Here is a 144,179-nt window from a genome sequence, read left to right as displayed (position 1 = left end):
CATATACTCAGACCATTTAACCATCATGTAGCCAGAAGTCCTGCAGTAAATAAATTCTGTCCACCTCACTTCTAGGATATAGAATTCAAGCAATGATTTAATTAGATAGTGACTGGAGAACTAGAAGGGACAGCCAGTAATGGATCCACACAGAGGCAAGCATTTTACTGTCTCTCCAACACTGTTACTGTATACCAATTAATGCCAAACTCAAATCAAAGAAATATCCATTTTATTTTGACTTGTTCACATATGCAAACATTTGCTTTCAGGAAGCAAAATGACTGTTAAAAAAAAAAATATGACCACTCAAGAAACACCCAAATTCCCATGTGCTTCCAGGGAGATTTGAACACTTACCCTTTCCTGTAATTATATTGTATTAGAAATTATTCTTTAATACACTCATCAGGGAAATAGCTTGTGCCAAAAAGATAAAATGATGCTTACTTTGTTTAATTATTTAATAACTACCTAGAAAGGAAAAGGGAAAATGAAGGAAGGAAAAATGAGTTTATTGAATGCTTCTTGGTGTTAGATATTTTCAAGTTTATTATTTAATTAAAACTAAGTCTGCTAGGCATTGTTATTATGATCACCCCACTTTAGAGTGAAAGGTGAAAACCTGAAGGTCAAAGTATGACCTGAAGGTTAATGAATATTCTCACCATCATGAGAGATAATTCATTTGTTTAAATACATGTTTGCTGAATTGCTGCTTTGTGTAAGACATTATTCACAGTGCTAAAGAAGCAGTGATAACTCACAAAGTTCTGTCCTTTTAAGAATAAAATTCTGATGAAAAGATAGATAATTACAGATTGTGGTAAATGCTGTAAGACAAATCAAGAAGGTATTGTTGCAAGAGAGGGTAACTAAATGGGAAAGTATTCATTAGTTGGGAGGACAGGTTAGTCTGTTTTGAGGAGGTAAAATTTGAACAAACTGGATGTATAGAAATCAATCATGTGGAAAGTTCTAGCATTAGTGCTCCAAGATGAATAATAAATGCAGAGTCCAACAGCAGGAAGTTGTTTGATGTATATGAGGAACAGAAAGGTTAACCTCACACAAGTTAATGAGTTTAGGACAGATCAGCCAAGTTGAAGGTATAGACTAGGGTCAGGTCTTACAGGACCTTGAAGACCATAATAGCATATTTGGCTTTTATTATAAACATACTGAGAAGCCATTGATAGGTTTTCATGTATTTTTAGGTGTTTTAAATATTGCCCAAGTTGATTTAGAAAACAGATGGCAGACCTTCTGTTTTTGGTAGTCGCTGACAATGAATTGCAAATAACCCACCTGCTGAGCACAAGAAAAGATGGACAAGATATAAAACTCATCTGCTTGAATACATTAGGAAGAAAACAAAACATGAGAAATTATATGTCTTGAGTTCTTTGGAAGAAGGAAATCTAGGTAAGTGAACCAGACATTTGGGGCAGTTTTTCTGCAAGAAGTTTCCACTAATTCCAGAAGAAAGAACCAGCAGAGTGAGGAGTTGAACAGAAGTTTTTAAGTCTTCCAGGGTCAGAGGACAAATACAGGCACACCTCAGAGATATTGTGGGTTTGGTTCCAGACCACTGCAAAAAATGAATATCATAATAAAGCACATCACATGAAATCTTTTGGTGTACCTGCAATGCCGTGTTTACGTTTAACATAATATAGAAGTTACATTTACACTATAGTTTATTCAGTGGACAATAGTATTATGTCTTGATTGAAAAATACTTTATTGCTAAAAAAATGCTAAACATTATTTGAACCTTAAGAATTCACAGTAGTAACATCAAAGATCCCTGATCACAGATCACCATAACAAATACAGTAATAATGAAAAGCTTGAGGTAATTTGAGAATTACCAAAATGTGACACAGACACAAGTGAGCAAATGCTATAGGGAAAATGGCATGATCGATGCTCTTAATGTAGGAGTGCCACAAACCTTTGGTGGGTTAAAAAACACATTATCTGCAAGGCACAGTAAAGCAAAGTGCAGTAAAACAAAGTATACCTGTATTGAACCTCAGTGTCTGCCAAGGATGGGGAGCTTGAACAAATGTGCATGAACTGGGATGGGGACTCTGAAGACTACATCTTATTGGTAAATGTAATGGGAAGCAGGCCAATTGTGGAATTTATAAAGCCCAGCTTCAAATAATCTCAATCCTTGTAGTTGGATTAAATTGATCTGTGGCTAACTAGTATTCCAGAATATCTGGCAGTAGCAAACAAAAACGTTCTCCAGGTAAGGAGAATGCTACCCTATGCTTAAAATTAGTTTACAACTTTTCATATACATGTCCGTAACAAACACACAAAAAATTTTTAATCTGTGTGTTTTTTTAATGAAACACAATGTAATAAAAGCAATGAGAAATAACAGATAATAGTATAAAAAACATCGGCAATCCAAACAATGGGGTTATCAAACATAGATATTTAAAGAAAAAAAGGACACTGTTGAGAACTTGGCCAAGAACTAAAAATCATATAAATAACCAAACGAAAATCCTAGAATTAAAAAATATAATAACTAAGGTCTCAATGTGTAGAGGCGAGAGTTGGCTTAATAATGGAGTGGATACTAGTACTACTAGTATCTGGTGCTCGTGGTAAAGAACATGCCTGCCAATGCAGGAGACTTATAAGACACAGGTTCAATCCCTGAGTCAGGAAGATCCCTTGGAGAAGAAAATGGCAACCTCCTCCAGTAACCTTGCCTGGAAAATTCCATGGACAGAGGAGCCTGGCAGGCTGCAGTCCATGGGGTCACAAAGAGTTGGACACGAGTGAAGTGACTTAGCATGCAGATCCTAGTAAAGAGAGACTAGGTAAAGAGAAAATATGGTTAAAAGTAAATATCAAGAATAAAGGAGAAACAAAAGAATGGAAGATATATGAAAGAAAGCATCCACAATAAAAGAATTCTAATTCCAGAAGGAAAAGTGGTAGAAAAGGAGGCATAAGCAATGCTTGAAGAAATGATTTTCTAAAACTGATGAAGGGCATCAAGTTAAAGATGCAGAAAACTTTAAAAACACCAAGCAAGATCAAAACAAAGAAAACCAAATATACAGGAACATGCAAAAACATGCAGATAGAGATTACCCTGGAGGTCCAGTGGCTAAGACTCGCAATACAGGGGACCCAGATTTGACCCATGATCAGGGAACTAGATTGCACACGTCACGAGGAAGAGTTTGCATACCACAACTGAAGAACTGTGAACTGCAACCAAGGCCCAGTGCAGCTAAATAAATAAATAAAAACTTACAGATAAAAAAAAATCCCTAAAGGGATTTGCTAAAGGAAATGACAGACATTGCAAACTGAAGGAGTGGGGACTCCCAGGAAGGAGAGAAACTGTTATGGCCTGAATTTTGTCCCCCTGCTTCCAACTCATCTGTCAAAGCCCTAACTCCCAAGGTGACTGTGTTTAGAGACAAACTTTTAAGGTGATATGGTCAAAGAGGTCATAAGGGTGTATCTCTTATCTGGCGGGTTAGGTGTCCTTTCAAGAGGAGGAAGAGACTCCAGAGATTCCCTGTCCACGTGCACACACAATAAAGGACATGCAAGGACACAGTGAGAAGGTCACTGTCTGCAAGTCAGGAAGAGAGTTCTCACCAGAAACCAACCCTGATGGTACCCTGATCTTGAACTTCCAGCCTCTAGGACTTTGGAAAAATAAATTTCTGTTGTTTAAACCAGCCAGTCTATAGTATTTTGTTATAGTAGTCCAGGCTAACTAATGTTCCAACTTCGTTGTAGACATTCTGGTAATGGCTGACCAATAAGTCATGTGTGTGTGTGTGTGTGTGTGTGTGTGTGTGTGTGTGTGTGGTGGGTCTTGCCATGGGGGCAGTGGTAAAGAATCTGCATTCAATGCAGGAGGTGCAAAGAGACACAGTGTTGGATCCCTGGGTCAGGAAGATCTCCTGGAGTAGCAAAGTGTTACCCTCTCCAGTACTCTTGCCTAGAAAATTCCATGGACAGAGGAGCCTAGCGGGCTACAGTCCGTGGAATTGCAAAGAGTCAGACACGACTGAGTGCACACACACATATATATGATGCAAAGATGTTTACGATTAAAGGCTGAAAAGTGAGAACTGAGATGGGAGCTTCTGCCACCACAGGAACACTTTCTGCACCGTAAATGGTTTCTCATCCTTGTTGCCTGCCCCTCCTCTCAACTTGTGTCTGCAAGGTACTTGCTAGGGGATGTGGGGGAGGTTCACACATGCTGCCCTTCACCAGCCTTCACCAGCCTCCTGAGACAGGAGGGTCTCTCTCAGTTCGCCTTCTCTGCTTTCAGTCTTAGGCAGGCTGCTGTCTTACATTCAGCAGAAAATTTCATACACCTGAGAGGGCTCAGTACAGTCCCATGAGAAAGTGTGGGGAGGTGGGTGCTGACCTTCTCTGTGGCCAGGGCTCCTCACGTTTCTAATCTCCCATACCAGCTCAACACTTTATTAGTAAAACTTCACCAATTTGGCATGATTTCTCCTTATTTCTCCTTCCTCCATTCCCTCCATGGATGAAAATTACCATGTCAATCCTCTGAAAGCAATAGCTTATCTTTCATTTAGCTTTCGTATTTCTTAGCTTTCCAATGGGTTAAAGAGCACACTATGTGTTTTGCTCTGTTTTGTTTTGTATTTAGCTATTTCACATTGCATTTAATGTTAACTTGAGTATGATAAGTTTATAAATCATTTATTTTAGAAAATAATAATTTTAGAGTTTATATTATTTTCCTTACAGAGCAAATATCTCATGTTTCTTCCCTCTATCTACAATAAAAGTGAAAGACTAAAAAAAGTTATAACAGAAAACTTAGATGATTTTCATACACATTATACACAGATTTTTAATGTAAGCAATTTTTTGAGGAAAGAGAAATGAAAATGCATTGCAGTTGCAAAATTACTTTTCGTCAAAATGCTTAAATTTGCTTGGTAGAAATGAGCTTACTATGTGACATGCATTTTTGAGCTTTTAATAATTTTTAATCATTTGTATAGGGAATGCATCATTATAAAGGACATCAAGATACCCAAGGACATCAAAGGTATCATTAAGTGAAGGCAACAAGGAAAGGAGGGGGAAAATTACTCTTCCTCATTAAATAAGAAAAATTGTATCAATTCTGCTTTCAGGAAGACATGGTCCAAATATTCTAATGCTGTGGTATTGGGTTTGCTTGTTTATTTTGATGATATGGTCAGAAACCCAATGCATAAACTTGGAATAAAATATGTGTGCATGCTCAGTCGTGTCCGACTCTTTGGGACCCCATGGACTGGCTCCTCTGTCCATGGGATTTTTCTAGGTAAGAATACTGGAGTGGGTTGCCATTTCCTTCCCCAGAGGATCTTCCTGACCTGCTTCTCCTGAATTAGCAGGCGGATTCATTACCACTGAGCCACCTGAAACTTGGGGAAAATCTTAAACACATAATCTAGCAAGGCGATCACAGCCAATGGTTACCATAGCACTGGATCGACAAGTATAGAGTCCATGATTTTTTTGTTTTCAGATAGAGTAGAGGGCAAATATATGTGTTCAAGATCCTATCTGTTTTGCTCAGTTGCGCACTTAAATGCTTAAAGTCCCTAGGATATAGTAGTATCTCAAGTGGCTGAAATACAATGATAACATAAATCTATCAATTTCTCACTCTGAGATTATAATCAGCTTTTTCTTTATAAAAATATTTATTATTGACTCCCAGTCTGAAACTCTATTCTATTATCATGAGGATCTGAAGAATTGAGAAGAAGTTGAGAAAACAAAAGGTGGAAAATGCTTGGAGTTATAGGGTACTTTAGTTCACAAATTAATGATGAGTATGTTTGTGTAGGTGTTAAGACCCATTGAGTTTATGTGATTTGCTCGAAGTAACAGAACTGGATAGTGGCAGAGCTAAGATGAGAGACTTACTTAGACATAGAGATCTGTGTTCTTTACCCCCAATGCTAGATAAGAAGGTTGATTTTGGAATTAGACAGATATAAATTCAAATCTCGACTTTGCTATTTACTAGCCATATGACATTCAGGTAAGTTGCTGATGGTGCCTGAACCTCACTGTCCTTATTTGTCAAATGAGGATAAAAATAGTATCTACGACCCCTTTGGATTATTGTGAGGATTAAACAAGAACATATGTAAAGCTCTCAATATTGCGCTTTCACATAGTGTGTTAGTTGCTCAGTCGTGTCCGACTCTGCAACACCATGAACTGTAGCCCACCAGGCTCCTCTGGTTATGGGATTCTCCAGACAAGAATACTGGATTGGATAGCCATTCCCCTCTCCAGGGGATCTCTCTGACCCAGGGGTCACACCCGTGTCTCCTGTATTGCAGGCAGATTCTTTACCATCTGAGCCAGCACCTAATCAATTTCCATTGTAGTTGCCATTGATGTTATTGATATGTACACTCTTCACCTACACATGGACAATGAGTTTGCTTCGCTGTCTAAAGGATAAAATATAGCTGATTAAATTCTCACAAGGCAATTAATCAGAAATCTTAGTGCAAATTATCACAGTGACATTGGCTCCCTATTTGGAGTAAGGAAAGTTTTGTGGAAGTTATCAAAAGAATACTTTCTTTCCTTAAGAGATTCAAAGTTCTAGTTTTTTCAGGCCTAAATATTGTAGGTAGTGCTGCAAAACAGACAAATTTCCCATGTCCTATAAGAAAACAAACACCAGTTGTATATTTAGCCCACACAGTTTAAGTGGGTCTCTTTATTTTGTGTGAGGGATTTCTAAGACAAACAACAAAAAAAAATCTTAGATGTTTCTTGCAACATATTTTGAAAGTGCTAGGGTGTCAATTCAATAGCTCTTGAATAAAAATAAAAGCCAGATTAAATTACATACTAAAATATATTAGTATGTAATTTGCTACATACTAAAACACATAACATTTGTTTTTGCCAATAAACCATAGCACATAAATCATCTTAATAGGCATTTAGAGAACCCCTATATTTATAATAATCTCTTCTGTGTATTTAGGGATTACTTTAAAAGAAAGTGAGGTTAGATTTGGTGTTGACAATGTAAGAGTGATTAAAAGAAAGGTGATAATTGGAGCTAAAAGAATGAAAGAAATTATCCCAGGGAGCAAAGAGCCCTGGCCCGATCCTTAAAGAAATCCTGACTGAGGAGATCAGCAGAAGTAAAGGGAACTATAGAAGAGAGAGAGCGCAAGAACAACTTTGAAGGAAGAGGAGAAAGAAAAGAGAACTTCATTTTAGAGGCAAGGAAGACTTTCTAGAAGGAAGTGGATAACCAGTAGTGTCAAATACTGCAGCACTAATACCTATAGAGTTTTTGTGCACAAGGTGCTTAAGAATAAAAAGAAAAGTTAGTAGACCATTAGTGCTGAAACTGCATTTGCAGAGGAAAAAGATCATTTTTATTGGGGTTACATCGTATTGGGTATAGGTTGAACAAGACAAGGGGATTGGAAGCAGATGTCATGTGAGGAGAGGCTGGAAGCCTTGAAGCCATATTTAATGGCTTCAAGTTATGCAATGGAAAGGTTGAGTTTTATGCAAAATAAGGGATCATCATCTATTTCAATAAATTGTTCATTGGTGATCTCAATGAGCGAGGAGTCAAAGAATTGTAAATGGGGATGAAATAGGAAGTTTGTTAGAAAATTTTTCACTAAAGAATGATGGAATGGAAACTTGATGGAAGAGAAAGAGCAGGAGGAGACAGAGAGGGTGAGCAGGACTGATGATATGGAAAATCAGAGGGGCTGACAAATGGGGGAGATCAACCTTAGTTGTCACTGAAGTAGGAGGCAAAGTCAGCTAAGCATGCTTGCTCTGCCTGCGGTTATGAATTTGGAACAAACGGCAAACGTTTGAATTATCTGTTGTATAGAATGAGCTAGGGAGTTAAGTAAGGGTGAAAAAGCAGGACAATGGACACTCTGAAGGCGTGGCCAAGGCTGAGTCATGACTACAAATGGCAATGCATTGAATTAAGTGGTATGATTTTAACAAATGACCCAATAAGGTAGAGTCTATTATAGTGAACACTAAGACCTCACAATGGATCATTGAGTTGGACGTTAATCTTTGAAAGCACATGTGAAGTTCCTTTCATAACTTTAAAGGCTGCCTCCAGACAGCACTTAAGCAGGGATAGCTTAGAAAGAGATAAAAACATTTTTAACACTTGATCAAAAAAACTATACTTTGTTTTCACAGAAGAAAAGAATATAGCTTCTTTATGAATTCAACCAACTTATACATAGAAATTTCCACATATGATACACAAATAGAAAATTTTGTATCTTTATCAATTGCCGCTGCTAAGTCACTTCAGTCATGTCTGACTCTCTGCAACCGCATAGACAGCAGCGTACCAGGCTCCCCAGTCCCTGGGATTCTTAACGCAAGAACACTGGAGTGGGTTGCCATTTCCTTCTCCAATGCAGGAAAGTGAAAAGTGAAGGTGAAGTCGCTCAGTCGTGTCCAACTCTTAGCGACCCCATGGACTGCAGCCCACCAGGCTCCTTCATCCATGGGATTTTCCAGGCAAGAGTACTGGAGTGGGCTGCCATTGCTTTTATCAATTAAGTTGCTGATATTTACAAACCAGAATGTGATTTAACTTCTCTTAACTGGAAAGCTGGTAATACTTATTACCAAAGTAATTATTCATCTCAATTGGCGTTTGCCAAGTGCCCATGCTATGACAGGTCTTATAAAAGACTCTGAGGATCTTGGGATGAAAACGATGGAACTCTGGCTTTCAAAGATCTTACAGTATAGATGAGAAGATAGACTAAAAAGAAATAATGTGTGGAGCACTATGATTACAGTGTAGCCTAGAAACCACAGAAAACTCATGAGGAGCTCTCAGCCATAGTGAACAATTTGAACATAGCACTTATGTGAATCCAGGAAGATTTGGGAGCCCAGGGAGGGAAGGGATGGTTCTAATAGACTGCTTTCTTTGTGAAAGACACTGTGTTAACTAAGGTGATAAAGTGATGCTTCAGGCATGAGTAGCCTCAGCCCCCTGGGGCTTTCAGTCTGTGAAGGGGTTCAGTGGATATGAGTTTGAGTGAACTCTGAGAGACTGTGAAGAACAGGAAATCCTGGCAGGTTGCAGTCCATGGGTTCGCAAAGAGTCTGACATGACCGAGCAATTGAACAACCACAAGGGGTACAAACTGTAGATATATTTTAAAATGCACTATGTTAGATGCCATGATGGTGATGGGGCTGGAGGTGTGGGGAAACAGACAAGGTACTCCCAAACTGGAGCTAAATGCAGTGAGGAGGGGTGGGTTACCTGTTGAAGCTTTCCTGCAGAGATACCTGAGCCGAAAGAGGTGTAGACCTGAGACTGGCAAAGTAGCTAGGAGAGTGGAGAGCAGACAGTACAGCTTCAAGTCATAAAAGAGAAAAGGAAAATGGTTTGTGTGGAGATGCATTAAGCATCCAAGCCATTTAATGTTTCCGGAACCTAGATTGTCAAGCAGGAAGGGGTGGTTGTATCTCTCAGGATCTATCTCTGTTTCCCAGATTAGAGGGCTTCCCAGGTGGCACTAGTGGTAAAGAACCCACCAGCAAGTTCTTTGCAGGAGATGGAATAGACCAGGGTTTGATCCCCGGGTCAGGAAGATTACCTGGAGGAAAGCACGCAATCCAGTATTCTTGCCAGGAGAATCCCATGGACAGAGGAGCCTGGTGGGCTACCGTCCATAGGGTCGCACAAAGTTGGACACGACTGAAGTGACTTAGCGCACATGCATGCATGCACAGATAAGAATGGTGAAGCTCACAGAAGTCAGGAAAAATCATCCCATCACACCAGTAAAAAGCAGCAGGACCAAAATTCCACCGATGTCTGTCAGAATCATAGCACTTGCTTTTCTACATGTCTTCAGAAGTACTTTTTCCATATATGTATTTAAAGTGGTTACATCATGACATAGGGGAAATATACACTCATTTTTTTAAAAAAATCCATTTTGGCCTGGAAGAAAAATATTCCCCCTCAGAATGATGAAGATATTAATGAAATACAAAAAAAAAAAAAAAAAAACCTAACAGAATAGAGGGGGATAACAATAGACAAAGTATGTATATATGTGTATATGAGATAAATGATGCAAATATATTAAAATAGCTTTAAAGACGTGCCCATTTGTCAGAAATAACTATGTCAAAATTATAGCTGTTAAGTAACATATTATCATAGTAATAAGGTATTTGACAGTCTCCTCTGGATTGAAAATATCTGGACAAATAGAAAAAGCTTTTGGAAAACTTCTCAGCTGACATTCTTTTGCTTCTGTTGAGAAATTTCTGTTTATGATGAGACCACTCTACCTCTTTCAAGCATTAAAGTTTTTTCACCTTGTTTCAGCAGGCTCCCAAATTTACAGTCAAGGAACTTGTCATCAGCTGGTTTTCATTAGCAAGTTTGCCATGACATATTCAGTTCTGATGCTCAGAAACAGGACTGAAAGACCAGGGCATGCTTTTTTTTTTTTTCCATTAAAGTAGCTAACAAATTAGGCATGAAGGGAAATTATGGCAATGTGATGAAAATAGGAACAAGGTAATTAAAATGAGATAATCTAATAGGGTATACCTGAGGTGAGAGGAGAGTGAACTTTTGAAATGTAACCCATTAAACCACAGCAGAAGCAATGGAAGCAATAAAAGCTTGCAAGTGTTGCATCACCCTGGAGATCTCCCAGTGCAGTCAGGCAGCGAACCCCTTGATGAAAAGTGATTTTCATAAGCCTCATGATCTGGACACATAAACAGAAAAGCCATTTTGATACTGACCCATCGCTCTGGATGAAAACATCCATGGTCAAAAATAGATCACATGAATAAAAGAACACATGAAAATGTCTACTCAGGTATTTTCCACTGAGCCAAGAAAATTGGAAGAGAAGCATTTAAATAATCCATGAGCAAAAACAAGACATCACAGAACACTCTGTGACAACCTAGAGGAGAAGGATGGGGTGGGAAGGGGGATGGAAATTCAAGAGGGTGGGGACATATGTATATCTATGATTGATTCATGTTGATGTATGGCAGAAACCAACACAATATTGTAAAGCAATTATCTTCCAATTAAAAATAAATAAATTTCAAAAAGCAAGACGGGTAAGCTGATTTTTTACTACAGTCTACTTAAGAGGCTTAGTTTATGAAGAATGAGATTTCAGATCAGGAAGTTTCCTGGTTAACACACATACTAAAGCCCTAAGGATACAAACTTTATTATTTACTTTCCTATTTTGTAGTTGTGTGATTGTTTTATAAATGACATTGCAGCCATAAAAAAGGAAAAAGTCAAGAAAATTCAGGTCCCCAACCCTAGCCTTAGAGTCAGTTACTACTGTGTGCAAAATTGAATAGTCAACTTATTATATGTTTTGGAAAATTTTTAGATTTCTGTCTAATCCATGTTATATAGAACAAAAAATTCAGAAGAGATTAAACCTCTCTAATAACACAGTTGGAAAGAGGATCAGTCTAAATGAATAGAACATCACTTTTACAACTGGTCTTAAATTGAATTTAATTTCCTGACCCACAGTTATATATGCATGCAATTAATGGTTAATGAATGCCAGGAAATAGAGGCCCTTCCAGACTGGATTTAATATAGAGAAGAGGATTATTTATGAATGAGAAAATTATATAAAATTTGGTATGACCAAATGCTTTAATAGATTAGAATTGTATGATTGAAACTACAGGTTAAATTTGCATGTACTTAACACATACCATAAAACTAAATGGTAGTTATACCAAGTGTGAATTCACCCACATTTTGAATTTGTGAGATTGGAATTAATGAGGTCTCATTACATATTACCTCAACTTTCTAATGTGGCAAGGAGAGACCTAGCTACATGTGGAACTTATGTAAAAAAATTATGTAAAAGAATTTTTATGTAAAAAAATTGAGAGGTGGGAATTAAGAAAGGAAAAACATGCAATCTTTATTATTTTATCTTTAAAAATTAATTTCTATTGGAGTATAGATGCTTTACAATGCTGTGTTAGTTTCTACTGTACAACAAAGTGAGTCTGTATATATATATATATGTATGTATATATGTGTATCTGTATATATACATATATGTCCCCTCTTTTTGGATTTCCTTCCCATGTAAGTCACTGCAGAGCACTGAGTTCCCTGAGTTACAGAGCAGGTTCCCATTAACTATCTTTTTTATACATAGTATCAACAGTATACTTGTGTCAATCTCAATTTTTCAACTCCTCTCATCCCTATTCTCCCCCATTGTTGTCCATACATTTGTTTTCTATGCCTGTGTCTTTATTTCTGTTTTGCAAATAATACATAATCTTTAAATGATAGCTAACTTCAAAAGTTTAGGGAAAGAAATTTCTCAAGGTTGTAGAGACTGAGCTATTCACTCTTAATGAGTATGCATTCAATCATATGTCAAGCAAATAAGAATGAATGAATAAATGGAAAATAGAAATGCAGTTTTAGTATTGTTATATATTTTACTCCCAAAGACTAAATAAACTGTTGGTTACAATAAATAAAGCCACTTCAAATATATAACACAGTGGCTTTCAACACTAAAGATACATCACATAACAATTATGAAGACTGACTATATTCTATAATCTGTTTGGGCCGTGCAGAGGTAATTAAAATCTCTGTGGGTATGCATATCATTTGAATTGTCTTCTCACTTGAATCTTAGACAATTCTTAGTCACTCCCTACACTGGATTTAGATGAAATGCTCTAAGTTTAAACAACTATGATATGCCATAAAATTATGTAGTTTCTTTGCTTTCAAAATTAAATAACATGGCACCTTAGTTAGTTCTAAATGATGCCATGTAGCCTACTCTCTACTTTCTCTCACTGCCCTGAGAAACACATCCTCAGTCCTTTCCAACTCAGTCCATTGTCCAGTGAGTCCTACTGTGGAAACTTCATTTTACTTTTCTGTTATTTTTTGAACCACCTCTCCCTTCCCCACATTTTTACTGCTGCCCATCAGAGCATAGTTGATCTGATCCCTGTCCTTGTTTTTTAAGATTTAGCAATCTGAAAACTTAACTCTCCCAAGTATGGGCATGAAAGAGTATTAATGATTAATTAAACTCACCTTCCATACCAGCATTTCATGTTTAAAATCAGAATAATCAGATTCAAATAATATTCAGTGAGCAAATAGTATATGGACAAGCATAAGATATTATGAGATAATATCTTCATAACTTTATGGAGTCTAAATGGGCTTGAATTAAATAATTTGCTCAAAGACACATAATTCAGAGACTGGATACAAAATCATCATTTGTGACTACAATGTAATCTAATCTTTTTATATAATTCAATCTAAAAGAATTAAGAATAAGTAGGACTTTAGCAAAATGGTAAGAAATATATTCTTGAAAAATACATGTTGTGGTAGTTTGAGAGCTCACTAAGATAAATAGATACTTACTTTACTGATAACAGGTTACGCTTGTCCCTGGAGCTCTTGCCCTCTCCAGTGTGGTAGCCAATAGACATATGTGGCTACTGAGCATTTGAAACATGCTTAGTGCAAATTGAGATGAGCTGTAAGTATAAACTACACTGGATTTCCAAGGCATAATATTAAAAATACATCTACAAAGCTGAAGTTATCAGAACAATATGGTCCCGGCACAAAAACAAACACCTAGATCAATGAAAGAGAATAAAGAGCCCAGAAATAACCTCACATGCTTATGGTCAATTAATCTATGACAAAGGGGGCAAGAATGTACAATGGAGAAAAGACAGTCTCTTCAATAAATGGTGCTAAGAAGACTGGACAGCTACTTATAAAAGAATAAAATTAGAACATTCTCTAACTATATATGTATATGTATGTATATAAAAATATGTATAAAATTATACTCAAAGTGGATTAAATACCTAAATGTATAAGAGTGAATACTATAAAACTCTTAGAGGAAAACACACATGGAACACTCTATGACATAATTTACACTATGTTTTGGATCCGTCTCCTAAAGCAAAGGAAACAGAAGTGCATAAACAAAAAATAAGCAAATGGCACCTAACTAAACTTAAAAGCTTCTGCACAGAAAAGGAAACCGTCAAAAAGTGAAAAGACAATCTCCAGAATGGGGAAAAGTATTTGCAAATGATATCACCAATAATGGGTTAATATTCAACTTATATAAACAACTCAGCATCAAAAAAAAATCACAAACAATATGATTTAAAAATGGGCAGAAGGACCAAACAGACAATTTCCAAAGAGAAAATGCAGAGGGCCAACCAGCACATGAAAAGACGCTCAACACTGTTAAATATCAGGGCAATGCAAATCAAAACCACAATGAGATGCTACCTCACACCTGTCAGAATAGTTCTCATCAAAAAGAACACAAATAAAAATTGTTGGTGAGGAGGTGGAGAAAAGGGAACCCTGGTACACTGTCAGTGGGAATATAACTTGGTGCATAAATTGGTGCACCACTGTGGAAAACAGTATGGAGTTTTCTTAAAAAAAAATAAACATACAACTGTCATATGACTCAGCAATTCCACTCCTGGTATATATTGAAAAGAAACAAAAAACTAATTCAAAAAGATACTTTCACCCCAGCGTTCATAGCAACATTATTTACAATTGCCAACCAAAGGGTTCATCAACAGATTAATGAATAAAGATGTGGTATACGCACATACACATGAACACACACACACACACACACACACACACACACACACAATGAAATACTACAGTCATAAAGAACAAAATTTTGTCATTTGCAGCAACATGGATGGATTTGGAAGGCATTATGTTAAGTGAATAAGTCAGAGAGAAAAAGACAAATACTTTATGATATCACTTATATGTGGAATCTAAAAAATATAACAAACTAGTGAATATAACAAGAAAGGAGCAGACTCATGATACAGAGAACAAACTACTGGTCACAAGTGGGGAGAGGAAGGGGGGGCAATATAGGAGGGGGGAGGATTATTACAGGATCATATAAAATAACGGCTGTGAAACTTCTGAAAGTTGTAAAGCACTATAGAATTTAAAGGCTTCCCTGGTGGCTCAAGTGGTAAAGCATCCGCCTGCAATGCAGAAGACCCAGGTTCAATCCTTGAGTCGGGAAGATCCAGTGGAGAAGGGAATGGCAACCCACTCCAGTATCACTCCAGTATTCTTGCCTGAAACATTCCATGGGCTGAGGAGCCTGGCGGACTAGAGTCCATAGGATTGCAAAGAGTCAGACACAACTGAGTGACTAGCAAGAATTTAAATAATCTTTCATTCAGTAGGAAATTTTTAAAAATATAATGAGAAATATCTTATTAACATCTTATATGCTATTTACATGTTGAAATGATGTTTTGGATATATGGAGTTAAATGCAATATAAAATTAAAATTAACATCATCTATTTATTTTTACTTTTTAAACATGGCCACTAGGAAATTACTTATTTGGCTCATAACATGTTGCCCCTGGCTAGCTTTAGTCTGGACCCTCACTGTGTAGAGTGTGATCTTCTGATCCATGGCATTGCCTCCACTGGAACTTGTGAGAACCGGAGATTCTTGGACCTCACTTGGGAACTGGTGAATCAGAATGTTTTCTAACGATCTCTTTGTATTCCTATTAGAGCTTGAGAAGAACTTTCTTGACTTCAGGAGGGCTTCCATACACTGGGCTCTTCTTTCTCCAACATTTACAGTCCCTTTAAGAGGGGATATTTGTATACACAGAGCTGATTCACTTTGTTTACAGTAGAAACTAACAGAACACTGTAAAACAATTATACTTTGGGTTTCCCAGGCGGCTCAGTGGTTAAGAACCCACCTGCAATGCAGGAGATGTGGGTCTGATCCCTGGGTTGGGAAGGTGCCCTGAAGAAGGAGACGGCAGTCCACTCCAGTATTTTTGCCTGGGAAATCCCCTGGACAGAGGAGCCTGGCGGGCTACAGTCCCTGGGATCACAGAGTCAGGTGGGACTAAGCATGTACATGGGAAATACATAAATAAGGAAAAAGAAATTGCCATCGTTTCTGAAGGAACTGCAATCTGCCTTCATGTGAAGGCTTATTCAATGCTTCCTAGATATTGACTTCAATAATCAGAAATTCGTTTGCTATCACTATAACTAATTTTTTCCATACTGAAATGACAATGGCTACAAATACTGTGTATTTGCCTATGTGACAGTTAGTACATGTAACATTGCCCATGTGACACTTAGTAAAAGAAGCAGAAGATATTAAGGAAAGATGGCAAGAAAACACAAAACTGTACAAAAAAAGATCTCCATGACCCAGATGACCACAGTGGTGTGATCACTCACCTAGAGCCAAACATCGTGGAATGAGAAGTCAAGCGGTCCTTAGGAAGGATCACTACGAACATAGCTAGTGGAGGTGATGGAATTCCAGTTGAGCTACTTGAAATCCTAAAAGATGATGCTGTGAAAGTGCCACACACAATATGCCAGCAAATTTGGACCACAGGACTGGAAAAGGTCAGTTCTCATTCCAATCCCAAAGAAAGGCAATGCCAAATTGCACTTATCTCACATGCTAGCAAGAAATGCTCAAAATTCTCCAAGTCAGGCTTCAACAGTATGTGAACCATGAACTTCCAGATGTTCAAGCTGGTTTTAGAAAAGGCAGAGGAACCAAAGACCAAATTGCAAACATCTGCTGGATCATCGAAAAAGCAAGAGAGTTCCAGAAAAATATCTACTTCTGCTTTATTGACTATGCCAAAGCTTTTGACTGTGTGGATCATAACAAACTGTGGAAAATTCTTCAAGAGATGGGAATACCAGACCACCTTACCTGCCTCCTGAGAAATCTATATGCAGGTTAAGAAGCAACAATTAGAATTGGACATGGAACAACAGACTGGTTCCAAGTCAAGAAAGGAGTACATCAAGGCTGTATATTGTCACCCTGCTTACTTAACTTATATGCATAATACATCATGTGAAATGCCGGGCTGGATGATGCACAAGCTGGAATCAATATTGCCCGGAGAAATATCAATAACCTCAGATACACAGATGACATCATCCTTACGGCAGAAAGCGAAGAAGAACTAAAGATCCTTGTGATGAAAGTGAAAGAGGAGAGTGAAAAAGTTGGGTTAAAACTCAACATTCAGAAAACTAAGATCACGGAATCTGGTCCCATCACTTCATAGCAAATAGATGGGGAAACAATGGAAACAGTGTGAGATTTTTTTTTTGGTGGGGGGGGGGCTCCAAAATCACGGCAGATGGTGACTGCAGTCATGAAATTAAAAGACATTTGCTCCTTGGAAGAAAAGCTTTGACCAGCCTAGACAGCAAATTAAAAAGCAGAGACATTACTTTGCCAACAAAGGTCCATCTAGTCAAAGCTATGGTTTTTCCAGTAGTCATTTATGGATGTGAGAGTTGGACTATAAAGAAAACTGAGCACTGAAGAATTGATGCTTTTGAACTGTGGTGTTGGAGAAGACTCTTGAGAGTCCCTTAGACTACAGGGAGATCCAGCCAGTCCATCCTCAAGGAAATCAGTCCTGAATATTCACTGGAAGCAGAGATGCTGAAGCTGAAGCTCCAATACTTTGGCCACCTGATGCGAAGAACTGACTCATTGGAAAAGACCCTGATTCTAGGAAAGATTGAAGGCGGGAGAAGGGGATCAGAGAGAATGAGGTGGTTGGATGGCATCACTGACTCAATGGACATGAATTTGAGTAAGCTCCAGGTGTCAGTGATGGACAGGGAAGCCTGGTGTGTTGCAATCCATGGGATCACAAAGAGTCGGACACGACTATGTGACTGAACTGAACTGAACAGTTAGTACCACTGAGTTAAAACATTTATATGACTCATACACTAAAGACAACAGGAGACAATGGCCAGGGAACAATAGGATGTCTGAATTTCATATATATTTATACAGTATCTCTGATCTTGAAATGAAAAGGAAAAACTGTGGGAGAAAGTCCATCAGCACTTTGAGGGTCTGTTGTCAGCCAGCTTTCCTTTGGGAACAGAGTAATGGAGGTTATTGTTCAAAGGTGCAGGGAATCAGGCTATTATTTTTGTCTGCCCTTCAGTTTGCAGTTTGGGGATGAAGAGAAACCTAGCAATATTCTTTTCTGTTTCCTTTTTCTTTGTTCTAGTTACCAAGTCCTCAATCCAGTTTACCACTATGCATCTCTTCCTAGAGGAATTTAGATGAAGGTTGTTGGTTTTGAAAGCCACATATAACTTTTTTAAAAGCTGGTCTAATTATAACCAAACAGTGCAAAATCATCCCACTTACGATTGCTCCTGATTATGTGGAGGCTCTCTTGTTCACTGCAGGAGGCTTCAGATCATTACAGGAAAGTGCAAGGTGCCCACTGCCTTCCAGGATGGGAAGGGCTCACAGAAAACAAAACTATTGCAGCTGTGCTCTATCATTTTATTGCTGAAATTGTATCTTAACATTTCTGAGAATGGTTAACTTGAAATTGGCATGATCCAATTAATGCTTTTAGTGACTTGATCTAATGGGCTTCTCTGGTGGCTCAGTGGCAAAGAATCCACCAATTCAGGAGATGCGGGTTTGAGCCCTGGGTCAGGAAGATCCCCTGGAGGAGGAAATGCAACCCACTCCACTTTTCTTGCCTGGGGAATCCCATAGAGGAGCCTGGCAGGCTACAATCCAAGGGGTCACAAAAGAGGTGGACACAACTTAGCAATTAAACAAAAATAAAACAAATGAATTGACCTGATGTTCAGTAAATAAATAGTAATCAACTGATGATTAAGTAATCACCCACAAGCTACCATAATATCATGGTCAGGCTTCAACAGCATAGAAAGAACACCATTTTGTTCAAGCTACTGCAAAAAAGGGTGATTTTCTTTGTTTCTTCTAACTTTTATTTTATATTGGAGCGTAGTTGGTTAACAATGTTGTATTAGTTTCAGGTGTATAGCCAAGTGATTCTGTTATATATAAACATGTATCTACTCTATTTCAAGTACTTATCATATTTAGGTTATAACAGAATATTGAGCAGAGTTCCCTGTGCTATACTTTGGATTGAAGTGGAATTCCATGGAAATTGAAGGTCAAGGGTCACAATGGTGCAGGTCTGACTTTGCTGAGAGCCATTTCTGCCCTTGCATCCCCAACGAGATCCTTTTAGCTCTCACTCTGTCTCAGCTGCCTTCCCTTGCTGACTTCTAGTTTCTCCCCTCTGCACTCCTCAGCCTCTCACTTCCGCATATTCTATCCTGGCACGGCTTCTCCAGTCACAGTTCGATTTCATGATCTCTCAGATGTAGGCTTGACTGTCTCCTGGCAGTTATTTCTTTGCTTTCTGACTCAGATGTTAGAGGCTCGTGTCTGTGCTCAGTCACTAAGTTGCATCTGACTCTGAACCCCATGGACTATAGCCCACCAGGCTCCTCCATCCATGGCATTTTCTAGGCAAGAATACTTGAGGGGGTTGCCATTTCCTCCTCCAGGGAGTCTTCCCGATTCAGGGATCAAACCCACATCTCCTACATATCCTGCATTGGCAGGCAGATTCTTTACAACTGAGCCACCAGGGAAGCCCTGGATTTTAGAGGAGTTCTTATTAAAGTTATGTTTTCAATGCAGTTCACTTTTGTCACAAAGTGGCTGCATGCTAGGCCATTGATGAAGACATTCCCCGAATAAATGATGAGGACAGCCAGATATCATGACTGACATACCTGGTATCTGTGAGAGAGTCAGTTCCTAGGCAGGTTGATATGTGCACCAGAAGATATACACATGCATTTAAGAAGGCTCCAACAGGTAGCCCCAGACTAGAAACTTCCCAAACCTTCCTCAAGAGTAGGACAGACACACACATAGTTGTATACTCTGCATGTGTGTGCTAAGTCACTTTGGTCCTGTCTGACTCTTTGTTACCCCATGGACTGTTGCCTGCCAGGCTCCTCTGTCCATGGGATTTTCCAGACAAGGATACTGGAGTGGGTCGCCATGCCCTCCTCCAGGGGATCTTCCCAACCCAGGGATCGATCCTGCATCTCTTATGTCTCTTGCATTGGCAGGCAGGGTCTTTACCCCTAGTGCCACCTGGGAAGCTATACTCTGCCTAGCCATCAGCAGACTAGACTACAGTCTACAGGGAAACTATGACCTGCAGATCAAGGCGGGCACAATGCCTGCTTTATTATTGACCTTTGAGCTACGAATGGATTTCATATTTTTTAAGGGGTTGTAAAAGCAACAACAAAAAGAAATAAATAGCAGAGACATGGAAGGATGTGTACCAGAGACTATACATGGCCTACAAAGCCTCAAATATTGACTGTTTGGCCTTTTATAGAAAAGTTTGCAAACCTTGAATTCAGGAGAGAATGAGCAAACCACAAGCAACACAATGGATGGATTTATAAGCCACAGGTTGAGCCAAAGGAGTGACATTGACAGAGAAACACACACAAAATCAAGCTGGGATCTGAGAAGGCAGGTGAGCGGTTGTGCTGGACCATAGCAGAGACTGGAAGAGAGGGATGAAGTATATAATGCTATTTAAGAGCGGCATGTGCCCAATTTGTGGGAAATTTGACAAGCTGCACCCTTATGACGTGTGTAAGCACATATTTGAACAGCTGTAACTGGACCAGAGAGTCTATGACTGACTGAGCCCAGCACCGCTGACAGATTATGGGGACATGCAACTTGAATTATAAATCTCCCCGTCCTCTCTCAGATCATGTAAAAATATGGAGGGATTTCTGAGGCACCCAAAAATTGAGACAAGTCTTTTCATCTTCAGGCTACTGTGATGACCAGGTATGTCCTTTTGAAATCATGTGTTCCTTTCAGATACTGCCATTTGTTTACAAACTAGACATTTTTTTAACCTGATACTGAGACACTTGCAACTTAAGTCTTTGATTTCTTATTTTCAGTTGTTGTCTTTCTCATCTCATACCTAAGCCATGAGGCCACCCTGTGGATTCTACCAACATTGTGCATCCACAGTCCAACCATTTTTCTCAGCTTTTGCGGCTGCAAGCAGCATGGTTCATGCTGTCAGCCTGTCTTCCCTGGTTTGTCAGTCTCATGGTTTTTTCCCTTTGAGTTCCCCACCCCTGCCAACCTGTCCCCAGACAGTCTATTCTTAACATAGAAACTAGTGTGATCCTTTGAAAACAAAGATTGTGTCACTGCTCAGGTCAAAACTCCAATAACTCTCCTTTTCATTCAGAATAAAAGCTAACATCCTCACAATGGCTAACAGCCAGCCTCTGTCTCGGCTCTCTCCCACAAACATACATTCACTCCCTCCCCACCCTTGACACATACTAGCCTCCTTCTCTTCCACAGAAATGTCAGGACCCTTCCTGCCTTGAGGCCTTTGAGTGAGTTGTTCCAGCTACCTGGATCATTCATTCTCTAACCAGCTCAGGAGCTAAGCCCTTGCCTCCTTCAAGTTTTTACTAAAATCTCTTCAAAGACACGAAGGCCTTGTGAAGCCTATTGTGATGGTTCTATTTAAAATTGTCAGACCCCCCTCCCCACATCCCCAAGTGATCATTCTGACCTTGCTCTTTTAAAATCACAATTATTGCACTCGAGCATCCTTTTTTTTTTTTAATTTTTTAATTTATTTATTTTTTTTATTATTATTATTTTTTTTCCCAGTGGGTTTTGTCATACATTGATATGAATCAGCCATGGATTTACATGTATTCCCAATCCCGATCCCCCCTCCCACCTCCCTCTCCACCCGATTCCTCTGGGTCTTCCCAGTGCACCAGGCCGGAGCACTTGTCTCGTGCATCCCACCTGGGCTGGTGATCTGTTTCACCATAGATAGTATACATGCTGTTCTTTTCAAATATCCCACCCTCACATTCTCCCACAAAGTTCAAAAGTCTGTTCTGTATTTCTGTGTCTCTTTTTCTGTTCTGCATATAGGGTTATCGTTATCACCTTTCTAAATTCCATATACATGTGTCAGTATGCTGTAATGTTCTTTATCTTTCTGGTTTACTTCACTCTGTATAAGGGGCTCCAGCTTCATCCATCTCATTAGGACTGGTTCAAATGAATTCTTTTTAATGGCTGAGTAATATTCCATGGTGTATATGTACCACAGCTTCCTTATCCATTCATCTGCTGATGGGCATCTAGGTTGCTTCCATGTCCTGGCTATTATAAACAGTGCATCCTTTATAAGGTATTTATTTATGATGAACATTGTCTATTACCTCTCTTTTCCGGGTAATGTATAAGTTCCTGAAGGGCAGCGATTTTTCATTTGTCTAGTGATATATCCCAGGTGGCTATCCCAGTGCTTGGCACACGGAAAGCTTCAGTAGGTACTGTTGAATGAATTGGGAATGAATAAACGGAGTCTGGTCTCACAAGTACACCACTCCTCTAGCATCTCTGAGGCTTGCCACTTCCCTGAAGCACTGCTATAGACTGATACAGGTCATCACTCCATTAGGGTCCTGTAGGGAGTCTCCACCCAGCATGAGGAATTATGTCTTCTTTCTCATGGGGCTTCTGCACTTCTTCTGATATAACACTTTTAGAGAAACAAAGCCATTAGGGAGATAATTTTTAAAGAGCAGATGAAATGAAGAAAGACAGACAGTAATTTATCCCAACACTCATAAGCATCCCTGTCTTTCCCAAGAGACTCAGCTGTGGCGAGCTCCAGGGCTATGGTGGGTCTGGAACATTTGAAAGCAAAATTTAGAAAGCTCAACTTTGGGTTGGGGCTTCCCAGGTGGCTCAGTGGTAAAGAATTCATCTGCCAATGCAGGAGACACAGGAGACTCAGGTTCAATCCCTATGTCAGAAAGATCTGGAGGAGGAAATGGTAGCCCACTGCAGTATTCTTGCCTGAGAAATCCCAAGGATAGAGGAGCTTGGAGGGCTGCAGTCCATGGGGTCGCAAAGAGTCAGACTTGACTTAGCAGCTGAGCATGCACACACATAGCTTTGAGTCTCTGAATATGAATTTAGTTTTATGTGGCTTTATAGAAAGGATATTTGATATTACTTTTATTTATAAGACCCAATCTTTGTATTTTATTTTAGTTGGGCTTTGAAAGTTGGTAGCTTATCTTTTATGATACTAAAAACAGTAATCCCCTACATAAGAACAAGTTCAATTCTGAGAGCACATTCGTAAGTCCAATCAGTTTGTAAGTCCAACAAAGTTAGCCTAGGTACCCAGCTAATACAACTGGCTATAAACATTGCTTTCATGCCTGCTTCTAGACATCCTGGACTTGAAATAAAGCTATTGTTTGGCTGTACTCTATAGAGCACTGTACAGTAAAGTACACAAAAGTGTCCATTTGCAGAGGATGCAGGCATGTGACAATGTACTCGAGATACTTAGACTAACACGTGATTGGACATGCAGAGGCACGTTCACGTCTTTGGAAGTTCGCAATTTGAAGGTTCCTATGTAGGGCATCTACTGTATTTTTTTAGTCCATGTTTTGCTGTCACATAAAATATACTGATTTTTCTGAACTTGTCTTCCAAGGTCATGTTTAAACAATTATTCGTTAAATGTACTCAACAGTGGGAACACAATGCCAGACATTATGGAGGAAGAGATATGCACATGCAACAGGATCAACATTTAAAATATTTGGTAGAGTTGACCCTTGAAAGGTGTGTGGGGGTGGGTATTAGCAGTGCCACCACTGGGGAATTAGGGACAAGGATTCTTGGCACGGTCCAAAATCTATGTATAATTTATAATTAGCCCTCTGAATGCATGGTTGGCTTCACATTGGGGATTCAACCAACCAGGGGTGGTATAGTAATCTAGTATTTCGCTATGAAAAAAATATCCACATATAATGGACTTATGTAATTCAAGTCCACCTTGTTCAAGGGTCATCTGTACTTACCGAGGTGAAGAAAAAGACTAGGCTGTCACAGGAAGAGGATTTTAATTCTACTTTAAAATATATTTTGTTCTATTATTGTAACTCCAAGCAGAGTCCTTATTTGTTAATGGGAAAGGTAAAAACACATTTTGATGTTAACTGACTTAAGTGAGAAGAAGGTTTATCCTTCCATGAAGAGAAGAACAAATGGAAAGCAAGGCAAAAGCTCTAAAAATGCAAAGCAAGCCAATTAAAATATCAAGGTCACTTAACAGAAATAATAATAATGGTTACTCAAAAATCACAACACACTCCATCAGGGGTGGTTTTCATTAAAAATGTCAATGATATGAGATTTTTTGCTCACCAAATGCATCTAGAAAACATAACTCATGCAACATTAAATAAATGATTTTTTTTAGTAATGTCTTTATGACATTTTTTACTTTGAAAGATGACCAAATAGAGTTTATAAATGTAAGTAATTTGTATTTTTGGCTTCCCAGGTGGGGTTGCAAAAAGTCAGACATGACTGAGCGACTGAGTTTACACACCCCCACACATCGAGATGGCTCCAGGGTTAAAGAATCCCCTGCCGGTGCAGGAGAGGAGGGTTTGATCCCTGGGTCAGAAAGATCCCCTGGAGGAAATGGCACCCCACTACAGGATTCTTGCCCAGATAATTCCATGGATCAGAGGAGCCTGACAGGTTACAGTCCATGGGGTCACAGAAAAGTTGGACACAACTTAGTGACTAAACAACAACAACAAATTTGTATTTTACTCCAAAAAGATCTGAAAAGCAGCTCAGAATCCACCTTAAAGCATTATCATTATTTTGTACTTAAGTGCCCAGAAAACACTCCTACATATTATAACTGAAAAATTAAGTGGGGAATTGGGGCCTTGATCTGTCACAAAACAGATCATGCTTCATATAATTGGCTTAGCAATCAAGTTGGGTTAATTACTTAACTTGTCCAAGACTTCATTTCCTCACTTATAAAATGAAGATAATATTAGTGCCCAGGGCATACTCTGTTGTGAGGATTATATATATATATATATATCCACATACACATATATATAATAATAATAATATAAAGTGTTAAATATATAATGTATACCTAATTAAAGTATTAAATATATAATATATATATTTATATTTAAAGAATATAGTTGAGTATCTGGCACATAGTACAAATACAGTAAGTCCTAGCTGTTGTTGTTACAGTTGTTTTGTTTTTTTTTCTAAATAAACTTTGTGAGTAGAGCTTTATAAACTTATAGCATTGGTTTTTGCATTCAAATACAAAACTTTAAATGAATTTCCATTACCTGTGTTCTTAGTAAATGCAGCCCATCTGTCCACACTATTAATATCATCTTAGATCTCAAATTTATCATCTCCCTCTGAGGCTTCCCTGATAGCTCAGTTGGTCAAGAATCCACCTGCAATGCAGGAGACCCTGGTTCAATTCCTGGGTTGGGAAGATCCCCTGGAGAAGGGATAGGCTACCAGCTCCAGTATTCTTGGGATTCCCTTGTGGCTCAGCTGGTAAAGAATCCGCTTGCAATGCAGAAGACCTGGGTTTGATCCCTGGGTTGGGAAGATCCCCTGGAGAAGGGAAAGGCTACCCACTCCAGTAGTCTGGCCTGGAGAATTTCATGGACTCTATAGGGTCACAAAGAGTCGGACACGACTGAGAAACTTTGACTTTCACTTTTTCTTCTATCCCTCCTAGTCTCATACTACTTATAATTCTTATTGTCATGTCATCTACACCTTTACTCAACTCATTTGTAAAAAAAGAAAAAAAAGCATGTTAGGCAAAACTGGTGATACTCAGATTCCTAAATTTCAGCCTTATGAATTGAATTAACAGGAGGCCAAAAATCAGCTCTCTTTGGTTAAAGTCATTCCATCTGTTACAAATTTTTGAATGTTCTCTCATAGAGTTAATATTGTATTTATTATGTTATGCATTAACAGTAGTTTTCATACATTTCTTAATTTCTCTACTAAACTGTAGGTTCCTTGTTATTAAGAGCTATAGCTTACTCATCTTTATTATTTATTCATTTTATTCACAGTATGTAGCAAAGTACCAATTGATGCACTTTCTCAGTAGCTATTTTCTGAGTTAACAGGATGAAAAAATGATTAAAGGCAAAGATGGGCATACCTTTGACTTAAAAATATGTGTCAATTGAGAAAAAGGTCACCTTCTTTAATGCAATGTGTACAGCTTCGGGAAGGGTACTAACCCACCTTTGAGATCAATAAAGTGGCAATGATCATAGAAAGGTCACCTTCACATCTATTTCATTTTCTAAGCACTCACATGCTTCTCTTTTACAATCTTTCTTGCCCTCTTCCACCTTAGATTCCCCTGCTGTGAAGCTTAATTAAACTATGATTGCAAAGCATGTTGAATTCTTTTTTTTTTTTGCATGTTGAATTCTTCAGGATAAAGATGCTCTGCAATTGTGCTGCATGCCCAGTGATGTGACATCTCTGCCCCCTCCTCAGTCATGTCTATAAACCCCTTGGTCATGTGCTCCTAACTGGAGGCAGCAAAGTATTATATTGAATGTAATCTGAAGCAATATCAAAATACAACACATTTCCACTGAGTATTCCTAAAAGGCTCTCAGAATGTGTTTTATTTAAAAACATGTATCCCAGATGGTTTTTCTTACTAAATATCTATGAGCAGATGTTGGGAATAGATTCCAACCCTGCCAATAGTTGACTTTGTTTCATTGAACTATGATGGATACACTGAACGACCTTGGATAATTACTTTACATCTTAAACCTTGGTTTCTTCATCTATGAAACATGGAGACAGAATAGGTGATCACTCACCTTTGAGATCTGCCAAAATATCAAGCAGAGAAGGCAATGTAATTCCTTAAGCAAGATTTATATACTCTATTGTATGTGACAGTTATAATTTGGGGCCTCAAAGATTAGGATGATTTAAATGTGTTCATGATTTAAACATAAGTGACTTAGAGAAGGTTTGCCAAATGTAAGTGATTATCTTAAATCTCAACTCCCTGGAAAGTCCTTTTACTCACTCTTTATGTTAGGTACATCCTGGCCATAGCCTCAAGTCCAGTCTTATGGAAAGTCATCTCTGGGCCATCCTGTGCTGTTATTTTACTTTTATTCTCTACATGTTTTCTTTCTCCAACTAAATTTAAGGTCTCTGAGGAAGGACCTTATGTCTTCTACTTCTTTGCATCTTGAAAGAACCTACACATCCCAGCCTCAGAAATTTTGAGCACTCAGTGATTAAATAGTTTTTATAAGCCTCTGATCACTATTTCAGCTGCATCACTGTTTAAAGATAAACCTAAGCAACATTAAATGCCTGTGTATATCATAATGAGAATCAACATAGGTCCAAAGCCTGACTCTGCCATTACTCAAGGTTTCTATCTCTCAAGTTCCAAATTTGTAAAGTAGTGAATTGTTGTCTATCTTTTAGAGGTGTTAGGATTAAATGAAATCCCACGTGAGCAAAGTTGATACATAATAGATATTTGATAAATGGTAACTATAGATATCATACTTTGCCTTTGTACAGTTATAAAGTTAATCATTGGTTTTTTACTTCTATGTGTAAACAGATCTCCTGGGGAGCCTCTTAAATATTTTGCTTCTTAGTACTCAGTCTTAGAGCTTCTGACTCTGGTGATCCTTGATCCTTAGCTTGAGAAATGCTGTCTCACAGCTGAATTGTTCATAACTCACTCTTATTCTTAAAATACTTTAGATACACATTCCTCAGAGTTCCACAATTGTCAAGCATTTGACTCTTTACTGAGCATTAAAATATGAAACTATTTTGATGCCAGCTATCTTGAAAGTTAGGTGGCTTGTTAAAAGAACCTGGAAGCTATTAGCTTGAAAAACAGGGATGAAAAATTACCTAGTGCAATTTTTCTGACCCAAGAAAATAATTGCTTTCTCACAGTCTGAAAATTACACAAACTTTTCTCCCCTCATATTACAACTGCCGTTTCCAATTTTTAAGTGTGGTTAAGGCCTCAGGTTACCCACATATTCTTTGAACTTCAACACTTTAGACAATTATTTTTAGGGCAAGTTTTTCACTGGATTTCATTTTGCTCTTCTGACATTTGGCAATATCACTATAAAATTGATATTAAAACTGGTGTCTATAAATTGCTTCAACTGATACTATTTGATACATTGTTTCTTAGCTCAACTTGCTTTAGAGTTTGAGAGCAAACTATGAAAGATTAAGAGCACTGGGGCAAAAAACATGCTAGAATTATAGATATAATCAATTTCTATCAGCACAGATTTTCAAACTATGAAACTATTTAAACTTCTAGTCTCTACTTCAAAAAATCTAAGCCTTTGGGGACTTCTCTTGTGGTCCAGTGACTAAGACTCTGTGCTCCCAATGAGGTGGGGGGGGCAGGTGGGGCAGGTCTGATCCCTGAGCGGGGAACTAGATCCCACATGCCACAGATGAGTTCACATGCTGTAACTGAAGATCGTGTATGCCACAACTAAGACCAAATAAATAAAAATAAACATTAAAAAGAGTGAAAAAAACAAAAGAAGAAAACACTAAGCCGTTATGAAGAATGCTAATTGAGAACTAACAAATTGCCTTTATTCTTCCCAGAATCTATTTCTTAATGTATTAGTTAGGATAAAAGTTTGATTTCTGTTAAGAGAGAGATCAAAATAATGGTGGTTTATAGAAGAGGAGTTTATTTTCTTCTTGCATAAAAGTCTGGCTCAGTCATCCAAGGTCATTAGGAGGTACCACAATCAACAGAGACCCACACCCCTTCCATCTTGTTACTATGTCATTCTCAGTCCAGAGTTTGCATTTCACTGCTCAAAATGAGCATCCCAGCTACTGTCAATATATCCACATTATGGCCCATGGGAAGGGGTCACTGGAGGGGTCAGGCATGCTTCTTCTTTTGAAGTATACAACCCAGAAACTGCACTGGAAAATTCATGCACTTTCCAATCGGCAGCACTTTGTCACATGACCACATGTAGCTTCAAAGGAGTATAAGAAATGGAATCTTTTACTGGATTTTCATAACAGAGCTACAATTTCTTTTACTAAGAATGATATTGGAAAACATCTAGTTTTCTCTGCTACATCTGATACTCAGTAAGTTCAAGTGGATTCATGCAGTGCTCAATGAATGCTACTGAGCCAGGGTACTAACTGACAAGATTATATGAAAGGTAGAAACAATATTAAGAAATGAGAAGTTAAAGTCCCAGAGACGAAATGTGCTGCTGTTATACCGATAATATCAGCCTGATGATCCAATGGTTTAGAAGTGATCAGATATTTTTCCAAGCATCTAACTTGCTAAACAGTAAAGGGAATCAAGCATTTTTATTAGATACCATAATATCTGAAGTAGAGAAACTTGGATTTTGTCTAAGAAGTCCAGTAAAACATATCAGTTACTCCATCTTATCAAACAAGTGTAACCTCCTAGAGATGCTAAAATTTGAGTATATATACTTACTCTGTGATAAAACCTGTGATCATTCCATAGAACTATAAAAACTAACATTTCGTTCCCTTATATAGCTGCTTAACATCTCACTGTGTAATTGCATCACTGTCATTCAACTACTGGTTTCCTACTGATGATAAGTCAGATTGTTTGCAGACTTTGCTATTACCAATAGTGCTACAAAAAATGGCCTTGTAATGGTACTTTTCTAACAATACTGGCAGCATATCTTTGGGATAGAATTTTGGAAATGGCCATGAATATGTTTAGGTATTTAAAATGGTATATGTTTTGGTATTTAAAAAGGTATTCAAAATCCAAAGATGAAACCAGACTCTAAGGATTTTGAATACCATGCCAAAGTCTGAACTTGCCAGTGAAAATTTATCAGGAAGGGATTGCTATTTTTGGACATGTTTTAGAAAAATGACTTTTATAGTAGTAAAAAGGATAAGGTAAAGAGGTTGGTTAGAGGGCAAAGGTTACTGCCTTCATAAAATTCACCATATTTTGGGTATCTGTAATCAGGAATCATGTGATACAAGTGAAACAGTTTAAAAAATATCTATATATCATTTTTTCGCTTTAGGAAAACTAACACAATTCATGAAAGACATAGGCCAGAGGGCAGTTTTATCTCAGTCAATGAGTAAAGAAAGTCACATTATGTCTTGCCTACTCCTGAGTATAAAGACCCATCAGTTAATAATGTCTATTGGAACAGAGGGATATAATGGAAGCCATCTTTCATCCCAGCCATCTTACAGAACACAAATTTTGATTCTGCTGGGGAAAATACTGATATCTATGGCTAAGACCAACTATAGGTAAGAAATGCAAGGCAAAATATCTTCTACAATGTGTGCTTGTTTAGAACCAAATAGCTGTTTCTTTAAGAGCTGAGATTCAAGTAAGATTGGAGCAGTGGTTAGGTGAGCAACTAGAGAACAGCAATTAAAGGATTGAACTTTGAGAAATAAGAATTGTGCAGCAGATTCTGTGTCTGCCCTGCCCTCTGTCCTCTCAGATCCTTTCCATGTACATTTATAGCCCCACTGAACAGTTTGCATATACTCTGATAACACCCATTGAAGACACCTGCTTTTTTTTTTTTTTTTTTTTTTGCTTCTCTGCCTGAGGGCTTTCTTTGATTCTAGGGTAGCTTTTTCAGTTGAAGTTCAAGGCAGGTATTTAACACCCAGAAAACACTCCTCAGCCAAAGTAGTATACAATTGGTAGAAAAATATTCCCAGGTTTCCCATTTCTTTGTGGGAAAATTCTGAGCTGAATTTTATAAGGTTCTTCAGAGTGAGCCTCAGTCACCCACAGTCCATCCATCAACACACCCCTTATTGGCTTTCTCACTTTCATGTCCCATCTGCCATACTTCTCTCTTGTTCATCCTGGGACCACCTTTCAAATGTTTAAGCCTTTGTCTTAGTCTCCTTTGGAACACCCAGATGATGACTAGCAGAACTTTCTCTTAATTCCTCTGAACTGTATTGCTGTCTGTTTCAAGGCTCCACTGGAAACTTCCTACTAGCCTATCTAGCCCTGATCTATCATAATTAACAGAATTTCCCCGTCAACATAGGGAGCTCCATTTTTTTGTCTTGTTATTCACAGTGCCTTGCCTATTCCCTGGCATAGAGCAGCTGGACATTAGGTAATTGTGGAATGAATGAATAAATAAATGAAAGAAGTTCCAAAAGGCAAGCAGGTTATATCTGGGAAATCTAGCAGTAAACAAACAGAGGATACTTATGCAAGAGTAGGGGATCAGGAACAATAAATAGAAATCTCAGGAAGCAAGTAATTACATCAACCAAAAAAATGAATAAATACAAGAAGATGTAGAGACAGAATTTCAGGAAAACGATCCTGTCTTCAAAGAAGATACTTAGGTCAAAAGAAAATGGTGAACTTTAGAGTGAGAAGGCAATGATGAGGACTATCAAAGTACTCAATTAATTCTTACGTTAGTCATATAACACAGGTATTGCTTCACTTAATGGATAGGAAAAAATAAGCCATAGAAAGGTAAATAAAAATGACCAAGTTTAGGCAGTAAGCACTATTAGAAAATCAGGAGATGCGTCATTTGGTATTTCTAGCTGTAATTTCTAGAAGTGAAAACTCCTAGGAGGACTCAAGGTGATTCTTATTTTTGAGGAGTCAGCCACCAGAATTACACCCTGTGCCTCCAGTTTCACTAGAGAAATCTAGTCCTCATATGAAGAAGCAGGTGACTGAACCAGCTATCCCTGCAGCATGGGAATAAGAGTTTCAGGGCCACCATTTTTGTTTTAGGATTCAAAGTTATAGTTTCTTTGCAATGATGGAAGGAATGTTCCAACAGTGTCACAAGTGACCAAATTCTGATCACTAACATTAAAAAAAATAATTGGAGGTTATGTATTATTCTTTCTTTTTCTTTTCTTCCCTTCACTTTACATTCCTCAACATAATTTCCTCAATTATAATGGAAGCAAACTCTCATTTCCTATCTGTGTGCTCCTAGTCTATGATTCAAAATTACAGTGCTGTTTTAGAGGCATCATTTTGCTTCTGTGGTAACATTTCCTCTGAATCTTTGCCTTGTGGCCTCAACGAATGCATTTGGCAGAAGAAGCAGGCTGATAGGAAAAGGAGGGCTTCTGTGAACACAAGTACCTTGGGAAATCAGCAATGATGTGAAAAGAAATATATAAAAGCTACCCTGCACAGTAGATCTGTTTTTAATGGGACTTCATTAAAAATATATATTTCTTAAAGTTTGCCTCAACATGGCAGTGGGCTTCTACAGAGGAAGTTTGAGAGCACTTCGTTTTCTTTCACTTCTTTTTAATTCACTCACTACAAACTTTGATAGAACAAAAGGAGAATAATTTCGGGCTCATATTAACTTCGCAGTAGGATTTATATCATTTGCCACTCATTTTCTAGAAACCTTAAAAATCAGAGTCAAAAGGGAGCTCCTGATTTATGAAACTAGAGTTTAAATCATTAGAAAAGTGGCTCAGCAGAAGCTACCGTCAAGGGCATTGTACCCAAAGAAGTGTGCATTTTGGAAGGTTCTAGAACACAACCTTTACTAATGCCGTGGCTCAGAGGAGGGCTTTGAATCTGAGCAATGACTAACACTGAGTTGACCCTCTGTGAATATCTAATGAATGAATTAGTATCACATCAGTGGGGGGAAAAACCCAGAAACGGTAACAGAATTCTAAAGATGAGAGGTAAAAGCAGAAAACAGAGGAATTTTTAACATGGCAAACACTGGCTACAAGAGGACAGGAATTCTATATGGTAGTGGAAAAATATTTCATAGATGAAATGAATTCAGTGTAAGGACTTTAAATGCTAGAGAGTTATAGGCAATGGAGAACCAGTAAAGGTTTTCCAAGTAGTGACATCAAAGGAGTTCTTTAAGATTACTTAGCTGGTTGGTTTTGAAGGGAGGACAACACAGGCATAGAGAAAAGTCAAGAGTCTAATTCTAGCAAGGGAATAAAGCAGTCAGGAGCACTGGCATCAGGGTCAGAGAGATCTGAAATTGTATTCCCCATGGACCACTCACTGTTTGGGAATAATTTTATTTCTTCAGGTATCACTGTTCTCATCTGCATAGGTTTAACTCCATCAGTATTCTGGAATCTACCTTTTTGTCATTCTTTGCTCTAGAAGCTGAGCAAACAGTTACACAATAGATAATCTTGCATGAAACACTCTGAAGGTGACGTTCAAGTTAAGAACTAAAAAGGGCAGAGGGGTAACACATAGTTAGAAGACAGACACTTCCTGAAGAGGCAATAATTAGCACAAATGCCTGAGGCCAGAATGAGTTGGGTGCCCTCGGGGAACTGAAGGAAAGTCAGCCTGTACCTATGGGTGAACAGGGGAGTGAGATGAGTTAAGGACAGGTGGCTAAGGTGGGGGCCAAATTTTGGAGAGGCTCATAAGCTGGGCTAAGAAGACTGGAAATATTTTAAATCTGATGGGAAATGTCTAGAGAGTATTTTTGTAGATGACTATTGCCGAATAGAAAATGGATTGTGGTGGGATGTGGATTGGAGCTGGGAGACCAGTTACACAGCTATTGCAGAATCTGGGAAAGAGATGATGAAGGTTCGCAATAGGACTGATAATGAAAGAAAAAGATACAATCTATTTGTAGGACATACATTAAGTTCACCTTAAAAATGCATTCCAACCTACATTAGGTGCAGACAAATATTATTTGATTCCATTTATACAAGGTACCTAGACTAGTCATAGAGTCAGAATGTACACTGAGGGATGGGGTGGAGGGGTAAGGAGATAGTGTTAAATGTGGACACAGTTTCAGTTTAGGAAGGTGAAAAATTCTGAAGGTGGATGATGTCTGAAAGTCACACAACAACATGAATGTACTTAATTCCATTGAAGTGTACAGTTAAGTATGGTTAAAATAACATGTTTTATTTTATGCTACCTTTACCACAATAAAAAAACATTAGAAAAAAGTTATCATTGACATATAACATGTGAATTTATGTATATGATATAATGATTTGCTATTTGTATTTAGTGCTAAATGATCACAAATCTGATTAATGTTCATCACCACCAATAGTAACAATCTGTGTCTGTGTGTGAAGGGAGATAAGAATTCTTATGATCAACTCTCCTAGCAACTCTCAAGCATACATTTCTGTTAGCTATTGTCACCAAGCTGTACATTCCAAGTTTTCAGATTTGATGCAGTAAAAAGTTCATTAAGCCTGTTCTTAGAAAATAAATAAAGGGAGAAGCATAGATGTGGGATGTGTTCAGGAGGTAAGATCAATAGGACTTGGTTATAAATTAAACTGAAGAGTAATGGAAGGCAAGAAATCATAGAAAACCCCTACATTTCTGGCTAAAGCAATGGGCTATAAGGTTATGTTTTGTTAATATGGGTGAGGGGGAGAAGCAGGATAGCAAATCAAGAGTATTTTCATGATCTTAAAGTGTATGAAAGTGAAAGTGTCAGTCACTCAGTCATGTCCAGCTCTTTGTGACCCATTGGACTGTAGCCTGCCAGATTCCTCTGTCCATGGGATTTCCAGGGAAGAACACTGGAATGAGTAACCATTCCTTTCTCCAGGTGATCTTCCAGACCCAAGGATTGAACCCACATCTCCTGCATTGTAGGCAGATTCTTAACAGTCTGAGCTGTCAGGGAATCTTCAGTCCATAACTATGGTGATAAAAGTAACATGGAGTGGCGGACATAAATCTAAAGAAAAAAATTCAGTTAGGTATCTTATATCAGACTGACAAAATTCATGTGTGAGAACTGGGTCAGGAATAGGCAGCCTGGCTAACCTCTTATCCTATTGAGAGGATCCCCACAACTGTCTTCACATCAGAATCCATGCCCTGGAGTTTGTGACTTACTTAAAATAGGACTCACTGTGGATTTTATATGTGTGCTTTCATCCTGCCTGCTAAGTTGCTTCAGTCATGTCTGCTCTTTGTGACCCTATGGACTGCCAGGCTCCTCTGTCCATGGGATTCTCTAGGCAAGAATACTGGAGTGGGTTGCCATTTCCTTCTCCAGGGGATCTCGCTGTCCCGGGGACTGAATCTGTACCTCATGTCTCTTGCATTGACAGGAGGGCTCTTTACCACTAGCGCCACCTGGGAATCTCCATGGGTTTTGGTCTCCTGCCTTGCGGGCAGATTGTTTACCATCTGAGCCACCAGGGAAACCCTGAGTGTGCTCAAACCTGGTCATTTCAAAAATTTTTACAAAATAGAAATTCCCAAGGTTCATATATATATTCATATAGATCATATGTATATAAATCCATTTCATGAATATATGACTTTTATATGTATATAATATGCATATTATATACTGAACACATTTGATGAACTGAACTGAATATATAGATATAGATATATGATCCATATGAATATATATGAAACAGGAATTTCTATATTGTAAAAACACTTGAAATGACCAGGTTTGAGCACACTTAGGGCTTCCCTGTTGGTTCAGTTCGTCACCAACTCCTGGAGCTTACTCAAACTCATGTCCATTGAGTCGGTGATGCCATCCAACCATCTCATCCTCAGTCGTCCACTTCTCCTCCTGCCTTCAGTCATTCCCAGCATCAGGATCTTTTCAAATGAGTCATTTCTTTGCATCAGGTGGCCAAAGTATTAGAGCTTCAGCATCAATCCTTCCAATGAATAATCAGGACTGATTTCCTTTAGAATGGACTGGTTGGATCTCCTTGCAGTCCAAGGGACTCTCAAGAGTCTTCTCCAACACCACAGTTCAAAAGCATCAATTCTTCAGTGACACTCAGCTTTCTTTATAGTCCAACTCTCACATCCATACATGACTACTGGAAAAACCAAAGCTTTGACTAGACAGACCTTTGTTGACTAATGTCTCTGCTTTTTAATATGCTGTCTAGGTTGGTCATAACTTTTCTTCCAAGGAGCAAGTGTGTTTTAATTTCATGGCTGCAGTCAACATCTGCAGTAATTTTGGAGCCCCAAAATATAAAGTATGTCATTGTTTCCATTGTTTCCCCATCTATTTGCCATGAAGTGATGGGACCAGATGCCATGATCTTAGTTTTCTGAATGTTGAGCTTTAAGCCAACTTTTTCACTCTCCTCTTTCACTTTCATCAAGAGGCTCTTTAGTTCTTTCTTCACTTTCTGCCATAAGGGTGGTATCATCTGCATTTCTGAGGTTATTGAGATTTCTCCCAGTAATCTTGATTCCAGCTTGTGCTTCTTCCATCCCAGCATTTCTCATGATGTACTCTGCATATAAGTTAAATAGGCAGGGTGACAATATACAGCCTTGACGTACTCCTTTCCCTATTTGGAACCAATCTGTTGTTCCATGTCCAGAAGGACAGACATGAACTCTTATCATTAAGGATCATAGTAGCTGCATTACCAACTGTAGTTGGCATGGTAAGCAAACAAGATAGTGTATACATCCCTGATAGCTCAGTTGGTAAAGAATCCGCCTGCAATGTGGGAGACCTGGGTTCGATCCCTGGCTTGGGACAATCCCCTGGAGAAGGGAAAAGGCTATGTGCTTCAGTATTCTGTCCTGGAGAATTCCATGGACTATATATATATAGTTCATGGGGTCACAAAGAGTCGGACACGACTGAGTGACTTTCACTTTCATTTACCACATCACCAGACTCTGAGGTCAGAAACTGGACGCTAAGTAGAATCTGTTGCCCTTCCTCCAAGACGAGGGCCCACTTTTCTGTGAACTACTTCTAACAGGGCAGACAGTGGTTTTACACATAAAGATGCTTCTGCTTCTCCTCCATTCTTCCTGAACATACAATAGCAGTAGATACTCTGTCAAGAGCACATGCCTCATGATGACGGCTCAATATGTTTTCCAAGAGCACTATGTATATTATTTTCCTGCTCTGTTTAACAAAGTTACTGTAACTGGGAGAAGTAGGTACAGAGAAGAATTATGACCCTCTGCACACTCTTATTTTTTAATCTACAAGTAGAGACGCTTTCAGCAGAGATGGTGCTGTCCAGGGTACCTCTAGGACATTACACAATTGAGATGGAACACTTTGGCCTTCCCTGAAGATGGATGGCGGGCTCTTCTAAATGCTGCTCACGACCAGAGGCTTTACTTAAGTATAAATAAGGAAGATGTCACTAGAGATATTGAATAAGGTGTTCCTTAAGAACAAAAGACATAGACACTGGAAAGTGGAAGCATTAAGTGGCTATACCTTCAACACGTACCCAGTCATCTCTAAAAGTGACAATGCCCAAAATCTGGGAAAGGGAGGTGTGATTGTCCTCACTGGTGTCTCAGCTGCCATCCACATAGAGACCTTGATTCCAAGTTCCAGCTCTATGTATCCCCCCAGTTCAGTTGCTGTTTCCTGGGCCCTCACAGACCACAGAAGACAAGCCATTTTTGAAAGTCTGAGATAGGTATACATGATATTCTGTTTCACTTTTGTTGGGCCTCATTCCTTCAGTTCCTGCTTTGCTTAAGTCAAAATGTTCAAGGTGATTATGAATTCATAGACTGCTACAGAATCAGTGAAGAAGGGTTTTGGGCATATCTAGTAAGTTCAATGGGCATTATAACTATACCATATGTTAGAATGAAGATGCCTTTTGCTGCAATACTTAACATAAAGGTAGATTAAAAGAATATCTTAATAGTAAAAAAAAAAAAAGATCCATGTTTTATATTGAAGATGGGCTTCTCAGACGGTGCTAATGGTATTGGGAATACATGTAAATCCATGGCTGATTCATATCAGTGTATGACAAAACCCACTGGAAAAAATAAATAAATAAATAAATAAAAAAAAGAATACACTTGCCAATGCAGGAAACATAAGAGATGTGGGTTTGATCCCTGGGTTGGGAAGATTCCCTGGAGGACGGCATGGCAACCCACTCCAGTATTCTAGCCAGGAGCATCCCATGGACAGAGGAGCCGGGTGGGCTACAGTCCATGGGGTTGCAAAGAGTTGGACATGACTGAGCGACTAACACACAGAAACAGGAAAATGTTCAGATCCAGGATTATTGGGTAAACAGAGATGAATGATGGTATAAAATTTACCACTTCAGAGGATTTTTCTTAATTTTTAAAAACCTTTTATTCTGTATTGGGGTATAGACAATTAATAATATTGTGATAGTTCCAGGTGAACAATGAAGGTACTCAGCCAAGTATCCACTCTCCCACCAACTCCCCTCCCATCCAGGCTGCCACATAATACTGAGCAGAGTTCCATGTGCGATACAGTAGGTCCTTGCCGGTCATCCATTTTAAATGTAACAGTATGTACATGTCCACCTCAAACTCCCTGACTATCCCTTCCCAATTTTATTCAACCTAGACACATTTCTCTGGCATGTACTAGGCACTAAATAAAAGAGAAATAAGGCTCAAAGTCCTTGACCTTGTGGTAAAGGAGATCAGAAGATCTATTTCAGATGATGGAGTTTTAACCCTAAATAAACCTCTCTTTACTTATTAATCCATTATCCCCAATACCTTCAGTCACGAGGAGGTGTTGTTGAAAGAACAAGGAATAATTACTGGAAAGAATTGAATGCTACTGAGGTCTTAGGGGTCTTCTTAGGCTCTGAATGCTTCCATAGTCACCAGTTCTGTCTGTTGATATTGGTTTTGAGTCAGTTTTATTGAGGTACAATTGACATACAATAAAACTAAGTCCTTTTAGCTGTATAGTTCTTAAGATTTAACAATGTATGCACTCAAATAACCACAACAACCAAGATATAAAATATTTCAATCATATCAAAGATTTCCCTATGAACTTCATAGCTGACCATCTCCTTCTATGTCCACCTCTTGGAAACCCAAGGCCTGTTTCCTTGTACCTAAGTTTGCTCTTTTCCAGAAAGGCATACAGTGGAATTATGTAGTATTTTGGCTTTTTCAGTCTGGTTTCTTTCACTTTGCATATGCTATTCAGATTCAACCATGATGTTTGATATATTGATAGGATACCATTTGTCTTTTTTTCTTATAGCTTTTCACACTCCATACCATGAATGTAGCACAATTTGTTTCTGTATTCATCAGCTGATGGCATTTGAATTGTTTCCAGTTTGGGGGTATTTTGACTAGAGCTGCTATGAATGTTTGCATAAGATTTTCTTGTGGACTTGTGCGTAAGTTTCTCTTGGATAAAAACCTGGGAGGAAAATCGCTGAGTCGTAGAGTAAGTGTATGTTTAACTTTTGAGGAAACTGCCAAACAGTTTTCCAGTGTGGCTGCAGCATTTATGCATTTCCACCAGCAATACGTGAACTGGGAACTTCCAGATGTTCAAGCTGGTTTTAGAAAAGGCAGAGGAACCAAAGATCAAATTGCCAACATCTGATGGATCATTGAAAAAGCAAGAAAGTTCCAGAAAAACATCTATTTTTGCTTTATTGACTATGCCAAGGCCTTTGACTGTGTGGATCACAACAAACTGTGGAAAATTCTGAAAGAGATGGGCATACCAGACTACCTGACCTGCCTCTTGAGAAACCTGTATGCAGGTCAGGAAGCAACAGTTAGAACTGAACATGGAACAACAGACTGGTTTCAAATAATTAAAGGAGTGCGTCAAGGCTGTATACTGTCACCCTGCTTATCTAACTTATATGCAGAGTACATCATGAGAAACGCTGGGCTGGAAGAAGCACAAGCTGGAATCAAGATTGCCAGGAGAAATCTCAATAACCTCAGAAATGCAGATGACACCACCCTTATGGCAGAAAGTGAAGAAGAACTAGTCTCTTGATGAAGGTGAAAGAGGGGAGTGAAAAAATTGGCTTAAAGCTCAACATTCAGAAAACTAAGATCATGGCATCTGGTCCCATCACTTCATGGCAAATAGATGGGGAAACAATGGAGACAGTGGCTGACTTTACTTTTCTGGGCTCCAAAATCACTGCAGATGGTGATTGCAGCCATGAAGTTAAAAGATGTGTGCTCCTTGGAAGGAAAATTATGACCAACCTAGACAGCATATTAAAAGCAGAGAAATTACTTTGTTAACAAAGGTCCATCTAGTCAAGGCTATGGTTTTTCCAGTGGTCATGTATGGATGTGAGAGTTGGGTTATAAAGAAAGCTGAGCGCCAAAGAATTATAACACGCTTCTGAATAACCAACAAATCATAGAAGAAATCAAAAAAGAAATCAAAATATGTATAGAAATGAATGAAAATGAAAACACAACAACCCAAAACCTATGGGACACTGTAAAAGCAGTGCTAAGGGGAAGGTTCATAGCATTACAGGCTTACATCAAGAAACAGGAAAAAAACCAATTAAATAACCTAACTCTACACCTAAAGCAATTAGAGAAGGAAGAAATGAAGAACCCCAGAGTTAGCAGAAGGAAAGAAATCTTAAAAATCAGGGCAGAAATAAATGCAAAAGAAACTAAAGAGACCATAGCAAAAATCAACAAAGCTAAAAGCTGGTTTTTTGAAAAAATAAACAAAATTGACAAACCATTAGCAAGACTCATTAAGAAACAAAGAGAGAAAAACCAAATTAACAAAATTAGAAATGAAAATGGAGAGATCACAACAGACAACACTGAAATACAAAGGATCATAAGAGACTACTACCAGCAGCTCTATGCCAATAAAATGGACAACTTGGATGAAATGGACAAATTCTTAGAAAAGTATAACTTTCCAAAACGGAACCAGGAAGAAATAGAAGATCTTAACAGACCCATCACAAGCAAGGAAATCGAAACTGTCATCAAAAATCTTCCAGCAAACAAAAGCCCAGGACCAGATGGCTTCACAGCTGAATTCTACCAAAAATTCAGAGAAGAGCTAACACCTATCTTACTCAAACTCTTCCAGAAAATTGCAGAAGAAGGTAAGCTTCCAAACTCATTCTATGAGGCCACCATCATCCTAATTCCAAAACCAGACAAAGATGCCACAAAAAAAGAAAACTACAGGCCAATATCACTGATGAACATAGATGCAAAAATCCTTAACAAAATTCTAGCAAACAGAATCCAACAACATATTAAAAAAATCATACACCATGACCAAGTGGGCTTTATCCCAGGAATGCAAGGATTCTTTAATATCCGCAAATCAATCAATGTAATACACCACATTAACAAATTGAAAGATAAAAACCATATGATTATCTCAATAGATGCAGAGAAAGCCTTTGACAAAATTCAACACTCATTTATGATTAAAACTCTCCAAAAAGCAGGAATAGAAGGAACATACCTCAACATATTTTTGAATGCTTTTGAACTGCGGTGTTGGAGAAGACTCTTGAGAGTCCCTTGGACTGCAAGGAGATCCAACCAGTCCATCCTAAAGGAGATCAGTCCTGGTGTTCATTGGAAGGACTGATGTTGAAGCCGAAACTCCAATATTTTGGCCACCTGATACAAAGAGCTGACTCATTTGAAAAGACCTTGATGCTGGGAAAGATTGAGGGCAGGAGGAGAAGGGGACGACAGAGGATGAGATGTTTGGATGGCATCACTGACTCAATGGACATGGGTTTGGGTGGACTCTGGGAGTTGGTGATGGACAGGGAGGCCTGGTGTGTTGCAGTTCATGGGGTTGCAAAGAATCAGACACGACTGAGCGACTGAACTGAACTGACCAGCAATATATGAGCATTTCTGTTGCTACACATCCTTGCCAGCATTTTGTATTGTTATTTTATTTAAATACAGGCATTCTAATATGTAAATACCAGTATCTTTGGTTTTAATTTGGAGTTCTCTAATGTCTGGAAGTTAAACACCTTTTCTTGTGCTTATTTGACATCCACATCTGTTTTATAATAAAATGTCTCTTCAACTAATCTCTCCCTTTTTGTTTGTTATTATTATCCTTGCCTTGTGAGAGTTGTTTCTATATTCTGAATACAGAATATGTGCAAATATTTTCTTTAACTATGTTGCTTGTCTCTTTCTTTTCCTTAGTGACTTGTAGAGAGTTAAAACATTTCAAGTCTAATTAATTTATCAATGCTTTCTTTTATAGTTTCTGCTTTTTGTCTTAAAAAAAAAAAAACACCTTTGCCTAAAGGATAATGACTTCTGGTATAAGTTTTACAGGTTTAGACTTAGATCTATGATCAGTTTAGAGTTAATTTTTATAAATTGTGTGAAGTATGGGTCAGGAATTATGTCTTTGCTTATAGATGCCCAGTCATTCCAGCAACATTTGTTGAAAATAAGATCATTTGTTCACTGAATTGCTTTAGCACCTTTGTTGAAAATCATTTGATCATATATATTGATCTATTCTCTGTTTTGTTCCACTGATCTGTGTCCTTCCTTTGCTAATACCATGCTGTCTTGATTACTCGAGCTTTATACTGTTAAAATCAGGTTGTGTGAAGCCTCTAAATTTGTTCTTTTGTTTTGGTTATTCAATGCTCTTTAATTTTCAAAATAAATTTTAGAACTGGCTCATTGATTCCTAAAAAAATCCTGCTGGTATTTTTTTTGATTCCATAGATCAGTTTGGGATAAAATTGACATCTAATGATATTCAGTCTTCCAATTAATGAATCTAGTATATTTTACCATTTATTTAAATCTTATTTGACTTCTTTCAAGATTTTATAGCTTTCATCATAAAACTATACAAAGCTTTCACATACTTTATTAGATTTATCCTTAAGCATTTCCCTTTTAGGGATTCTACTTTAAATGAAACTTTTAAAAAACTTACAATTTGTAATTATATATAGGAAGCATATAGAAATATAGTTTCATGTTATGTATGTTGAGTTTGTATTCTGCAACTCTATTAAATTCCCTTGATCTAATAGCATTTTTATATAAATTTTTTGAAATTCACTACATACAGTCACATCATCTGTAAATCAATACAGTTTCATTTCTTCATTTCTAATCTGTTTGCCTTTGACAAAATTTCCATGTATTATTGTACTGTCCAGGACCTCTAGGAGAATGTGGAGTAGAAGTAGACATTCTTGCTTTGTTTCCTATCTTTGGGGGAAAAAATTCAGTTTTTCAACTATAAAGTATGATGCTAATGATAAATGTTTTGATTGATACCATAGATGAAGTATAAGAATTTCATTTTCACTTCTAGTTTGCTGAGAGTTATTATTATGCCTGGATGTTGATTTTACCAAAATGTATTTTCTATCTATTGTGATGACTCTAAGTTTTTTCTTATTTAATCTGCTGATATGGTAAATTCCATTACCTATAACCCCACAGACAACTTCTATTCACATTTTCTCAAATTTCCTTCCAGTCTTTAATCTATAAATATAACTTCTTTGCTAAAAAAAGAACAGTAATTCTATAATTTGTATATTTCTTAACATTTCATTAAGAGCTATTCCATGTCATTCATTTTGAGAACAGTTTTCCTTTGCTTTGCTAAATAGAAGCCCATCTGATATATATACCATAAAAATAGTCATAAAATAATAATGATAATTATAATAACTGAAACAATAGCCTTTTCTTTGTACAAATCTCTGAGTATTGTTACATATATTAATATTTTCCTCTCAGAACAGCTCCATGAAATAGATATATTATTACTATCATTACACCCATTTACAGATAAAGAGCAGAGACATAGGAAGATTAGACAATTTTCTCAGGGTCTCAAAGCTAGTGAGCAAGGAACTCAGTTTGTGGCTCTGTAGACCACAGTCTTGCCCACGTGACACTGTTTGTGCTGTCATTACATAGTATACAGTTTTCCTGTGTGTCTACAAACAATGCTCTGATAAACACAGCTGGAAGTAAATCTTTAACTATCTCTTTCACAAAATCCTTAGAATAGATTCCTAAAGAGGGACTAATTGGTCAAGGTTTTAAGTTACAAAGTGTGGTTTCTTCAAGAAAGCTTGAGGGATACTGCTCAGTTGCTTTTTTAGAACAGTCCTATGGACACATGGGAATGCTGCAACACAAATGCAGTTAGCTTTTTAATTTTGCTAATTTTTGATAGGTTAAAAATACTATTTATTTTTTCATGTTTAATGTGCTCCTGGGTTTATGTTTCCTTTTTACTGTTCATGATTTTTGCCAATATTTTGTGTATTCAGATTGGAATGAAATTTTGATGTATGAAAAATTAAATTTTATCCTAGAAATTTTGTTTTAAATTCTCTTTGCTCGTTCAGCTTTTTTTTTGAACAGTTTTAAAGTCAAATCAATTTTTCATTTGCATTTTATTCCTCATATATACGGTCAGAAGTTCCTTGCTAAGTCAGTATTAGAGCAGATACATTATTAATAATACTTATATATTTTATTCAAGTATTTTGTAGCTTAAGGTTTTTAAAAATGCATATACTTTAAATCTTGTTGTATGCTGTGAGTTGAGAATATTGATTGACTTTTTCCTAAATAAAAAACCAATTATCCTAGTATCATAAATTTTATAATCATTTTTGCCTAATGAATCAATGGCAACTTGACTTTATGTTAAATTATTATATATGCTCTCTATTCTGCTCTATTAATTCACTGTTATTTTAGCAAAATAATACAGTGTGGCGTAATCTGTGTTCAGATCTGGTATTGCCACTCTTGTATCTCCTGGCTGAGTTACTTAACACCTCCCTTGTTTTCCTCATTTGCAAATAGTTATTTTAAATATTAAATGAAAAAAGAAAAATATATAAAGCACTGAGTTTAATGCCTGACACATAATAAGCACTTAGAAATATCTGTAGTTTCTATTGTTTCCTTCACTATGCCAGGTCCATAGTTTTAATTACTATAGTTGTGACGAAGATTCCTAATCCATTTCCACACTTTCCTCACTGCAGTAGACCCAGCCACCAGCCATGTGGCCCATGAGACCAAGTCCCGGTAAATAGCACATGAGAAGACTTTCTAAAATGTCTCTCACTGGAAAGGGAGGTTTCTTTCCTTACTACCTACCTGCCTTATTTCAGAATTAAATCTAGAAAAGATAGCTGGATATCCAGAGACCTCTTAGACCATGAGGTGAAGATGGATGTCAAGAACTATATCTTATGATAATGGACTTGCCCTGGACTTTATGTTTATGTGAGAGACCAAACCTTTGCTTCTTTAATGTACTATGCTAGAATTTCTATTTCTCACAGAGTATTTCACTTTCACTGACATGTTTGAATATCCAATTCAAGATAAGATGTTTATTTGTACACTTAAGTGTTTATTAGCTTAGTTTTTCTGTATCAAGAGTAAAAAATAATCTCCCTAATTCTCCATCAATTCTAGCCAAGAAAACCAATATTTGGTCTCTTAAATTATTATCTATTAATACATGTTATTGGGCTTCCCCAATGGCTCAGCAGGTAAAGAATCTTCCTGCAGTGCAGGAGACACAGCAGATGCAGGTTTGATCCCTGGGTCGGGAAGATCCCCTGGAGGAGGGCATGGCAACCCACTCCAGTGTTCTTGCCTGGAGAATCCCCATGGACAGAGGAGTCTGGCGGGGTTCAGTGCATGGGGTTGCAGAGAGTCCCAACTTTTAAAAGGGAAGATGAATAGAGTCTTAACCATGAGACAGAAAATCAACAGGTTTCTTTTTTCTGCCTACACCAGGTCTTAGTTGCAGCATGTAGGATCCAATGGGTTGCCCAAGAAGTTCATTAGGGTTTTTCCATTACATCTTATAGAAAAACCTGAATGAACTTTAGGGTTTGAACCCAGCCTCCTGGCATTGGGAACGCAGAGTCATAACCACTGGGCCACTAGGGGAGTCCCACAACTGTTATTTTGAAACTCCTCTAATATGCACTTTACATGAACCAAATTGTAAAAGTAAACATATTTTTCATCATTGCCTTAAGGCAAAGCCATACAAAAGAGATTGTCAATGGAGAGAGAAAAAGCAGGTAATTCAGTTTCCCAAAAGAGTTTTAGAAAATGAATTGCCCTGTTTGGCACTTCGTATTGATCACTTAGCCACAATAATTAACATCCTCTTATTTATATTATACTGAAAACTGAAGTTCAGAATTAGACTATCACTCATTGTTCTTAATATTAATGACCAACCATTATAAGATGCCTTCATGCTGTTTTCTAATAAAGTCAGAAATACCAATTTCATTAAGTTAACTTACTACCTCAGCTTCAAGACATGGATTATGTAAGGGATCAAAGTACTCATGTGCTGCGTCTAGATATAAAGTCCAAATAAGGCAAGGAACCGAGGCTTCCCAGGTGGTGCAGTGGTAAAAGTGATGAAGAATCCACTTGCCAATACAGGAGATACAAGAGAGGTGGGTTCGATCCCTGGGTCAGGAAGATCCCCTGGAGAAGGAAGTGGCTGCCCACTCCAGGATTCTTGCCTGGAGAATTCCATGGGGTCACAATTCATGGGGTCGCAAAGAGTCAGACACAATTGAGTAACTGAGCATGCAAGGTAAGGATCTAGTCAAATAATTCTCTTACTTCAAGATGGAGTGGTATATTTTGGCCTTGCTATGGCTGTTACACTTGAACTCATTCTCAAGGATGAACATTAAGAGAGTATTTGGGGATATCGTTAGAGATAAATCACCTCTTAAAACATTTCTTCAGAAGGTGCGTCCCTGTTCTCTGATGTTTCTAATATCCAAGAATAAAGCTCTTCTCGGTCAGAAAAAATTTCTACCATTTCTGTCTCACCCTCTAGCCTCAGAGAATATCCTGCTAGACAACAATGGGCACTGTAAATTTATTTTCATGTCAGATGGTATATATACCAAGCTGTTTTTGCAGGTTCTAGACACAGAGTGGGAGAGTCCTCTTTTAATTATTTACATAAAGTTGATTCCATGGCAGAGAACTACTTGTGGTCCTATTTCAATTAGAAATATCTAGACCTATTAGTGATTTAAAAGTCTTCACATTTATCTTCATTTATCTTCTTACTCCCCACAGAACTTAGAACAGTTAAAACTTGAGTTTCTATGGAACTTCCCTGGCAGTCCAGTGGCTAAGACGCTGTGCTCCCAGCGCAGGGGGCCCAGGTTTGATCCCTGGTCAGGGAACTAGATCCTACACGCCATAGCTAAGAGTTTGCATGCTACAACTAAAGATTCCCCCATGCTGAAATGAAACGATCCCACACTCTGCAACTAAATGTTCCACTAAATGTTTGTTTGCCACAACAAAGCTTGAAGATCCCACATGCCACCGCTGAGAACTGGTGAAGCCAACTAAATAAATAAGTTAAAGATTTTCAATAAACAAAAACACCCTTGAGATTCTAAAAATGTGTTATTCAGTGATACATTGTCAAAAATCCTGTGAAAAATCTCAAAACAAACATAATTGCTCCAGGAGTCCATTCACTTCCGTATTGGGCATGTATGATATGTCAGGTAGAGGGATAATCTATATTCTATTCTTGGTCAATCTAGTCTGGTAGACTGGCATGAGAATAATATCACAATCCCTGGAACACAGAGGAAGACAAGACTCACTTTGCTGAAAGTACTGGAGAAAGTATCAGAAAAATGTTAGGCACTCAGTTGTATCCAATTCTTTGCCACCCCATGGACTGTAGCCCACCAGGCTCCTCTGTCTAGGGGGTTTCCTAGGCAAGGATACTGGAGTAGGTTGCCATTTCCTTCTCCAAGGAGTTTTCCCAGACCAGGGATCGAAACTGCATCTCTTTCGCTGGCAGGTGGATTCTTTGCCACTGAGTTAGCAGGGAAGCCCCAGGATTTACATTAGGAACTTTTAAAGTTGGACAGCTCTGGGTTTAAGTTCCTGACTATGCTACTTGCATCCTTGAGCATGAGCACATGACTTAGCTTCTATAAAACTCAGTTTCTGTGAAAAATATGAATACTAAAAACACCTACTTTAAGGCAGATGTGTGAGAATTACATTCGAAAATTCATAGAGACATTTAGTCTATATTTGACACATGCCTCTACTTCAGAACTATCAGCCAAAAAAAAAAAAAAAACCTTCTTAAGTAAATGAATATGGGCAGAACTATGGAAACTTATCTTGTCTCTTGACAGAATTCAGATACCCAGGAGCTATTCCAAATCCCCTGTGGAAGAACTCAGGTTCTCTGGAGGATTTGTTAGAATTCTAAGTTGAGGGTGAATCTAAAATTTTAGCTACAAGTCAGATGAGAATTGATGTTTTGGAAATGTGATGCTGGAGAAGACTCTTGAGAATCCCTTGGACAGCAAGGAGATCAAACCAGACAATCCTAAAGGAAATCAACCCTGAATATTAATCGGAAGGACTGATGCTGAAGCTGATGCTCAAATACTTTGGCACCTTATGCAAAGAACTGACTCATTGGAAAAGACCCTGATGCTGGGAAAGATTGAGGGCATGAGGAGAAAGGGGTGACAGAAGATGAGGTGGTTGGATGGCATCATGACTCAATGGACATGAGGTTGAGCAAACTCCAGGAGAAAGTGAAGGACAGGGAAGCCTGGGGTGCCACAGTCAATGGAGTTGCAAAAAGTCAGACAAAACGTAGCAACTAAACAACAGATGAGATTTACTGGGAAGCTTCCTTAATCGACAAGCATTCCTAAATATCTGGCATGCAGAGTGGTCTGGGAGTAGTGGCTAAAGGTCCATCTAGGCCACAGCCTTCTGGCACCACAGTGGAGAGAAAAAAACCTGGCCGAGTAGATATCACTAGAGCATCAGGTCGCTGCCTTACATGGGCAAGTTCATCCACTAGAAATTGAAGTGCTGTCTCCAAAACCCCTAACTGGCCTCTCTTCCATCCAAAAATCAGGGAAGAGAGCCAAAGGTTCTGATTGCACAGCATCTGCTATGTGATTGATGGAGATGTCTGAGTATTCAACAGATGGACTCAAAATATCCTGGGGCTTAGCAACGTGTGCAAGTGACCGTATACAAATTACAAAGTGTTAAGTTATTTTTTTGAGAAAGATGGGACCTGGTATTCTTAGCAAAAAAAAAAAAAAACAAACTTATTTTCATCCATCACAGGGCTTCTCAGAAATCTCTTATAGCAGAAAAGTGTAGAGTCATAAAAAATACTCATTTAGCATGTAGAAAAGTGAAATATATATATATATCCACATAAACATATTCATACACATATACCATATAATGCCCTCACAACTTTACATATCAGTATCACCTTGTATTGACTCTTCGGACACTTTAAAAATAATAAACTTTCATCTAAATATTAGTGTTGTGATTAAGTCAGTGGTTTGCTTTGTATGGGGCTTCCCTGGTCGCGCCAACTGTGAAGAACCTTCCTACAGTGCAGGAGACCTGGGTTCGATCCCTGGGTCGGGAAGATCCCCTGAAGAAGGAAATGGCTACCCATTCCAGTATTCTTACCTGGAGAATTCCATGAACAGAGGATCCTGGTAGGTTCAGTTCATGCAGCATAGGTGCCTAATGGCTTTAATGATATCAGATGAATTATAGTGAGAGTAAAAACATAGGAAAAAATATTAAATGGCACAATTGCCTGATTAGCTTAAGAATGGAGTCCAGGTACATGTGGATTATAATATGTACTATCTTTCAATCTGCTTTGAAGCATTTAGCAAGCATAGCTAGAAAGAAGCTTAGATCATCCAGTTCAACTGTTCATTTTAGACTTGAGAAAACTGACACTCAGAAAGGCTGTTATTTGTTTAAGGTAACCAAGTTAATTAACAACTCCCCTAGAAATGAAAATGTCTCCTACAATATTCAGTTCCTCAGGAAACCTTCCTAACTCTGCAAATCTTCGAATAATTGGAATAAAGGGCCTGATGACTAAGCAAACTCAAAAAATGTCCAAATTTCTATTTTTATATATGTTTTAACTGGAGGACAATTGCTTTACAATGTCGTGTTGGTGTTTTGCCAAACAACAGCTCAAATCAGTCATAACTACATGTATATGTATATCCCTTCCCTCTTGAGCCTCCCCGCACCAGAAATCCTACCCCTCGAGGTCATCACGGGGCTTCCCAGATAGCTCAGTTGATAAAAATCTGTCTGCAATGCGGCATACCCAGGTTGGATTCCTGGGTCAGGAAGATCCTCTGTAGAAGGGATAGGCTACCGACTTCAATTAACTTATATGCTTATTTAACTTATATGCAGAGTACATCATGAGAAACGCTGGGCTGGAAGAAGCACAAGCTGGAATCAAGACTGCTAGGAGAAATATCAATAACCTCAGATATGCAGGTGACACCACCCTTATGGCTGAGAGTGAAAAGGAACTAAAAAGCGTCTTGATAAATGTGAAAGAGGAAAGTGAAAAAGTTGGCTTAAAGCTTAACATTCAGAAAACTAAGATCATGGCATCTAGTCCCATCACTTCATGGGAAATAGATGGGGAGACAGTGGAAACAGTGTCAGACTTTATTTTTTGGGGCTCCAAAATCACTGCGGATGGTGACTGCAGCCATGAAATTAAAAGATGCTTACTCCTTGGAAGGAAAGTTATGACCAACCTAGATAGCATATTAAAAAGCAGAGACATTATTTTGCCAACAAAGGTCCCTCTGGAAAAGTCTATGGTTTTTCCAGTGGTTATGTATGGATGTGAGAGTTGGACTGTGAAGAAAGCTGAGCACCGAAAAATTGATGCTTTTGAACTGTGGTGTTGGAGAAGACTCTTGAGAGTCCCTTGGACTGCAAGGAGATCCAACCAGTCCATCCTAAAGATCAGTCCTGGGTGTTCATTGGAAGGACTGATGCTGAAGCTGAAACTCCAATACTTTGGCCACCTCATGCAAAGAGTTGACTCATTGGAAAAGACCCTGGTGCTGGGAGGGATTGGGGGCAGGAGGAGAAGGGGATGACAGAGGATGAGATGGCTGGATGGCATCACCGACTCGATGGGCATGAGTTTGAGTAAACTCCGGCAGTTGGTGATGGACAGGGAGGCCTGCTATGCTGCGATTCATGGGGTGGCAAAGAGTCGGACACGACTGAGCGACTGAACTGAACTGAACTGAACCAACTTCAATATTCTTGGGCTTTCCTTGTGGCTCAGCTGGTAAAAAAATTCTGCCTGCAATGTGGGAGACCTGGGTTCGATCCCTGGGTTGGAAAGATCCCCTAGCTATCCACTCCAGTATTCTGGCCTGGTGAATTCCATGGACTGTATGGTCCATGGGGTCGCAAAAAGTCTACTGAGTGACTTTTACTTTCTAGGTCATCACAGAGCACCAGGCGAGGCTCCCTGTGTTATATAGCATCTTCCCACTAGCTATTTTTAACTCATACATGTTAGACAGCAGAAAGACCATTTTTATCTTTTGCTTTAAATGTTGTACCAACATTGCCATTTGCTTTGGTACTAATTAAGCATATAATTTTTGCATTTAACATACTACCAGAACTGCCTTTGAGGTGTCAGCTTTATGATATATCTCTTTGTGCTAAGTGCTATGTCACTTCAGTTCTGTCCAACTCTTTGCAACCCCTCGGACTGCAGCTCACCAGGCTCCTTTGTCTGTGGGATTCTCCAGGCAAGAATACTGGAGTGGACTGCTATGCCCTTCTCCACGGGATCTTCCAGGGGATTGAACCCCCATCTCTTGTCTCCTGCAGAGAGGTACTGTCTCTGGCAGGCAGGTACTTTACCACTAGCACCACCTGGGAGCCATCTCTTTATGTAGAGAAATTCTCTTGGGAATTGTCTCCAAATTCTGTGTATTATAGAGTAGTCAAAAGAAATTTAATTTCTTTTACATGTTTCATTTTACTTTGTAAGTTTCTGGCTTACAGTCACCCATAAGCAGTCTGTGTATCATCAGAGTTTCCAGCTAGTAGGCTGAGCATCTTCTTTATAATAATAGTCAGTTATCTGTAACATTATTTGCTTAATAAATATCTCACCACTAGACTTCAGTTGTTCAGGAAAACCAAATACTCCTTTACGCCTTGCACAAAGCCCTGGGACATAACTGGATATCAATAAACTTTTTTTGGGTGAATGAATGGAATGCAGACTAATTTAATATTAATATCAAGTAAAAAACAAAGAGGAGCTATACTATGCCACCAATCAGATGTCTAGAATGCTTTCCAATGGCAAATGTGATGTGTATTGATCTGCCACATTTTTCTATTACATGTTATTAAAAACACCTTGAAAAAAAGGAATATTTGAGATCTGATTCAACATAATTTTTAAATAGTACTTGTGTGTATTTAAGACTGCCTTGTTCAAGGCGATACTTTTCTACCAGTTATAATAGATCAAATTTAAGAATAAAGTTGAAGAGTAACCTAAAGTGTCCTTGCAAGTAAACATGTTCAGTTCTATGAGTGTATCCCTTTATTGCTATAACATCTGTGTTCTAAAGGACTGTTATGTAACTAGCTGCATAGACACTTGTAGAAGAAGATTAAGTCAGGGGATATTCAAAGCTGGAAAAATGGCATTTAAACACCCAGTCCTCTATCACCAAGCTGAAGAGATATGAATGAAACAAATTGACTACATTTCTTTTCATTTATGTCAGGCCCATTCACATGAGCTGCTTACATCAATGAAATGTGAAAAGTCATCATGCGTGCCACTTCTGATCAGAAACATGGCTCCCCATGTATCTTTCTTCTTCTATAAGATCATCAATGTTTCAGACAGAATCTGTTCCATCAGTCAAGATTCTGGAACAAAGAGGCCATGGAGCAAAGATCAATCAAAACATCATAAATATGTCACCTGAGTGAGAAATGTATTTTGTTGATTTAAGTCACTGAGATTTTACGGTTGCTTATTTTTACAATATATTTAATTTAAGCTGAAAGAGACAAAAGCTAGTCGTGTGGATTACATTTGAGAAAGATTCTTACCGAAAAGCAGTGGAAGTGGTTATGGGGGAGACCAAGGTATCCTGAAGATGAAAAACAGAAATAAACCTGAATGGGGAAAATTCCAACAGAAGTTTAAATAAAAATTAGAATGAATCCAAATTTAGATACAGAGAGATAAATAGAGACAAAGATAGAAAACTAAAACAAAAAATAAAAGGGCCTTTAAATTTATCTACTATATCATAAGACATAGCAATAACCATAATGTATTGGTTTTGCCTTTCTTCTGAGCAAAATTGTAACTAGCTGGTCCAGAATGGCACTGATATTATTACTTATTTACCCTCCAAAACTTTCCCACCCAAAGTCTTCTCTATGTAATGAGGTGGCAACTCCATCTTTCCAGTTTTTAAGGCAAAAAGTCTTGGAATCACCTTTGAATCCCTTCATTTCCTTATGTCATACATGTAATCTCAGGAAATTACATTAGTGATATTTTGAAATTTTATCCAGAGGTTATCCAGATGTCTAAAGAAAAGGTTACACTTTAACCAATTTCCTACATTTTTCTTCCCCCAAAATACAAAGTAGTTTCACAAGTATAAAACTCTTATATAAAATATAACCATTCATATGATTTGAAAACAGAGACTACTGAAACTTCAAAATCACTGTGACTAGAAAGAGAAAAAAAATAGCAAAAGCCAGAACTCTAATTCCTTACATTTCTGCCCACTACTGCCCAACCACAAAAATTTTCAATAAGCTAAAGTCCAGAAAACTGTCAAGAAAACAAAAGAAGGGTGCTAGTAATGTATGAGCATTGGGATTGATATCAGAAAGATTAAATCAACACAAAATCTGAATTATAAAAAAAACACCAGGTAGATCAGAGCGCTCACTAGAGGAAAGGAATTTCAAAGTACACATAAGGAATCAGAGCATCTCTAAAGTTCCAGGTGTGCAATTGAAAGAGATTTAAGGGTTGAATATAATTAAAACCACAGGCAAAATATAAAAAGATAGTCTTCCAAAAGCATAACTTCTGAAGGAGAAAAAAGGGAAGCAAAACTGCTTTTTGGAGATTCAATGATGGTTGGAGGTGGGGGAGAATAGAGAAAAATGTAAAGTCATTCAAGACAGAAGAGAACTATAAAATTAGAAGGTTCACATCACCTTCCCCCACCAAAAGAAAACAAATAAGCGATAATCCTTTTAAGTGACTAGATTTTACTAGACTAACAGAAAAACCACTTACTTAGGAATCATATAAAGCACTCTTATATCATGAAAATGTACAAAAGGAAAGTCAAATCCATAGAGAACTACTGCAAATAAATAAGGAAGCAAATTTTCACACAAATATATAGAAGAAAACTCTCCTGGAAAATAATCATGAAATGAAAGAAAAGTATAAATCTACACTCCAGAGTTAAGTAAACTCAAAAAAGCATTTGAGAAAATGGGTATTCATCTTGAATCAAAAATTCAAAAAAAATTAAATGCCCAAATGGATTAAAAACTGAGAGAATGAAAAAGGAGTTGATTGAACTCAGGAAGGAATGAAAGAAAATTTTTAAAATATCACCTGATAAGTGAATAATAGGTTAGAAGACACTAAAGGAAGAAGAGAGTCAAAAGAAAAATTTTAAAAGGGCTTTGAAGAAGGGCCATTAAAGTCAAAAGAATTAGGCTAGCGTTAAAATTTTCAAAGCCCACGTACAAAGCAACCCAGCTCTTTTCACTGAGAGGATCTAAAAAATGAAATCCAGTAGCAATGAGGACATCAGCTTACCTTGTGCCACGGCCATGGTTTTTAAACACCATTTCTAATCAGAGAAACCAGAGTTCATTGGTGAAGTGGTTGATTACAGGGGTTGGTGTAGGAATGGGACACCATGAGCATGAATTAACTTGTAGTACCAGAAATAAGGACATGATCGAAATAAAATGGTGGTTTATACAAGGAACAAGCTGCCAACCTGAGAAAAGCTCCTGAAGTTGAAAAAATTAAGCACAAAATAAATGATAGCACTGGACTTTAACCCACAGAATAAGATAAATTTACTTTGGTAAAGAATCTGCCTGCAATGCAGGAGACCTGGGTTCGATACCTGGGTGGAGAAGATCCTCTGGAGAAGGGAATGGCTACCCACTCCAGTATGCTTGCCTGGAAAATCCCATGGACAGATGAGCTTGAGAGGCTACAGTCCACGGGGTCACAAAGAGTTGGACACGACTGAGTGACTAACACAAGCACACACACATCAATAAATAATAGAAGCAACAAATACATAGGGGAAAGGAGACAACTCTTCCTTACCATTAAGTTTTAATTAAGTGTAGAAAAGAAATGGGAAATCACTATTAGCCAAGAAGCACAATCGCTGCAGACAAGATCCACTGATGAATACTAAAATTAATGGACAGGATATTTGAGGAGAAGCAGGTTTGTAGAGCATCAAATTATTAACTTTCCAGGGAGAAAGATACTACCATAACCAAGTGATCAAAATTAGTAATAAGATTTATTGATACCATGGACCCTTTGATTATGATGCCCTGGAAAGTATCAAGATACGTCATTTCTTTGGTATTCTTGACAAAAATGCATAAACTCATTCTGATCATGAGAAAACATTGAACTTAAATTGAAGGTCACTGTACAAAGTAGTTGATTGGTGCTCTTTAAAAGAGAAAATACATGGCCGATTCATGTCAATGTATGGCAAAATCCACTACAATATTGTAAAGTAGTTAGCCTCCAACTAATAAAAATAAATGGAAAAAAATAAAAGAGAAAGTATTATGAAAGATAAGAAAGACTGAATACTGTCACAGATTGGAGAAGAAATAACCAATACATGCAAGATGGGATTCTGAAAAGTATCCTGGAACAGGAAAAAGACGGTGGAAAAAATGGTGAAGTTTGATTTGAGCCTGGAATTTAGTTAATAACAGGGTGTATGCATATGTGAGTCGCATCAGACGTGTCTGTCTCGTTGCGACCCCATGTTCTGCAGCCTGCCAGGCTTCTCGGTCCATGGGGTTCTCCAGGCAAGAATACTAGTGTGGGTTGCCATGTCCTCATCCAGGGGATCTTCCTGACCCAAGGATTGAATCCATGTTTCCTGTATTGCAGGTGAATTCTTTACCACTGAGCCACTGGAGAAGTCCAATAATAGAGTGCTAAGTGAAGTCGCTCAGTAGTGTCCGACTCTGTGACCCCATGGACTGTAGCCTATCAGGCTTCTCTGTCCATGGGATTTTCCAGGCAAGAGTACTGGAGTGGGTTGCCATTTCCTTCTCCAATTAATAATAGAGTATTGACATTAATTTCTTAGTTTTGATCATCATACTATGGTTATATAAGGAGTTATCACTACTAAGGGACGCTGGATGAGGAATATACAGGAATTCTCAGTCTACGTTTGCAAATTTCTTTATACAATCAACTCAAAATAAAACTTGAAACAAACTTCATCCAGAATCTGAATGCTTCCTGCCACCTTCATTTCTTACCACCCTGGTCTGAACCACCTCTCCTGGATTACTGAAATAGTCTCCTAATGATTCTCCTGCTTCTTTGTACCATGAAGACTCAATCTTTTGAAAACATAAGTCAGATCATGTCACTTCTCTGCTGAAAATCTTCTAATGATTCCTTATTCCTGTCAGAGCAAATCAAGTCCTTTCAAAGGGCTTCAAATCACAGATAATCTGGCTCTCCATTCCCTCTGTAACTTGATCCCCTGCTTTTCTGTTTCCATCACAATCTCTTGCTGGTCCAGCCTCCTTGCTTTCCTGGAACATTCCAGACCCAAGCTCAGGCCTTGGAGCCTTGCACTAACTGTTCTCTCTGAAGTCCCCGCTTACCCCTGCCACCCACACAGGAACACAGATCTTCTTCTCTTCTAGCCTTACTTCAGATTTCTTCTTCTCAAGGAAGCTTACCACAACCACCCTAGTTAGTGTTGCAACAAGCATCACATCCTTTCCCCCACCCTCCTTTTTCTTCTCTTCCTTAGAGCATCTCATCTTCTAAATTACCAGATAGTTAGTTAGCGATGTTGACTTTTATCTTAGTTTCTCCATCTACTATTCCTTCCTTTCAATTTAAGGACCTTTGAGAGGAGGAACATTAGCTTTTTTCAATGATGAATCCCTAGCACTTACAATCTAGAACAGCAATAGGTACATAGACGAATCAGTTTATATGATTTCAAATAATTAATGATTCACTCACTCATTAATATTATAAGCAGAGTTCAGAAGAATTACACTTTATAACTAACTCCACAAGATACATCTTTTCAAAGTGGATATTTAGATACTGAGAGTAGCACAAGGGCAGTTTCCTTAATTTTTTTTAAAAAAGTGAACAAACATATCCAACCAGATAGCTTATTAGTTCATGCAACAGCTATTGTGGGCTCCTGGAGAATATTTTTGATAACCTCTTTAATAAGCTGTGTCCTTACCATGTTACTAAACTGAGTTGCTTAGAACTAAAGCTAAACAGCCATGATCAATGTCAAGGCATAAATTCAATGCTTTGGTTGAACTTTTAAATTGAAAGTATAGGTTACATTGAGGTACATATTGCTACATTTTATCGGATGGATTTTCTTTACACTCTATGGACATCAACAGCAATTTATTTAAAAAAATTTTTTTCAGAAGACAATACAAACTTTGTTATTTTTCTCAACAGATCCATAAAAGCTGTTATTCCCTCCCTGATCCCATGTGGATTTTTAATTGGTGCCATTACACTTCTCAAGGGAGTTAGAAACAGTAGGCCAGATATGCCTTTAATTGGCAGTAGCCAAATTTATTTTTTTACTGTATTAGAGTAGCTGATAAATATCCTAACTTAGTGGAGTAATTTTTATGAGAACTTTGGCTTTTTTTCCCCTTTCCTTTGCTTTCATCTTTTCTTTTTTTTTTTTTTTTTTGTCCCTTTTATTTTTATTTTTTTAAATGGGTAATGGGTGTTGGTAACTTTGTCAGTTGACATCCCATTTCTAGCAATGCAATCCAGCTTCTAAGCAGCCTGGTATTTTGTTTTCTTTTCGTGGTCGGTTGCCCTCTTTAACCTTATCAAAGCAGCTAAATTTCTTCAAACTGTCAACCAGAGCCATGTCAGCATCTTAAAGAAAGCCACTGCTGACACAGCTTAGCAAAGCTGAATTGATCTTTCACCCCTTGGGGCAATCCACAGAGCCAGCCCGTGCACCATCCCCGGAGTTTGATGTAAAGTTCTACTCTTTCTGCCTTCCTATGGGGAAGGCAAGCTGGGCTGTTCTAAAGCAGTATTTAAAAATATTTCTGCTTCCATGTCTAACACCTCAGCTTTTCTCTGGTCCTTATAGGTGACAAGGAAAGTGAAGTTTGAGGGAAGAGATATCAAGAGACAGAAGTAAATTCAGTATTGTGTGTACTGTGACTTGGATGATAAATCAGACCAAGTAATTTTCCATTTAAATGACATAAAGTGCTGCTACTGGAGAAGCCAGGACAGCTTTCTAATCAAACTCCCACTGCTTTTTTCCACCCTTCTCCATCTTTAAGTTTCTCTTACTTGAATTTTTCTCTGGTTTATATTCCGTCACGCTTAAAGACTTATAAACATGTTTCTAGAAAGGATTCTTCAAAAAAAAAAAAAAATGGAGTTGACTCAAACAGCTTCCTGGGTTTCCGTTGTGGCTCAGCTGGTAAAGAATCTGCCTGCAATGCAGGATACCTGGGTTCGATCCCTGGGTTGGAAAGATCCCCTGGAGAATGGAAAGTCTACCTACTCCAGTATCCTGGCCTCAAGATTTCCATGGACTGTATAGTCCATGGGGTCTGAAAGAGTTGGACACGACTGAGTGACTTTCACTATCACTATTGTAAAACTAGAAATTTTTCTTTCTTTCTAGGATGTCTGTATTTGGGGAGAATAATTTAATTTCAGTAAGCAACCACACTTAAAAGTCAATTCATAGAGAAACACCAATACAGTATATTAACACATATATATGAAATTTAGAAAGATGGTAATGATGACCCTATATGCCAGACAGCAAAGGAGACACAGATGTAAAGAACAGACTTTTGGACTCGGTGGGAGAAGGTGAGGATGGGACGATTTGAGAGAATAGCACTGAAACATGTATATTACCATATGTGAAACAGATGACCAATGCAAGTTTGATGCATGAAGCAGGGCACTCAAACCTGGTACTTGGGGACAACCCAGAGGGATGGGGTGGGGAGGGAGGTGGGAGGGGGTTTCAGGATGGGGGACACATGTACGCCTGTGGCTGATGCATGTTAGTGTATGGCCAAACCACCACAATATTATAAAGTAATTAGCCTCCAATTTAAATAAATAAATTATTATTTTTTAAAAAGCCAATTCATGACAAGTCTTTTCCACCATGTAATATATCCCTTTACTTTTGTGTCTCTCATGGGGTCTTTTATAGAAGAAATGTGCTATAAAATTGTTACTTAAGAAATACTTGTTATCAGTTTGGTAACAGTTCTGCATAAAAACCTGCTTTTGAACTTATTGCACTAAATTTAGAGAGTAAATTTGACTCTTGTGTTATCAAAAGTCCTTTCCAATAAAATCTAACTTTTTTGAATTCCATTATCATTTGCTGAGCACCAGTTATGTTGAAATTATACAGATTAACCAGGTAGTTTGCCCTCTCAAATTGATCACAGGGAAGTCAGAGGAGAGCAGGAATAAAGAACTAAAAAAAAAAAAATGCCATTCCATGTGCTAACTGCTCTATGTATGCAGTAAGGATGATGTATTTTCCTTGGATGGGGTTCTATAAATCTCCATACCTCTAAAAAGGGAACAACTCCCAACTCCACTGCTCTGATGTAGCTATTATATGAGACTGTAGATTTGGTGAAATGAATGACACAGAATTAAGATAATTTACCTAAGACCAAAGTATCTTGCTTGACTAACTTAGGTGTAGTGTTTCCATACCGGGAGTATGAGATTCAAGAGCTGATAAGAAAGGTCTCCAGCAGTAATAAAGTGATCATTATCCTGATTTCAACTAAATCCTTTCCTAACTCCTGCTTACCAATCAGCATACCACCTATTTCCACTAAAAAAAAGCACCACGTCAATTTTCTAACTTTTGCCTTCTTTCAGTAATATTAATATAGTTGTATTTTCTCTTATCGCCTCTTCTCCTCTACCTCTTTCTCTGTGCACACACACACACACACATACACACACACATTTCTTATATATATTATGTATTACATATATACATGCCTATGTGAGATTTTACTCTTTAATTATTGAATAACTTTATATATAGGGCATCCTACAATTACTGACAGTTTTTTGCTTTCATTCTGTCAATCTTATTTAATTCCATAGATCTATCACAATTAATGTCCTTCAAAATTGTGATGCTCAACCAATGTGCAATGTTTAATGATCAAAGATCAAGTCACACAGGCATAACATGAAAGACAACAATTGAAATGACCTTCAACCACCTTATTTATTTATAATCTTACCATGAAAGACTGCTGGATTCCATAAATCACAGGAAGAAATCAAGACAATTCATTTTATAAAGGACCTATGCATTTAAAAGATCAAAGATATTAGACACTCCAGGAGTCTATGAAAATGCCAACTGGTAGAATTTTAAGTACTGTCTTCACTGCCAATGATAGATTCTTTTAGGAATCTTCATCTTCATTTCACAATCAAACTGTAATTTCTGTGCTCTTTCTGCAACTATTCATGATATGTATATGGCCATCATTTGGGCATTCAGCAATTCTCTTTACTCATTTTAGAATTTTTCAGAATGCTCCATGTGTTTTTTTCTCAGCAGAACTTTTAAAACTATTTCAGCCAAATTTAAGCATTGTTATCTGAAGTTTATATGAACTTTTCATGAACACCTGTTCAACTTTATTTAAACCAAGTACTGATAACTAATAAATCTTAGTTATACATTTCACAGTATTCAGACTTTACTTCCCTGAAGGCTTTGCTACAATCTCAAAATAACCATTTACTTTATGTGCCCTTGACAGGAAACAAAAAGGACACTAGGGTACTCATGGAAAGTTTTAGTGGAAGGAGTGACTTGACTCAGCATAGAGTAGCTGCCTCCCAAAGTAAGGACTTTGGCTCACTAGGTCTAAACAAGGGGTGATAAATAGGCTCAGAATGCTTGTGATGTATGCATTGAGTTAGGAAGAGTTTATTTTTTTATACCTAGAAACTTCAGGGCCAATAGTATGGCTGAGGAAATGAAAAGGACTGAGATCAGAGGCAGTCAGATCTGTAAGGAACCTAGGCAGTTGTCAGCCTAAAAATGATGACAGTCTTGGCAGCAAAAATGAGGGAGAGGTGGTTTTTGCCACGTATTGAAAAGGATGACTATTCAGGACTTACTTGGCAAATGACTTGAAATAGCAGTGGAAATGAATAAATCAGGGTGATTCTGAGATTCTGCTTCAAGGCTTTGAACATGGCTAAGAATGACCTCTAGTTGGCGTATGAAAATGCAGAGACATTACTTTGCCAACAAAGATCTGTCTAGTCAAAGCTATAGTTTTTCCGGGAGTCATGTATGGATGTGAAAGCAGGACCATAAAAAAAGCTGGGCACTGAAGAACTGACGCTTTTGAACTGTGGTGTTGGAGAAGACTCTTGAGAGTCCCTTGGACAGCAAGGAGATCCAACCAGTCCATCCTAAAGGAAATCAACCCTGAATATTCACTGGAAGGACTGATGCTGAACGTCCTATAATTGGCCATCTGATGAAAAGAGCTAACTCCTTGGAGAAGACCCTGATGCGTGGAAAGATTGAAGGCAGGGAGGAAGAGAAGAGGACAACAGAGGATGAGATGGTTGGATGGCATCACTGACTCGATGGACATGAGTTTGAGCAAGCTCCTGGACTTGGTGATGGACAGGGAAGCCTGGTGTGCTGCAGTCCAAGGGGTCATAATGAGTTGGACACGACTGAGTGACTGAACTGAACTGAACTGAAGACTGACCTCATTACCTCTTCGCCAATGTAGCTCCTCCTGACTCCTGGTATCCTCCTCATCATCTTGGTTACAAAGGATCCCTTTCCTATAAAGTGGTCTGTTTACAAAATCCTCCTGCCTGGTCATTCTGTCCTTAGCCCTCCCATACCATCACATGTTGGTATAACCCATACATTGGAAATAGAATGCGTTTCCAGCAGTTCTGTTTATACCACTAATTGGAGTGGTAATTCACCATCATTCTCAGCCGAATAAGCTTGAAATGTTTCAGATTAAACTAAAAGATAAACAGGAAGACAAGCTCATGTTAAATTGGTAATCATCATATATCATATAGTTTTCAAAGTATTTTTGCAGCAACTTTCACATTTAAGTTTCCTAAGAACTCTCTAAAATAGGAATATCATTCCAATGATGGATATGAAACTCAGAGATTTAACTCTCTGGCTGAAAATCACAGAGCTATTAAATTTTAGTAACATTCAGTGGAGTGTAATATATTAATAGAAACTTGTAATCATTAAATAGATCCTTCTTTTTATCTAAATTTAATTTCCCATATTAGAGACAATAGGCTTTGAGGGCTAAATATGCCAGGATCTACACAATTAATAACTAGAGATTATATAGAATTTTTTCCAAAAATTTTCCCATAATACTACTATGAATTTGACTTACAATTTTCAACCTTCATCTTTTATATGCCACAAAATTTCTGGGGCACAATCTAAAAGTAGTTTATTGCTATACTGCCCTGTTATCAAGAAGCAGGAGAAATCACTGTATTTTCCATTCTGTTAGTTGATGTAACATACATACTAGTGGCATGATGTCATAAACAGCCCAGTTTCCAACTCTCATCCGAGCCTATAGATCTCAGACTAATTATTCCTTGGAAATGGTCCAGCCCTAAAAGATAGCAGACCGTATTTCCAGAGAAGAAGTGGTTGACTTCATGTCAGATCCTCTCTCTCAAGTCATATTCAACAGTGACAACCTGGTCCTTATTGCTTAGATCTTGAGCTTGAACTTCTCTTGCTGCCTCCCTTCCCTGCAGACACATATCAGGGACTCAGGTTCCATTTCTGACTCTTCTTCTCAAAGAATAGCTGCATCACAGCATCACATTAGGTTTTCATTGGATGTGACATCAGAGGACTCACATTTAAATCCTAGTCCTTCCTCATACAATCAGCACAAACTTTAGCTAAATATTTATTGAGGCTTACTGAATGTCACATCTTTTTGACCTTTTACATAGTTCATGAGGTTCTTGAAGCAAGTACCAGGGTGGTTTGCCATTCCTACTGCCAGTGGATCACATTTTGTCAGAAGTCTCTGCTATGACCCATTTGTCTTGGGTGGCCCTGCACAGTGTAGCTCCTAGCTTCATTGAGTTGCACAAGCTCCTTCACCATGATGAGGCAGTGATCCATGAAGGAAAAGAGGGCATCAGAGGATGAGATGGCTGGATGGCCTCACCAATGCAATGGACATGAACTTGGGCAAACTTCTGGAGATGGTGAGGGACAGGGAGGCCTGATGTGCTGCCGTCCATGGGGTCGCAAATAGCCAGACACAACTGGGCGACTGAACAATACTGAATGTCACATGGGCTTCTCAGGTGGTTCAGTGGTAAAGAATCCACCTGCCAATGCAGGAGATACAGGTTCAATTCCTGGCAGGAAAGAACCCCTGGAGAAGAAAATGGCAATCCACTCTAGTATTCTTGCATGGAAAATCTTATGGACAGAGGAGCCTGGGGAAGCTGCCGTCCATGGGGTTGCAAAGAGTCAGACACGACTTAGACAGTCAACAACAACTGAATGTCCCATGCTGTTCTTAGCACTTGACATGCATTAACTCATTTATTTTTCACATCATCAATATAAGCTAATTATTGTTATTATTAGCCTCATTTACCTCTACAGAGCCTGAGACACTAGTGAGTTAAGTTACTTGCTCATTCTGGTTAGTAGCAGCATTAGGACTATTGGCAATTCATTAATCCTATGTGAACTTGCTTCTTCATTAGTAAAATGAGGATAACAGCATACCCCTTATACAGCTGTGTCTGAATTTCACAAGAAAATGTATGTGAAAATACTTATTAAGCTACATAAAGCTCTATAAATCCCAATATTGTTATTATTGACTGATGCCTTGATACCACATTTAGCCAGATCCTAAATAATCTGTCTAGCTCTGATCCATGGCTTTTTCAGACTTTCTAGTTACTTCCCTCCTGGGCAGCCCCTTCCATCTGTAGCCTGAAGGTATATATACATTGATACTACCAACAAGAGTCTCCCTCCTCTAAACTGAATAAACCATTGTTTCCACTTATTTAGCCAGCCAATATGGGTTTGCTGAGCTTATGTATTCCTTAGATGAGGACTGTCCAAATGGCTCCAAACTATCATTCCATGACATAGACAAACTTCAAAACTATTGCATATTACTGAATATTCCTGGAAGTATGACAATTCATATCAAATATGTGTTCCCCAGAGGACAGAACCATCCCATAGTCAACGAAAGCAGACACAAGAAACAGCAGTCAAAGGCAGGCAAGGTGTGGCCAGCAGTGTCAATTCATTTTGTAATCTGTGTCTCTTACGTAACTAAAATACCATGCTGTTGTCACACTGAAAGAAGCACTAGATCCATAAACTGACCCAGTGACGCACTGTTTGTCTCAGTGTTTCTCAGCTACATTGGGATGTGTGTTCTTCTGATCCAGTCTTACTTTACATGTTCAGTAAACACTTTACTTGTTCACAAACTGTAGTTTAAAATTTGGCTCTGTTCTATCCGATTGAGCTTCTGGGCCAATATAGTTTAAATGACAGCTTGGGAATGAAGGTATTCCCTCCTGTATTAAAGAGGAGTTCTGCAGTCCTCCTCATGCTGCTTGTAAGATTATATGGGAGCAGCTGGATCTGTCATATTAGTGACAGGAGAATGGATCTTCTGTCTCCAAGTACAGCACAGAATCCCTTCATGGCGTGAAACTCAAGGGAGAAAGCCAGTAAGGCTTATAAGCCATCTTAACAAGTTTCTTTCAAAGTTTGCCTGTCTTCATCCTTTCATTGTCCAATTAAGCACTATCACACACAAAGGAGTAGACCAAAAGGATTGATTTATCCAAGAATTATAATTGAAACCAAATTTCAAGTCTTCTTGCTTTGATTCACAATTCCTAATTATCTACCAATACTTAATGAAATTTATTCAACAAATATCCACTGATCACTTTTTGTGCTAGCCTGAAGTGTAAAATGACCTTTCACTCTATTTTTGCCTAGATTTCAGTGTGTGGTTGTTTCACACATATATATTACGTATGTTATTGACAAGGTAAAATATAAGGTTATCTTAAGTGCATATAGGATTAATTTACAAGTTTTAGGTGTATGTGATAAGTTCATATTTAGATGAGGGTGTGACTTCTGGGACACACCCAGGAATGTGTGAATAATGTGAAAGGTTTGGTCGATTGTCAAATTTGTACTATTTTATATTAACATTTATATGTGGATCAAATAGGTATAGGTAGAAAGGAAGGAAGAAGGGAAAGGAGGAAGGAAGGTATGGAAGGAGAGAGGAAGAAAGGAATAGAGGTGAGATAAAGACGAAGGGAGAGATGAGGGAGGAATATTATAATAGAAAAGTCGAAGTGAAAAAATATACAACCGTGTGAAAGCTTAACTATTATCACTCTGAGAATTTGTTCAATTATCATTACCTGATCACTCTCCATGCTCAAGTGCACTAGAGTCAGATGTGTAGGAAGACATGCATTCATTTATACTTATACTAACATGTTATCACACTGAGTGGATCCATTCTCTTTTGACAAAATCTAGGAGCCTTTGCATTTTTATAAGATTTCACATTTTTATTAGGCTCTTTTTCTCATGAAAGCGGCAGTCACTCCAGAGGCAGATCTGTCCTATCACATTTCTAGACAAGGGTGGACATGTCTCAATCCCCCATGTATAAACAGCTTGGATCCCTTTTATAATTATATTTACAAGTATGTGTGCCTTTGTGTGTCTATATGAATAGCAACATATACCAACATGGCACATGGAAATTTACCAGAAATATTCTCTTGCTGCTGCTGCTAAGTCACTTCAGTCGTGTACAACTCTGTGTGACCCCATAGACGGCAGCCCACCAGGCTCCGCTGTCCCTGGGATTCTCCAGGCAAGAACACTGGAGTGGGTTGCCATTTCCTTCTCCAATTCATGAAAGTGAAAAGTGAAAGTGAAGTCGCTCAGTTGTGTCCGACTCTGTATGACTCCATGGACTGCAGCCTACCAGGCTCCTCCGTCCATGGGATTTTCCAGGCAAGAGTACTGAGGTGGGTTGCCATTGCCTTCTCCAAGAAATATTCTAGAAGTAAGTAAATCCAGAATTTAAATTCCTTATTTGCAAAATCTATTATTATTTCAAGTCAATTAATAAGTTGATTACAATTTCATGGACTCAGTTCAGTTCAGTTGCTCAGTCATGTTTGTCTGTGACCCCATGGACTGCAGCATGCCAGGCCTCCCAGTCCATCACCAACTGCCGGAGTTTACCCAAACTCATGTCCATTGAGTCGGAGATGCCATCTAACCATCTCATCCTCTGTCATCCCCTTCTCTTCCTGACTTCAATCTTTTCCAGCATCAGGGTCTTTTCAAATGAGTCAGCTCTTCACATCAGGTGACCAAAGTATTGGAGTTTCAGCTTCAACATCAGTCCTACCAATGAACACCCAGGACTGATCTCCTTTAGGATGGACTGGTTGGATCTCCTTGCAGTCCAAGGGACTCTCAAGAGTCTTCTCCAACACCACAGTTCAAAAGCATCAATTCTTCGGCACTCAACTTTCTTTATGGTCCAACTCTCACAACCATACATGACTACTGGAAAACCACAGCCTTGACTAGACAGACCTTTGTTGACAGAGTAATGTCTCTGCTTTTTAATATGCTGTCTAGGTTGGTCATAACTTTTCTTCCAAGGAGTATGTATCTTTAAATTTCATGGCTGCAATCACCATCTGCAGTGATTTTGGAGCCCCCAAAAATAAAGTCAGCCACTGTCCACTGTTTCTCCATCTATTTGCCATGAAGTCATGGGACCAGATGCCATGATCTTCGTTTTCTAAATGTTGAGTTTTAAGCCAACTTTTTCACTCTCCTCTTTCACTTTCATCAAGAGGCTCTTTAGTTCTTCTTCACTTTCTGCCATAAGGGTGGTGTCATCTGTCATCTGCACCACCCTTATTGAGGTTATTGATTTTTCTCCTGGCAATCTTGATTCCAGCTTATGCTTCATCCAACCCAGCATTTCTCATGATGTACTCTGCATATAAGTTAAATAAGCTTTGACATACTCCTTTTCCTATTTGGAACCAGTCTGTTGTTTCATGTCCAGTTCTAATTGTTGCTTCCTGACCTGCATACAGGTTTCTCAAGAGGCAGGTTAGGTAGTCTGGTATGCCCATCTCTTTCAGAATTTTCTACAGTTTGTTGTGATCCACACAGTCAAAGGCCTTGGCATAGTAAATAAAGCAGAAATAGATGTTTTTCTGGAACTCTCTTGCTTTTTCGATGATCCTATAAGCTGTTTTGTTATTTTTACACTGATAATTATTTAAAAGTCTTTTTTCTTGGCAACATTGTTTAGCTGGTATTCTTTTCTAATGCATGTGAGCAAGTGTTAGCCTGAGTATGCAATTAATCCTCCAAATCAGGACATCTTTTAGAGTTAAACAAAATACTAATAAATGATTACATTGAGACAACCAGCATAAAATACGTCTGTCAAAAGCAAATAGGACACGGTATGGACAGTCAAACTAGTGACCCTATAGGACTAGCAAATTCACATGCCAACTGAACTTTAATAAAAATGATAAGGAAACAGGGGTGATGAACAGGTGGGAGACATTAATGGCAATACTTCATTTTTTAAAATTTCTTAATTGACTGCTGCCTTTGGGGCACTTTACGAAATAATCAATATTCCTTTTAAAATTTTTTTCTTTTTTTAACTTTTGCTTTGGCCACACTGCACAGCATGTGGGATCTTAGTTCCCTGACCACGGACTGAACCAGTGCCCCCTGCATTGAAAGATGGAGGCTTAACCAGTGAACCGGCAGGGAAGTTCTGGAAATAATCGATATTTCTATTTCCATTTCAGACATGAACACCAGGATCTCCTACTGCCAGTCTCTCCTCGTGTTTGGTTCCATACCTAATCACACTTCCATTATGTTAATATATGGAATAAATTGAGTGAATCTGATACAGCATTCATAACTGACTTTCTAATCCTTAAAGAATATGTGAAGCTCTGACCAGAAGTTATCAAGTGGGTCAAGGGAAAAAATCGCTAAGATAGATCTATCCTACACTACTGAGTACAATCTACTAAAGCTCTTGTAAATGCTCCCACGCCCAGTAACAGACAATCATTCTATGCTTCATTTAAACTTTAATTGTTTTAACTGTGCAGCATGTAATCCAGAATATGGAATATTTGGCAAACCCAAAGTTGTGGAGGTGTGAAAACACCTTATTACTTTTTATAAACATTTAATAGAAAGAAGCCAGATTTTTCCTGCCAATTATAGGCTTTGTAAATTGTCATATTAACAATTAGTTAGTTAGTCTATGTACAGGTCTTAATGAGAATTTAGGGGCTTTTGCATTGATCTAGTATACAATTTTCATCAGTGAAATGGATGTGAAATTTATGCTTGAAAATAAGGATAAATTTAGATTTAATATGTAATGCAAGCATTTGCCCCACTTGCTTTCATTAGAGTTATTTTGTTCTTATAACATATAATTTATTGTTGCATGGTACAGTAAGCAAATATAGTTTCTGCTTTCAAGGGAAGTCATGAGGTTATATTTTTTCTCTAAATTATATCAATAGAGTTAATCTAGCTTAAGAATTCAGTTTGATAATGGTTGAAATGGATCTAAGTTTTCCATGGATGAACAGATTTTTTACACAATTTCATTAAGTCTTTGTTAGCATTTGTTGAATATGGTCAGAATTACCAAATCAACTTCCATTATTATAAAAACATTAAGTATTAACATTCTGCAGTTATCCATTTATTTAACACATATTTACTGAGCACCTACACTGTTCTAGGTAGTAGGACTTCAATAATAAGCTAGAAGATAAAGATTTCTGTTTTTCCACAGCTTACATCTCATTAGGTGAGATAGATAATATATAAATGCAAAAATTGCTACTTACCATAATTTCAGAGAATAAGAAGTTCTATAAAGAAAAGTAATAAAAGTTAAGTCTTTAGAATTTGATCTGAGTGAGTGTTTTATTTGTTTGTCCTGTTTTTTCAGTCAAGATGTTTATTCAATGTGTCTCCAAGGAAGTGACAGTTGAATAGATTCCTGATAACACATGGAAATGTATAAAGAAATCTTGGATAAGGATAAACCTAGGGGAAATTTTCTGAGAAGGAAATATTGAGTATTAGGAGTATTGTGAAGTAGCAAGAAAGAAGTAAGAGCAGGTCAGCATGGTAGAAAAAGAGTTCAAAGAGTTTGAAAAGGAAAAGTATTTATTTAGATCATGGAAGTGATGGGCTGAAGGAAACAAAATGATGTCCCCACAAAATGTGTATGCTCTAATCCCCCGAGTCTCTGCATATGTTACCTTCAATGGAAAAGGGGACTTTGTAGATATGATTAAATTACGGATCTTGAGCTAGAGAGATTATCCTATCTGGACTGGCCCAGTCAAATCACATGAGATCTTAAAATCAAAGAACTTTTCTCAACTATGTTCAGTGAAATGGGATATGATGCTATGGAGTTGGCTTTGAAAATGAAATAGGGCATCAAAAGTCAAAGAACATGAGTGGCCTTTAAAAGCCAGGAAAGACAAGGAAATGGGTTATTTCTGAGAAGCTCCAGGGAATAATGCAACCCTATCAGCACCTAGAAAAGACCCTGATGCTGGAAAAAGATTGAAGGCGGGAGGAGAAGGAACTGACAGAGGATGCGATGGTTGGATGGCATCACTGATTCGATGGACATGAATTTGAGCAAGCTCCAGGAGTTGGTGATGGACAGGGAAGTCTGGTGTGCTGCAGTCCACGGCATCGCAAAAAGTTGGACAGGATTGAGCGGCTTATCACGCAGGCACTAAAACTGTGGTAACTCTTATAGTAGCAATATAAAATCAATAAAAGGATTTGAGTAGTGATATGGCACCCCTGAAATGTTTATTTTATTGGAATTCCCAGGTAGCTCAGTGGTAAAGAATCCACCTGCTAAGCACAATACTCAGGTTCAATCCCTGGGTTGGGAAGATCCCCTGGAGAAGGAAATGGCTACCCACTCCAGTATTCTTGCCTGGAAAATTCCATGGACAGAGGAGCCTGGTGGGCTACAGTCCATGGGATTGCAAAGAGTCGGACATGATTGAGCAACTGAGCACACACATGATATCTATGACCCATCTTTTAAGTGATCCAGCTGGCAACTATGTGGAGAATATATTGTTAGAGGGGCAAGATGGCAGCAGGAGGATCAGTTAGGATGCTAACGTTGAAAGCAGATATGGTTGCTTGGACTACAGTGGCCAATCATCTGATGGTGATAAGTAGCAATACTTGAAATAAAATTTGGGTATAAAATAAGTGTGAAGGTGGTTTTCAAAGCCACGGGACTAGATGAAAATAACCTGTTGCACTGTCCTATATGGTAGCTACATGTGGCTGTACAACAAAATGAACTAAAATTAAATAAAATTAACCCTTCAATTTCTTGGGCACACTAGTCCCATTTTGAGTTCTCCATGGCTACATGTAGCTAGAGGCTACCACACAGGACAGCACAGACAGAGAATGCTTCATCATCAAAGAAAAGTCTGTTACACAGGGCTGATGGTAGTAAGACAAGACAGAGAGAAAAACACAAATAAAAGATCAAGAACAGATCCCTGGGTTATTCTAACTCTGAGTCAAGGATGGGAAAAGGAACCCTGAAAAGAGACTGAGGACTGGTCAGTGTTTATCTTTTCCAAGACTTAAACACAGCAAAACACAAATGAGGATACTACACTTCTGATAGAAACTGTAATTCTGTATGTAATTAACATAAATGTTTCTGCATAGATTTAGCTGTTGCATCAGCTCACAAGCAGAAGGTGTTAACTTTCTTTGGGATTCCATTTATTATTAAGTCCCTTCTAAAAACTTTGGTGATCCCAAGCCCTTCCCCCCCACCCTTCCCTTCTGGTAACCGAAAGTTTGTTCTCTAAGTCCCTGGGACTGCTTCTGTTTTGTAAACGAGTTCATTTGTATCATTTACTTTTAGATTCTGCATACACACTGCTATATTTAAAATGGATAAGGGACAAGGACCTACTGGATAGCACAGGGAACTCTGCTCAATGTTATGTGGCAGCCTGGATGGGAGGGGGGTTTGGGAAAGAATGGATACATGTATGGCTGAGTCCCTTGGCTGTCCACCTGAAATGATCACGACACGGTTAATCAACTATACTCAAATATAAATAATCAACTATACTCCAATACAAAATAAAAAGTTCTAATAAATAAATAAATTGGAACCTTGGCTCTGGGAGAGACAGTCAAGAAAGGAGAAAGGCAAAGAAGGAAGTAACAGCATGGCACAAGTGTAGTAAAGTATTTCTTTCTTCATAATTCTGTATTGGACCATCTTTGATGGAGAAAAGAAGAGATGAGAAGAGGGGCAGATGAAAAAGGAAAAGAAGCTTAACTTGAACATGAGAACCAACCCATTATTTCCTCTGACCATTCCTAAACCCACATAAAGAAGCTTAAAGTTTTCTCTTTTTACTTTTTAACTTTTTCTACTTGTTTGATAACTTATCATTCATGTTGCTAATAAATGGTCACCAGCTGAGGATTTATCAAACATCTGCTGTTCCTCAGCTGCAGTCAAGTGTTCACTTTCTTAGAGGCAGCTGACCTCTGATACCATATTATTTGATGGTTTTGATGTGTTCTTGTAAAGTTGAGAAAAAAGCAAGAAGCTTACAAGAAGTCAGGCCTTAGGTGAGACACACATAGGACTTTGAAACCAAAGAACTTTAAGGAGAGATTCTGAAAGGGGTGCAAGCAGTGCAGGTGAGAAAAGAGCTGCTGCTATTTTGATTGTTATAATACAGTTTATTGCAGCTAGTTAGTTATCAGACTTGTTATCTAATAAGTTACCTTATTAGTTATCTAACAAGTATTTCCCAACTTCATTCAGTTCTTTGAAATTGTTTTTCTGTTTGGAGATAATGAATACAAATAGACTCAAGTTGAACTTCTCTTCATTGCTTCTTTGTTGACACAAAATAAAGAAATTTGGGGGGAAAAAGGACTGAATAAAATTAACTAAGAAATACAAAATTTGATCAAAGAAGAGAGCTAAGAGTGAGCCAGATATGTGTTTTCATTCATTCAACACTATTTGTTGAGTTTTGATTCTTTGTCCATCCTGTCCTTGGTGGAAAGAATGTAAGACATGGAGTGTTTTCCCAAAGAACTTGCATTTTCTCTTACTTAGAATATCTAATGGTACAAATACTGGGCCTTTATTTCGTCCAGATTTCTCTCAACTACATTATTTATAAGATAAAAAAGTTTTTAATTAATTCATTCATTTTTAATTGCGATACAACTGCTTTACAATACTGTACTAGTTTCTGCTGAACAACAACGTGAGTTAGCCATATGCACACATATATTCCCTCCCTCTTGCACTTCCCTCCGATCTACCCCGACCCCACCCCTCTAGATGATCTCAGAGCACTGACCTGAACACCCTGTGTTATACCGCAGATTCCTTCTAGCTATCTATGTCCCACATGGTAGTGCATATATCTCAATGCTGCCCTCTCAATTCGTCCCACCCTCTTCTTCCCTCTCTGTGTCAACCAGACAGTCTGATCTCTGTGTCTGCATCTCTACTCCTTCCCTGAAAATAGGTAAATCAGTACCATTTTCCTAGGTTCCATATATATGCATTAATATATGATACTTGTTTTTCTCTTTTAACACAAAAGATTGAACACTTCATTTGTCATGATCTCACTAGTACATAATTTTTTCATGATTTTTACTGACATATCCTTCGACTATATCTCAGGTGTACAAATAATGCCATGGATTTTTACCAATAACCAGCTTAACCATTATCTCTGATAGGATATATGGGAATTTCTCTGACCAAATCAGAGCATAGGGTATGCAACCATGTCATTTAATTCATCATTGAATCAACCGCAGTGTTATTTTCACTCAATGTTTGTAATATAACACGCTACCTTATCCATGGACAATATTCAGAATTCTTGGAGTCAATCTTTACATGTGAGTAAACCAAGATATAACATAAGTAGATAGCCTAACTTTGTCCACATTATAAAATGAAAATTTTCTTTGTTCCTCTCCACTTCTGACACAAGAGATGGAGATGGAGGCAACTAGAGATGGAGAGAGTTTTCTTCATTCCTGGTATAGATTAACCCTAGATGGTTCCCATGCAGCTGTTTATGTTAAATACTGTAGCTACTTATTTTGAAATATAAATTAACATGACAGAATTGAAAGAAGATCAGGATGGTTTTATATTTGGGATGCAATAGATATCATATGTTAAACATTATGAAATAAGTGAATTATTCTGCAATTTCATGGCTCAAATTGACACCCATAATCATCCTGGGATCATGGCATGGAAAAGAGAGCTCTAGCATCAGTAACTGTAACCAGCTTCTCAAATACTTCTATTGGAGAATACGAATTTTAGAGAAAAGGCCACTGACTTGAGATCAGAAAGATTATGTTCTAGCCAGATTAGTCAAAATTGCTCCATAATATTTAGGATGATTCTCTACCTTCAACTTGATCATTCTTTTCCCTATCATTTTAATCTTAATTTTCTCACTATCACTAGAAGAGATAGCAGTGGTAAGGTCATACAAATTATTATCTGGTTCACACCTCAGTTAATTAAAACTTATAAATGCTCAGAAGACATTGTATGCATTTTGAAGATTGTTTGTTTTACTGTAGGTGGAGTCTGTGTGGATTTGTTCTACTGGGGACGGGAAACTGTAAAATATATTTAAGACAGCACCTATTGCTCAGAAACACATCTGGGAAGTCTTGGCAGTGTCTGCTTCTCCAGATAATATCTGCCATCTTGCTCACCAGTCCAGGCAGGCTATAGGACATGCTCCTTGGCTGCCAGGCATCTGTGGCCTCACTTCTAGTAGCACAGGGCTAGCAATTATGTCAACAGTTAAGCCAGGCTTTGAGCCTCCTTCCTTGCCCAGACGGGCCATAGAGTGGTCTAACTTTGGTCAATGTGGCCTGTTGGATGGAGACTCAAATTAGGCAGAATTGTCAGCCCCGCTCCCTGACTAGAAAGGGTCACTGGCTTGGCTCTGAAGATGGGAAGAGCCACTGGCTGGGAGATCTATGCAGGATCAGCTGCAAGCAGGAATGTGGTCTGCTCAAATTTTAACTCTAGTTGCTGAAAGTGCTGCCCCTCCTGCTTTCTTTAACTTTATCTCATCTCTGGTGATTGAGTCCAGTAGATTCCCCATCAATCCACATGAGGCAAGAGCCGAGTTGGCCTCTGGGAAACACTGCAGACATGGATGTCCGCCTTGGGTTCTATTTTCCCACTGGAGAAACCATAGGCCCTGGGGTCCCCCCACGGTGTTGCGCTGTACTGGCCTGGGGGCAGGGTGAAGGGTTCACCGTGAAACATCACCTCTAACCCTTCTAATAAGGACCTTCTCAGTCTCCATGGTCCAAGGGTGTGCTTCAGTCTCACCCTCGGTTCTGGGATCTTCACAATGGTGTTTTGTCTGCCAAGTGTTGCTAACTGTTCTTCTTATGAGGAGGAGTAAAGCTGAGAATTACCTCTTGATGAAAGTTAAAGAGGAGAGTGAAAAAGTTGGCTTAAAACTCAACATTCAGAAAACTAAGACCATGGCATCTGGCCCCATCACCTCATGGCAAATAGATGGAATGAAAACAATGACAGACTTTACTTTGGGGGGCTCTAAAATCACTACAGATGTTGACCGTAGCCATGAAATTAAAAGACACTTGCTCCTTGGAAGAAAAGCTATGGCCAACCTAGACAGCACATTAAAAAGCAGAAACAGTACTTTGCCAACAAAGGTCTATCTAGTCAAAGCTATGGTTTTTCCAGTAGTCATGTATGGATGTGAGAGTTGGACTATAAAGAAAGTTGAGCACTGAAGAATTGATGCTTTTGAACTGTGATATTGGAGATGATTCTTGAGAGTCCCTTGAACAGCAAGGATATCCAACCAGTCCATCCTAAAGGAAATCAGTCCTGAATATTCATTGGAAGGACTGATGTTGAAGCTGAAACTTCAATACTTTGGCCATATGATGCAAAGAAATGACTCCTTAGAGAAGACCCTGATGCTGGGAAACATTGAAGGCAGAAGGAGAAGGGGACAACAGAGAATGAGATGGCTGGATGGCATCACCAACTCTATGGACATGAGTTTGAGTAAGCTGCGGAAGTTGGTGATGGACAGGGAAGCCTGGCGTGCTGCAGTCCATAGGGTCTAAAGAGTTGGACACGACTGTATGACTTAACTGAACTGAACTGATGTCATCTGGATGATGTTACTCTGAGTATTAAAATTAGTATTTCAGTAAAGCATCTAGTGGAGTCCTAGCACATAATATCCAATATCATTCTTATATGTGAATTCTCCTTCAGGGCTCACTATGAAACAAATGCTTGTGAAGTAGTTTCTGCTCTACCTATGCTAAGAGATAATATCCTATTGGTATTTTAACATATTTTAGCATGATATCATTTTTGCATGCTACTAATAATGAAGTTAAAATACTATAAATATGGGTGGTTTTGAATCCATAATTAGTATGAAGTCTAAGTAGTCTTAAAAATCTATGGCAAGATACATCTGTAATCTTTGTCAAGCAAGTAGCACAGCCAAGAACAGCTAGGTGCTTCACTCACTTTTCTCTTGGGTATTCTAGAAGTCACTCTTTCCCAACTCTTGTTTTTTCCTCTACTTCACCACAACCCTCTCCCTCCTGCCAATCTCTTCAAAGAGATCAAACCAGTCAATCTTAAAGGAAGTCAATCCTGAATATTCATTGGAAGGACTGATGCTGAAGCTGAAGTTCTAATACTTTGCCACCTGATGCAAAGAGGCTACTCACTGGAAAAGCCTCTGATGCTGGGAAAGATTGATGGCAGGAGGAGAAATGGATGACAGAGGATGAGATGGTTGGATAACATCACCAACTCAAGGGAAATGAGTTTGAACACACTCCAGGAGATGGTGAAGGTCAGGGAAGCCTGGCATGCAGTGCATGGGTCACAAAGAGTTGGGCATGACTGAGAGACTGAAAAACAAAAATTTTACCACAACTCTTTCCCTCCTGCCAGTCTCCTTACCTAACAAATACATGTGCAAATATTCACGCAGTGAACACATGCCCACATACACAATGAATGGAGTATGAGTAGATGAAAGACAATAGGACATTCAACTGAACCTAAGGAAATCTGTGTTTCAGTCAAGCTTGTTGAATGCAAGCAATAGGGACCTACTAAATTTAACTTTAATAAAAGTGACACAGAGAGCATCTTGTAAGGAAGCACTCAAAAAACAAACAAACAGTGAAAAGCTTCCACTGACCAAAGAAAACAAATCCAGCAACACAAGTCCAGCATAGTGATGGACTGTATCCTAAAATATAAAATAAGTATTCATGACTTTCCAATGATCAAACAAATAGTTAGGAGAAAATAAACAAGTCTCCCATGTGAAAGAATTCCAAATAATAAGTGTAGATACTCTGCTCTAAAGGAGAGAGAGCATAACTCTCCACTCCATAGATGTAAGTTGTGCAGAGTGATTTCCTACTAAAGAATACAGTATGAAAAGAGCAGAGAAAGAGTGACTTTACAGTAGAGACACCTGACAAGCACTACCTTGCCCAGGTGATCAAGGTCAACATCATCAATGATGAGTCATGTTGACAGATGTACATTTGATATGATGCGGTGAGAATGGCACTCTCTGTTCCTCTTCTCAAAAACACAAGACTCTGGTGTAATCAAGAAAAAGATAGACAAATCAATGAGGACACATTCTACCACATATCTGATCAATACTCCTCAAAATCTTTAAGGTCATCCAGGTGGCTCAGTGGTAAAGAACCCACCTGCCAATGCAGGAGACATAGGTTCAGTCCCTGGGTGGGAAAGATCCCCTGGAGAAGGAAATGGCAACCTACTCTAGTATTCTTGCCTGGAGAATTCCATGGACATAGAAGGCTCGTGGGCTACAGTCCATGGGGTCACAAAGAGTCAGACACAACTTACTGACTAAATAGCGAACAGCAGGGAGAAAAAGGAAAATCTGAGAAGCTGTCTTGGTAAAGAGCAGTCTAACAAGGTTTGTGTGCTCAGTCATATCCGACTCTTTGCAGCCCATGAACTGTAGCCTGCCAGGCTCCTCTGCCCATGGAATTTTTCAGACAAGAATAATGGAGTGGGGTGCCATTTCATTCTCCAGAAGATCTTCCCCACCCAGTGATAGAACCTCTAACTCGTGCATCTCCTGCACAGGCAGTTGGAGTCTTTACCACTAGTGCCACCTGGGAAGTTTGATGACCAAATATAATATGGCATCCTATAATGGATCCTGAAACAGGAAAAAAAAAATTGGTGAAAAACTAAGGAAATCTGAATAAAGGATGTACCGTATCAGTATTGGTTGACTCACTTTAACAAATGTACCACACTAATGTAAGATGCTAATAATAGGAAGAATTGATTGCAAGAAGTATAAGAACCTTCTGTACTACATTTATAAATTTCCAGGATACCTAAAATTGTTCTAAAAATAACATGGCCCTCATGATAAAGAATCTGCCTGCCAATGGAGGAGATGTAAGAGATGCAGGTTAGATCCCTGGGTCGGGAAAATCTCCTGGAGGAGGGCATGGCAATTGACTCCAGTATTCTTGACTGGAGAATCCCATGGATAGAGGAGACTTGCCGGCTACAGTCCATAAGATCACAAAGAGTCAAACATGATTGAAGCGACTTAGCTCACACAGAGGAGTTGAAGTCTGGCTGGTGACTGAAAGTGAAAGGGAATCTCTTAGAATCAGGGGGTGAACCCATGAAAACCAGAACTGGAGTCCAGAGGGTCACAAGGACACAAGGCCATCTTTGTTTTCTTTTGGAGGTCACCAGCTTTCTCATCTCTGCTTCCTTCTGCATACTGCATTCTATTCTGCAATCTGCTTGATCTAACAATGAACTAACTATGCACATGGGTCAAAATGAAAACCATGCCTAACCTCCCTGTCATTGCATCCACTTCAGCAAGCATCTCAGTTGCTTTAATTCAAATTCCTATCAGATTAGATACAAAATCTGGTTAGCTGCCAACCAGCCAGTTTGCTTGTCTTTGAAACAGGTACACAATCTTAGTCCAAACAGTTAAAGGCAAAAGGGAGTGGAGGGCCATGTGGTAGCCTCTTCTGGGGTCTCAAAGAGAAAGTTCATTAAGCAAAGCTAATTCTTTAAATAAAGGGGAGGCTAATGGAATAAGTTCAGTACATGCAACAAAAGCAAAATATAATTTTTTTGCTATGAATTAGAAACATAATATACATAAATAGAAACAAGAGAAATTGTTATCAGTATGTATGGTCAGAGTAAAGCTATGTGCCAAGCACAAGCCCTTGGTGTCATCAGACAGTAACTATGTACTCAGCTCATGAGTCTGCAGTGCTCCGCAGCTGGAGGCTGGGCTCAGCAGGGTTGGGGGTACACCTGTGGCCATCTGTGGCTTGTTGTCACAATAATGATGTCTGGTGGTTGGCTGCCTGGTAACTGGTACAGTAAGGACACACATTTCTTCTCTAGCAAGCTAGTCTAGACTAGTCTAGACTTGTTCTCATGGCAAAATCAGAGGAAGAAAGGACATGGAAATGGCAGCCACTCTAACAAGCTTCCACTTACACCACAACTGTTGAAGTTGCAGAGGCCCCATCAAATCACAGGTCTTCCCAGGAGGTGCTAGTAGTAAAGAATCCACCTGCCAAGGCAGGAGAACGGTGGGTTCAATCCCTGGGTGGGGAAGATCCCCTGGAGTAGGAATTGGCATTCCACTCCAGTATTCTTGCCTGGAAACTTCCACAGACAGAGAAGCCTGGTGGGCTAGTCTGTGAGGTCGCAAAGGAGCAGACACAACTGAGTGACTGAGCATACACACACACACAATCAAATCACATGGCCCAACTCAGAACTAAGGGTCTGGGAAATAGATTCCCTGAATGCTGAGGACTACTAAAGCACGTGGATATGGGGAGGGGGTGAGGGTATGAAGAACTGGGATCATTTACACAGTCAACGCACCACATAAATGAAATATTAAGGTAAACAGATGGTGGGATTCATCTGAGAAGCCCACCCAGAGGAAGGGATTTGGAATAAGTGTTTAGGCCAAATTATAGAAAAGCATATATAGATGTCTTCATCATTTGGTCTGATTTAAAAGTATTTCTTCATTTGCTATTATAAAGGGATCAGAAGGAGACAGGATATAGCAAGCTTCTATGTCCTGGAGTGAAATGATGATTCAGTTATTAACTCTGCCACTCACTAGCCCACAAGAAGTAATGCTGCATCCTTCGATTTGGCCTTATCTATTGTGACAAGGCTCCAGGGAGCCGATGGGCATGAAATTCATTTCATGTCTCATTCACAGAATGCCTGAGTTTTGAAAATACCTTTATGATGTTTCAGGTTTCAGTTACCTAGTGTGTGATCTCACCAACTCACAGTCTTCAAAAGGAAGAGCATTAACTCTCCTTGGAAGCTTGAAGTTCTTTGTTACGGGAAACCCAGGAGGTATCATCACGGGAGAAACATACAGAGCATACAGGTCACTTTTGATAAAATGTCATGTATTCTAAGGGCCGTAGGAATATGTATTTTATGCAAACTCAGAGCTGAATAGATAGCACAGGCTTAGATAAAATAGATTCAAACCGCCCTTATGTATAATACATTAACAAATAGACCATAGTCTGCCCAGATCTCCACTTTCTCAAAATACTCTGTACAAATAAGAAAACTGGCATTGTGACCAAGGCAGCAAATAGATAAATAAAGGTGCAAGTAAGAACAGCGACATTTTTAGAATCTTCCAGGAAAAATACAATTACATGTTTCTTCCATTAAATGAGAAGAGATAAGAATACGCAGAAGAGATGGGCAAAAGTATAACTCCCTCCTGTTAATTCTGCTGCGTATTTCCAAGGTTGCCATTTATCAGGTTTATTTCTTTCCATGCTTATCGCAATAATTAAACCTGAATTTTTCCATTTGTTTCACTTCCAACAACCCTTTGGGAATAGAGGTAATCTAGTGATTGCTTGGCATTCTCCTCATGCCCTGGCAGATATCACAGTTAAATTTGAAAGCTTTATTTAACAGAGGTTGGACCAGCTTTCTACATCCACCTTAACTTATTCTTCTGTTTTACTCCATCATGAGATCAGAAGCAATAACGTAAGGAAACCCATTTGCCCTCCATGACACAGTTACTTCCTCCCTCTCTGCACCCCTGGTTAATTTAGTCAACTGCTATCCATCCTTCAAATTCCAGCTCACTTACCACCTCCCCCAGAAGTCTTCCCTAACTGATCCTTCTCATTTTGATACATCACTGCTGTGTTCTCATAAAACCCTGGGCATAACTCAATGAAAGCACACTTTATACTGTGTCATCTTCTATATTTAGTTCTCTCTCCCACTCAGTGGTCTGTGAAAGAGACATAAGTAACTAAGAAGAAAGAACAACTAAATGTGGTTGTGATTTGTCTGTGGAGGACATATAATTTTCATAGCCAAGCACTTAGAACATGGTGCTTACAATTTTGGAGGATATGTGCCAGCCTGCGGAGTGCATGACGGAGTGAGTGAGTGACTTAGAAAGTGAAAGAACTTGGAAAAGAAAGGCTGATGTTTGCATGTTTCCTTTTATCCATGCACCTGACCCAGAAAATTACCAATGGTCAGTGACATTTTTCAGAGTTTATTTATAGCAAAAATAGTCCCACTGAAAAATATCAGCCTTATATAACATGTCTCTAAATAGCGCTGAGGTGGGGAAGCATAGAGGTGATGACAGGTGTGTGGGGGGGTTATTTTGGGCTTCATTGAAAGCACCGAGGATAGAAGTTTATTTATTCAGGCAGCTCAGTGGCATTAAGAGAGCAGTGGGGCTTGGAATCATTGGGAGATCATAGCTTACCTGTATTAGGTTACTTAGAATTTCTGAGCTTCAGTTCCTGCCCTTGTAAACTAAAGATAACAAAAACTACCTTCCTAGAAGACTCTGCAGGGGCTGTTGTGACAAGCCTGCCAGGTTGCTGTATGCCTGTTAACCCCGGGGACACCTGATGATATTGACAGAACCTCCGTACCAACCGGAGGCCACAGAATAAAGTTGGTATATCTTTCAGAATCATTTTATTTAAGGAGATTGGGGACATATTAATTTTCTGTTGAAGTAAACATGTATATTACATGTATACAATGCAAAATGATCATGAATATTTATGAGAAACCACAAGACTTCAGAGAAATCTCATGCTTGGATCAGGAAGCAATAGACTCATTCCTGAATTACCTAAGGATTCATATTTACTTTTTTCTGCTGCTAAGTTAGGAACACTAAAAAAATCTGTGGTTGTGGTAAATGATTTCAAACACCATCTAAGTGTGTGAGATGATCACAGTTTTAAATTTTCAAATTATTTATTATTTACAACCTTTTCCTTAGAAATGACTCTTGTGACTGGGTACTGCTCATAGATCCAAACCCAGCAGTACCCAAGTCTTCTTATTTTATTGCCTTGTAAGGAATCCTTGAAGTACATTTACATAATTATTTCCCTAAGCACCTAATTAATTTATTTTTGCCTTTCACAAATGCAAACTGCCTCTCTTGTTGGCAGATCCCTATATGTAAACAATAGGAATGAGAAGAAATGTTAGGCTTTCTGCTCAGGCAGACTCTAACACATACGGTAGCAAGGGCAACTCAGCTGGCAGAAAAAAATAAATTGCAACTCAGTCAGTGTAGAAGAATTTTCAAACACAGCATGCACAAGATGTTATTCTATGTTTGCTTTTAGAATTTGAGAAGAAAGTCCATATGGATGTTCTTTAAGAATAAGAAATTGCCATCACTGCTTAATTTCATAGAACCAGTGGACTCCTGTTATATGTGATCTCATTAACAGTGCTGCTTAAAAGATACAATATGCTTTCACCTACTCACACACATCTGGATGCCACACACACACACACACACACACACACGCACATGCACACGCACAGCTATTCAACTGATTGTATTAAAAGCCATCGAGCCAAAGTACAGAAAAGAAATTGAAGAATGGAAATAATACAAATACAGAAGAGATGTCAAGTAGAAAAGATAAATTATGAAGCAAAGTCAGCTTTGTTCAAGGTAGAACTAAAATTTGCCTATGAAAAATACCTGAGAAAAGGTGCTGTTATAAGCAGATTGAAGGTATATTTGCATGTCCCTGGATTCTCTCTGCACCTGCTTCTAATTTTGTTTATCATCGTCAAATTTCTGTTTTCATATTCCTCGTGAGAGTTTTTGGTCGTTTGGAGAGTGGGTGTGTTCTGTGCTTTACGTCTGTTTACCTTTAAATATACTAGGATAAATATACTAGGAAGACCTTAGGCTGTTCAGTTCAGTTCAGTTCCGTTCAGTCACTCAGTCATGTCTGACTCTGCGACCTCATGGACCGCAGCACACCAGACCTCCCTATCCATCACCAACTCCCAGAGTTTACCCAAACTCATGTTCATTGAGTCAGTGATACTTAGGGTGTTGCTGCTGCTGCTGCTGCTAAATCGCTTCAGTTGTGTCTGACTCTGTGTGACCCCAGAGACGGCAGCCCACCAGGCTTCCCCATCCCTGGGTTTCTCCAGGCAAGAACACTGGAGTGAGTTGCCATTTCCTTCTCCACTTAGGGTGTTAGCATCCGGAAAAATTTTCAGTATCACCACTGTCGTTTGCTCCAAGTTCTGAAACTGAAAAATAGATCCTAGAACCAAAACTTTCATTTTTCCACCTTTATTTCAGAGATCTCACTATCCTTTGTCGTCCGCAAAAGTTTGATTTCTGATTTACCTGTAGACTCTGGTTTGACTGCAGACTGATTACAAGAAAGCCTCGTCTTTCTGTTCAAGAACCAAAGGACAAAAGACACTTTTTTTTCCCCTCTAACAAATTATTTTACTGGCTCATCCTGATTCAGTGATAAAGAATACTCATGCTGGAGAAAGACTTTGGGCCTGATGATAAATGCTGTGGTTGGGTATTATTTCTATTTAAGTGTGCAAAACCCTGGAGGATTGATGGACAGCTGAGAGATGGCATTCTGTAAAGAAGGCTTCTAGTACAAGTTCAGTCATCTATCTGATGAAATAGCTTGATCATACTGTTAATGAGGTACCTGCAATTCCAATACCAGAGACCATTTGGTCACTGAGAGATTTTTTTAAAAAGTTTTTAATTGGAGAATAATTGCTTTACAATGTTATGTTGGTTTCTGCCATACACCATGAACCAGCCATAAGCATATAAATGTCCCCTTCCTCTTGAACCACCCTCTCACCCCTCACCCTATCCTGCCACTCTACGTTGTTACAGAGCACCAGGTTGAGGTCCCTGGGCTATATAGCAACTTCCCCCTAGCTATCTATTTTATATATGGTAATGTATACGTTTCAATGCTACTGTCTCAATTCTTAACCCTTATTATGATTTCTGGGATTTCTTGGTGGCTCAGAAGGTAAAGAATCTGTCCACAATGCGGGAGACCTACATTTGACCCTTGGGTCGGGAAGAGCCCCTAGAGAAGGGAATGGCAACCATCTCCAGTATTCTCGCCTGGAGAATTCCTGGGACAGAGGAGCCTGGCAAGCTACAGTCAATGGGGTTGCAAAGAGTCAGATATGACTGAGTGACTCACTCACACATTATGATTTCTAGATGAATAACCTAATGCCAGAGCTCAAAGATACTGAAATTATATCCTGTACTTAGGTCCTTTTCATGACAGACCACCACTGATGTTCTGGAAGGAGAGAAAGAGAATATCACAGAGGAGCCAGAAACCACTTCACTCGAGCCACATACTTCTAAAGTAGTCTCTTGGTTCATTAGAAGCATGACAAATGCCTACACAGTGAAACTATTTAAGGAATTAATATTGGCCCGTATACTCATAAATATTGGATTCAAGGAACAAACAATGCTAAAATAATCTGCATGGATTTTAAATTGTCAATCCATTAACCACTCTCAAAGAGACACACACTGAAAACTGAGCCAAACCTGCATCGAGTTTTAAACCAGAATCCCTGAGAGACGTAAACCTGAAATGAAAAATAGCATACTCAGTCAAGATCTAGAGTTGTCTGAATTGATATTACATATACTCCTTAATAGATATGTGGGGTTTGCAGGGGGTAGATTTCCAATTCATCTGCTTTACATGACACTGAAAAGATGCATTCAAAATAATCAAGAGCTTTGGGCATAATTCAAATATAAGCGTCATTGAAACAACAGTAATAATGAACTCAGCATGCCATCTCGTCTAGCAGGGCTGTATTCATTTCTTCCCAAGAAAGTACATGTCCATTTCAGGTTCTTTTAAGAAGACACAGATTCAGGTGCTTCCTCCGGTAAACAAGCGTTACCACAGTGTTTTCATTGCCACCAAATTGTTGTCATAATGGGGACTTGTGAGATTTTAAAGAGAAATATCCTTGTAGCAGCAAAACAACCTATGGGCTGGGAGGGAAAGGGGTGGGGGAAGCCATGCTAGAGCAAGAGACTTTATCTTTCCTTCTTCTGAGAAGTAGGAAGAAGATGAGCAGATCTCAAAAGGAGATACTGGGATGTTTCCCACAAGCTGTGTCAGATGGCTCAGTGCAAACCATTTGGTCATCATTTCTTTTTTCTGGGCTCCCCCTGCCAAACTCTATCTTCTCACTTTCAGTTTTCCGATCTGTCGGCTCTTGTTACCCTCTCTTATTCTTCCCTCACTGCTTTCTTTTGTTTTTTTTCTTACTGTTAAAAAGAAAAATAATTACTCATGGCATTTTGTTCAAGAGGCCAACAGGTTTTATCTAGGGGGGCCAGAGCAAGGGGGTTTCTGCGGGAGCTGGGAGAGACTAGGCTCACTCTAAGTATAAAGACCAGTGGAGATTCATGGCTAAGTAGGAGGGGACGCTGGTGAATGGACAGTTATTAAGAAGAAATATCCAAGCTAGGAGGATTCTTGCTAAAACAATCCAACAGAATATTTGCTGAAGGTAGGCCAGAGGATAAAACATCAAGGGTAGGGGATTTTCAAATAACCAAGCCAGCAGGATTTTTGCTAAAAGTAGACTAAACAGCATCAAATACCGAGCCCAAGGTTGGGTCTGTGAAGGTTCAGAGGAATCTGATTAGAGTTAGGTCAAGGAGAAAGTCTTTGTCACTACCTAGAAAAAAGCAACTGTCCTCTAAAACTCTGCACTCCAGTCACCCCAGGAAAGGTGCTTTACATCAGCTTCTTTCTCCGACAAAGGCTCTAAGTGTCATTCTCCAAGTCTGAGAAATAAATATGCACAATTGTAGTCTATAGACCGGTTGGGATAAAACTATTTTCAATATAAGGTCCAGTCTTCTTGTCTTTCTTCCATTTCCTACCATGCTATTTCAGCAGAAATCATGCCCCCTCCATCCAATGAATTAGGCATTTCTTTTCATACTACCTTCAAAATATATCCCAAATAATTTGTTCACTTCCCAGAGTCACTGTGTTATCTCACCATCTTCTCTTTCCTGGATTCCTGCAAATATCTTTTGACTGGTCTCCCCACTTCTTTTCTTGTACTTTACTATCCCCTCTAAGCTTTTCAACACATAGATGAGGAAACAGGCGTTATGAAAAACTGGCATTGTTAAAACAAAAATTGGATCAAAACAAAAACACCCAGATTTATTAAACTCTCCACTGTAATTAGGATATGATCCATCTCCTTGCTTTGATCTCCTTGCTATAAACCTGTGCATGTCTTGGCCTCTGCCTTCCTCTTTAGCCTTATCATGTTTCTGATCTCTGCCGGCTTTGGCCTGCAGTGGCTTATAGTGGGGCTTCAGTTCCTGGCCGGAGATTGTGGCCAAGTCATAACCATGAGCTGAGTCCTAACCACTAGACCCGTGGTCAGTGACAAGGCCCTAGCTCTTCAGCTTTGCAGAGAAGAATTCCCACAAAGACAGAGCAGTTAAACAACTGAAGTGTTTATTAGGAGGAAAAAGAGTAAGGTACTTGTGGATAGACACAAGGGCAGACTCAGAGAGTCATGCCCTCATGGTGGTTTAGACCATTTATGTGGGGCGTTTCTTTAGGGTTTCCTTTGGCCAATCATTTTGATTTGCCTGGTTCTGAGTCCGTATTTGGCAAATCTCAGGATCCTCCCATGTGTTCATATGCGTCTCTCAGCCAAGAGGGACTCTAGAGAGGAGGCCCAGGGTAGATCACCCTTTGACCTCCAAGAATCTTTCCAGTGGGAAGGTATCTTTGACTTTGAGAGCAAGAGATATGTGGTCTTTTATCTCTTAGGTGTTCAGGGCCCAGCTTCCTCTCTTGATTGTCCTGCTGTTTTCATCTTGGATTATTGGTCCTCAGGGAATTGAATTCCACCTGCTTAGCCTGGGGACCCATCTATCTCCTACCTCATTTCAACATCCCTCAGTTCCTTTGGGTCCAGCTCACCTCATGTCTCCCTTCTTCTTTTTCCTTTAGGTTTCAAGGTAAATGCCCCTGTTTAGAACATATCTCTAAAGTAACTTCTGTTCTCTTAGCCCCTCATTTGTTCCCTTCCCAGCACTTATTACTCTTCAACACATTTTTTTCCTGTCCTTTAACTTGTTTTTTGACTGTCTCACCCAGGAACAATTGCTTCTATCCTAGCATCCATCTGTCTTATGCATTATTTGATTCCTAGTAGCTAGAAAATTATCTGATACATGATAGTGACTAGTTTTTGAATGAATGAATGTCTCCAAGGCACTTCTCAGAAGTCCTCTAAACAGGAGTTTCTAGAAAGCGTACAGCAGTCTTGTTTAAAAGCCATATTGTCTTTGAGAGATAATTTATCTTTAGCGAATATGAAATGTCCACTCGATTTCTCTAACCATGCTCAAATTAATTTCATTAATGAGGGCTAGTCATTAATGAGATGTAAAGGGCATAAATTACTAGAGGTGTGTGTCCAAAGAAATTAATTTTACAAAACTATTTAAACCAGTTGTCCACATTGTGACCCAAGCTTGCCAGCAAATATAAAGATGATGATTTAGATCAATAAAATAGAAGTCCCATGTTTATTGTTACAGTTGGGGTGACTCCAGGGTTTTCTGTTGTTGTTTAGTCACTCAGTTGTGTCTGAAGCTTTGTGACCCCATGGACCATAGCCTGTCAGCCTCCTCTGTCCATGGGATTTCCCAGGCAAGAATATTGGAATGGGTTGCCATTTCCTTCTCCAGGGGATCTTCCTGACCCAAAGATCGAACCCGGGTTTCCTGCAGTGGCAGGCAGATTCTTTATCACTGGACCACCTGGGAAGACCAACTTTAGGGTAACCTGAGTTCAAAGGGTGACCCAAGAGTGAAATAGACTTCACTTCCACAAACTCAAAGAGTGAGCCTGCCCTGAGGTCACGTCTTTCCCTGCAGTTTCTGCCAGAGGCAATGGTCAGTAGTGAAGAGTAGCCAACACAGGGCTTGAAGTGCTTTGGAAGGCCACGACAGCTGGCTGAGGCAACCCAGCATCTGACAGAAGAGCTGGCAGGTGCCTGAAACACACACAGTGGATTACTTTCCCTTTCCTAAAATAAATGCAATGCTGATCAGCATTTCTCTTGGAATAACCATGAAATTGGACCCATGATCATGTCATCAAATATCTATCTCGAGAGAATCCAAGTTATGCAACCTGCTTCACCCTGGAAGGCTCAGTCACGTACACATTCATGGCAAACTTTTTGGAAGAACTTCAGCAGCTGCTTGTCCTAAAGAGCTGAACACAAAATTCCTGGGCAGCTTTACATGACCACTCTTTTGAAGGTCACACAGAGTTTCTGTTATGAATGGAGAATTTCATGTAACTTTGTTGGGGAGGGCAGGGGTACAGACATGAGCCAACTGTACTCTCACTGTAAGATTTGATTTCCATGTACAGTCACCTTTTAAGAAAGAAAGCCTTTTATGAATTAATTATAAAAAAATTGCCACCAAACAGTTTAGGTGAATGTACAGTTAGTGAATATGGTCACATTTTTAACCACTTCAAAAAGGGGTAGAATATTAAAATATTTTCTGTGGAAATAGTTCTAATAAATGATGCATATATTGATTTTCCCAGTCATTCAGTTTTTGTTTATTTTTTTGGTTTTTTTTACAGCTGGACACATCCCAGTTATGATGATTGTTTCACATATTTAATTTTTAAGGAATTTCTCCTCATCTTTAGTCAAAGCCTTTTCCAAACAAAACACCACAAATTGAATATATTAATAACAGTACAGATTTAGTCATAACAAGGTAAACTAAAAAGAAACTATAATCCAGTATAATTGAGTAAAAATTAGATACAAAGTTAGAGCAGTATATACTGCTATAAAATGAAACCTCAAAGGTAGGGGGATAAATTGGGAGATTGGAGTAGGAAGGAGACAAAGGCCTTGGAAACACATGACAGGTTTCAGGGTCTTCGTGAGTTCTTTTGAAATGAGCAATTGGGATTTAATCTGACCCGTGCAGGTGTACTATCCAAGTATATTGGATTCAATAAGACAAAATATCCAGTAAATTAGTGTGATCTCATTTTTGTTCAACCGATTCTCTCTCTCCAAAGTTCTTCAAAACCTGATGTAGAACCTATCTGGGCTGGGAGGCTCTTATTTAACAATTGTTGGCCTGACTCTGGAACCCAAACAAGCAAACCAGATAAATTACATCCCTCACCTGTACTGCACCAAAAAGATTCATTTTTGCATAGGTTTAACACATGATACCAAATAGGTACAAACAGTAGAAGAAAAAGACCAGAAAGTTATATCAATACAGTACTTATGCAATAGTTTCTCTGCCTCACAAACAATAAAAACACTTAAATGGTGGCATTTGGCCATACAAGGGGAATATGATGTTCTGCTGTCTTACCTAAAGTTCTTTCCACCCAAAGAGAGTTTCATTATTAACATTTTCACAAAGCAGAATTAGGAGGCTTCTTTTGAAGCATTGTCTCCTAAAAAAAAAATGATTGGCCAGCAAGATAAAAAAAGGATGCAATTCAATAATTACCCTACATTTTTTTTAAAGAATTTTTTTCCTTATCAGGTAATGAAACAATAATAACAACAAAAACCAGAGAACTTGGCACAAAGGGACCAATTCAGTGTTTCACAATAACTCAGATACATGTGCTCATTACGGTTCCGAGTGATGTTCTTCTTTTCTATCACCGTGGAAATTGACATCAAATTATTTTCAATATACTTTTGAGAGGAGAACAGGCACTTCTAGCACATAATAGAGATATTCATACCATGTAATGAAACTGACCACTGTGCTAATGGAAATCTACTTGATGATGAATGGTATTTTTTTTTAAATCTTTCTTTATCCCCTAAAAGCAAAATGCTTTGCCTTGCTTTGTAAGAAAACCTACTCAACAACTCCACAAGAAGTTATGAGTGGCAGAAAAGCTAGTTCAAGCCTAGTTCTCACATTCAAGGGAAAGGTAGTGAGATGAAAGATTTCTTTTCAATTTTACTTTCTTTTCATTTAAAAGCAAAGCGGAAAAAGGATATACTGGCTTCAAAACATCTGAATAGAGTAGATGAATTAATAAATGCTGTACACACTTGTAGTCAAAAGGGAGCTTGTGAAAAGAAAAGGCAAGATGCCACTGGTTGCTGAAAGCCTGAGGCATTCTGAATTTAAAAAGACATTAACATTCAGATATAGTCCTAAACAAGTGGATACTTCAATTAGCTGGTGCTTTCCTGGAAGGACCTCGAGGGGCAGAATAGCTCTTTTGACTGTATTACCTTGTCTCCTTCTTTCAATCAAAGTGCCCGTGCCCTGAAGTTGTATGTTTCCTTCCATCAGAAATGCTTCATTTCTGTGTTATAGCCTTGGCCAGGACTACTGCACTGAAACTTCAAGTAGAGTTGATACAAAAAAAAAAAAAAAAAAATCCTTCCAGAAGTTTATATCTATGATAAAACAGATGATGAACCCAGAATATGGATATTAAGTCCAGATGAGGTGAGGTGATGTAGTGCCACTGGACCACCTCCTTCTTTACCTGAAAATAGTCTTAAATGGCTTTGTGCTCTTTTGATCAGGTGAATTCTTCCTTCCAGGCAAGCTCATGAGACCATGGTGGTCCCAGCATCCCTTGAGAGGCAAGGGAGTCCCTGGGGAAAAGGTCTGTTTGCATCTGTAATTTCATGCATATTATTTGCACTGTTTAATGGTTTATTTAATAGCAGAATGAAGTGAAAAGGTAATTCCAGCCAAGTCTAAATGGGCATTTTAACCAAATTTTAAGCAGAAATAAGCCTCAGAGGACCTGCCTGGCTTACTCCTTTCTGCCCCTTTTCCTCCTAGTGGTGTCCACAGGTGAGCTGGCAGAAATTACTACCCACTCCTCAGGTCTGGGCAAGGAAATAGCAACAAGTGAGGGGTTGAGGGCAGACTTGCAGCCCTCATTTCAATGAGGGGTTTTTGTTTGTTTGTTTGTTTGTTTGTTTGTTTAGGAAAGGAATGTGTGTTATACTCCCCAGTCAGTCTGGAATATATCAGTGTATTTCAGTAAAAGTATCTGAGTGAGGATTCACGTGAAAGTATTCTGTTCATGTTCTGTTCTGGAAAACTCCTGATCAGATTATGGATCTGATATGACCCGTATCATCCACCTTTACAATTAAGGGTTTGTTTTGTTTTGTTTTCACTAGGAACACATAATTAGCATCTGTGGTTGTAGTTGTTGTTGTAGTTAGGTATGTCACATTGAGATCTGTATGTAATCCCACACCAAAGACAAATTCACAGACCACCACCAGTAGCACTGTAACATTTACAAAGCTCCTGTGAGGAGTGTCTCTCCAAAGAAACCTGCTCTCTAAAGTTACTACGAAAAAGCAGAGATAAAACCCACCAATTACAGTCACCTCAGATGCACTAGTAGCTTTATGATAGCCTCTCAATGCTGCCCATCATTTCTGCCCCAAGATAGATTTTTTAAAAGCTTCAAAACAACGTTTCCCTTTTAAACAGACATTAGTTGTGAGCCAGACACAGGCGTGGGGAGATGGTAGTAGACAAGTAAGCTCTGCCAAGACATAGAGTTAGGAAAAGCAAAGCAAAAAACAATAAAAGGGCAGAATCATGTAAGTAGAGGGTTGAAGCTAACATAGACAATATAATTAATTATTGTTTGAGGTAAAAAAAAAAACTGAGATCCAGTAAAAAAATCCACTGGAACTGACCTGCATTTCTCTCATCTTAAAATTAGTGTCTGTTTCTTGTATTTAAAATATTGATTGTGAAAAATGATGACCATCTTTTACTATTGTGACTTTGTAACTGTTACTCACTTAATACCATTGTATCATGATCGGTCAACAGAAAAATAACAGAATTCTATGTCACCAAAATGACCATTTAATAGACAAACCTGTAATCACTGTATAAAATACAGATGCATATCAGAATTATCTTTGAATTTTTTGAAAAATACAAATGACCAGGTGTTACTTTTTTTTCTCCAAAGTTCCAGATATGTTTCTAATGAGCAGTCATATATTAAAACAACTGGACTATATGATTATTTTTACTTTTATCTAGTTTGTTTCACTTTATCTATTTCATATTCAGTGCTCCCATTTAATTTAGTTTATGTTTTCCAATTTCTCCATCTCTTCTTTTTTTGATATTCTTTCTCAAACCTTTATCAAGTGTAGTAGAAAAGCTTTTGTATAGATATATAAAGAGTATGTATAACATATGTTATTTTAGAAAATTTATGATTTTTTTCCTAACTAAAAAAAAAAACATGACATTTTGACTCCACTTGTTTGATTTAGTATGAATAGAATGCTAGGTTTCTAATTTAAAAATATAGACATGCAGCAAGCAACAAATGTTTACTGTATAGCACAGGGAATCATATTCAATAGTTTGTAATAATGTATAATGGAAAATAATCTCAAAAATAATCTATGTGTATATGTACAACTGAATCACCTTGTTGTGCACCTGAAACATTGTAAGTCAAATATACTTCAATAAAATATATATATATATATATAAAGAAAAAATATCACAATTAGATCTACCCTAGAAAACCCAGTGAACCTTGTTTTTTGCAATTGCTCACACACACTGTATTAAAAGGGAAAGGGAAAAGAAGTTTCATTGCTGTCTACCTAGTGCTAAGCTTCCACTCTTTTCACGTGGAAACCACTGCTCACTTTTCTCCAAATGAGGTCAGCCCTGGAGACCTGAGGTCAGGAAGCCTGTGAGCAGCAGGTTCAGACACAGGAGGAGCCCGTGGTCCTTTCACTACTTCACCCTGAAATGCTCAGATACCTGGACACTGTGGCATTGCACTGTGTCGATGTTGTTGTTCAATTGCTAAGTCGCGTCTGATTCTTTGCAACCCCATGCACTGTGGCACACCAAGCTCCTCTGTCCTCCACTGTCTCTGTCTCTTGGAGTTTGCTCAGATTCATGTCCGTTGAGTTGGTGAAGCTATCCAGCCATCTCATCCTCTGCTGCTCCTTCTTCTTTGGCCTTCTATCTTTTCCCGCATCAGGGTCTTTTCCAATGAGTCGGTTCTTTGCATCATGTGGCCAAAGTATTAGCGCTTCAGTAACTGTCCTTCTAATGAATAGTCAGTGTTGATTTCTTTTAGGGTTGACTGGTTTGATCTTCCTGTTGTCCAAGGGACTCTCTAGAGTCTTCTCCAGCACCCCCATTCAAAAGCATCATTTCTTTGGTGCTCAGCCTTCTTTATAGTACAACTCTCACATCTATACATGACTACTGGAAAAACCATAGCTTTGACTATACGGACCTTTGTCAGCAAAGTGTCATTATTAATAATATATATAAATCCCACCTAGTTCTACAACACTATGAAATAATAGTGTGATATTGAAAACACCGTGAAATTGTTTAAAGACAATTATTTTGTATTGTATTTTGCTCTAAAGTTTGTTTATTGCTTAAACATTTATTATTCCTTTACTGTTTAAGATTACCTTGTACTACATCACTTTTTTAAGTGGAGAAAAATAGGAGTCTGAGACTTAAGATCCACAGCTAGGATACACAAGGAGCTGAAATTTCATCTCTGTAAGTCTGGTACGTTTTGGACTACATGATAACTGTCTCAGTGTCCGCAGGGATTCAGAAATTCATTCATTCCACGAATATTTCTGAGCACTTGCTCTGTGTTGAGCAGTGCACTGATGTTGAGGCGGTGATCTTGATTCAAAGATCGCTCCTGGAGACCCAACAGAATAGAACAAGAGGGCAAAAAGGCTGGGAAAAAACCTTGAGATCTCAGCAAAATAGAAAGAGCCAGTAAAGTTACTGAGAATAAGCACGCTAAGGGGGTGTGGTATCAGAGAAGACAAAAGGAGAGTGTTTCAAGGGAGGTCAAGGGGGGGAGAAGTGCTTTCCTGGTTAATTCCATTACCCAAACTTCATTATCTTTCTCTCATCCTATTGTTCTGAGAGTTTCTAATTTAATTCACATCAGAAGATAGGATTTCCTTTTACTTTATTTTGACCCGAATTCTGTATGTAGACCTTTCTTATGGCAGATACATTTCAAATTCAAATGTACTTGAATCAGATGTATAAATTGAATAATATATCATAGGCACAGGGATTGAAAATTCATAGTTTTCTACTTTTTCAAAGGATGGTAATAATCCACTATTACAGAGGATCAAAGATGAGCTCTATTTTACATGATGTGACACTTGAATATGAGTGCAACTATTAATAATTCTCTGGGAATCTGCATGTAAAATAAACTGGTAAAGTCAAACTAATATCCTGACTATAAAAATTTAAAAAAAAACTAATATCCTGACTATAATCATGGAATTCTTTGGATTTCCTACCTTGTATCCACCCATCTTTGCTCAACACATCACTCCATGTTGGGTAGGAGACATACATATATAGAGCACAGTCTACACAAAGGTAATCTTTCTAGACAAAACTGTTGCAACTATTCTTTCCTCAAGAGAATGGAGAGAAAACTGTTACAATTTTGTGGGAAGTGTTTCATTTGGCATTTAAAGGCTCCTTTTGGTTTAAAAATATGGGAGAGAGAAACAGAGATTGTAATGACATCAATAAAAGATTTGAAGTCAGCACATTTCCTTGTGTAGATCTCTATCCCAAAGTTAAGAATCTATGTTTTTCTTCATGAAATGGACAACTGACAATCAGTGAAGATACAGCAGTCACAAACTTTGATTTCTGATACAGTGTCTGAATTTTGGTTTGGTGTGATCTATTCTTTTATTTTGGAGAAGGAAATGGCAAAGCACTCCAGTATTCTTGCCTGAGAAATCCCAAGTCAGACACGACTTGGCAACTAAACCACCACCAGCAGCAGCATTCTTTTATTTGCTATTAAAACTTTAATGTAAGTTTCTATAAGGAAACTCAGATGTATCCCATTGTGTCTGCCTTTCGCTTCTACCAACATTTTCAGAGGTCAAGCTGGAAGAAAAGGTATATTGTGGTGGTGCCTGATAATAAAGCTCTATTCCTCACTTTCATTGTTCAGTTACTCAATTGCTAAGTCGTGTCTGACTCTTTGCAACCCCATGGTCTGTAGCCTGCCAGACTCCTCTGTCCATGGGACTTTCCAGGCAAGAATACTGGAGTGGATTGCTATTTCCTTCTCCAGGCAATCTTCCCGACCCAGATCAAACCCGCATCTTCTGCACTGGCAGGTGGATTCTTTACCACTGAGCCACCAGGGAAATCCCTTACATATTAATAAATTCCAAGGAAAGTAGAAGGAGAAATAGCTACCACTGTGGGTGATAGAGAAATAAAAACCAATGTTTCTGCCAAAAAAAAAAAAAAGGCTTACTGAAAAGCTTTCATAGTATTATTCCCCAGTTAAGCTGACTTGTGCTCTGTCCTTTTAGCCACTAAATTATTTTTTCTCTCTTTTTAAAGACAGTGTGACATGGTAATTGTCATTTGTTCTTGTATATGTCACACTCAGACGGGAACACGTGAATTTTCCTGTGTCCCCCAGTGGCAGAGCAAGCACGTCTGTGCTTGCCAAAGGTGCAGGCTATGCAGTTTTCTCTCCTCACCACACATTTTTGCAATTACTCAATTCTTACAGGAAGGCAAGAGAGCAGATAAACAAGTAGCTATGGGAGTCTCAAGAGGAGGAAAGAGATCAGGATCATCTTAATGTTCCCAAGTACAACATAAAAGAGAGTTTTCTGACTCTCAGACCATCTCACCCACGTTATAAAGGCAATAAGGTAGACAAAGATATGCTCATTTCTGTTTCAATAATAATATGTGTCAGGATCGTTTTGCATGAAGGTTAGCAGAGCCATCCATCATTTCGGTGGAACTGCATATTTTCTTGTTCAGCATTGATAGATTTTTATTTTAACCTTAGAAGTTCCTCTCAAGGGACTTTATTAGGGACACTGTCACTTTTTATTCTGCTCTGTTACTTCTCTTTTGTAAACTTTGATGTATGCAGACAACACATTCTGGCTAGGGAAATTTAATTAGGTAAGTCTACAAATTAATTGTTGCAATTAGACTGCTTCTAACTGCCTGGTGTTATGAATTTATTTATGCAGTAATTATTATCAGATGTCTGGGATAAAAGCCTGCAGAGCTAAAGGTGCTACCTTTCAGATGTATACACAGCACTCCACGGCAATTAGGCACAGAAAAAATAAAAGCAGGTATTTTTTTTAAAATGAAGGAAAAAATATGTCTCCATGGCCATATGCACATACAGATTTTGACAAGCAACTTGTTAATAAAACCTAAAGAGGATTGCTTTCTTCGTATATTGCAAAATTCAAACAGTTAGAAATTACATAAATCACCATAAAACAGTTTGTTAGTATATAAACTAAATAAAAATATAAAGTCTATCCTGTGAAAAGCATATAGGTATTTGTTCATAGTCATGATTATAAGGGCATATTCGAAGACACTGATGATTTTTCAGTAAATTTTGTTTTTAAGCTTTAAGATCATTTACCACAACAAATTTAATGGGTGCATCTTTTAAAGTGTCTTTAAATTTTAAGGAAATAAACAATGGTGCTTCACGTTGTTTTCTCAAATCTTTTCTTCTGTAACAAAGGGCATTGTGGCTTTTAGTAGAAAGACACAGATCTAATACTATTAGCTGAAAGAAGGAAAGCAAAGAGAGACCAATACTGGTGGAGACAGACGCCCGTGAACAGAAGTTTGAAAGTCAAACAGTAAAGTGAGAATGAATCATTGGTAGAAATGTAAATTGGTGTAATTTTACTGAAGAATAATTTTGAAATGGATTCTTACTCACTTTAGAATATTCATTACTTTTGATCCAGTAATATTTTAAATGAGATTTAATCTAAAATAAATAATACCAAATTTAAAAATAACTGATACTGATCTCAGTGTCAATATTTAATAACCCCCAGATCGCACCAACTCATATTTTTACCATGATTATTACTATGTTTTCAAAAACTGGAATTAGTGACTCTTTAATTCATTTATTACCACATTCATTTAATAAATATTTATTCATCACCTACTGAATACAAAGTGTTTTTCTATGCATTGGGGACACAAAGAGAAAATTCCTACTCTCAGGGAGTTTATACTCCTCTGAGGGATGATATAAACTAAGTCAGGTTAAATATAAACAATACTATTTCCGAACAACATCTAAGTGGCAGGTAAATTAAGCCAAGTGAGGTACTGGATGGCCTAGTGTGGAGTTTAGAACGTTCTGCTTTGGACAGAGGAGCCAGAAAGGCCTTTCTGAGATGGTAACATTTGATAAAGAGATCAAATAGTGATTAGTGAATGTCATACTAAAAAAAAAAAACACACACTGATATTTCATTATTTATTTTACATAATGCTGGTCTACTTATATTTTGCAAAATAAACAAATAAGTTTAGATTTGATACAATAAAAATCCATGAAGTCAAATGTTTAATAATTTCAAAAATAAAAATGTACAACTATGTTATGACACCAACTAACCCACACATTCATAAATTCAGAAGTCAAATAAGCATTGTCATTTTAGTATAAGTTATTAAGTGATAAAATTACTAGTAGAAAATTATTACTTAAAAACAAACTAAAAGACTTCCCTGGTGGTGCAGTGGTTAAGACTCCATGCTTCCACTGCAGGGGCATGGGTTCTATCCCTGGTGAGGGAACTAATATCCTGCATGCCAACACAGCATGGCAAAAATAAATTTTAAAATTTTTTAAAAAGATTTAAAACAGACACTCCACAAAAATGAAGAAATTTTAATTAATCCTGAAAGTTTCAAAAGCAACACAATGTAACACATTTACTAAAAAGCATAGCTCATTGATGCTATCATCATTTTTGTATCAAAGGTCATTATATGCAAATTTATAACCAAGTTTATTCTGACTAAAGAAGTCAGTGAGAAGCAATCTTGTGCCCACTCCAAATATTTTCTCTTGACTCTTTTAACAATCCTATCTTTTACTAGAAATCTTTGAAGAGACTTTTTAGAAAATTTTATATGCTTATTTTAATATCTTTAAAAAGACTATAGTGTTTTTATTGATAGGAAGCTGTAGATTTTGTTTCAAAAAAAGACCTGTAGCTTGCCCTTGAGTTTTTTCATGTGTAGATAATTGCGTGAATTGATATCATTACTCTTACATTTATATTCCACTCATTTGAAATACCTTTGAAGAGTGAGTTATTAATTCAATGGAATCTCTGCAACATCATAATCCATTGTTATTTACAGGTGTGGGCCACTCTATAGTGTACACAAGACTTTCTTTCCTTTTATATAAATTTAATAATTGAATTTTGAACCTTGATTTCAAAACATCAATGACTAATTTCAGATTATTTGTATTATTACAGTGACAGTGTAATACCAACAGAAATACCAGAATTTCACTTCTTAAGAATAGCAAATAAACCATAATCCTGGGGTACAGAAAATCAATCATTACCAGCCTGTCTGATTATCATTAACATCTGTGATCAAAAGGAGTACACTTTGTACAGATGTAAGAGAAGAAGATTCCAGAAGAACAAAAGCAAATCATGAAGTTCTGATGTAAAAATGAACAAGGACATAAGTATGCTCAAAGGGTCATTAAAAAGAAGGAGGCTCTCCCCCTGGAGCTGCAAGCCGGAGACAAGACACAGAGGGCCTGATGGGTTTAAGTAAATATTTTGGATCTTAGTCTATTACATTTGCACAGAATTTGTAACCTAACTAATCTAAACCAGATAATGATATGATGTAAAGTTGAAATAAAGATACAAAGTATGATAAGGTATAATGTAACTATGACTTTTTATAATGACAGATAGGAATTTTTTAAAGGAAAAAGTAACCAAATGTAAACAAGTTTTCTATAGGTGGTAGATTATGCATGCTCAAACTTGTCTAGGCTTTTCTCACATTAAACATTTTTTCTGATCAGTATGTATTGTTTTATAAGGAAAAAAGCAAAACTAAAAAAAAATTCATGCAATTTTACTCAAATTTTCAAATACATGGAAAATTTTTAAACAGATGAACACTCCTTGGCAGAGTTCTACCACTAGTCATTTGCCATTAAAGAGCTAAGTGAAAAAGAAAAAGAAAAAAAAAAGAGAGAAAGAGAGACGAGGCAACAGAAAGAATCCAAAGAAGCTTGGCTGGAACCTAACAGAAGCATTCCCCATGTGACTCTGAAGAGCTCCAGCTGCAGGGGACGGTAATGTGTACTCCATGAAATAGAGTTCTTATGGTCAGTGCTCTTTGGGAATCACTGAGTCATACTATAGCCCCCTCTTTGTAAATGTCTAAGATATATTCACAGGTGAAAGTTGTTAAACTTTTTGACTAAAGAACACTGAGGAATTTCATTTAACTCAATTTTTCCTGAACTTTCTCTTTTAACCAGAGAAATCTCAGGTGTTTTTCTTTCATAACGCTTTGGGGACTGCTTCCCAGGAACACAAATTTGGGGTATTCTGCCCTGGAGAAAGGCCACACCTTCATGGAATCATCTTTTTATTTAGCCGTGGGCATAAATAAATGGAGATCAAGAGTTTGATTATAAACATTAGCTTGATCACTAACGGAGGTAAGTCTGTACTAAGACTGGATCTTTATTATTAGGCTCTTAAAAGACCAAGAGGTCTCCAAATTCAAACTGGTGAAAATACTTGAGTAGGATTCCCCCTTCTCAGTACCAGGAACCCAATACAATATTGACAGAAAGAGAGAGGGGAGTGGATTCAATCAAGAAAATGAAAATTGTAAATGAATGAGTAATCAAATCAGTGTGAGCTTTAGTTATCCTTTAAAAAATATGTATTTATTTACTTATTTAGCTGCATCATGTATCAGTTTTGGCTTCAGGAATTTTGTTGCAGCGTGGATCTAATTCCCTGACCAGGGATTGAACCCCGGCCCCCTGCATTGGGAGCTCAGAGTCTTAGCCACTGAACTACCAGGGAAATGATAATGAATGTGTTAGTCACTCAGTCGTGTCTGACTCTTTGCTACCCCATGGATTGTAGCCCACCAGACTCCTCTGTCCATGGAATTCTCCAGGCAAGAATACTGGAGTGAGTTGCCATTTTCCTCTCTAGGGGATCTTCCCAACCCAGGGATCAAACCCAGGTCTCCTGCATTGCTGGCAGATTCTTTACCATCTGAGCCACCATGGAAGTCCAGGGAAGTCATCTTATCAATAATTGCTCTTCCTCCCCTCTCAACTTCCTTCCTCTCACCATCCATCCAGTGTTCATTAAGCTTCATGCTGTGGTGACATTTATGCTGCCCTTCATAATTTCAATGGGTTACCATCAGTCCTTCATTGTCTGCTGCTCTTTGCCATGTTTTCTCTACCTCAAGCTATGTTCCATCCTACTCACCTCCCTCACCCAGTCCTCACATACATCCTGCCATCGTAATATGCAGAGACATATAGATCTTTCATTTCTTTGGGGGCAGGGCAGGCGCTAACATTTGTTCATCCTCTGTCAGCTCTATGTGTGTCCAAACTTCCGGTCAAAGATCAAATCCATGGCAGAAATTGAGGTCAGAGCACAATAAATAATACACAGCACAGAAGTCAGTACTGAATAGCACTTTAGAATGGTTACTGGCTGAGAAAATTTGCACTAAAACTCACTAGCCAAAAATGTTCAGAACAATCTAACTCTTTGGCTTAGAGCATAAGCTAGCACCCAGAGTACAGGGGGACGGGAATACATGTGTAGATACACTATCTTTACTGCTTTTTATGTACATAGGGGAAAATCATTCAGAGAGGAAGAAATATGATATAAAATGGGGTCTGAAAGCCTTCAGAATGGCTTTCATGGTGGCATGTTTCCAAGTCTGTTCTACCTGCACCCTCAGAGATGGATACATACTGAAAATCAGCTCTTGATCTGAAGGAAAACACAATTCAGAAGAATGTTTGTTATATCATATTCTACCAGCATAACCTGGACACAGGGGTTGCAAAGAGTCAGACACGACTGAGCAACTGAACTGAACTGAACTGAACCCAAATATTAAAGGAAGGTAACCAGTTCAGAGGGGCTTCCATGGTGGTTCAGTGGTGAAAGATCTGCCTGCCAAGGCAGGAGATGCAGGTTCGATCCCTGCGTGGCGAGGATCCCTGGAAGAGGAAATGGCAACCCACTCCAGTATCCTTGCCTGGAGAATCCCATGGACAGAGGAGCCTGGTGGGCTACAGTCCATGGAGTCACAAAGAGTCAGACACGACTGAGTCACTGAACAACCACCACCAATTTAGAGAGTACCACATGGTCAGGTGGACCAGCTCTGCCATACACAGATACTGGCTACGTGACCTTGAACCTGTCAGTGCTCTGGACCTCCAATTTTTTCATCTGCAAAATAAGGATACTCATAGTAACTGTCTCACCATCCAGAACTGTTACTATGATCAAATGCATTTGTCAGTCTTCCAAAAAGCATCTAACCCTAATATGTATCACATAACTGTAAATAAATAAAAACAAGGAATTAAATGTTATCCAACATAGTTGTAGGTAACACCACAAAGGTCCATATGAATATCAAAAAAATTATTTTTGATCAGTCTGTACAATTCTAATTTTTCAGAATTTATTGACAGTGTTGTGCTTTCTCTTTCTATTTATGGCACGTGGCCATCAATATTTCACTGTGATCAGTTCCTGGACGTGGAAGGTCTGCGTCATAGAAGATGCACATGGTTGAGGCTCCTGGAGCACATCAACAATTTGCTCACTTGTGCCTGAAAATACACATTTTTCATGCTAGTAATGAAAACCTTTTTTGGCCTTTTTGGCCAGTTTCTTTGTAAGACTTCTGTTCTTCTTGGCTTTCATTTGGATTATTAGTAAAACAATAATATTTTCCTCTCCACTGGTCACTTCATTTCCTTTCTAGGAATTGCTCATTTTGAGAGATGTTTGTCTTATTTCCACTGGTCCACAAGAGATTCATTACAAAAATGAATGCCTTGCCCACTCGCAACTTCCCACATATTCTCTTTGCCTTTATTAATGGCCTTTTAACACCCAGAAACAGCTGGGTGGGGGTGTGAATGTGTGCATGTGTGTATATGTGTGTGTTCATATTTGTGAGATGCACATCCATGTAGTACTTAAGGTATTTCCATCTATCATTTTTTTCACTACAGTTTCTCTATGTGTGCTCATCATGATCTTCCCACCCAGAACCACATAAATAAGCACCCACATTTCTTTTAGGAGATCATTTTGCAATTTCACTTTTTAATATTTAAATGTCAAATCCCTGTGGAACTTATGTTGACTATGTGAGTCAGGGATGGGACATTACTAACTTCCAAAGAGTCTTGGCTTCATTTAATTCTTACATTTTACAGAAGCCACCCAAAGAGTGCATTGCATCATGATTTTATTTCTCTTATGATTTCATAGTGCAACTAAGGGTGCTGAAAGAAGTGCAGTTAGCCAAGCGGGTAGCAGGGAGCCCTCCCAAGTGGTGTCCGCATGAAACTCACAGCAAGTTGACTGCTCCACACTGAGTCTATCAACAGAACACTTAGAAAAGCAGCTGGCTTTTGTTTTGTGTTTGGGTTTTGGTGGGCTTTTTTTTAGTCTAAAAGGAACTTTTTTCAGATGCAGTTTATGAAGTGTTAGTCATGCAGTCATGTCAGACACTTTGCAACCCCAAGGACTGTAGTCTGCCAGGCTCTTCTGTCCATGGAATTTTCACTTTATGACTAGGATTAATAAAAATCATCATCACCTTCAAATCCAAATAGAGAAGAAATAGATGCTATTCCATAATAGTCTGGAAGAAAAGGCTTGAAGTGCTTTCTAATATGTTATAGCGGTAATTATAAGATGACCTGCTCCTTTTCTATGAGCTCACTCCAAGGATATGCTATCGACTATACGGCGCACACATCCACCCATACCCTGTATATGCATTTGTTGTTGTTTGGTCATTAAATTGTACCTGACTCTGTGACTCCATGGACTGTAGCCCACCAGGCTCCTCTGTCCATGGGAGTCTCCAGGCAAGAATACTGAAGTGGGCTGCCATTTCCTTCCCCAGGGGTTCTTCCTGACCCACGGATTGAAACTGTGTCTCCTGCATCGGCAGGCAGGTTCTTTACCGCTGAACCACCAGGGAAGCCCCTGTGCATGTGTTTAGCTTACTTGGTGCCAAAATATCCAGGCAATTTTTAAAGTTCAAATAACCCGATGCCTTAACAATGCAATTCCAGACGTCTAAATAATTTAAAGTATCTTGGGTCTCATTAACATTTCTCTGATACAGAATAGTTAGGAATGCTGGTTAACTTACGCTGGGCCAAGACACTAGCTAGGTGCAGGATGATCCAGAAAGTATCTCTCCACAGATACTCTTAAGGCTAAGATAAAGACAATATCCTATGTAAATAAAGATATCTGAAGTCACACAGGTGTAGTCTGTTTGGGCTGCTCTAACAAAAGACCACAACTTATAAAGACAGCTTATAAACAACAGAATTTTATTTCTCACAGTTCAAGAGGCTGGAAGGACAAAATAAAGGTGCCAGCATAGTCACATGAAGACCCTTTTTCATGTTGAAGTCTTCTGATTGTATCCTCAGATGGCAGAAGCTGGTCTGGGTCCTCTTCCGTAATGCACTGATTCCATTCATGAGGATTCCAACCTCATGATTCAAGCACCTATCAAAGGCCCCACCTACTAATACCATCACCTTTGGGAGGTTAGGATTTCAACCTATGAATTTGTAGGGGAGACAAAAACATTCAGGCTATAGCATACACTAAAGTATGCAATCAAAAAAAAAATCTTAGATATCTAAGTTAATAGAATTTTAATTATATTTTCTAAGCTTGTTTCTTAGAGAAGATAAAAGAAATCTTTTTAGGTCGGTATCGTCAATTTATTTATCCCCTGCAGAAGGAAATGGCAACCCATTCCAGTATTCTTGCCTGGAGAATCCCATGGACAGAGGAGCCTGACAGGCTACAGTCCATGGGATCGCAAGAGTTGGACACAACTTAGCGACTGAACCAAACCATACGTGAAATAGATAACTAATGAGAACCTACTGTACACACAGGGAACTCCACTCAGTGCTCTGTGGCAACCTAAATGGGGAGGAAATCCAAAAAAAGAGTTGCTGTGTGTATTTGTATAGCTGATTCACTTTGCTGTACAGTAGAAGCTAACACAACATTGTAAAGCATCTGTATTCCAATGAAAATTAAAAACCAAACCAAACCAAAAAAAAAAAAAAGTAACCAGAAATCTACCTGGTTACCTTTTTTGAAGACTATATTGAGAGAGTGAGTGAAGTCGCTCAGTCGTGTCAGACTCTTTGCAACCCCATAGACTGTAGCCTACCAGGCTCCTCCATCCATGGGATTCTCCAGGCAAGAATACTGGAGTGGGTTGTCATTTCCTTCTCCAGGGGATCTTCCCAACCCAGGGATTGAACCCACGTCTCCCGCATTGCGGGCAGATGCTTTAACCTCTGAGCCACCAGGTGGTAACAACTTTAGTTCATATGTAATGGTCATTTACTGTTTCTCAAGCTGAGCTTCATGCTCACATAAGTAAAATAACTTGAAAGATAAGATAAAGTGTAACCTCCCTCCCCCCACTGCATTCTTCACTATTTGAATTACCACAGTCAAGTCATTAGAATTTCTTCAAATGGCAGTATTTGTTCTGGAAAATGTTACTTCTCATTGAAATCCAAACATGCTATTTGATGAAAATAGTAATTTCACACATGTCACTCTACTCTGATTGATCTGTCAACTCCCGAACAGAAAACAGGACCTGCTTGGAACTGGTGGTATGTTGTTTCTCATAAGAAGGAATATCTGGAAAAGTCAGGAATTTTTGAGGGCAGTTCTTGAAACATGCCATGGAAGGAAGCTCTGGACAAGCAGAAGAACTGGTAACTGAGAAAAAAAAAGAAAAAGAAGGCCAGAGTGATACTTCCTAATTAAGCTAGGCCATACACACATTCATGCTAAATCCACCAGTGACTCCCAGAGTCACTTCCTTAGAGCTGGGGGCTATGGCTTACAAGTACTTTTAATACATACAGCCCCTTACAAGTTTGCAAACACAATGTGCCTCTGACACATTTTAAGTTGCCTTTAAAACTTTACAACATGAGTTTAAATAAGTTTATTTTCTGTTATTTGGAAGGAGAAAATTAGATTGAGCAAGGTAAAATATGAAAATGTATTCTAATGGAATACATATTTCATGTTTTGGTAAAAAATAAGCTTGAGCACCTTATTATATAACATTATAATTTATTAAAATGGGTTTCAATGACTTTATTAAATAACATCCATGGAATTTGAGAAAAATTAATGTAAATATTTTATCAGTGGATTTTAATCTAATGTGGTCTTGCAAATGCAGTAACTCCAGAAAATATTCCAGTTATTTATTTTTTTTAATTAATACCATAATCTATACTGCTCTGGTTTTTCTGAATTCTGAACATTCTGCGGTAGGATAAACTTTTCTCTTAATAGATGTAAGGGGAAGGACAGAAGGCCAGGTAGGTTTAAGATACTTTAATTCATCAATACTGGAGACATCTTTAAAGCCAGCATTTCTTTTTTTTTTTTTCCATTTATTTTTATTAGTTGGAGGCTAATTACTTTACAATATTGTAGTGGTTTTTGCCATACATTGACATGAATCAGCCATGGATTTACATGTGTTCCCCATCCTGAACACCCCTCCCACCTCCCTCCCCATCCCATCCCTCTGGGTCATCCTAGTGCAAGATCCCCGAGCACTTGTCTCATGCATCCAACCTGGACTGGCGATCTGTTTCACACTTGATAATATACATGTTTTGATGCTATTCTCTCAGATCATCCCACCCTCACCTTCTCCCATAGAGTTCAAAAGTCTGTTCTGTATTTCTGTGTCTCTTTTTCTGTTTTGCATATAGGGTTATCATTACCATCTTTCTAAATTCCATATATATGTGTTAGTATACTGTATTGGTGTATTTCTTTCTGGCTTACTTCACTCTGTATAATGGGTTCCAGTTTCATCCATCTCATTAGAACTGATTCAAATGTATTCTTTTTAATGGCTGAGTAATATTCCATGGTGTACATGTACCATAGCTTTCTTATCCATTCGTCTGCTGATGGGCATTTAGGTTGCTTCCATGTCCTGGCTATTATAAACAGTGCTGTGATGAACATCGGGGTGCACGTGTCTCTTTCAGATCTGGTTTCCTCAGTGTGTATGCCCAGGAGTGGTATTGCTGGGTCATGGCAGTTCTATTTCCAGTTTTTTAAGAAATCTCCACACTGTTCTCCATAGTGGCTGTACTAGTTTGCATTCCCACTAACAGTGTAAGAGGGTTCTCCCTTTTCTCCACACCCTCTCCAGCATTTATTGCTTGTAGACTTTTGGATAGCAGCCATTCTGACTGGCGTGTAATGGTACCTCATTGAGGTTTTGATTTGCATTTCTCTGATAATGAGTGATGTTGAGCATCTTTTCATGTGTTTGTTAGCCATCTGTAGGTCTTCTTTGGAGAAAGGTCTGTTTAGTTCTTTGGCCCATTTTTTGATTGGGTCATTTATTTTTCTGGAATTGAGCTGCAGGAGTTGCTTGCATATTTTTAAGATTAATCCTTTGTCTGTTGCTTCATTTGCTATTATTTTCTCCCATTCTGAAGACTGTCTTTTCACCTTCTTACAGTTTCCTTTGTAGTGCAAAAGCTTTTAAGTTTCATTAGGTCCCATTTGTTTATTTTTGCTTTTATTTCCAATATTCTGGGAGGTGGGTCATAGAGGATCTTGCTGTGATTTATGTCGGAGAGGGTTTTGCCTATGTTCTCCTCTAGGAGTTTTATAGTTTCTGGTCTTACATTTAGATCTTTAATTCATTTTCAGTTTATTTTTGTGTATGGTGTTAGAAAGTGTTCTAGGTTTATTCTTTTACAAGTGGTTGACCAGTTTTCCCAGCACCACTTGTTAAAGAGGTTGTCTTTTTTCCATTGTATATTCTTGCCTCCTTTGTTGAAGATAAGGTGTCCATAGGTACGTGGATTTATCTCTGGGCTTTCTATTCTGTTCCATTGATCTATATTTCTGTCTTTGTGCCAGTATCATACTGTCTTGATGACTGTGGCTTTGTAGTAGAGCCTGAAGTCAGGCAGGTTGATTCCTCCAGTTCCATTCTTCTTTCTCAAGATTGAAAAGCCAGCATTTCAAATTATGACTATTTGATGTCTAGAGAGAATTAATAGCCCAGAGCTAACCAGTTGACCCCTTGGAAAAGACCTCAATGCTTGGAAAGATTGAAGGCAAACAGAGAGGAAGGTAGCAGAGGATGAGATGGTTGGAGAGCATCACCGATTCAACAGACATGAACCTCAGCAAACTTCAGGAGATAGTGAGGGACACGGAGGCCTGGGGTACTGCAGCCCAAGGGGTTACAAGGAGTCATACACAACTTAGCGACTGAGCAGCAACCAGTCTAGTACAATTTGGAAAGAGTGTGATGTTTGCCTTTCTTTTCTGAAGTGGGGAAGGTGTAATATAAATACAGATCTGTTCTCAGGAAGGGCCACCTTGGGGAAAAGTGGGTATGGAAATTCAGGATCTATAAATTAACACCCTTAAAACTCTCTATGTATAAGTGCTCTGTAAAATGTTTTCCTCACATGCCCAGGATTTATGTATCTCACTTTTAAGACTCTGGGGTGGGGGTGAATTTTGAAAAATCTATAAGCAAATGAAGAGCTCAGAACAACAGCATAAGCTACAGGGCTAAATTTATAAGTGTAGTCAAAAGTCAGTTCCTGAGGACTGACAGTGAAGGAGTTCCTCAAATGAAATTAAGATTTGGAAATGCCATATTTTCAAGAAAAGAAGGATGGCAGACTGGTGGGAAGGATGGACGGGATTTTTTTCCTCCTCGTCTAGCATCTGTCCATTCTTCGGTCATTCTTCCCCTGGAGGTCCACCCTCACCCCATGAAGGACCCTTTCACAGGAGTTAATACTGCCTCAGCGCAGGGAGAAAGCATGTGACCCAAGTCTTGCCAAGCACACATTTACATGCACAGATATACTACCCAATAAGAGCCATTAAGTCACAGTGGCATTTTTACTGAATCTACAGGAAGAAAGTCATGCTTTTCACCTCTATGAGCATGTGGATTCAGAACCACTGTCAAACCTCCTGAAACCACGAACCAACCAGTTATCTACACACCTGGAACTAACACAATATTGTGCATCAACTATACTTTTCTAAAAAGTGTTGTGTTCTTCTAAAATTGTCTTTTTTACTGAATTATGGACTTCATTTACATTTAAAAAAAGAGAAAAAAATTACTGATTTTCTCATTGACAATAAGCACTAAGGAAGTCTCAAAATTTCTAAGTGGGAAAAGAAAAAAATTTTTGATATTAGGGAGAGACAGCCATAGAGTCTAAGGAAACACAAATGAGAAATCTATTATCATATTTTCTTTCACAGATTAATTAAAATGTATTTTATTAATACCACAATATCTTAGCTATCGACGTATTCTATCTACTGAAGAGGGTCTCCAATCAAGGAACAGAAGCCTCTAGGAAACAGCCTCAGACAAAAAAAAAAAAACAGATGATTGAGGTGTGAGAGGTCTGAAAGATCATTTGACCCAATCCTCCAATTTTACAGTTCACAATACAGAAGGCAAAAAAGGTTAAGCAACTTACTCAAGGTCATACAACTAATTATTGGCAGAGTTAGGAGCCAACAGGTCTCTATTTTATTTTTCTTTATTCCGGCTTCTGATGAGATCTGTGACATAAACCAAATACTGAATTTCTTTGTACGTCAGCTGCCTTCATTGTAAGATGGAGGTAAGACTCTTTAGTTCTTCCAGATTTCATAAGCATTTTGTTAAAAGTTTGTGTGAGCCATGAGCAACATACTTGAGCTTCAGTGAAAAGCAAATTATTATTACCTACCATTTTGTCTGTTAGGATTCTCTGATGATAAGCAACAGAAAACACACAGTTTACCTGCTTTAAGCAAAAAGGGAGTTGACTGGAATGATGTAAGGGGCCTCAGAGATTTAAAGGAAGTATTGAGTAACTAGCTTAGCATAGATGAGAACGAGGGTGCAGAGAGGGTGTAAATGTGGAAACAGTCCCCCAGTCTTACCTAGCCATTCCTAGAGGATTGAGTCTCCTCCAGTAGTTCCTTCAACAGGGAATCTCTACTGAGGATCCAAAATTGTGGACAAGAGATTCAATCAGCTCAGATAAGATGACACATTTTTCCCTTTGCTCCAACAGAGCAGTGAGACGGGTCTATCACAAGGAGCTTTCACAGCCCTCTCAGCTTCCTTAGCAAGAGGAGAGGGCCCCTCAATTACTGGCCTCCCAAGATGACACACAGGGAAGAAGAGTAAGTCTCCCAAAGGAAACAGAGATGCTATTAAGAAGAGAAAGTCATGTACTGATTAACCAAAAATTAACTAATGCCTACCGTGACTGAACACCACCAACAACACTATGACCAACACATTTATGTTGACTGCTGAACTTTGCATTTGATGATATAGCCCTGGAAATAAAAACTGTATATTTAGACCACGTGTCCCTGATGTGAAGGGGCAATGTGGTATTGTCCTGATGGCCAATGCAGAGCGCTTGTCAAACCAATCAAGATTGCAATCTAAGAAAGCCAGAGTCACTGAATAAACTTTTAAATGGTCAATCCGCTGGTGATGCAAATACAACCCGCTTTCATGATTCTCTTAATACAGGTATCAATGTTAGCTAGAATTTAAGCAGAAAAGGAAAATGTTTCATCTGAATTTAGATCCAGACAGTCAGCTCAGCACTTGTTGCTCAAGAAGCCAAAACAGTCCCGTCTCCTGTCAACATAAGAGGACAGACTATATACACATCTCAGAGTACTCCTAGACCTGGAAGATATAGACTAGGCAATGAAGTCTTCACATCAGGTTTAGAGAGCTCATTCCTCTAGGATTACAATAGCCATCATTTTATCAGGGAGACTGAGGCTCTCAGGAAAAATCTTGCCCATCCCTGGCTTAAATGTCTTGACCTTCTGGGCAAAAAATATTTTTTTCAATATTAATGACACTGCTAATATATTTTTCTTAAAAATATTTATGCACAGGTTTGAAAATCCTAAACTAAGTAATAGTTAAAGAGGGGAGAGGGGCAAAGGCATATTTATCTTTGAATGTCACGTAAGGTTTCCTCCACTATTCGTCCCCAACTCATTTCCAAACTCCACTGTATTTGAGCCTCGGTCCATTTCAAGGGCAGCGTGATCTTTCGAAATAAACAAGATCATGTTACTCCTCCCTACAACATTCTTCACTGGCTCCTTAGAACCTTCAGGTCAGCTTGTACCTTGCCACCCACCAAGGCATCTAGGGTCCCTCAGGTCAGCTCTCTGTTGGCCTCCCATGCCCCCATCCCCACTGGCCACCGTAATGCACTCTACAGTCAACCACGTGCAAAACTGCTCCATGTCGCCAACACCTGTCACTGAATCTCCTCTATCTAATACTCCTTTCCTCCTCTCTGTCTCTGCCCCAGTTACCACTTCCCCATCCATATCCCTTCTTTGACTAGCTCTGTTCATTTTGGAACTTTCAGCTCAAGCGTCTTCCCTTCCAGAAACTCTTCCTGAGATAGGAGACCCTATGTATGTGCTCGTAATAATGCCCTCAGCATGGCAACCATCGTCACAACTCTCATGAGACTGTACCATCTTATGTATTTAGAAATCTAGCTCCTCCATTCAGCTGTGAACTTCTAGAACAATAGGGAGTTTAAAGACATTTAAAGATGTCTTATTCCTCTGTGTACTTCCAATATCTGACACATTATTGGGTACAAACTATGTGATATAATCATGTCTATTGAAGACAACAAGAGCACTAAATTAGAACTACAGAGGCATCATTATGCTCACCCTCATCTTCTGCCATGGCTGGAAGTAGGTATTATCATCCTTTCATTATCCCCATGCTGAGAAAAGGATAACTACCTCTTCTCTGCTTAAAGAGAAAATGACAAGGTGGCCTTCTGCTAGCACTGCATACAAAATCAGGCTTGAGTGCGGCTATCCAGTCATCCAGCGGCCTCCTACCTGGAATGGGTGGTGACTCTAAGCTTTTCACTTGCTGTGAATGCCTTAGAAGGCTGATTTCACAAGCAGGCAGGGGAAGATTTGAAAAGCACTGGCTTGGATTCTTATAAACTCTATTTGAGATAGAAACTGGGGTTGCTACATCAGAGAGCCTGGCCTGTTCTCCTTGCAACATGATGTAATGGTTTCTAAGTGAGAAGCAAAGCAGAGGCAAGGACTGGCAGTGTCTGGTACCTTCCAGTGGCAGAGAAGCTGAGGTCCATTGGGTGCTAGAGGTCCAATCAGAATGCAGATAAAAGAAAACCTGTCCTGTGATACCCGTAAACGAATGAGGACAGGGAATTGATGGGCTGGAAAGGAAGGACAGAACCATATTGTAAAGGCTACTGATATTTAGATCTATGTAATCTTGCATTTACTGACTAGCATTGGTGAGGTTGAAGAAAGACAAAGGTTAGCTGAGTAATCTCGTTTCCGAGCCTTTGCTAGTTTGACCACCAGCATTTATGCTAGGACCTAGGGATATTGTGATACTACGGTTTACGTTTGACACAGGAGCCTTTCTCCATTCTAGTCATAAGTAGCTTGTCCAGAGTTTCACACAGCACAGAATATTTGTAAAAGCTGCCATCTTTAGGATTTTTTTCCATCTCGAGCACATTTGAAAAGTTGGCATTTACAATTCCCTCAAGTATCCATCTCTAATGAAAACAACGTTGGAGCCTTAAGCACTTTGGCATTTTCTGGACACACCATAAATATACAGGATGTATTTTATCACAGACTGTGTGTGAGAGCAACAGGGACAAAGAACGAGCACCAGGGAAAATGGTTTGAGGCAATTCTTTCAACATATTTTCCAAGGCCGTTTCAAACGACAACCCTGTCCTTGAACTCCCTGGTGATCATTTTAATAGCAACAAGGACCATTCACTAACAGGCCCGGACTGCAAGTTGCATTTGACTTTTTTTGTTACTAAGGAGACCGTGGTCTAGCCTCTTAAGATGTTTCAAGCTTTCTTAGCTCCATATCCCTAAAACTTCACAAAACTGTTAAGAAATTCTGAATAGGCTTTAGTTTTTTTAAAAAAGAAAAATATTTATTTGTCTGCCCCAGGTCTTAATTGTAGCACACAAGATCTTAAATCTTCATTGTGGGATTTTTTTTTTTTTTTTTTTTTTTTTTAGTTGTCACATATGGGATCTAGTTCCCTGATCAGGAATCAGACCTAAATTGGCCCCCTGAATTGGGAGCCCAGAGTCAGCCACTGGAACACCAGGGAAGTCTCAAGGCTTTAGTTTGAAACCATTCATTAAACTTCTATTATTTTATTTCTTCCATTTAACCACCTTTGACAGTTGACTTGGTAACAGAAATCCTGTGCTAACACCGTGGTCGGCTAGATGAGGGAAACGCAAATAGTGGCCCAAATGAACACTGCTTCATCACCAGCCGTCATTAGCTCACTGCAACTCACTGCATGTTCTGCTCGGGTAATTTCTGAAATCGGGGAGGTGGGGGGGGGGGGGTGGCTGGGCAGGGAGGACCGGTGACAGGAAATATGAAAATAATTTTAGTCTCACCTCTGATCTCCCCCCACACCCACTTTTTTGAAACTTCAAAGCCAGCTGGGCAGGCTGGCGACAGTCCAGGCTACATGGGCGCCCTTTAGAGACAGCATTCTAAGAACACTACCCAGCGTTCTTTGGAATCTGCCAGCATCTCTCAGCCGAATACAGTTAGACAGATCATGGAGCTGCTACTTGGAGGACATCCCTTCGTATACCAGAGGAGGCTCAGCCTCTCCGGGATGTATTTGTGGACAGAGTGACGCCTCCATCTGCACCAGATGGAGGAATGACGGTGCTGGGGCCTGCTCCAGAGATCCGAGCTGAAAGAAGAGAGTCACGGCGCGTGTCGCCATGGAAGCGGCACCTTGACAGAGCGGTACCTGTAAAAGTGAAATGTTTAACGACGAATAATTTTGTTTGAAGCTCTTCTGACTCCACATTTCCACGGAAAATGAAACCACGGGAGGCATGAAAAATCTCTAAAGGGCCTTTATACATAGATTAATGTGGTAATTCTCTCATTACTATGTTCTGAAGAAGAGAGCCTTACGCCAGGCTCTGTGCTTTGCCTTCAGTTATGACATGGCTTTGCATTAAGTGTTTTAATAAAATGTGAAATTAAATGATCATCCCTGGTGATACTCAGCTTTGGGTTGAGGCAAGGAAAAAATGTACTTCTGCAGTACATAAAGCCGAAGAGATGGTTCTGTCCCCAGTGAAGAGATCACTGGTCAAATGATGTGATTTCCCATGGGTCTGCGCCTCTCCATTAATGGGGAATTTGTTACTACTCTCTCCGGCACCTTTGAGAATTACAAATGATGTAACACATTGACAGTCATGGAATACGTATCCTGTCTGAAGCCAACCAATTTAATTTATTCTTTGTTGCACATTTAACCAGGTAGCACTGGGGAGAGCAATTATTAATAGTAATATATTATGCTGTTTTTAACTCTCTGTGCTTCTCTCTGGTGTAACAGCAATGGTAGAGAAATAACAATAGAAGCCTTCTGAGCAGCATTCATCTATTGACAGGTGGACATGTTAATAATAAGAGACATGAACAATTAAGGGAGATGGAATGTGATTCTTTTGTAGAAAAAATGATGTAACAGCTTTTCATATGACTTATTCTAAAATAATGAAGTGATTCTTCAAGACTGTTGAGGTTTTTACTTTCAAAGCAAGTGGTTTGACCAAACAGCTCGAAGAGTCCCCACTAATGATGTGAGAGAATTCTCACAGGAATTGCAAGAATTCTTAAAAGTTGATTGTTCTCGTTAGGTATTAAAACTCCAATTCTTCCAGAGTAAGGCTGAGTTGACAAACCTAAAAGGCAACCACATGTTGACTGCACTAATTCTTTAACAAAGTCACATCGCTTTGCTTCCTGAGGCTTCCACAACAGAAGACACAGCTCTGAGCCCAGCTACCTAAGTGATGGTTGAGACCTTGGGCTCAGAACCCAGACTTTCTAGCTTTGAATCCTGGTTCTGCCACTTATTACCTTGGGCAAGTTTCTTAACCTTCCTCCAGCTTATTGTCTTCATCTGTACATTGATCATGTAAATTTCTTATTCCTGATAGGAAGATTAAATGAGACACTAATGACAGAGCACTTAGAATGAGCTTAGAACATGGTAGATATTTGTTAAATGTTAGTTGTTGTCAGATTGGAACTCTAAGTCCCCCATAAACTCATGAAGTCCAGTCCTCCCATCGTTTCTCTCATGACACGTCATAACCATGTTCTAACTGAACGATGGGGTTATACTCATAACTAACACATATTTCTAATTAAGGAAGACCTGAAACCTGCCACATTGAACTCATCATTTTTGAAAATGTCTGGAGACCAACTATGTAATAAATACTAAGTAGATTAAATTTCATCAGCCTTGTCTTTCTGAGCCTTGGGTACATTTTCCATTTTAGCGGAATCAGAAGTGTCTGATCTCTGTAGAGCCTAAGCCAAGATCTAGTGACTATAGTGAAATCATTCCCTGTGGCAGATTCTGTGTAAAGGTACTTGATTTCCATACTGAGGTGAGAGTAAAGAAAACAACAATGAAAAATACAATTAATTCTCTGGGGTTGTAAGAGAGTCACTTGTTATATCCCTCTTTCCTTCTTCTAGGTACAAAACTATACACATTTACACAGTGTTCACAAGAGCTCTTTGTGAAGTAAATAAATAAATACACAATATAGTCCTGTTTGTGCTTCCCTGATGGTTCAGCTGGTAAAGAATCCACCTGCAATGCGGGAGACCTGGGGTTGATCCCTGGGTTGGGAAGATTTCCCTGGAGAAGGGAAAGGCTACCCACTCCAGTATTCTGGCCTGGAGAATTTCATAGACTTCTGTATAGTCCATGGGGTTGCAAGGAGTTGGACACGACTGAGCGACTTTCACTTTCACACTTTCATAGTCCTGTACAAGAGGCAGCACTTACTGGCTATGTTATTTTCATTGTGAGTTTAAAACCAGGGTCAATCCTCTACCATGCATATGCGCGTGTGCGCATGTGCGTGCACACACACACACATTCTGCACATTACATGCCAAATACATATACCAACTGATCACTGGGCAAAGGAATTGGAATCTCTTGATCATAAAACCAGATGAGAATGTAGAAGAAATCATCTAAAACAAGAGATACATTTTACATATTTATAAATGAACACTTGGCATCTAGGACTGCTATGTTATTGACTCAAGGTCAGAAAATAAATTAGACCTAGAGCTAGAACTAAAATTCACTCTCTGTCCAGACTTCTATCACATCTTGCTGCCTCTGTTGGCAACGTTACTCTGAACTTGCTTCAATTATTCACATAAATGCTGAGTAAAACCCTGTGAGAATCTGAGAACACACCCAATCTTTATTTCTTGACCCAACTTGCCAGACTAAGGTCAGATTGTTAATCTTGCATTATTTCTTGATTCAAAAATTGACACATAATTTAGTCCTTTCCAGAAGGATTAATAGGTTCTTCTTGTGTTAAGAGATATTTACACTCGAGTCTTAAAAATACTGAGTAGCATTACAGAAAATAAATCAACAAAAGTTCACATTACTTTTCAAATATCAATCATATGCTGACAAGTCAGTCCCTTTCAAATTACAAATTGCTAAGAACAGTCTAGCTGGTAGTAATTGCCAATGTTTTAAATGCAAGTCTTCTGTGAAACCAGCGCTTCCCCTACAAGAATAGTTTGTTTTCTGCAAGAGTAAATTATTTTTCTGCTTCTAATTTTATGTGTGTTTTATTCAAATTTCATAGACTATAATCACAACATTGCTGATACTCCCTTGCATGGCAAATTTGCTTTCTCACCACCACCCCTCCCCCGATAATATTTGGACGAATTCTATTTGTTTTTTAAAAGGCAGTAAAAAGAAATCCATGTCTTCATAGGTAATCAAAATCTACTCATTCATAAATTAACTGGTTGGTTCTGATGGCAACTCTGCCCATTGGAAAAGGCAGTGTTTTGGCTCAAAACCCACTGCTGCCACCTACTGTTACTGGACAAGCACTGCCTCGGCTTTATTTCTCCTGTGTCAGAGACACAGTCCTCCATAGAGAGAAAGAGACAGAGGTCTGTTACTTTAGCAACGATCTTAGTAATTAATTATTTAGGAAACTTTTGTCTCTCTCTATTGACTCTTTTATATTTGAATAGTCTGGGTTCCAGACATGCTTCTTTACTATGCTTGGCATTTGAATTCTTTGAAGGCTTTAAATCGATGAATACTAACAATGCAAGAGCTAAAGGCAATCATCCATATTGATGAAGTTCACTATAAATAGATATATGCTGCAATAACCCATGTGTAAAAGCGCTGTGTCCTTTTATTCTATTCCTATTGATTCCAAACCCTCGAAGGGCTTGGTTGTCAATAGCTGAGCCAGAGGCATCAGAAGAAGCCCACAGACCACTAAGTCATTTTGCATTACAGGGCAAAGACAAGCTCAGGAAAGAAAGCCACTCCTGTGTTCCAATTGAACTGATCAAACAAAGTACAAGGATTTTCTTACATGAGAAATTATTTTGTTGAATAGGAACTACCTTCCAAGGGCTCTAAAGGAATGTGATTTAAATAAATTTAAAGGTCCATATCCATTTTATAGGGGTGATTATACACCACGCAGTAGGAGCTCTTCGGGGAAGGGCTATTAGAAACGTGAAAGGCTGCGGTTCCACAGTCATGAGCAAGCTGGGGGGCGGCCAGTGTGTGGAATGGATTTCAAGACTGGGAGGATGTTATGATTCCCTCTTTCTCTGCCACGTACAGCAGAGTACCCCACGTCCAGGGGTCTGGAGAGGCTCTCAGGGAGGGGACCTGGAGCAGAGGAGCCCTCTAAGGAGCAGAGAGGCCATAAAATCTGTTGTAACAAGGGCACAGAACCGAGGGTCTTTGGGTCTTCGGACATGGACTTTTCCATTAACTTGAGTCATAATCTAACTCAGGTCTTTTCTACTCTTACTAATTTCCACGTGTTTGTAGACCAGACTTGGAGTTTTTTTAGAGCACTTTCACTCTCATTCCACTGGACTGAATTCAGACACATGATTACACACAGACGTCATGTGCTGGGAAATGGTGTCTAGATCTGTGCTCAGGAAGTACAGGAAATAAATTCTGATGAATATGTAGCAGGAGTGTTTCCCTTACTGATGCAACTAAATAGATCTCTGGGGCATTCTCTTCTGCAAATATGTGTAGAATAAGTTCCTCCTCAGTACTGCTGGGCTTCCCTGGTGGCTCAGACGGTAAAGAATCCATCTACAATGCAGGAGACCCAGATGCTATCCCTGGGTCAGAAAGATCTCCTGGAGAAGGCAATGGCAACCCACTCTTGCCTGGAGTATCCCATGGACAGACAACCTGGCTGGCTACAGTCCATGGGGTTGCAAAGAGTTGAACACAGCTGAGCAATTAACACTTTAACTTCAGTTTCAGTACTGCTAGCTTTGAGATATGTACAGATGAATGGATCCCCAAATCTCAGTGGCTTTACCAACAATAACCACTTATTTCTCATACATATTGTAGTTAAATATGAGAGTTCTGTAAGCAGTCTTCCATGATGAAATATGGGGATGCAGCCCTCCTCAACACTGTGGCACTTCCATCCACGAGAACTTTGAAGACTTAACTCCAGCCAGAGCATGGGGGATCAACAAGCATGGGGAATTGCACGAGATGTTTGTAGACCAGACCTGGAGTTTTTTAGAGCACTTTCACCCTCATTCCACTGGACAGAATTCAGACACGTAGATTACACACAGACTTCATGTGCTGGGAAATGGTATCTAGATTTGTGCTCAGGAAGTACAGGAAATAAATTCTGATGAATATATAGCAATACAATAAATATTGTATTTAATATACAATGTAATACAAACTCATCTCACAGTACCATATGATTGTCAAACAGAGGTCAGCAAACTACAGCCCATGAGCCAAATCTAGCAGACCACTTGTTTTCATATATCCCAAGAACTAAGAATGTTTATTACATTATTAAATAGTTAGAAGACTCTAAGAGAGAAAGAATACACAACAGGCATCATTTATGACCCGCAAAGCTTAAAATGTTTATTATATGGGCCTTTCACAAAAAGTAATGGCCAACGTCTGGTCCACCTGTTTCATTTAGTGTCCTGGAAAGAAATAGATGTCACCCTCAAAAGATCATTAATGAAGGGACTTGTATTAGTTTTCTACTGCTGGCTTTGTTTCTGTTGGTGGCTTAAAGCAACACACACATGTTATCTTATAATTTCTGTGGATCAGGATTCTTGGGTCCCTTGCTTAAGGTCTCACTGTTTTACAGTCCAGGTATTGGCTGGGGCTGTGGTCTTATCCAAGACTTGAACAGGGAAAGATTCCTTTCCAAGTACTCTTGGGCTGATGGCAGAATTTATCTCCTTGTGTTTGTAGGCCTGAGATCCCATTTTCATGCTGACTAGAGACTTCCCTAAGGCTCTAGAGACCCCCGTAGATCTCTACCATGTAACCCTAATCAAGGGAGTGATATCTGATCACCTTTGCATGCTGTGTTGCTTAGAAACAAATCACAGATTCTACCTGTCTGTGCTCAAGGGGAGGGGATTACCAGTTACTAGAATAGGATGAGACTCTAGCTATAGGAAAAGACCACCACAATGGTGCCCATGGCCTTCAGTGTAGAATGCAACCACTACCAACCTGTGGCCTAGCAGGACAAGTGGGGGAATAAGGACCAGAGCTTCTCCTTCTTCCAGTTCTCTGTCTGTTGTCTGACTCCCCTCTCCCCCTTCTCCAGAAATCCAACAGAAAGGCAGAGGACAATGAAGACTGATTGATGCAACTGTGCAAAGTCAGCTTCCTAAATTACAGAGGAAGGTAGAGATGGGTGGAGAGTGGATCTTTGAGGGGCAAATAAAAGCCATTCCAAATTTTGGGCTTTTGATTTTCTCACATTTCAAGGAAAACAGCAAATACCCTTCAGATCAAATGATGAGTCTATTATTTGACTAATAGTTATCCACATCAGAACCAAGAATGACCAGGGCCTGCTACCATCCAGAGGACCATTAAGGCTACTCAAAATCATCTGAAAAGCCAACACGGCTTGACTTGCCTCAGAGGTAAGTTGAGCTCAGAGAACACTCATGCTCACCCTGCTTCTGGAAATGAAAATGCAGCAGCATGTTTTACTCTGACCAAGTGATACTGTTGGAGAATGCTCTTTATGGAAAGATGAATACAACTCCACCCAACGATGGGAGCAGGTGACACCTGCCAGTAATTCTCACTTGAATTCCCACTTAGTGTCTGTGCTGAGATGAACGATGACTTTCTCCCACTGGGTCATGCCTGCTATAGAAACAGAGGCCTGGCCTACCTGGGGAAAGCTGGCATTGACAACACTAGCTTTTCAGTACTCAAATTTCTCAGTAGCAGAGCATTTCACTACTAGGTCCGTTTCCCCAGTCAGCTGCTCGACTATATCAAATGCATCAAGGAGAGGGGGCCCTTAAAAAGTGTGAGTATGTTGTTCCTGGAACTGCTGGTGAATAATTAAGACCAAGGCAAAAGACCTAGGGATCATCGTTCTTTGGCATATTTCTAGGTATTTTCTGTTTTGTTATTAGCATATAAAAGAATAAGTGGTGATTATCCAAAAGTGAGTTCAGAGTCCTTAAACAATATATATTGGGTGTAAGGTGGGCTCAAGGATATATTGTACAACACAGGGAAAAGAGTCGATATTTTGTAATAACTGTCAATGGAAATTAATCTTTCAAAATGATACAAAAACTTTTAAAATTGAAAATTAAAAGAAATTAAATTTAAAAATGATAAACTTGGCCTCAAATTACAAATGAAGAGCTACATATAATGCAAAATAATGACAATATATTCATAGAATTTGAGTATATCTTGCATGTAAAAATGCCTACAGAATCAGAGATGGAGGAGGTGAGAACAGATCTCATAAACAAGGCTTTGAGCCATGAATTCTGCTAATAAAATTAGAGTAAATTCTTTCGTTAATATAAGAGGTTTTCCTTCATATCACTTCCTCCCACACACTGTACCCAATAAGGCATTGCTGCCTAATTGAAAAGTTTTCTAATGAGAGTTTAGGTAAAACTCATTAGCTAGATATGATAACATGGCAGACTTCCTAGCAGCAACTTTATTGGTTACCTATAAATAGAAAATTAATTAATGATGAAGAAAATAAATCTGTAGCCATACCAGAGGTATGAATGGTAGTATTGTTTTAAACTTCTATTAACTAATAGTTAATTGCAACAAATTACCATGGCCATGGAAGCATCATCTGAACATCCAGTTTACCTGTGATTGGTAACACTGAATCAGACACCATATGAGCTTGTGATTGGAGATTTTAAACTCTTCCTATAAAACATGTAGCCTAGAAAACCTTAGCAGCAAAGTGTTGCTCACTTTAAAATAGGAATCTTTAGTTGTTTGGTGCATGCTAAGTCGCTTCAGTTGTGTCCAATTCTTTGCGACTCCATGGATTGCAGCCCGCCAGGCTCCTCTGTCCATGGGATCCTCCAAGTAAGCATACTGGAGTGGGTTACCATTTCCTTCTTCAGGGTATTTGTTGGGTATAAGAGGATAATTTTTAATCACTTTTTGATTTTTTGAATTTTTATATCAAGAATTCTTTATAATACACAGTAAAGTTCATTAAAAAAATCAAACCCACATAAAGTAGATAAAATGTAGTCAGAAACTTACTTTATATGAACAAAACAGAGTGGAGAATTTTGTTTTCTGAAATGGAGGTGGATGGTGGATATTGGAAAAGAAAGTTTGTTTTATTTCTCTTATTCAAGCAATAGTTACAAAATCTTACCCTCAAATTCAATTTAACATTAAAGAGTTGATATATGGTTACATATTACAGTATTGAGTAGAATTCAGTAGTTATCTATTTAATTAGGCCATCAGGCAAAAGATTTCAGAAAATATCCCAGAGAGTATGCATTTTCCAAAGTACAATTGGCATTCCCACTGATTCCTTTACACTAGTCATTTCCCACTTCGTACTGCACAAGATAGAACCTGAATAAGAATCTTTGATTGAAAATACTCAATACTTTCCCACCATCTTTCTCTGTATACATAATACACACAACACGTAGCCCAAATTTATCATGTGTGGAAGTTAGCCCCTTCAAACTCTTCTCTTTATATCCCAGACTCCATTCACACACTCCCTGGATATTCTTCATGTCAACACATAGAACCATGTGTTCTGGCTTTGTTTTCCATTTTTCCTATCCTCACACCTTTGACATGAATTCCCTCAATTTGAAATCCCCCTCATTTGTTATCCATCATGTAAACTCTTCCCTATCTGGGAATGGAAGCACACTCTCATCCGTAAAGTCTCCTGGTAACATTCATGCAAAGATTAGTCATTCTTTCTCAGAATGCTCGGCAGTCTGTAAAGATCACAGCATTATTTAAACTGCATTGCAATTATTTGTTTGCATGCCCATTTTCACTGCTGAACTGTAGGTAGCTTCTTCTCATTTGTACCACCTCACCACCAGCATGGTGGAACAGAGTAGACTTGAACAGGTTTTGGTTTACTAAATGAATGATTAAATGCACAGGTGAATATTAAAATTGGCTTACTGAGAATCAATCATCAGTTTTATATAGCACAGGGAAGAATAATGGCTTCAAAAGTTTACATACTAGTCACCTATAATCTAGGGCAATATTGACAGCAAATAACAAGGACTGCTGCATCCTTGATCCTAGCGCACATGCCAATTTCTAATCTCCTGCATTTCCATTAAGGAAGATGTAGCTTTCGTTTTTTTAGGTTCCTCTGCTAAATCTAAAACGTATCAACAGGAACGACATAGCCAGAAGAGGTTGGTAAGGAAAGAATCTGAAGTTCGTTAAGTTTATTCAAGGAGAAAATACAACAGAGAGAAACCAGAGGCACTGGAAATCTCTGAAAACGACAGGGAGACTTGAACCTTTACATCCTTTGCCGTGCTGAGCCAACATGAAGCAGGAGGTAGTGTTTTCATGGTGCCAGTAGAGGGCAGCACACACTTCATTAACTAGGAAAGCCGGCTGTGCTGAATTCCTGCTTAAGGAGCCAGAACTCCAACAAGCGCTCTAGCAACAGAAGAACCCAGGATTCTTTCACCTCAAGCAGAAATCTGCCCCCCCAAAACGTGATGCATTAAATATTTTTGTGTTAATATCATTTCATCCAATTATACTGCAGATTTTAAGCTGTGATTGTGTTTATGCTTTAAGGGTTAGTGTGGCAAAGCAGAAAGAAGGTAGGCTTTGAACTTAGACTAGGTTTGAACACCTGATCCACCACTAGCTAGCTGTGTGATTTGGTAAAGTTACTGAATCGTTCCAATCCTCTTTTTACTCACATTTAAGATACAGATAATAAAATCTCAGTCATGGAGTCAGATCAAATGAATATATGGGTATCAGCTTGATGTTCTATAGCTGTCTTCCCTCCTTCTCTTCCCATTTAAGAAAAGCAAACATGTACAAATGTCTATGATATACAAGGCAGGACACCTTGACAGAACCAAAAAGTGCCCAGAACCAGCCCTGGATAAATTTGCCAACTGAGCCAAATTTCTCTTCCAGGAGTTCTGGCAGAGAGTATTAGAACACAATGAATAATAGTAATATTGCAAAGTTTTTTGACAGTAATAAACACATTACACATTATAGAAATATGGAAGACAACACCATTTAGTAATGTGTAATATAGTACTGCAGTAGGAATTCAAGAGAATTTAGTCTTCATTTACAATGACATGGTTAGGATGTATTGGTGACCCACAACAAAGTTTGTCCACGTAGATACCAGCCTAGGGAACCACAAAGTCACCAGTGTGTGAGGTCAGCTAGAACAACAGACTTCAAGAATCCCTGCCTATCCTGTACCATACAATTACTCTCCTTTTATAACCAAAAACCACTTTTACACAGCACAACATAAAACAGTAACAAAAAAGAGAGCAACAGGGATGAAAAAGCCTGTTTCCACCAAGCATGCCAACCAAATAGGAACCAACAACAAAATCTGGGGACCAAACTGGGAATAAATAGCTGAGAAATTCAACACAAAGACAACAAACTTCGGAGCTAAAGCTGACTTACCACGTAAGCGTGGACTTGACAAGCTGTGTATAGCGGGGCACTAGGGGCCTCTCTGTCTTCTCAGGAAACTCGTGGTCCAAGGCTGGGGTCTGCAGAGTTGGGTAGCGCCCACTGTGTCTGATGGGATGTCCATGAGAGCTGTGGAAATCAGTGAGTTCATCCACATGAGACCAAGAAGAGGCTGTTTATTCAGAGCTTTCTATAGCAAGGGGTCAGCCACCATCACTTGTGTTTGGCAGAAACTTAAAGGCAGGTAGAGACATGGGCAAGCCTTCTGGTGGAAGCAGGGTGACATCAGGTGTGCCCTGATTGGAGGCTGTTGGCATGGAGACCCTGCAGGTGGGCTAGCTACAGGTGGAGCATCCTCTGTGAGCATCCTTTGTGATTGGTCAGGGGTTCATGTTTGGGGTTCTCAGGTTGGTCCTATGTTGGAAGAGAGGGCAAAATTAGGGAAATTGTCAGTTATTAATATTAATCACATCTTAGCCATTTCAGACCAGTTGTCACATGGCTGTATTTAGTCTCCTGGATTGGTTCTTACAGACAACACTCTGACTTCTTGGATTGGTTATAGTGGAGAGCAGCCTGGCTTCCTGGACTGGTCCCTGCAGGTGGTCGGTCAGGGTTTATTCCTATATACGTCTTGGCCATATTTAGATGCAATCTATAGATGGTATCACCGACTCAATGGACATGCGTTTGAATAAACTCCGAAAGTTGGTGATGGACAGGAAGGCCTGGCATACTGCAGTCCATGGGGTCGCAAAGAGTTGGACACGACTGAGCAACTGAACTGAACTGATGGCTTGGCCATTGTCCCTTTGACACTTGTTTCTCACTAACAGAGAAATAAATACCATGCCAGGAAGATGTCTTGCTCAGTCTCTAGATCTCTTATTCTCTGACTTTTGAGATCTTTACTCTCTGTCTCCATGGCCTTGGGTGAGTTGGTTATTCTCTGTAAGCCTCAGATTTCTTTTCTGAAAAATGACAGGTTTCATCTAGAAAACAGTTCCCAGCTTCATGATACCAGTATATAAATGGAGGAGAGAAATGGTTCTGGCGGAGGGGCATTTAGGTAGCAATTTGAAATTGCACAGAACCCACAGGTGATATCACCTGTGTAGCAAGCTCAAGTGAGTGAAGTGAGGACAAAGTTCAGGGACAGGCTACCTGGCAGGTATTAAAGTATCGCTTTCGGGGGGAAATGGTTGAAAACCACTGGCCCAGTTAATCTATCAGGTTCATTCCACTCCGATTGTAAGAAGAACCATTTCCCAGCTACAAACTCCCCTACGTTCAGCCTGTGCATGACCATCGCCAGCATTAAAAAGAGTGGGAGAAAAAGTGAACACTGTCCTAATGATCTCTGTGGGGTCACCTGACTGGTGTATGTTGATCAAGGCCAAGATCAAGTAGAGATCTCAATTTGGTCGTTAAATTCCTCTTGGTTTTCCAGTCTCACTAATTTTAATCCCCTCTTCGTTTCAGGGGGTTTAATTGTCCTTTTGGAAGAGCCACTGCCTTAGCTAAAAATTAAATTACTATTTATGTTTATTTCTGAACAAAATGTGATGTGAACTGCCCCGGGCTGCTCTCTTCAGATTACTCAAATGGCAGACCACTTTCAGTCATTCTGAGTCATTTTGCCAGAAATTGTGATGAATTTTCTTAAAAATAAATAGATAAATAAATAAACCTTGCTTACTTAGGTATATATGCACAATGTTAACCATTTTTCTATTCAGTATATATTTATTGCTCTTAGTACTTAACTAGGGTTTCCCTGGTGGCTCAGATGGTAAAGAATCTGCCTGCAAAGCAGGAGACCCAGGATCAAATCCTGAATCAGGAAGACCCCCTGGAGTAGGGCATGACTAAGTACTTAGTGCTTGGGCTAAGTTGCTTCAGTTCCCTGCATTCTCCTGTGGGTGCTTTACCACAGTGCCACCTGAGAAGCCCAGTAAAGTGCTTACCTAGGTCCAAAGAAGCTATCAACAAATAAAAACAAGTGAGTCCTGCTGCTCACTGGAGCTTACATCCTAATGCTATAAATTGGGCTTAAATATCAAATTCCTATTCCTTAAGTGATAAATACTAGGAAGTATCATAAAGAGATACAGCAGGAGGAGTGTGTAACTTACATGATGTTGTGGTCGAAGACCTCTAGGTTAAATTGATAAACAGAGATCCAAAGAAAGTGGAAAAAAGGCAATATAGATATAAGGAAAAAGTTTTCTGGGCAAAGGAAAAATGTACCAAGGCCCTGAGACCACAGCATCCTTGGGATGTTGCAGACACAGAAATGAGGCCAATAGGTTAGAGCTGAGGGGTGAGGGAAGGAGGGCACCAGGTGATCATGGCTTGAAATGTGTAGAAGAGAAAGACCACAGAAGGTCTTGGGGCCAGAGTAAGAGTCTGGGGATTTACTCTGAGTTAAACAAGGAGGCATTGGAGATTTTGAAGAGAAGGACTGATATGATCTCACTTGCACTGATACTTTAAAAGATCACTCTGGATGTTGTGTCAGGAAAAGACCAAAGAAGGACACGGGATTCGCAGATTGTGGCCGTGGCAAAGAATCTGCCTGCTAATGCGGGAGATGCAAGAGACGAGCATTTGATCCCCGGGTCGGGAAGGTCCCCTGCAGGGGGAAATGGCAGCCCACTCCAGTGTTCTTGCCAGGAAAATTCCCCAGACAGAGGAGCCTGCCAGGCTATAATCCATGGGGTTGCAAAGAATCAGACATGACTGTACACATACCCCAACTCTACGGAGGACAAAGATGGAAGCAGAGAGACAAACTAGGAGGCCACTGCAATGGAGCAAATATGGGAATAACTTGTCTAAAAATGCCTCCATGCTTTTTGAGGCCTGAACAATGAAGAAGGAGTTGACAGTGACTGAGATGGGAAGACTTTATGCAGAGCATACTTGACACTGATAGAGGCAGAGCTCAATTACTGAACACCTAAGAGGCCTATCAGACATGCAAGTGAAATCTCACGTAGGCAAGTGCTCAAGTGTATCTGAAGTTCAAGAATAAGGTCAGAGCAAGAGGTATGAATTTGGAAGTCATTGGTTTACCTGTGGAACTACTACAGTCACAATGGGTGAAATCATCAATGGAGCAAGTGCAGGCAGAGAAGATTGGAGGCTCAGGCCCTCGGCCCTCAGGTGTTCCAGCTTTTGGAATCTGGTATGTACAGTGGAATCAAGAAACAATCTGGGATAGGAAAGGAGAGACTCAAGAGAGAAGGGAAGCCCAGAGTTCAAGTGAAGACAATGTACCTTTGCTGAAGGATATAAATAAAGTAAGATGAAACCTAAAGTGTCTTCAAATGGTAACATAGAAATCATACTTGATGTTGACTGGAGAGGATTTAGTGGATTTCTGGAGATGAAAAATTGATTAGAATGAAATCAGGGGAGGAGTGTAGGAAGAAGAAGTCTTGAGTATAGACAATTCTTTGAATGACTTCTGCTGAAAAGGTGAGTTTAAAAATAGAGCATTAGATCATGGAATCTAGTCCCATCACTTCACAGCAAATAGAAGGGAGAAAAGTGGAAGCAGTGACAGATTTTCTTTTCTTGGGCTTCAAAATCACTGCAGACAGTGACTGCAGCCATAAAATTTAAAAATGTTAGCTCCTTGGAAGGAAAGTTATGACAAACCTAGACAGTGTATTAAAAAGCAGAGACATCACTTTGCCAACAAAGGTCTATATAGTCAAAGGTATGGTTTTTCCAGGAGTCATGTACCAATGTGAGATTTGGACCATAAAGAAAGCAGAGAGCCAAATAATTGATGCTTTCAAATAATGATGCTGGAGAAGACTCCTGAGAGTCCCCTGGACTGCAAGGAGATCAAACTAGTCAATCCTAAAGGAAATCAGTCTTGAATATTCATTGGAAGCACTGATGCTGAAGCTCCAGTGCTTTGGCCACCTGATGCAAAGAACTGACTCATTGGAAAAGAACCTGATGCTGGGAAAGACTGAGGCAAAAGGTGAAGGGAGCAGCCACGGATGAGATGGATAGATAGAATCACTGACTCAACAGTGGTTGAGTAGGGAAATAGTGGAGGACAGAGGAGCCTCGTGTGCTACAGCCCATGTGGTCCCAAAGAGTAGGACACAACTTGGTGACTGAAAAACATCAGCAATTCTGATCAAAATTTGAAGGGTATTTAAAGGGGAAGTGGGATTGGGTAAGACCAATCAAAATGATCATAAAACTCACCTAATAAACCTATGAAAATAGTCAAAACTGTCTTAAGAAACAAAGAATTTTGAGTTATAATTATCAGGTATTATAATCTCTAGTAATTAGGACATTAAAGTGGCAGAATTAAAGCATGAGTTTATTTCATTTCTCTCCATTTTTTTTTTCCTAAAATGAATATTTTTAAAAAGTCCATAAAAACATAGAGCATTACCTCTTGAGGGACATGAAAAAGGTAGCGTTTTTAAAATGAGATATTTTAGCATGTTTATATGGTGAAGGGAATTATTCAGTGGAAAGAGAATACCTTATGACACGGGAGCGGGGGGGGTGGGAATGATGGCAGGAGTGTTGTCCTTTAAGAGCTCAGAGGAATTGGTACCCAGTGTCCCAGTGAAGGGACTGAAGAGTGCATCAATGTTTATTTCAACAAGAAGAAAGGGGGAGCCATGAACAAAAATCTAAGTATAAAATCCTAGAGCCATGAATCTGGACAGATAGGTTGAGAATAGGTTGTTAATAAAGTAGTCTTTCTTTCAGCTTTTATTTTTATTTTTTTTTTTAAAGCATAAGTAGTATTTTATTTTATTTTTTTTATTTTTTTTTTGTACTTCAGCTTTTTCTTTTATTATTATTATTATTTTTTTTTTTTTTTGTCATACATTGATATGAATCAGCCATAGATTTACACGTATTCCCCATCCCAATCCCCCCTCCCACCTCCCTCTCCACCCGATTCCTCTGGGTCTTCCCAGTGCACCAGGTCCGAGCACTTGTCTCATGCATCCCACCTGGGCTGGTGATCTGTTTCACCATAGATAGTATACATGCTGTTCTTTTGAAATATCCCACCCTCACATTCTCCCACAGAGTTCAAAAGTCTGTTCTGTATTTCTGTGTCTCTTTTTCTGTTTTGCATATAGGGTTATCATTACCATCTTTCTAAATTCTATATATATATGTGTTAGTATGCTGTAATGTTCTTTATCTTTCTGGCTTACTTCACTCTGTATAAGGGGCTCCAGTTTCATCCATCTCATTAGGACTGGTTCAAATGAATTCTTTTTAATGGCTGAGTAATATTCCATGGTGTATATGTACCACAGCTTCCTTATCCATTCATCTGCTGATGGGCATCTAGGTTGCTTCCATGTCCTGGCTATTATAAACAGTGCTGCGATGAACATTGGGGTGCACGTGTCTCTTTCAGATCTGGTTTCCTCAGTGTGTATGCCCAGAAGTGGGATTGCTGGGTCATATGGCAGTTCTATTTCCAGTTTTTTAAGAAATCTCCACACTGTTCTCCATAGCGGCTGTACCAGTTTGCATTCCCACCAACAGTGTAAGAGGGTTCCCTTTTCTCCACACCCTCTCCAGCATTTATTGCTTGTAGACTTTTGGATAGCAGCCATCCTGACTGGTGTGTAATGGTACCTCACTGTGGTTTTGATTTGCATTTCTCTGATAATGAGTGATGTTGAGCATCTTTTCATGTGTTTGTTAGCCATCTGTATGTCTTCTTTGGAGAAATGTCTGTTTAGTTCTTTGGCCCATTTTTTGATTGGGTCATTTATTTTTCTGGAATTGAGCTTCAGGAGTTGCTTGTATATTTTTGAGATTAATCCTTTGTCTGTTTCTTCATTTGCTATTATTTTCTCCCAATCTGAGGGCTGTCTTTTCACCTTACTTATAGTTTCCTTTGTAGTGCAAAAGCTTTTAAGTTTCATTAGGTCCCATTTGTTTAGTTTTGCTTTTATTTCCAATATTCTGGGAGGTGGGTCATAGAGGATCTTGCTGTGATTTATGTCGGAGAGTGTTTTGCCTATGTTCTCCTCTAGGAGTTTTATAGTTTCTGGTCTTACATTTAGATCTTTAATTCATTTTGAGTTTATTTTTGTGTATGGTGTTAGAAAGTGTTCTAGTTTCATTCTTTTACAAGTGGTTGACCAGTTTTCCCAGCACCACTTGTTAAAGAGGTTGTCTTTTTTCCATTGTATATCCTTGCCTCCTTTGTCAAAGATAAGGTGTCCATAGGTTTGTGGATTTATCTCTGGGCTTTCTATTCTGTTCCATTGATCTATATTTCTGTCTTTGTGCCAGTACCATACTGTCTTGATGACTGTGGCTTTGTAGTAGAGTCTGAAGTCAGGCAGGTTGATTCCTCCAGTTCCATTCTTTTTTCGCAAGATTACTTTGGCTATTCGAGGTTTTTTGTATTTCCATACAAATTGTGAAATTCTTTGGTCTAGTTCTGTGAAAAATACCGTTGGTAACTTGATAGGGATTGCATTGAATCTATAGATTGCTTTGAGTAGAATAACCATTTTGACAATATTGATTCTTCCAATCCATGAACACGGTATGTTTCTCCATCTGTTTGTGTCCTCTTTGATTTCTTTCATCAGTGTTTTATAGTTTTCTATGTATAGGTCTTTTGTTTCTTTAGGTAGATATACTCCTAAGTATTTTATTCTTTTTGTTGCAGTGGTGAATGGTATTGTTACTTTAATTTCTCTGTCTGTTTTTTCATTGTTAGTATATAGGAATGCAAGGGATTTCTGTGTGTTAATTTTATATCCTGCAACTTTACTATATTCATTGATTAGCTCTAGTAATTTTCTGGTAGAGTCTTTAGGGTCTTCTATGTAGAGGATCATGTCATCTGCAAACAGTGAGAGTTTCACTTCTTCTTTTCCTATCTGGATTCCTTTTACTTCTTTTTCTGCTCTGATTGCTGTGGCCAGAACTTCCAACACTATGTTGAATAGTAGTGGTGAGAGTGGGCACCCTTGTCTTGTTCCTGATTTCAGGGGAAATGCTTTCAATTTTTCACCATTGAGGGTGATGCTTGCTGTGGGTTTGTCATATATAGCTTTTATTATGTTGAGGTATGTTCCTTCTATTCCTGCTTTTTGGAGAGTTTTAATCATAAATGAGTGTTGAATTTTGTCAAAGGCTTTCTCTGCATCTATTGAGAGAATCATATGGTTTTTACCTTTCAATTTGTTAATGTGGTGTATTACATTGATTGATTTGCGGATATTAAAGAATCCTTGCATTCCTGGGATAAAGCCCACTTGGTCATGGTGTATGATTTTTTTAATATGTTGTTGGATTCTGTTTGCTAGAATTTTGTTAAGGATTTTTGCATCTATGTTCATCAGTGATATTGGCCTGTAGTTTTCTTTTTTTGTGACATCTTTGTCTGGTTTTGGAATTAGGGTGATGGTGGCCTCATAGAATGAGTTTGGAAGCTTACCTTCCTCACAACCCAAAACCTATGGGACACTGTAAAAGCAGTGCTAAGGGGAAGGTTCATAGCATTACAGGCTTACATCAAGAAACAAGAAAAAAACCAAATAAATACCCTAACTCTACACCTAAAGCAACTAGAGAAGGAAGAAATGAAGAACCCCAGGGTTAGCAGAAGGAAAGAAATTTTAAAAATCAGGGCAGAAATAAATGCAAAAGAAACTAAAGAGATCATAGCAAAAATCAACAAAGCTAAAAGCTGGTTTCTTTCAGCTTTTATTTAGTGAGTTTTTATTTAGTTTTTTTGTTTTTAAGCAGAAAAAGATTGACATGGGTGAATCTCATTTTCAGTTGACTGGGTGGCTGCATGGAAGGGGAATGGAAGGAAGAAGAGGACATTAGGTGTTAGATTTAATAATTAAGTGTTAGATTAAATAATTAGACTTAATAATTAAGGACCTACACTAGAACATGGGCAGCTCTGGTGAAACGAATGGTTGGATTAAAGAAACATTTTGAAAAGGCAATTGACAAGTCTTGCTGACTGACTTGTTATGAAGGATAGAGTATAAGATTTCTTTATGTTTTCTGTCTTACCAGATTAAGTGAAAAGTGATATAACTAACTGAAAGAAGAATTGTAGGAGAAATGGTAAATTTCTTTCTTTTCTTTCTTTTTTGGAAAGATAAAAAGTTTTTGAATTTTAGCACTATGTTTGATTTGTAGGTGTCCATAGTGCAAATACAGGCAAATGTCCGAAAACCAATATTTGAAAGCTATCATTGTGTCAGCACCAGTTAACGGTTGGAAGATGATGATCTCATTGCATGTTGATGTCTGCAGTAAGAAAAGAAAATTGAAGACTGACTCTAAGAGAAAATGCTAGTAATTAAAAGCTAAGTCAATGTGAGCCTGTGAAAGAAGGACATGATCAACTTAACCAGTTTCCAGGAAAACTGAAGCCACATTCAGGTTGCAGCCATGAGTCAGCCAATGGAGACTTTAGTGAATATGCCTTCAGTTAACACAGCCACACAAAAGAGAATGGACATTTCAAAACAAAGGTGATAATTATACATATGTTTAAAAAAAGAATCACACCCCTAATCCCCCCTCCCAAGAAGGAGGAGGACATGTGCATACCTATGGTTGATTCATGTTACTGTAAGGCAGAAACCAACACAATATTGTAAGCAATTATCCTTCAATTAAAAAAAATTAAAAATCACAGATATTATGTACCCCCAGTTATGAGCATCAGGATTAGGAAGTATCACTCTGATGTTGAAAATAAAGTGGATGGTATTAGAGACCTTATGGTCTAATCCCAATAGCCATCCAGCCCAGATCTCTGTTATATACCACAATAGATGTTCCACTCCTATAGGAAGATAGGAGAGGAGGTGGTAGATTAAAGAGCAATGAGATACAATTCAGTTAGGAGGTCCTGGTCACTTTAAGGATGATTATTCTAAAATGTAAAAAGCACCACACCACCCCTATCCAAGTCTCTTCTTGAAAGCCTAACAAACAAACCCGAACATTCAACTTTACCAAAATACCTGGGAACTAGGCATGTATGAGAAGGAAATAAGTGTAGAAGAAGAGACATCACCATTCTTTAGTGTTTTGTCTTTTTTTCTAAATTGCTCTCTGATGAGGCCATATGAACAACTCATAGGAAGAAGCTGTTTTGGATGTAATTATTCAAACTCTGGCTCAGATGGCAAAGAATCTGCCTGCAATGCAGGAGACCTAGGCTCAACCCCTGGGTTAGGAAGATCTTTGGAAAACTCAGCAGTGGCCACAGGACTGGAGAAGGTCAGTTTTCATTTCAATCCCTAAGAAAGGCAATACCAAAGAATGCTCAAACTACCGCACAATTGCACTCATCTCACACGCTAGTAAAGTAATGCTCAAAATTCTCCAAGCCAGGCTTCAGCAATACATGAACTGAGAGCTTCCAGATGTTCAAGCTGGTTTTAGAAAAGGCAGAGGAACCAGAGATCAAATTGCCAATATCTGCTGGATCATCAAAAAAGCAAGAGAGTTCCAGAAAAACATTTATTTCTGCTTTATTGACTACGCCAAAGCATTCGACTTTGTGTGGATCACAATAAACTGTGGAAAATTCTGAAAGAGATAGGTATACCAGACCACCTGACCTGCTCTTGAGAAATGTGTATGCAGGTCAGGAATAAACAGTTAGAACTGGACATGGAACAACAGACTGGTTCCAAATAGGGAAAGGAGTACGTCAAGGCTGTATATTGTCACCCTGCTTATTTAACTTATATGCAGAGCTCATCATGAAAAATGCTGGGCTGGAAGAAACACAAGCTGGAATCAAGATTGCTAGGAGAAATATCAATAACCTCAGATATGCAGATGACACCACCCTTATGGCAGAAAGTGAAGAGGAACTAAAAAGCCTCTTGATGAAAGTGAAAGAGGAGAGTGAAAAAGTTGGCTTAAAGCTCAACATTCAGAAAACTAAGATCATGGCATCTGGTCCCATCACCTCATGGGAAATAGATGGGGAGACAGTAGAAACAGTGTCAGACTTCATTTTTGGGGGCTCCAAAATCACTGCAGATGGTAACTGCAGCCATGAAATTAAAAGATGCTTACTCCTTGGAAGGAAAGTTATGACCAACCTAGATAGCATATTAAAAAGCAAAGACATTACTTTGCCAACAAAGGTTCATCTGGTCAAGGCTATGGTTTTTCCAGTGGTCATGTATGGATGTGAGGGTTGGACTGTGAAGAAAGCTGAGTGCCGAAAAATTGATGCTTTGGAACTATGGTGTTGGAGAAGACTCTTGAGAGTCCCTTGGACTGCAAGGAGATCCAACCAGTCCATCCTAAAGGAGATCAGTCCTGGGTGTTCATTGGAAGGACTGATGCTGAAGCTGAAACTCCAATACTTTGGCCACCTCATGTGAAGAGTTGACTCATTGGAAAAGACCCTGATGCTGGGAGGGATTGGAGACAGGAGGAGAAGGGGACGACAGAGGATGAGATGGCTGGATGGCATCACCGACTCGATGGGCATGAGTTTGAGTAAACTCTGGGAGTTGGTGATGGACAGGGAGGCCTGGTGTGCTGCGATTCATGGGGTCGCAAAGAGTCGGACACGACTGAGAGACTGAACTGAACTGAACTGATGGAGAAGGGAATGGCTACCCACTCCAGTATTCTTGCCTGGAGAATTCCATGGATAGTGGAACCTGGTAGGCTCCAGTCCATGGGACTGCAGTGTCAGACACAACTGAAGTGACTGAGTGGATGCATGTGCGTGCACACACACACACACACACACATTCAAACTCACTGCTGCTGCTGCTGCTGCTGCTGCTAAGTCTCTTCAGTCATGTCCGACTCTGTGCGACCCCTTAGACGGCAGCCCACCAGGCTCCACCGTCCCTGGGATTCTCCAGGCAAGAACACTGGAGTGGGCTGCCATTTCCTTCTCCAATGCATGAAAGTGAAAATTGCAAGTGAAGTCGCTCAGTCGTGTCCGACTCTTCACGACCCCATGGACGGCAGCCCACCAGGCTCCTCTGTCCATGGGATTTTCCAGGCAAGAGTACTGGAGTGGGTTGCCATTGCCTTGTCTGTCAAACTCACTATATTACTTCATTCTCCAAGCTACACACTTTTTAAAAAACACAAGAACAGTAAGAACAATATTTGTATTTTTCATACAAGTGATTTTTTAAAGCAGTATCTTATTCAAATTCCCAATAATCCTATGAACTTTGCAATATTATCATAATTATTAAAAATGTGAAAAACAAGCCTTGGGATAAGGTAATGAATTTAACTTCAGGTTGTTTGTATAGGAAAAGGCAGAACCAGGATTTAATTGAATCCAGGTAATTTGACCCCTATGCTCTTTCTACTCTATTAACTAGCTTGTTCAACAGATGGTGTCTGGATCCAGAGAGATTTCCTTTAATTTCACAAGAAACAAATTGCTTTGTTAACTGGGCTAGCTCCCCTATAACTTCACAAATCAAAGTTTGTAAAGACTATATACCCTTTGATATGGGTCAGTGTTCAAAATTTAAGTTAAACAAGAAGTTGTTACTATTTCATAAGGTATATAATGAACATATAACAAAAATATTGAGAAATGAAAGAAAGCATTTTAAGCAGTTTTGACAGTTTCCTCTGAAACCATTCAAATGACTGTGTACTGCAAGGAATTAAGGTAATCAGCTTTAGAAAAGGTGTTTGTACACTGATGAGACATATGAAAGGACTGTATAAATGATTTTAAAGGTTTTCTGATATTTTATGAAGATGCCCAGAAAATGTGGGTGGTGATGACTTGCTTAAATCCTGGAGAAAAATATTAAATACTTAGTTGAGGGTCAAAGAGAAACACTGACTAATAGAAGAACATTTCAAGATGTCTGCAGGTTATACATACAAAATCAAGTGGTTGTACTCTTTCTCATCAAATATTTAAGAGATTTTTCAGGAACATTTTGATGAGATTTTAAGTTTTTAATTTTTACACAGACCTAGAGTATAATACTTGGGAAAAGTTGAATACTGTTAACATTTCAAACTGGAACATTGGAAATTGAGGTTGAAGGACACTCGGCCTTTGAAGATACAGTATGACTCAAGAGAAAGGTTAGGAGGATAAAATGAAAAGAAGTAATGTACTCAGCCCATACCACCAGGGCAGAGGATTTGTGTCAAACAGTTCATTGTTGGGAAAAGTTCCTTCCTGGTGGCTTTTCTTCTAAGTGGCAGGAACTGGAAGGTGACTTTATTTCCATTCATAAGAACCACATTCAGCTGCCAATGCAGATATCCTGTCCTTAAGGCTTGAGGCATACTCATGCAAATTTATAGACTAATGCCTGATTTCTGTAAAGCTACTTTCCTTTACAGCAGGGTTTACAGTTTGGGCTGTGCTCTTTAAAAATGTTTGGAAAGTTACCTATTTATATCACATGCACATTTTTGTTGGGGAACTTTCACCATACATGGAAAGGAATATCTTTAGAGGCTCAGGTTAACTTCCATATACAGAAAAGTAATTAAGATACTTAGTGATGGTGAAGTTCTTTTTCTTACTTTCGACATCTAATTTTTATTCCTACAGGATGGAACAAGGTGACTCTGAACTTGAGCCAGGATAAAGCCACTCTGAAAGTCCAAACTTCACTCTTTCATTGTAATCACTGACTAAAATGGTGGCCAAGGGCAAACCAGAGATGGAGAATTTTGTCACCCACAGAATTGAGACCACATTACTTGAATAAATGACATGTTAAGCCATGCTCGGCCATTTTACTTCCTGCTGAGAGTTGTGACAAATCATAGACTTCAAATTTCAATCATGGGGGGAAAAATGAGTTCTTTAGGAAAGAACAGTATTTGTCTTCCTCAAGTATAACTCATCATTAAGAACAAGTGTCTGGAAAAGGAAACAGTTCTTCAGTTGACATTGTAACTGTGCCCCTTTTATTAACATTACAAGGGAATTTTGTAGGAAAATCGACATGCATTTATTACTTCTCTTGATCCCTTGCCAATCTGTCATTAGTGAAGTAGCAACTTGTATAAAAGTTTTTTTTAAATGCGTAATGCACACAGAAGAATATGCTTCTTGAAAAATAATCAATGTCTTAAAATTTTTTAATACATTTTAAGCTATGCTATCCAAGAGTGTATACATATATATATGTATGTATGTATACATACATATATATATATATATATATATATATATATATATATACACATACACACATGCACACACATATAGTTCTGGAGAAAGAAAGGGCAACCCCCTCCAGTATTCTTGCCTGGAGAATCCTATGGACAGAGGAGCCTGGTGGGCTACAGTCCATGGGGTTGCAAAAGAGTTGGACATGACTTAGCAAGTAAACATAAACAATATATATATATATATATATATATATATATATATATATATAATGAGGTCCTTTGCAGATATGAATAAAAGAAGATGCAAACATTCAACTTGTTACTTAATGCTTTGTATTCTACACAGATGTTGATTATCAAGACTATTAAATAATAATCATTCTTATTATTTTCTAAGAGAATGTGTTTTCCCAACAAAAACAAAATATAAGTAGAAACCAACTAAAGTACAGCCAGTATATTCAAACTCTTAAATAGAATGCTTATCTGCTATAGGAAAGACATCAGCTTAGATTTTTTCTAGATTCTAGCCAAAATTCACCTTGCTGCTCTCAGATGAAGGACTTGCTACTTAATGTTGACTTTTCCTTAATGGCACTAATTTACTTCATTAACAATAAGATCAGGTAAAAATTGATGTCCAGAATACTTAGATGAGTCTGTAGATGAGGTTTTTTTATTTTTTTCCTGGAACAATCAATTTCATTTTACATAAATTACCTCATCGATCTCTAACATTGTTCAAGGATGGTGTTATCTACATTTTGCAGATAAGCTTAGCCCCGCCCCCCAAAACACCTTGAGTCCATTTTAAGATTCAACTAACCATTGATGTACATACCTGTCACTGGTTAATCGCTTGAACAGTATTTGAATTTTGCACCTCCGAAATTCTTAAAGAGACTATTCTGTATGATTCTGCCTGAGATAGCATGGCCTGTTCATCAGTTTCTTTCAGTTGTTTGAATTTTCTTATCCTCACGGTGTTTTACCTCACTTATGTTTTACCTGTAAATAAAACTCAAGAGAATGCTGATCTTTTGGCCAGGTACAGAGAACCACATCGCTGAATAGGAAGTGTGGTTGATGTATAAAACATCTAGATTTTTCAATTTTTTGGAAAAGCTAAACTTCAGATAGATTTCTCAGCAAAGGTAACGGCTTGCCTTGACAACTTGATGAGCAGAGTATCATCATTTCACACAAAATATATGGCAGGCATTAATTTTCAGTGTCAGATCAATTCATTGACCACAACTATCAAGAGCACAAAGAGAATGGACAATTAATTCCTTTTTGACATGAAATTACTATATAATAGAACTGCAACTTTCACTCTTTCTCCAACTAGTTGTCTGATACTCTGCTTTCAGAGGTCATGGGAAGCACAGTGCAGAAAACCTTTGACCAAAACTCTTGTCATGTTTCTACACTTGTTGGCTGACTGATTCATAGCAAATCATTCTTTTCTTTTTAAATGCTCCCCCTATCTTTCCTATGTAGAAATATCAGAAATGCATGGCTTTAATTTTAATGTTTCTCATCCTTCTCTTGTAAAGGAACTGATCAATTTTTCCTTTATAGGAGTGTGACTGCATTATTTGTACACAGTACTTAAACTTATATATAGAGTCCTTTAAATCTGTTTTGTGCTGATTCTAGTTAAAGGTAGATATATGCAGTCTCCTGAGGCCTGGAGTTTGATATTGAAGTTTACCTTTAGTGTGATCCTGAAGTTTATCTTTAGTGTAAGTCTGACACCTGATAATGTAGAATATTTCAACTTTAAAATATCATGCTGTTTTTTTCAGAGTCGGATGAGACTATTAAATAGTCTTTAGCACACCACAAAACCCTATATATCTAGCTTAATGCCTGCCATGTAGTGGGCATTCAATGAGGACTTGTTAAGTTAATGAATGAGTTCTTTTTAAAGACATTGTGGTAATGTCTAATTTACATGAATTGATTCCAGCAAGTTGAGAGCCCGTTGTATTTGTCAATGTTAGTCATGTTCTTGTCCAGTTAACAAAGGTGGTTTTTATGTATTCCTGGGAATGCTGACAAAGCAAAGCAATACAGTGATTTTCTATTCTGTGGAAACTCAGTGGCATTAAGGATGGAGACATAAGTAGAAGTGAGCTGGGCATAGGGATTGAAGATGTGGAGTCCGGAGCTAAAACACCTGGATCTGAGACCTGACTTTCTGCTCTGAGACCTTGGACAAATTATTTAAACTCTGTTTAATGGCAGTGTTGATAATATCAACTTTACAGGTCTAAAGTAAGACCATTAGATGAGCTAAAGTAACTAAAACAGTTCCTGACATAAAGCAAGCTTGTGAACCACAAAAGGCACAGTACCTCTATCACTGGTCTCCAAAAGCAAAAATGTCACTTCCTCACTTTTCCATTTTTCTGTAATTGTTCCTCTTTCCTCTCTCAGCTCATTGAACTCGAATGCAAGTATAAAAATAAATCAAAATATTTTGAAGTATATTTGTTTCCCTATATTACATTCAAAAGTCATTGGCAATCAATTTCTCACTACTACAGATTCTTCTAGAGGCTTCCTTAGGACGCTTTGCACTGAGCACTCAGCACTGGTCTCTTCATGACCCTGCAGAAAGCCCAGATGCAGGAGGGCTCAGATGCCTGGGGGGTTCTCCAAAGTCTCTCCAATCACACATGTCCTGAGAATAGTGGGATTCCCTGAATTCACCTGATGTGACAGATGCTATGCTGAGTGTTTTGTGTGTTGACACCACATACCCTGACCAAGACGGAGGAGTATTGCTGGACAGGATCTGGGAAGATCTTACAGCTGTTGAATACCTGACTGCTCTGCCTTTAGCAAAGTGTCTCAGAACATTCAAGGGCTACAGGGAGGGAAATGAGCCTCAAACAGCTCACACTAGCCTGGTGACAATTAATTCCAGGTTATGCTGTTTCCTACTGATTTCAAGACTTCTGAGGTGGACCTCTCAATAGACACTTCAACCCCTAGTGCCTGGGGACTTCTGTTCTTCAAATCTCAACTTCCTCAGACTTAGATCCAGCCACCCCTTTTGAACAGGCCTTCAGCTTCATCTCTTTGATTGATATGCCAATCAACCTTGGCCTGAGTCCATCAGCCACTGAGCTTCTAGACCCCAATCTAGAAACAGATGCTGCTGCTCAGGGTGCACAAATTACTGATCCTTACAAAGAACATTTAGGTTAGAGTTGAAATTCAGAATATTTAACCCAAACTGGTAATATTTTGAATAGCAGGGAGCAGGTCTCTAAAAAAAAAATCCTTATTTATTGTCCCTCTTTCATAATCCAAAATATTTAGTATTGAAGGTTTAAATCCTTTTTTTTTAACCAAATAAATTATTTTAATTTGTTCATACTATGATAATAAAAGGGTTTCCCTAGTGGCTCAGACTGTAAAGAATCTGCCTGCAATACAGGAGACCCAGGTTCGATCCCTGGGTTGGGAAGATTCCCTGGAAAGGGGACTGGCTACCCATTCCAGTATACTTGCCTGAAGAATTCCAAGGACAGAAGAGCCTGCTGAGCTGCAGTCCATGGGATCGCAAGAGTTGGACATGACTGTGCAACTAACACTTTCACTTTTTCAAGATAATAAAAACCGTTTACATCTATATATTGCTCTCATACCTTAACATTAGTTCTTTAGTTAGATTTGATCATTATAAGTTTCCTTTTCTTAGAATTATTTATTTTTAATTGGAGGATAATTGCTTTACGATATTGTGTTGTTTTCTGCCATATATCAACATGAATCAGCTATAGGTTTATGCATGTCCCCTCCCTCTTGAATCTTCCTCCCACCTCCCACTGATCCCACCCCTCTAGGGTGTTACAGAGCATATGATTTGAGCTTCTTGTATCATTCAGCAAATTTCCTCTGGCCATCTTACACATGGTAATGCTATGTTTCAGAGCTACTCCCTCAATTCTTCCCTCCCTCTCCCTCCCCCTCTGTGTCCAGAAATCCCTTCTCCATGTTTGTATCTTCATTGCTCCCCTGTAGATAGGATCATCAGTACCATTTTTCTAGATTCCATATATATGCATTAATATTTAAGTCTTTTTTTCTTTAAGTCTTAAAAGTACTCTGTTTTTTCTGTCTGAAAGGCCCTTAGAGTTTCTGAAAAATGCAACTCCCTAAGAAATGCAATTCCTGTACTATTTGTGTAGTTCACCAACCACATAAAGATTAGGCTCTAGGGCATTATTATATTTAATCTTACGATCTTATCTATTACATTTAATCTTCAAATTAAATCCACAGGCCAGACTCATCATAACAAGCTCAAGATGAAGAAACTGAGGTTCAGAGAAGACTGCATAGCTTTGGGGTACCTAAGAAGTAGATGTGACTGACCCTCAGGCCATTCCTGTCATCCTTCCCTACTGCTTGCTCAAATTTGGTTGACTTAAATTTACTGATTTTATTTTTAAAGTTTGAATTCACCCAAATAACCTTTTATACTTACTTTTTCTCTCTCCACCTAGTTGTTTTGATTCTGTATGGACACTGATCCTATTCACCAGTTACTTTCAAAGGCTTTTAAATGTCAAAAGTTGAGCTGAGATTTCATGACTCTCCAGTCTCTGAACAGCTCATTAGTCCAAAGCACTTTCTACACCAACCCATCAGCCCCTCATGACTCCACATGCCAGTTAAACAGATGCCCACCCTCAATAATATCTACTTAAAACCCAAAGAGTCAATCTTAAAAGTAGCTCTGCAGATTCAACTATTGAAAGACTAATGGGCCCATATAAAATAATCTTCTTCCAACTTCTGGGTTTAGGAAAGCCCTAAAAACAAATTAACTTTAATATTTTTCCAAGGTTTGTTAACCTTGCTCACTCAACAGCTGCTCTGCTTTCATAATGAAAGAGACACGAAGCCATAACGGCTCTAAGGTCGCCAAAACTGGGGGGTGAACAAGCTTTCCACACTCCCCAGAACATTCCCTCTCTAGGAAGTATGACTGTCAGATTCCAAAAGTCTGAGGACATTTATATCTCAGCAGTGATGAATGCCACAGATAGACAGCAAATAGGGCCGCAGTGAAATTTAATGTTCACTTTAGATGCTCCCGTTCTTATTAGAAAAGGTCACACATTGTCCTGCTCAGATGATTAATGCAGACTCTTGCATCTTTATGGGATATTTCTGCAATATGTGCTGTCTAAGTGACTGTTTGTTCCTCATTTCAGACTCTACCAGTGCTTAATACTCAACATGAATTTAGATGGGTGGCAAATACCATTTTACACACTCAGGTTTCTGTAGATTGCTCTGTTTTTAAAAAAATCTTAAATCATGGGGTCCAAAGAAAGCTTAAAGCCCATTTTCATCAAATTTTCCACAGTAGTTTTCTTTAAATGGATGCTTATAGCATAATTACTGTAATAAACAAGCCCCTTTCCAGTGGAATTTGAAAAATGGAAACCAGAACTATTTTCTTTCAGAAGCTAACTAGTTAAGTCAGACCTATGGTAGTGGCAGTATCTGTCCTTATCCCTATGTCAGAAAAAGCAAAATTTCTTTAAACAAATCCTGCTTACCTTACCTGCTAGTGAGTTTGAACACAAACGCACAATAGTGTTTGCATTATTATTTGAGGTAGCAAACGTGTCACTTTCTGGGGTCAAAAAGAAAACAATTTTAATTCCTTTCTCTCTCCCTATCCAAAGAATCCTTAGAGGGCAAAATTTTCAGCATCAACCACCCAAATTTAAACAACTGTGTTCCAATTTCTCTTGTTTTTTTTTTTTTTTTTTTTTGCTAGCCTTGTCTCTGTTCTTGATCTTATTTCTCCAATGTGAGAAATCCCAGAAGTACTAATTGATTAAAGTCTATTTTTATTTAATTTCCACTCATGTAACATTCACCTGGGCTTCCCGAGTGCCTCAGATGGTAAAGAATCTGCCTGTAATGCAAGAGACCCAGGTGTGATCCCTGGGTCAGGAAAATTCCCTGTAGAAAGGAATTCAACCCACTCCAGTACTCTTGCCTGGAGAATTCCAGGGACAGACGAGCCTGGTGGGCTACAGTCCGTGGGATCACAAAGAGTCGGACACAACTAAGTGACTAACACTTTGACTTCAGCATTCAGCTGGCTGTACTAATTCATTACCAAGTTTATACTATTGCCCTGGAATATTTTTGTGAAACCCTGGATATTAGATGGAGAAAAAGAACATTTTCCAAATGTAGTTGACCTAGAAGAATTTGCCCCATCACTCAAACGACTTTTTCTCTGTGGCTTTTTTGTTCCCCAACCTCCCAATATGTGTGTTGTTGAACTGCTACATGGCTGCTTAATGTGAGTTAACATTTCGTAACGCCACCAAGTTCAATATTTGCAGGCCAAACTGTTTTGGCTTCTGCCACTAATGTTGGTCACAAAGAACTGATCAAATTGTCAACAGTCAATGTGAAAGAATCAATTATATAGATCTAGCACAGTGCAGGTAGAACTGTAGGTTTAGTAAAATAAGATTTTCTTTTCTTTTCATAAGCCAGTCCCATCTGCCAAAGGGTTCAATCAGTTCACTTTAAATGTCATGGCTTAAATTTGGAACTGGTCATGTGACTGAACCAAAATCTGGTGAGAAGATAAAAATAATAGGTACTACTGGGTACTTACTATAATGTATCCTTTAGATTATAGTACACAAATAAGGGAGGTCTGGACCAAGATGGTGGAGCAGGAAAATCCTGAGACTGTCACCTCCTAAACCAAAACTACCATTGCATATAGGACAGCGATCTCCAAGAATGACCCGAAGACCAGAAGAACAGATGTGTTGTTAATAAATAAGGGTAGAAAGGAAAGGCCATACCAAGATAGTAGGAGGGGCCAAGACGTAGTCTTATCAGGACCCACACCTCCAGTGTGGTGACTCCTAAATGGGAGGGATAAAATAACCACAGGGTCCCCCTGAGCAGTGAGGAGATCAAGCCCCACTTTGGGTTCTCCAGACAAGGGGACCAGCACTGGGAAGCTGAACCCCCATAACATCTGGCTTTGCAAACTGGTGGGGCTTTTGTCCCAAAGAACCAGAAGGCTGAGACCAAGATGCTCCCTCTCATCAATTTGTTCTGAGCCCCAGCACAGAGGCAGCAGCTTGAAAAGCAGCTGGGTCATATGAGAAGGAATTTCATGGGCTAGGTTTAAAGCATATGCTGGAGGCGGAGGAATCTAGTTTCTCTGGGGATAGAAGTGCCAGTGGCATAATTTTTTAATGTAGTAGCTGACCAGGTTTTGGAGGATGCTGTGTCTGTCATGGTCCATCAAACTAGCTAACACCAGGCAGCTTGCCCTGGCATTCCCCTGAGAATCAGCCCTGCTCAAATTCCCAAACTGCTGGCCCCATTGAAAAGGCTCCACCCCACCCCACGTGGAAGGAAATTTTTTCCAAGGGTGCCAAGACCATTCAATGGAGAAAAGACGGTCTTTTCAACAATGCTGGGAAAACTGGAAATCTACATTGCAAGAATGAAAGCTGTACTCTTAATTCATATAAAAAAAATCACTCCAACGGCTCAATGACTTCAGTAGAAGAGCTAACATTGTAGAAATTCTGAAAACATAGAGGAATATCTTCATGATGTTGGATTTGGCAAGAGATCTCTTGACT

The sequence above is a fragment of the Dama dama genome, chromosome 27 (assembly GCF_033118175.1).
Source record: "Dama dama isolate Ldn47 chromosome 27, ASM3311817v1, whole genome shotgun sequence".
NCBI classification, from domain to species: domain Eukaryota; kingdom Metazoa; phylum Chordata; class Mammalia; order Artiodactyla; family Cervidae; genus Dama; species Dama dama.
The sequence above is the reverse complement of the archived record's forward strand: the minus strand, read 5'-3'. Positions refer to the sequence as shown.